Below are 144,179 nucleotides of genomic sequence, written 5' to 3' on the forward strand. Positions count from 1 at the left end.
TTCACAAAACCATTATGTGAAGCTACCTTTACAAGATTGGTAAATGAACTTGGAATGGTTTCAGGTTCTTTCTCTAAATCTGCTTAGACTTGTTCTATGTTATCAGAGTTTAAGCTCAGTATTTATAGAATTAATCTCATTGTATATTATGTGCTTAATTGATAAATGTCTTTAAGTACTGACTGTTGTCTGATATATATTTCTAAACTCTAATAAGTGATATGTTTGTTCTAGTACCTATTCAATCCTATGAGGATAACTGTGCTAGATAACTGACCTAGTAGTCTTCAATAAATAAATGCTTCCATGTAAGAAGTAATTATTTTGGTGGAAATCTTATGACACTAGCAAATTCTGATAATTGAGCTTAGTTAAGTTTACTTTGTATATCTTATTACTAAGTCACAAATTAGAATAATGCTACTCATCTGTTAAGTTCTGATACTAGTAAAACTGCTGAATGTACTAAGTGCTGATAAACCTCTCTTATCAAAAGAAAAAGCAAAAAGATCAAAGAATAAAATCAGGTACTCCTTTGAGATCTAGAGTAAAAATGTGGAAGGGACGACCCAAGTGCATTGCTGGTATTAAGTAAATATGCATTAGAAAAGCAAAATATTTTCTTGGTGACTTTTCACACTCTATGATTACTGGAGAAATACTCTGAAAATAGCATAAATTCTGATAAACAGTCGTGACTCACTTACACTGAGAAGCCACTATAAAATAGAATTGCAAAAGATGCATAATATTACCACAAAACAGTTGAGATGGACTCAAGCATGAACTCATTCATCAGTCGGTTTCAGGACAATGACAGATCTTTAGCAAAATTTTAGTTATGCCTTATTTCTAAGATGTACTGAAGTGAATCAGACATTACTCTTTGTTTGTTTTTAGCTTAATGCACACACTAATCACTCCATCTGAATGATGAAAATTTCTGTGGTGGTCTATGTTATTTTAGATAAAAAGTCATAGTATCATTATTGCACAAATTCTGAGGACAAGTTCTAAGTTACACGTTCTGATGATTAAGTTCTGACGTCCATAACTCAGAACTTGTATGCGTATTTACTAAGATGGGCATTCCTTTTTCGAGTTAAGAAATTATGTTCTGATGACTGTTAAGTTCTGGTATAGGTCTAAGTTCTGATTTCTCAGTCTAATCCTTTACTTGGCTTATCTGTGAATAAAATTTGGTAACAGTCTCAGTTCGAACTAGAATATGTTCAAGTGGAAGATTAATAGTCACTATGATTAGGATTAATGGTATTTGTACTTGAACAGTCCACTGTTTCTTGTGTCTTGTGCGGTCTAGACCATGATTCCTCCTTCCAATGACTGTTCCTCTTTTTCAAAGTTTAGGGAGACGAGGTAGAATTAATTCTACCTGTCAGCATTAAATATCTTTGCGTCTCTTGGCATTCTCTTGCCTATATAAGCAACCACTTCATATCAGTCTTTCCATCACATTCTTCTCACACACTTATTCTCCTTCTTCTGTCAAAAACACAATGGTTCGATACAACATGTTTTTGAACAACCAAACCTTCACTATGGAGCTAAGTTGTGCCGAGTGGCAGCAGGAGTGGCATGTAACAGCCATTCCTGAGGAGATCTGGGATTCTGTCCCACAGGAGGTGCTGACTCACCTTCTATTCTTCTATATGGATTACAATCGCCATCTGGAGTGATTGGAGGAGGAACGGCGGGAAGCTATCCGTTAGCAAGAGCGAATCATACGACTCGCCATCTTGTTCGTCGAAGATAGGAAGAGGAAGATGACTTAATCTTGTCTTCTTCCTGTTCTTCTTCATCCTCAGCTTTGTCAGGCTTCTTAGCTAGGACTAAAGCTGTTGATGTTAGGATTAGGAGCTTAGGGACAATCTTGTATAAGTATTGATGTAATTTCCATTTCATAAATGTATTGTCTTGATATATTAATGAAAATTGTTTTTACTTCAAGATTTTGTCTCTGAGTTATTTTATCTTGTGTTGATAAATCCTGATTGATATTCTGATGACCATATAACTTTTGTTTTATATTAAGTTCTGATTCATTTTCAGCACTTATATATCTAATTTATCTTGGTCATTTTCATGTGATGTATTTTCAGAATTTCAATGATGCAGTGAAAAATAATTCAATCAGTGCTAACGGTTTAAATTTTGAATTAAAACTGTTTCTCTTGATAAATGGAACGGTTTTTCCTTGAAACTAGGCAACTGGGTAAGTAATGATTATTGTTTTCTCGAGCCCAGTAACTGTCCGTTATTACTGCATGTCTGACAGGTGTCCAACGATAACATTTTTGTTCAGAGTATAAGTACAACAGAGAGAAGATTTCTTTAATCTTTTATTTTCTTTATACTTTATCTCTCTCCTTACTTTTACTCTCCTTCTCTTCTTTCTCACGTTGGTTTTTCATACAGACGTTATCTCAAACACCTAACAGGCATACTTGAATCTCAATATTTTTTTTTCACATGGCACCAAAGGATTTAATCATTGATGGAGCAAAGTTTGTTCCAAACAACTATGCTGCAATTCTTGATCATGCTGAAGCTCCATCTGAATTGCACTTTGTGCAAGATTGTTAGATATATTTGATAATGTCATGGCTAATATGTTTTATGTTTAGATTTCAGATCTTATTTGAACAGAACAAATCAGTACTTAACTGATCAGTACTTATACTGGAAGTCAGAACTTAAGGGATATCAGTACTTATGTTATCAGAAGATAGATATCAGAACTTAAGTGCTGAAGGACGATCAGATAAGGACAGTAGCTGATTAAAGTTAAGAAGATCAAGATAAACATAAGAAGAGATATGCATGAAGAAGGAATTCCGTGAAGAATGGAATACTTGGAATAGAAGATATCTGATTGATATATTTTAGGAAGCAGAATTATATTCCATATCAATTAGCGAATATCTTGTAACTGTGTAGTATATAAACACAGAAATAGAGTTTACACTATATGTGTTATCATTATCGAGAATATTATTTAGTATAACTCTAGCAGCTCTCGTGATATTTTGTTCATCACTGAGAGATAACAGTTCCAGATTGTAACAGAGTTTATTGTTTAAATAAAGTTTGTTTTCTGTTACATAAGTTCTTGAAGTTTGATTTGATTGTGATAAACACTGTATTCACCCCCTCTACAGTGAAAGTGTGACCTAACAAGTGGTATCAAAGCTATCTGTTAACACACATACAGTTAAAGATCCAAACACAGTCATGTCTGACACAGAAACTCCAACTAAGCCTACCAAAACTGAGGAATCATCAAAGACATCAATTCAGAGTCGATATGAGACTATCAGAGTTCCCATATTGAGACCATCTGAATATCCCATATGGAAGGTAAGGATGACCATGTTTCTGGAAGCAACAGATCCAGAATACCTTGATAGAATCAGGGAAGGGCCTCACAAACCTACCAAGCTCGCTGTTGTAATTCCAGGTGAAGCAGCAATGACCGTACCAAAGGAAAAGAATGATTACACTGCTGAAGATATAGCATCTATTGCTAAGGATGCCAAGGTACGTCACTTATTGCATAGTGCCATTGATAATGTAATGTCAAACAGGGTAATCAACTGCAAGACTGCTAAGGAGATATGGGATGCACTGGAGACAAGGTGTCAAGGAACTGAAACAGTTAAGAAGAACAGGAAGACAATACTCACTCAAGAGTATGAACACTTTGACTCTAGGACTAATGAGTCATTGACTGATGTGTATGAAAGATTTGTCAAACTCTTGAATGACTTGTCATTGGTTAATAAGGAGTATGATCTTGAAGATACAAATCTCAAATTCCTGTTAGCTCTTCCTGAATGTTGGGATTTGAAGGCAACAACAATAAGAGACAACTACAATCTTGATGAAACAACTCTTGATGAAATCTATGGAATGCTCAAGACTCATGAACTTGAGATGGAACAAAGAAGCAAGAGAAAAGGAGGAAAGTCAAGGACAGTTGCTCTCAAGGTTGAAGAGGAATCCCCCAAACCACCTTCCTCAAAGAAAGATAAGGGTAAAGCTCTTATCATAAAATCTGATACTGAGTCATCAAGTTCTGAGAGTGATGATGACTCAGATTCTGAAAGCTTGCCTGAAACTGATGCTGATGAGGAGATGATGAAGCTGTGTGCTCTTATGGTGAAAGGAATCACAAAGATTGCATACAGGAAGTTCAGGAAGGGAAAGAAGTTTTCCAGGAAAGGCATAAGTTCTGATAAGAAGAATTTCAGAAGATCTGAAGGAAAAGGAGGAAAGTCTGACAGAGGAGATTATGCTAATGTTAAATGTTATAATTGTGGTGAGAAAGGCCACATATCTCCTGAGTGCAAGAAGACCAAGAATGACAAAGGCAAAGCTCTTGTCACAAAGCAGAAAAGCTGGACAGACACCTCAGATTCTGAAAGTGAGGAGAACTATGCATTGATGGCAAATGCTGAAAAATCAAGTTCTGAGAGCAGTTCTGAAACTGCTGAAACAAAGGTACCTCAGACTACTTATGCTTTTCATACTGATGATATTAATGAGTTGAGAAGATATCTTAAAACCATGTTTGTTAGTTATAGAGATCAAACTTTAACATGTGAAAGATTAACTTCTGAAAATCTTGCTTTTAAGAAAAGAAACAATTTCTTAGAAAAAGAGTTAGTCATGTTTCATCAAACTCAGAAGGATAGAGATGATGCTTTTTATGTTAGGGATGAAGTGCTAAAAATGAATGAATCTCTAAAAACTGAGTTAGAAAAGGAGAGAGAGATTATCAGAACTTGGACTAACTCTGGCAAAACAACTCAAAATTTGCTGAGCAGTGGAAACTGGAAAGAGGGCTTAGGTTATGAAGAAAATAATGAAAAAGGAACTGAAGAAATTAAGCCTGTTGATAAGCAAAAGCCGAAGTTAAAACCTGTTAAGTTTGTAACTGAAAAATCCGAAACTGAGAAATCAGAAGTTAAAAAGGAATTAGCTTCTGACAAACTAAAACAGGAAAAGACAGCTGAAGTTAACATAGGCTTAATGACAAAGAAGCAGCTTAAGCATAAGCTGAAAGATGTTAAGAATGCAAACAAGGTAAAATCACCTAGGAAAAACAGGAATGGAAAGGAAGGTATGAATAAAAGCAATAACTATAAATCTATTCCTGATGCTCCTAGGAAAGCATGTTATAACTGTGGAAGTTCTAACCATCTGGCTTCTTTTTGCAGGAAGAATAAGAATATTAACTCCTTATCTACAAAGTCAGGAGTTAAGAGTCAGTCTGTTAGATACAAACCACAAAATCCTTGTTTTCATTGTGGTAGTTTATGGCATTCCATTTATACTTGTAAGGAATATCATAGTTTGTACTATGATTATTATCAAATAAAACCTTCTTTAAAGAAAGTTTCTGTTGTTCCTTCTAGTATAAGTTCTGATAAGAAAACTGTTAACATAAAATCTGATGTTAAATCCGCTGCAAATGTTAACAAACCTAAAAAGGCCAAAGGATCCAAGCAAGTCTGGGTCCTTAAAACTAATAATTAGTGGTCTTTTTGATTGCAGGGCAACAGGAAAAATATTTTAGTTCTGGACAGTGGATGTTCAGGACACATGACTGGAAATAAGGCCCTGCTATCAGACTTTGTGGAGAAAGCTGGCCCAAGTGTTTCTTATGGAGATGGCAACATTGGAAAAACTTTGGGATATGGCAATATCAATCTTGGGAATGTCATCATTAAAGATGTAGCTCTAGTCTCAGGACTTAAACACAACTTACTGAGTATAAGTCAAATCTGTGACAGAGGTTATCATGTTGATTTCTTTGCAGAACATTGTGAAATAGTTAGTAAATCTAAAGGATTCTGCAATTGGGGGTTCTAGGCTTCTCAAGAGGCTTAGACGTATGACGGTTCCTGCAACTCCCAACGAATCCACATCAACAAGGAAGTACAAGAAACAGAGGGCACAGAGGCCAGTTTCAGATGATGAGGAGGAAGCAGCTAAGGAAGGGGATCAGGAATCTCTGATCTCGCAAGACAAGGAATTTGCTCCAGTCACTTCTTCTCCGTCAACTCAATCTCAGGAACCTGAATCTGACAAGGCTAATTCACCTTCTCTATCTCTTGTTGATCCAGGCACAAGTGCTGAAATTGATATTCAGAACTTGGTTGTGCCTGAAATACTTTTGTTAGAAGCTCCAACAACAAATCATCCTTCCACAACACCTGTTACTGATGCTGTTCAAACTCCTGAGTTATCACTATCACCTTCTCTGCATCAAGATGATGATCAGATTTTAGGTGAGCATCAGGATATGGCTGTTGATCAGAACCTAGTATCCGATCAGCAATTAGAGGATGTTGAAGCCTCCATTGCTACTCACACAGTTGTCTTATCAGAAGATACTGATTCTTTAAGTTCTGATGCTGCAAATGTTGGAGATACTGGTGAAGCTGCTACAACTGTAGATGCTGATGCAGCAGGTCCTTCAGGACATACTCCTCCATTGACTCTTCCTAAGTCTGAACTGCTAAAGGAGTTTGTTATCAGGGATGCACCAGTACCTTGGAGTGAAACTCCTGCAGGTCAGGAGTGGACTAAGGAATGGAACTCAGTTTCATGTGTTCCAAATGCTTTACATCTTGCTGAGCACTTGACTAAAGCTGATGAAATGTTAAATTCTGATGATTTTAAAACCCAGCTTAGAGTCACTGCATTGAGTACTAAACATCTACAAGGTCTTCATTCCAATACTCATGCAGAGCTACACAAGATTCAGGAGAACTTTATTAAACAGGAACAAGTTTGGAAACTTGATAAGAAAAAGTTCTTCCAACCTACCATTGACAGGGTTGCTTATATTGAGAAAACTCAAGAGAAGCAACAAGCTCAGATTGATCAAATTCTGACAAATCAAGCTTCTCAGCAATCGCAACTTACTGAAATCCAGACCTCAGTGGAACTACTTATCTCTTTTATTACCTGCTGATGCCAAAAAGGGGGAGAAGGTAATTAAGTCCAAATGCAAAACCAACAAGTCACTGCAAGGAAAGGATGATGGAAAAGATGACCAAGGAAACTCTGGAATGGGTAGTGGTCATAGTCAAGGTAGAAGGTTTACATCAAGACAAGCTAGTCACAGAACAAGTTCTGATACTGGGAAAAGAATAAGTTCTGCTGCTGGTAAAAGGATAAGTTCTGATGAACTTCTAGATCTTGATGAGGAAATGTCAAGACAGTTATTTCTTCAAGAAAATCCAGGGATGGACTTGGAAAGTTTAAAGGAAGAAGAAGCCAGACTTAAATCAGAGAAAGTCACATCTAAATCTGAAGCTTCTGGTAAAAAGTTACTTCCAAAACCTAAAGGCATTGTGATCAAAGAAAGGATACATACTGAAGAAACTTTGGCTAGATCACAACCACAGATAGATCCAAGATCCAAGGGTAAAGAAAAGGTTGGTGAACCTATCAAGCCTTATGTACCTCCTGAGGAAGAAGAAATTACTGATGGAAAAGATAATCTTGCTCTGACTTCAAGAAAAGTTCTTAAAACAACCTCTGACATGGCTCAAGTTGTTCAGAGTCAAGAAATTGTAAGTTCTGATATTCAGAAGAAGCAAGTAACCTCTGACAGTGCTCAAGTTAACTTGATATCAGAAAATAAATCTAAAACACTCCTACCAGGATTCACTAAAGCAAAACAGACTCAATCTTTGAAGACTACTTCAAGTGGTTTTGAAGCAAGAGTAGTTACTGGAAAGGAAGCTAGAGATAAAACTGGATTGGGAAGTGCTGATGAAAGAAGAGTACACAACACTACTGATGATCCAACTTCCTTGTGTGAACCAGGTATTGGAGCAACTCCTGAAAGATTGAATCAACTAGAATCTGTACAGATGGTTTACCATACCTACTTGAAAGAATACATCATGTTGTATTTCATGACAGATGGTAGGGTTTATCATATAAGACAAAATGCCATTCCGTTGAAGTATTTTGAAGAATTGGAGCATGTATTGTTCTTACTTCAAGTGGATGACAGAATAACAGAGACTGCTGCAAACTACTTAAAGGAACAGATTCAGAGACAGAAAAGACTTTATTCTGTTAAGTCTGACAGCAGATATGTTCCAAAGTACAGAAATCACAATGGTGATATTGTTGATATGAAGCCTAATACTGCACAGATCAGAACATATCTTGGTATTAAGGGGCTTGAATTCAATCTAGAGTCTAATAAAGCTTATGTCATAAGACTAGATCGGGAGTTGAGAAAAGCAAAGATTAATGATCTCAGAGCTGCAATATTTCAAGCTGGTGAAGATACTGCAGAGCTTAAAGATGTCAAACGGAGAATGATTGATGAACTCAGATATGCTGAGAAATGTTTGTTGAAGAATTATCTCAGAACAACTCCTGACATCAGAGAGATCAGAAAATGATGAAGCCAAGTCGAAGATCTACAACTGCTTAAATTCTGATATTTATACAGATTGAAGTTGTTATCAGAAGTTGAATTGGTAAAAACTTGAAGGACTGTAAGTTGTAGTTATCTTGTCTATTTCTCATGCATTTGTACTTAATGTTTTTGACATCATCAAATATCTGTTAAACTTGTATATTTTGTTAATTTACAAGTTGGGGGAGATTGTTAGATATATTTGATAATGTCATGGCTAATATGTTTTATGTTTAGATTTCAGATCTTATTTGAACAGAACAAATCAGTACTTAACTGATCAGTACTTATACTGGAAGTCAGAACTTAAGGGATATCAGTACTTATGTTATCAGAAGATAGATATCAGAACTTAAGTGCTGAAGGACGATCAGATAAGGACAGTAGCTGATTAAAGTTAAGAAGATCAAGATAAACATAAGAAGAGATATGCATGAAGAAGGAATTCCGTGAAGAATGGAATACTTGGAATAGAAGATATCTGATTGATATATTTTAGGAAGCAGAATTATATTCCATATCAATTAGCGAATATCTTGTAACTGTGTAGTATATAAACACAGAAATAGAGTTTACACTATATGTGTTATCATTATCGAGAATATTATTTAGTATAACTCTAGCAGCTCTCGTGATATTTTGTTCATCACTGAGAGATAACAGTTCCAGATTGTAACAGAGTTTATTGTTTAAATAAAGTTTGTTTTCTGTTACATAAGTTCTTGAAGTTTGATTTGATTGTGATAAACACTGTATTCACCCCCTCTACAGTGAAAGTGTGACCTAACAAAGATCTTCTTGCACATAGTGAGGTTGGGTACGCCTTAACTCAGCCTGAATTATTTTCAAGTCAACAAGTTCTGAGGTTCTGGAGGACTGGAGTTTTTGATGATGGTGGTAACCGTGGAACTCCCAGTATTATCTTCTAAGTGGGTGATTCATCCTTTGTAGTCACTCCTGGTACAGTACGCAGGGCTTTACATCTTCCAGAAGATTGTACTTTCTCAATTCCAGAGGACTCAGCCCTTCGGGAGTTAATGGCTGAATTGGGATATGAAAAGAGTCCGACGAAATTTGGACAGTTGAAACAGGCTAATATCAGAAGAGAATGGAGTTTCTTCTTTGATTGAATCACCAAAGCTTTTGGGAACAAATGTTCAAATTTTGATGCTATCCCAATTCTGAGTCAACACATAGGGTATGCTATTATCCATCAAACTCATTTTGATTTTGCAACTGGAATAATTGGTTTTATTGGGGATAGGATGACAGAGGATCGAGATGTTGTTTATTTTGCTAGATTCTGTCAACTTATTTACACTTACTATACTGATGAACCTCATTTAGTCAGCACTCAAACCCCACCTTTTAAGGTTGCAAAATGATACTTTAATGACCTGGTAAATACTGATACTAAGAAGAAAGTGGTTAGACCATTACAGATTCCTAAGTCTGTAAAACAGATCCTGGTAAATGCTGATCCTGATACTTATAGATCTGTTTACTCTGATGTCCAACCACCTCCAACCACCCAAAATCCATCAACCTCAGTACCTACCTCTCATTCTACTCAACCTACCCTCAGAACTTATCTCAAATCCTATCTCTCCACTTCACAGACTGCTCAACCTTCTTCTTCAGCACCTACTGTGAAGCCTACATCCTCTAAGCCAAAGAGAACAAAGACTGTTCCTCAAACACCTCAAAAGAGGAGGAGAATTACTTTGAGAGATGAATCAGATTCTGAGGAACAGATTCCTTCTTCAGAACCTGTGGTATATGAAGCTGAGAAAACAACTTCTCAGAAGGATTCTGAAATTGGGGGTTCTAGGCTTCTCAAGAGGCTTAGACGAATGATAGTTCCTGAAACTCCCAAGGAATCCAAATCAACAAGGAAGTACAAGAAACATAGGGCACAAAGGCCAGTTTCAGATGATGTGGAGGAAGCAGCTAAGGAAGGGGATCAGGAATCTCTAATCTCACAAGACAAGGAATTTGCTCCAATCACTTCTTCTCCATCAACTCCATCTCAGGTAGCTGTATCTGACAAGGCTAACTCACCATCTGTGTCTCTTGTTGATCCAGGCACAAGTGCTGAAATTGATATTCAGAACCTGGTTGTGCCTGAAATACTTTTCTTAGAAGCTCCAACAGCAAATAATCCTTCCGCAACACCTGTTACTTATGCTGTTCAAACTCTAGAGTTATCAACAACACCTTCTCTGCATCAAGATGCTGATGATCAGATTTTAGGTGAGCATCAGGATATGGCTGTTGATCAGAACTTAGTATCAGATCAGCAAATTAGAGGATGCTGACGCCTCCATTACTACTCACACTGTTGTCTTATCAGAAGATACTGATTCTTTAAGTTCTGATGCTGCAAATGTTGGAGATACTGGTGAAGCTGCTCCAACTGTAGATGCTGATAAAGCAGGTCCTTCAGGACATACTCCTCCACCGACTCTTCCTAAGTCTGAACTGGTAAAGGAGTTTGTTATCAGGGATGCACCAGTGCCTTGGAGTGAAACTCCTGCAGGTCAGGAGTGGACTAAGGAATGGAACTCAGTTTCATGTGTTCCAAATGCTTTACATCTTGCTGGGCACTTGACTAAAGCTGATGAAATGTTAAATTCTGATGATTTTAAAACCCAGCTTAGAGTCAGTGCATTGAGTACTAAACATCTACAAGGTCTTCATTCCAATACTCATGCAGAGCTACACAAGATTCAGGAGAACTTTATCAAACAGGAACAAGTTTGGAAAATTGATAAGAAAAAGTTCTTTCAACCTACCATTGACAGGATTGCTTATATTGAGAAAACTCAAGAGAAACAACAAGCTCAGATTGATCAAATTCTGACAAATCAAGCTTCTCAGCAATCGCAACTTACTAAAATCCAGACCTCAGTGGAACTACTTATCTCTCTTTTATTACCTGCTGATGCCAAAAAGGGGGAGAAGGTAATTAAGTCCAAATGCAAAATCAACAAGACACTGCAAGGAAAGGATGATGGAAAAGATGACCAAGGAAACTCTGGAATGGGTAGTGGTCGTAATCAAGGTAGAAGGTTTACATCAAGACAAGCTAGTCACAGAACAAGTTCTGATACTGGGAAAAGAATAAGTTCTGCCTCTGGTAAAAGGATAAGTTCTGATGAACTTCTAGATCTTGATGAGGAAATGTCAAGACAGTTATTTCTTCAAGAAAATCCAGGAATGGACTTGGAAAGTTTAAAGGAAGAAGAAGCCAGACTTAAATCAGAGAAAGTCACATCTAAATCTGAAGCTTCTGGTAAAAAGTCACTTCCAAAGCTTAAAGGCATTGTGATCAAAGAAAGGACACATACTGAAGCAACATTGGCTAGATCACAACCACAGATAGATCCAAGATCCAAGGGTAAAGAAAAGGTTGGTGAACTTATCAAGGCTTATGTACCTCCTAAAGAAGAAGAAATAGCTGATGAAAAAGATGATCTTGCTCTGACTTCAAGAAAAGTTCTTAAAACAACCTCTGACATGGCTCAAGTTGTTCAGAGTCAAGAAATTGTAAGTTCTGATATTCAGAAGAAGCAAGTAACCTCTGACAGAGCTCAAGTTAACTTGATATCAGAAAATAGATCAAAGACACTCCTACCAGGATTCACTAAAGCAAAACAGACTCAATCTTTGAAGACTACTGCAAGTGGTTTTGAAGCAAGAGTAGTTACTGGAAAGGAAGCTAGAGATAAAACTGGATTGGGAAGTGCTGATGAAAGAAGAGTACACAACACTACCAATGATCCAACTTCCTTGAGTGAACCAGGTATTGGAGCAACTCCTGAGTGATTGAATCAACTGGAATCTGTACAGATGGTTTACCATACCTACTTGAAAGAATACATCATGTTGTACTTCATGACAGATGGTAGGGTTTATCATATAAGACAAAATGCCATTCCTTTGAAGTATTTTGAAGAATTGGAGCATGTACTTTTCTTACTTCAAGTGGATGACAGAATAACAGAGACTGCTGCAAACTACTTAAAAGAACAGATTCAGAGACAGAAAAGGCTTTATTCTGTTAAGTCTGACAGCATATATGGTCCAAAGTACAGAGATCACAATGGTGATATTGTTGATATGAAGCCTAATACTGCACAGATCAGAACGTATCTTGGTATTAAGGGACTTGAATTCAATCTTGAGTCTGACAAAGCTTATGTCATAAGACTAGATCAGGAGTTGAGAAAAGCAAAGATTAATGATCTCAGAGCTGCAATCTTTCAAACTGGTGAAGATACTGCAGAGCTTAAAGGTGTTAAAAGGAGAATGATTGATGAACTAAGATATGCTGAGAAATATTTGTTGAAGAACTATCTCAGAACAACTCCTGACATCAGAGAGATCAGAAAATGAAGAAGCCAAATCGAAGATCTACAACTGCTTAAATTCTGATATTCATACAGATTGAAGTTGTTATCAGAAGTTGAAATTGGTAAAAACTTTAAGGACTGTAAGTTGTAGTTATCTAATCTATTTCTCATGCATTTGTACTTAATGTTTTTGACATCATCAAATATCTGTTAAACTTGTATATTTTGTTAATTTACAAGTTGGGGGAGATTGTTAGATATATTTGATAATGTCATGGCTAATATGTTTTATGTTTAGCTTTCAGATCTTACGTGAACAGGATAAATCAGTACTTAACTGTTGATTAGTACTTATACTGGAAGTCAGGACTTAAGGATATCAGTACTTATATTATCAGGAGATAATCATCAGAAGATAGATATCGGCACTTAAGTGCTGAAGGACAATCAGAAAAGGACAGTAGCTGATTAAAGGAAAGAAGATCGAGATAAACATAAGAAGAGATATGCATGTAGAAGGAATTCCGTGAAGAATGGAATACTTGGAAGAAAAGATATCTGATTGATATATTTTAGGAAGCAGAATTATATTCCATATCAATTAGCGATTATCTTGTAACTGTGTAGTATATAAACACAGACATAGGGTTTACACTATAAGTGTTATCATTATTAGAAAAGATTATTCATTGTAACCCTTGCAGCTCTCGTGATGTTTGTTCATCACTGAGAGGTAACAGTTCCATACTGTAACAGAGTTTATTGTTTCAATAAAGTTTTCTGTTACTTAAGTTCTTAAAGTTCGATTTGAGTGTACTATACACTGTATTCACCCCCTCTACAGTGTGTGTGTGACCTAACAATCCAACCATACGGATTTTAATATATATCAATTTTAGTCATATGAAAAAATTATTAAAAAAATTCAAATTCATCTTGCATGTTAGGATTTGAAAAATCTTGTAAAAGTACAACTCTAGACAACGAGACTCGTTCCCGATTTACTAGATAAATTTTTAAAATGATTTCTTCGACGATCCAACCGTACGGATATTAAGATATATGAATTTTAGTCATTGGAAAAAAATATTAAAAAGTTTCAAATTCATCTAGCATGTCATGATTAGAAAAAGATAGTAAAAGGAAACTCCAAACAACGAGACCCGTTCCCGATTTACTAGATAAATTTTTAAAATGATTTTTTTGAGGATCCAACCGTACGGATGTTAAGATATATCAATTTTAGTCATATGAAAAAATTATTAAAAAAATCCAAATTCATCTTGCATGTCAGTATTTGAAAAATATAGTAAAGTTACAACTCCATACAACGAGACTCGTTCCCGATTTACTAGATAAATTTTTAAAATGATTTCTTCGATGATCCAACCGTACGGATATTAAGATATATGAATTTTAGTCATAGGAAAAAAATATTAAAAAATTTCAAATTCATCTAGCATGTCAGGATTAGAAAAAGATAGTAAAAGGAAACTCCAAACAACGAGACCCGTTCCCGATTTACTAGATAAATTTTTAAAATGATTTTTTTGACGATCCAACCGTACGGATGTTAAGATATATCAATTTTAGTCATATGAAAAAATTATTAAAAAAATCCAAATTCATCATGTTAGGATTTGAAAAATATAGTAAAATTACAACTCCATACACCGAGACTCGTTCCCGATTTACTAGATAAATTTTTAAAATGATTTCTTTGACGATCCAACCGTACGGATATTAAGATATATGAATTTTAATCATAGGAAAAAAATATTAAAAAATTTCAAATTCATCTAGCATGTTAGGATTAGAAAAATCTAGTAAAAGGACATTCCAAACAACGAGACACATTTCCGATTTACTAGATAAATTTTTAAAATGATTTCTTTGACAATCTAACCGTACGGATGTTAAGATATATCAATTTTAGTCATATGAAAAAATTATTAAAAAAAGTCAAATTCATCTTGCATGTCAGAATTGGAAATATCTAGTAAAAGGACAATCCAAACAACGAGACTCGTTCCTGATTTACTTGATAAATTTTTAAAATGATTTCTTTGACGATCCAACCGTACGGATGTAAATATATATCAATTTTAGTCATATGAAAAAATTATTAAAAAAAGTCAAATTCATATTGCATGTCAGGATTAGAAAAATCTTGTAAAAGTACAACTCTAGACAACGAGACTCGTTCCTGATTTACTAGATAAATTTTTAAAATGATTTCTTCGACGATCAAACCATACGAATGTTAAGATATATCAATTTTAGTCATAGGAAAAAATTATTAAAAAATTTTAAATTCATCTTGCATGTCAGGATTAGAAAAATCCAGTAAAAGGAAACTCCAAACACCGAGACCCGTTCCCGATTTACTAGATAAATTTTTAAAATGAATTTTTTGACGATCCAACAGTACGGATGTTAAGATATATCAATTTTAGTCATATGAAAAAATTATTAAAAAAATCCAAATTGATCTTGCATGTCAGGATTTGAAAAATATAGTAAAATTACAACTCCATACAACGAGACTCGTTCCCGATTTACTAGATAAATTTTTAAAATGATTTCTTCGACGATCAAACCATACGAATGTTAAGATATATCAATTTTAGTCATGGGAAAAAATTATTAAAAAATTTCAAATTCATCTTGCATGTCAGGATTAGAAAAATCCAGTAAAAGGAAACTCCAAACAACGAGACCCGTTCCCGATTTACTAGATAAATTTTTAAAATGAATTTTTTGACGATCCAACCGTACGGATGTTAAGATATATCAATTTTAGTCATATGAAAAAATTATTAAAAAAATCTAAATTGATCTTGCATGTCAGGATTTGAAAAATATAGTAAAATTACAACTCCATACAACGAGACTCGTTCCCGATTTACTAGATAAATTTTTAAAATGATTTCTTCGACAATCCAACCGTACGGATATTAAGATATATGAATTATAGTCATAGGAAAAAAATATTAAAAAGTTTCAAATTAATCTAGCATGTCATGATTAGAAAAGGATAGTAAAAGGAAACTCCAAACAACGAGACCCGTTCCCGATTTACTAGATAAATTTTTAAAATGATTTTTTTGACGATCCAACCGTACGGATGTTAAGATATATCAATTTTAGTCATGTGAAAAAAATATTAAAAAAATACAAATTCATCTTGCATGTTAGGATTTGAAAAATATAGTAAAATTACAACTCCATACAACGAGACTTGTTCCCGATTTACTAGATAAATTTTTAAAATGATTTCTTCGACGATCCAACCGTACGGATATTAAGATATATGAATTTTAGTCATAGGAAAAAAATATTAAAAAGTTTGAAATTCATCTAGCATATCAAGATTAGAAAAAGATAGTAAAAGGAAACTCCAAACAACGAGACCCATTCCCGATTTACTAGGTAAATTTTTAAAATGATTTTTTTGAGGATCCAACCGTACGGATGTTAAGATATATCAATTTTAGTCATATGAAAAAATTATTAAAAAAATCCAAATTCATCTTGCTTGTCAGTATTTGAAAAATATAGTAAAATTACAACTCCATACAACGAGACTTGTTCCCGATTTACTAGATAAATTTTTAAAATGATTTCTTCGACGATCCAACCGTACGGATATTAAGATATATGAATTTTAGTCATATAAAAAAATATTAAAAAATTTCAAATTCATCTAGCATGTCAGGATTAGAAAAAGATAGTAAAAGGAAACTCCAAACAACGAGACTCGTTCCCGATTTACTAGATAAATTTTTAAAATGATTTTTTTGACGATCCAACCGTACGGATGTTAAGATATATCAATTTTAGTCATATGAAAAAATTATTAAAAAAATCCAAATTCATCATGTTAGGATTTGAAAAATATAGTAAAATTACAACTCCATACAACGAGACTCGTTCCCGATTTACTAGATAAATTTTTAAAATGATTTTTTTGACGATCCAACTGTACGGATGTTAAGATATATCAATTTTAGTCATATGAAAAAATTATTAAAAAAATCCAAATTCATCATGTTAGGATTTGAAAAATATAGTAAAATTACAACTCCATACACCGAGACTCATTCCCGATTTACTAGATAAATTTTTAAAATGATTTCTTTGACGATCCAACCGTACGGATATTAAGATATATGAATTTTAATCATAGGAAAAAAATATTAAAAAATTTCAAATTCATCTAGCATGTTAGGATTAGAAAAATCTAGTAAAAGGACACTCCAAACAACGAGACACATTCCCGATTTACAAATAAATTTTTAAAATGATTTCTTTGACAATCTAACCGTACGGATGTTAAGATATATCAATTTTAGTCATATGAAAAAATTATTAAAAAAAGTCAAATTCATCTTGCATGTCAGAATTGGAAATATCTAGTAAAAGGACAATCCAAACAACGAGACTCGTTCCTGATTTACTTGATAAATTTTTAAAATGATTTCTTTGACGATCCAACCGTACGGATGTAAATATATATCAATTTTAGTCATATGAAAAAATTATTAAAAAAAGTCAAATTCATATTGCATGTCAGGATTAGAAAAATCTTGTAAAAGTACAACTCTAGACAACGAGACTCGTTCCTGATTTACTAGATAAATTTTTAAAATGATTTCTTCGACGATCAAACCATACGAATGTTAAGATATATCAATTTTAGTCATAGGAAAAAATTATTAAAAAATTTTAAATTCATCTTGCATGTCAGGATTAGAAAAATCCAGTAAAAGGAAACTCCAAACACCGAGACCCGTTCCCGATTTACTAGATAAATTTTTAAAATGAATTTTTTGACGATCCAACCGTACGGATGTTAAGATATATCAATTTTAGTCATATGAAAAAATTATTAAAAAAATCCAAATTGATCTTGCATGTCAGGATTTGAAAAATATAGTAAAATTACAACTCCATACAACGAGACTCGTTCCCGATTTACTAGATAAATTTTTAAAATGATTTCTTCGACGATCAAACCATACAAATGTTAAGATATATCAATTTTAGTCATAGAAAAAATTATTAAAAAATTTCAAATTCATCTTGCATGTCAGGATTAGAAAAATCCAGTAAAAGGAAACTCCAAACAACGAGACCCGTTCCCGATTTACTAGATAAATTTTTAAAATGAATTTTTTGACTATCCAACCGTACGGATGTTAAGATATATCAATTTTAGTCATATGAAAAAATTATTAAAAAAATCTAAATTGATCTTGCATGTCAGGATTTGAAAAATATAGTAAAATTACAACTCCATACAACGAGACTCGTTCCCGATTTACTAGATAAATTTTTAAAATGATTTCTTCGACAATCCAACCGTACGGATATTAAGATATATGAATTATAGTCATAGGAAAAAAATATTAAAAAGTTTCAAATTAATCTAGCATGTCATGATTAGAAAAGGATAGTAAAAGGAAACTCCAAACAACGAGACCCGTTCCCGATTTACTAGATAAATTTTTAAAATGATTTTTTTGACGATCCAACCGTACGGATGTTAAGATATATCAATTTTAGTCATGTGAAAAAAATATTAAAAAAATACAAATTCATCTTGCATGTTAGGATTTGAAAAATATAGTAAAATTACAACTCCATACAACGAGACTTGTTCCCGATTTACTAGATAAATTTTTAAAATGATTTCTTCGACGATCCAACCGTACGGATATTAAGATATATGAATTTTAGTCATAGGAAAAAAATATTAAAAATTTTGAAATTCATCTAGCATATCAGGATTAGAAAAAGATAGTAAAAGGAAACTCCAAACAACGAGACCCGTTCCCGATTTACTAGATAAATTTTTTATATGATTTTTTTGAGGATCCAACCGTACGGATGTTAAGATATATCAATTTTAGTCATATGAAAAAATTATTAAAAAAATCCAAATTCATCTTGCATGTCAGTATTTGAAAAATATAGTAAAATTACAACTCCATACAACGAGACTTGTTCCCGATTTACTAGATAAATTTTTAAAATGATTTCTTCGACGATCCAACCGTACGGATATTAAGATATATGAATTTTAGTCATATAAAAAAATATTAAAAAATTTCAAATTCATCTAGCATGTCAGGATTAGAAAAAGATAGTAAAAGGAAACTCCAAACAACGAGACCCGTTCCCGATTTACTAGATAAATTTTTAAAATGATTTTTTTGAGGATCCAACCGTACGGATGTTAAGATATATCAATTTTAGTCATATGAAAAAATTATTAAAAAATCCAAATTCATCTTGCATGTCAGTATTTGAAAAATATAGTAAAATTACAACTCCATACAACGAGACTCGTTCCCGATTTACTAGATAAATTTTTAAAATGATTTCTTCGACGATCCAACCGTACGGATATTAAGATATATGAATTTTAGTCATAGGAAAAAAATATTAAAAAATTTCAAATTCATCTAGCATGTCAGGATTAGAAAAAGATAGTAAAAGGAAACTCCAAACAACGAGACCCGTTCCCGATTTACTAGATAAATTTTTAAAATGATTTTTTTGACGATCCAACCGTACGGATGTTAAGATATATCAATTTTAGTCATATGAAAAAATTATTAAAAAAATCGAAATTCATCATGTTAGGATTTGAAAAATATAGTAAAATTACAACTCCATACAACGAGCCTCGTTCCCGATTTACTAGATAAATTTTTAAAATGATTTCTTTGACGATCCAACCGTACGGATATTAAGATATATGAATTTTAATCATAGGAAAAAAATATTAAAAAATTTCAAATTCATCTAGCATGTTAGGATTAGAAAAATCTAGTAAAAGGACACTCCAAACAACGAGACACATTCCCGATTTACTAGATAAATTTTTAAAATGATATCTTTGACAATCTAACCGTAAGGATGTTAAGATATATCAATTTTAGTCATATGTAAAAATTATTAAAAAAGTCAAATTCATCTTGCATGTCAGAATTGGAAAAATCTAGTAAAAGGACAATCCAAACAACGAGACTCGTTCCTGATTTACTTGATAAATTTTTAAAATGATTTCTTTGACGATCCAACCGTACAGATGTAAATATATATCAATTTTATTCATATGAAAAAATTATTAAAAAAAGTCAAATTCATATTGCATGTCAGGATTAGAAAAATCTTGTAAAAGTACAACTCTAGACAACGAGACTCTTTCCCGATTTACTAGATAAATTTTTAAAATGATTTCTTCGACGATCAAACCATACGAATGTTAAGATATATCAATTTTAGTCATAGGAAAAAATTATTAAAAAATTTTAAATTCATCTTGCATGTCAGGATTAGAAAAATCCAGTAAAAGGAAACTCCAAACAATGAGACCCGTTCCCGATTTACTAGATAAATTTTTAAAATGAATTTTTTGACGATCCAACCGTACGGATGTTAAGATATATCAATTTTAGTCATATGAAAAAATTATTAAAAAAATCCAAATTGATCTTGCATGTCAGGATTTGAAAAATATAGTAAAATTACAACTCCATACAACGAACCTCGTTCCCGATTTACTAGATAAATTTTTAAAATGATTTCTTCGACGATCGAACCGTACGGATATTAAGATATATGAATTTTAGTCATAGGAAAAAAATATTAAAAAGTTTCAAATTCATCTAGCATGTCATGATTAGAAAAAGATAGTAAAAGGAAACTCCAAACAACGAGACCCGTTCCCGATTTACTAGATAAATTTTTAAAATGATTTTTTTGACGATCCAACCGTACGGATGTTAAGATATATCAATTTTAGTCAGATGAAAAAAATATTAAAAAAATACAAATTCATCTTGCATGTTAGGATTTGAAAAATATAGTAAAATTACAACTCCATACAACGAGACTTGTTCCCGATTTACTAGATAAATTTTTAAAATGATTTCTTCGACGATCCAACCGTACGGATATTAAGATATATGAATTTAAGTCATAGGAAAAAAATATTAAAAAGTTTGAAATTCATCTAGCATATCAGGATTAGAAAAAGATAGTAAAAGGAAACTCCAAACAACGAGACCCGTTCCCGATTTACTAGATAAATTTTTAAAATGATTTTTTTGAGGATCCAACCGTACGGATGTTAAGATATATCAATTTTAGTCATATAAAAAAATTATTAAAAAATCCAAATTCATCTTGCATGTTAGTATTTGAAAAATATAGTAAAATTACAACTCCATACAACGAGACTCGTTCCCGATTTACTAGATAAATTTTTAAAATGATTTCTTCGACGATCCAACCGTACGGATATTAAGATATATGAATTTTAGTCATAGGAAAAAAATATTAAAAAATTTCAAATTCATCTAGCATGTCAGGATTAGAAAAAGATAGTAAAAGGCAACTCCAAACAACGAGACCCGTTCCCGATTTACTAGATAAATTTTTAAAATGATTTTTTTGACGATCCAACCGTACGGATGTTAAGATATATCAATTTTAGTCATATGAAAAAATTATTAAAAAAATCCAAATTCATCATGTTAGGATTTGAAAAATATAGTAAAATTACAACTCCATACAACGAGGCTCGTTCCCGATTTACTAGATAAATTTTTAAAATGATTTTTTTGACGATCCAACCGTACGGATATTAAGATATATGAATTTTAATCATAGGAAAAAAATATTAAAAATTTTCAAATTCATCTAGCATGTTAGAATTAGAAAAATCTAGTAAAAGGACACTCCAAACAACGAGACACATTCCCGATTTACTAGATAAATTTTTAAAATGATTTCTTTGACAATCTAACCGTACGGATGTTAAGATATATCAATTTTAGTCATATGAAAAAATTATTAAAAAAAGTCAAATTCATCTTGCATGTCAGAATTGGAAAAATCTAGTAAAAGGACAATCCAAACAACGAGACTCGTTCCTGATTTACTTGATAAATTTTTAAAATGATTTCTTCGACGATCAAACCATACGAATGTTAAGATATATCAATTTTAGTCATAGGAAAAAATTATTAAAAAATTTTAAATTCATCTTGCATGTCAGGATTAGAAAAATCCAGTAAACGGAATGAGACCCGTTCCCGATTTACTAGATAAATTTTTAAAATGAATTTTTTGACGATCCAACCGTACGGATGTTAAGATATATCAATTTTAGTCATATGAAAAAATTATTAAAAAAATCCAAATTGATCTTGCATGTCAGGATTTGAAAAATATAGTAAAATTACAACTCCATACAACGAGCCTCGTTCCCGATTTACTAGATAAATTTTTAAAATGATTTCTTCGACGATCCAACCGTACGGATATTAAGATATATGAATTTTAGTCATAGGAAAAAAATATTAAAAAGTTTCAAATTCATCTAGCATGTCATTATTAGAAAAAGATAGTAAAAGGAAACTCCAAACAACGAGACCCGTTCCCGATTTACTAGATAAATTTTTAAAATGATTTTTTTGACGATCCAACCGTACAGATGTTAAGATATATCAATTTTAGTCAGATGAAAAAAATATTAAAAAAATATAAATTCATCTTGCATGTTAGGATTTGAAAAATATAGTAAAACTACAACTCCATACAACGAGACTTGTTCCCGATTTACTAGATAAATTTTTAAAATGATTTCTTCGACGATCCAACCGTACGGATATTAAGATATATGAATTTAAGTCATAGGAAAAAAATATTAAAAAGTTTGAAATTCATCCAGCATATCAGGATTAGAAAAAGATAGTAAAAGGAAACTGCAAACAACGAGACCCGTTCCCGATTTACTAGATAAATTTTTAAAATGATTTTTTTGAGGATCCAACCTTACGGATATTAAGATATATCAATTTTACTCATATGAAAAAATTATTAAAAAAATCCAAATTCATCATGTTAGGATTTGAAAAATATAGTAAAATTACAACTCCACACAACGAGCCTCGTTCCCGATTTACTAGATAAATTTTTAAAATGATTTCTTTGACGATCCAACCGTACGGATATTAAGATATATGAATTTTAATCATAGGAAAAAAATATTAAAAAATTTCAAATTCATCTAGCATGTTAGGATTAGAAAAATCTAGTAAAAGGACACTCCAAACAACGAGACACATTCCCGATTTACTAGATAAATTTTTAAAATGATTTCTTTGACAATCTAACCGTACGGATGTTAAGATATATCAATTTTAGTCATATGAAAAAATTATTAAAAAAAGTCAAATTCATCTTGCATGTCAGAATTGGAAAAATCTAGTAAAAGGACAATCCAAACAACGAGACTCGTTCCTGATTTACTTGATAAATTTTTAAAATGATTTCTTTGACGATCCAACCGTACGGATGTAAATATATATCAATTTTAGTCATATGAAAAAATTATTAAAAAAGTCAAATTCATATTGCATGTCAGGATTAGAAAAATCTTGTAAAAGTACAACTCTAGACAACGAGACTCGTTCCCGATTTACTAGATAAATTTTTAAAATGATTTCTTCGACGATCAAACCATACGAATGTTAAGATATATCAATTTTAGTCATAGGAAAAAATTATTAAAAAATTTTAAATTCATCTTGCATGTCAGGATTAGAAAAATCCAGTAAAAGGAAACTCCAAACAACGAGACCCGTTCCCAATTTACTAGATAAATTTTTAAAATTAATTTTTTGACGATCCAACTGTACGGATGTTAAGATATATCAATTTTAGTCATATGAAAAAATTATTAAAAAAATCCAAATTGATCTTGCATGTCAGGATTTGAAAAATATAGTAAAATTACAACTCCATACAACGAGACTCGTTCCTGATTTACTAGATAAATTTTTAAAATGATTTCTTTGACGATCAAACCATACGAATGTTAAGATATATCAATTTTAGTCATAGGAAACAATTATTAAAAAATTTCAAATTCATCTTGCATGTCAGGATTAGAAAAATCCAGTAAAAGGAAACTCCAAACAACGAGACCCGTTCCCGATTTACTAGATAAATTTTTAAAATGAATTTTTTGACGATCCAACCGTACGGATGTTAAGATATATCAATTTTAGTCATATGAAAAAATTATTAAAAAAATCTAAATTGATCTTGCATGTCAGGATTTGAAAAATATAGTAAAATTACAACTCCATACAACGAGACTCGTTCCCGATTTACTAGAAAAATTTTAAAATGATTTCTTCGACGATCCAACCGTACGGATATTAAGATATATTAATTTTAGTCAAAGGAAAAAAATATTAAAAAGTTTCAAATTCATCTAGCATGTCATGATTAGAAAAAGATAGTAAAAGGAAACTCCAAACAACGAGACCCGTTCCCGATTTACTAGATAAATTTTTAAAATGATTTTTTTGACGATCCAACCGTACGGATGTTAAGATATATCAATTTTAGTCATATGAAAAAAATATTAAAAAAATACAAATTCATCTTGCATGTTAGGATTTGAAAAATATAGTAAAATTAAAACTCCATACAACGAGACTTGTTCCCGATTTACTAGATAGATTTTTAAAATGATTTCTTCGACGATCCAACCGTACGGATATTAAGATATATGAATTTTAGTCATAGGAAAAAAATATTAAAAAGTTTGAAATTCATCTTGCATATCAGGATTAGAAAAAGATAGTGAAAGGAAACTCAAAACAACGAGACCCGTTCCCGATTTACTAGATAAATTTTTAAAATGATTTTTTTGACGATCCAACCGTACGGATGTTAAGATATATCAATTTTAGTCATAGGAAAAAAATATTAAAAAATTTCAAATTCATCTAGCATGTCAGGATTAGAAAAAGATAGTAAAAGGAAACTCCAAACAACGAGACCCGTTCCCGATTTACTAGATAAATTTTTAAAATGATTTTTTTGACGATCCAACCGTACGGATGTTAAGATATATCAATTTTAGTCATATGAAAAAATTATTAAAAAAATACAAATTCATCTTGCATGTTAGGATTTGAAAAATATAGTAAAATTAAAACTCCATACAACGAGACTTGTTCCCGATTTACTAGATAGATTTTTAAAATGATTTCTTCGACGATCCAACCGTACGGATATTAAGATATATGAATTTTAGTCATAGGAAAAAAATATTAAAAAGTTTGAAATTCATCTTGCATATCAGGATTAGAAAAAGATAGTGAAAGGAAACTCCAAACAACGAGACCCGTTCCCGATTTACTAGATAAATTTTTAAAATGATTTTTTTGACGATCCAACCGTACGGATGTTAAGATATATCAATTTTAGTCATAGGAAAAAAATATTAAAAAATTTCAAATTCATCTAGCATGTCAGGATTAGAAAAAGATAGTAAAAGGAAACTCCAAACAACGAGACCCGTTCCCGATTTACTAGATAAATTTTTAAAATGATTTTTTTGACGATCCAACCGTACGGATGTTAAGATATATCAATTTTAGTCATATGAAAAAATTATTAAAAAAATCCAAATTCATCTAGCATGTCAGGATTAGAAAAAGATAGTGAAAGGAAACTCCAAACAACGAGACCCGTTCCCGATTTACTAGATAAATTTTTAAAATGATTTTTTTGACGATCCAACCGTACGGATGTTAAGATATATCAATTTTAGTCATATGAAAAAATTATTAAAAAAATCCAAATTCATCATGTTAGGATTTGAAAAATATAGTAAAATTACAACTCCATACAACGAGACTCGTTCCCGATTTACTAGATAAATTTTTAAAATGATTTCTTTGACGATCCAACCATACGGATATTAAGATATATGAATTTTAATCATAGGAAAAAAATATTAAAAAATTTCAAATTCATCTAGCATGTTAGGATTAGAAAAATCTAGTAAAAGGACACTCCAAACAACGAGACACATTCCCGATTTACTAGATAAATTTTTAAAATGATATCTTTGACAATCTAACCGTAAGGATGTTAAGATATATCAATTTTAGTCATATGAAAAAATTATTAAAAAAGTCAAATTCATCTTGCATGTCAGAATTGGAAAAATCTAGTAAAAGGACAATCCAAACAACGAGACTCGTTCCTGATTTACTTGATAAATTTTTAAAATGATTTCTTTGACGATCCAACCGTACGGATGTAAATATATATCAATTTTATTCATATGAAAAAATTATTAAAAAAAGTCAAATTCATATTGCATGTCAGGATTAGAAAAATCTTGTAAAAGTACAACTCTAGACAACGAGACTCTTTCCCGATTTACTAGATAAATTTTTAAAATGATTTCTTCGACGATCAAACCATACGAATGTTAAGATATATCAATTTTAGTCATAGGAAAAAATTATTAAAAATTTCAAATTCATCTTGCATGTCAGGATTAGAAAAATCCAGTAAAAGGAAACTCCAAACAACGAGACCCGTTCCCGATTTACTAGATAAATTTTTGAAATGAATTTTTTGACGATCCAACCGTACGGATGTTAAGATATATCAATTTTAGTCATATGAAAAAATTATTAAAAAAATCTAAATTGATCTTGCATGTCTGGATTTGAAAAATATAGTAAAATTACAACTCCATACAACGAGACTCGTTCCCGATTTACTAGATAAATTTTTAAAATGATTTCTTCGACGATCCAACCGTACGGATATTAAGATATATGAATTTTAGTCATAGGAAAAAAATATTAAAAAGTTTCAAATTCATCTAGCATATCAGGATTAGAAAAAGATAGTAAAAGGAAACTCCAAACAACGAGACCCATTCCCGATTTACTAGATAAATTTTTAAAATGATTTTTTTGAGGATTCAACCGTACGGATGTTAAGATATATCAATTTTAGTCATATGAAAAAATTATTAAAAAAATCCAAATTCATCTTGCATGTCAGTATTTGAAAAATATAGTAAAATTACAACTCCATACAACGAGACTCGTTCCCGATTTACTAGATAAATTTTTAAAATGATTTCTTCGATGATCCAACTGTACGGATATTAAGATATATGAATTCTAGTCATAGGAAAAAAATATTAAAAAATTTCAAATTCATCTAGCATGTCAGGATTAGAAAAAGATAGTGAAAGGAAACTCCAAACAACGAGACCCGTTCCCGATTTACTAGATAAATTTTTAAAATGATTTTTTTGACGATCCAACTGTACGGATGTTAAGATATATCAATTTTAGTCATATGAAAAAATTATTAAAAAAATCCAAATTCATCATGTTAGGATTTGAAAAATATAGTAAAATTACAACTCCATACAACGAGACTCGTTCCCGATTTACTAGATAAATTTTTAAAATGATTTCTTTGATGATCCAACCGTACGGATATTAAGATATATGAATTTTAATCATAGGAAAAAAATATTAAAAAATTTCAAATTCATCTAGCATGTTAGGATTAGAAAAATCTAGTAAAAGGACACTCCAAACAACGAGACACATTCCCGATTTACTAGATAAATTTTTAAAATGATATCTTTGACAATCTAACCGTAAGGATGTTAAGATATATCAATTTTAGTCATATGAAAAAATTATTAAAAAAGTCAAATTTATCTTGCATGTCAGAATTGGAAAAATCTAGTAAAAGGACAATCCAAACAACGAGACTCGTTCCTGATTTACTTGCTAAATTTTTAAAATGATTTCTTTGACGATCCAACCGTACGAATGTAAATATATATCAATTTTATTCATATGAAAAAATTATTAAAAAAGTCAAATTCATATTGCATGTCAGGATTAGAAAAATCTTGTAAAAGTACAACTCTAGACAACGAGACTCGTTCCCGATTTACTACATAAATTTTTAAAATGATTTCTTCGACGATCAAACCATACGAATGTTAAGATATATCAATTTTAGTCATAGGAAAAAATTATTAAAAAATTTTAAATTCATCTTGCATGTCAGGATTAGAAAAATCCAGTAAAAGGAAACTCCAAACAATGAGACCCGTTCCCGATTTACTAGATAAATTTTTAAAATGAATTTTTTGACGATCCAACCGTACGGATGTTAAGATATATCAATTTTAGTCATATGAAAAAATTATTAAAAAAATCCAAATTGATCTTGCATGTCAGGATTTGAAAAATATAGTAAAATTACAACTCCATACAACGAGACTCGTTCCCGATTTACTAGATAAATTTTTAAAATGATTTCTTCGACGATCAAACCATACAAATGTTAAGATATATCAATTTTAGTCATAGGAAAAAATTATTAAAAAATTTCAAATTCATCTTGCATGTCAGGATTAGAAAAATCCAGTAAAAGGAAACTCCAAACAACGAGACCCGTTCCCGATTTACTAGATAAATTTTTGAAATGAATTTTTTGACGATCCAACCGTACGGATGTTAAGATATATCAATTTTAGTCATATGAAAAAATTATTAAAAAAATCTAAATTGATCTTGCATGTCTGGATTTGAAAAATATAGTAAAATTACAACTCCATACAACGAGACTCGTTTCCGATTTACTACATAAATTTTTAAAATGATTTCTTCGACGATCCAACCGTACGGATATTAAGATATATGAATTTTAGTCATAGGAAAAAATATTAAAAAGTTTCAAATTCATCTAGCATATCAGGATTAGAAAAAGATAGTAAAAGGAAACTCCAAACAACGAGACCCGTTCCCGATTTACTAGATAAATTTTTAAAATGATTTTTTTGACGATCCAACCGTACGGATGTTAAGATATATCAATTTTAGTCATATGAAAAAATTATTAAAAAAATCCAAATTCATCATGTTAGGATTTGAAAAATATAGTAAAATTACAACTCCATACAACGAGACTCGTTCCCGATTTACTAGATAAATTTTTAAAATGATTTCTTTGACGATCCAACCGTACGGATATTGAGATATATGAATTTTAATCATAGAAAAAAAATATTAAAAAATTTCAAATTCATCTAGCATGTTAGGATTAGAAAAATCTAGTAAAAGGACACTCCAAACAACGAGACACATTCCCGATTTACTAGATAAATTTTTAAAATGATATTTTGACAATCTAACCGTAAGGATGTTAAGATATATCAATTTTAGTCATATGAAAAAATTATTAAAAAAGTCAAATTCATCTTGCATGTCAGAATTGGAAAAATCTAGTAAAAGGACAATCCAAACAACGAGACTCGTTCCTGATTTACTTGATAAATTTTTAAAATGATTTCTTTGACGATCCAACCGTACGAATGTAAATATATATCAATTTTATTCATATGAAAAAATTATTAAAAAAGTCAAATTCATATTGCATGTCAGGATTAGAAAAATCTTGTAAAAGTACAACTCTAGACAACGAGACTCGTTCCCGATTTACTAGATAAATTTTTAAAATGATTTCTTCGACGATCAAACCATACGAATGTTAAGATATATCAATTTTAGTCATAGGAAAAAATTATTAAAAAATTTTAAATTCATCTTGCATGTCAGGATTAGAAAAATCCAGTAAAAGGAAACTCCAAACAATGAGACCCGTTCCTGATTTACTAGATAAATTTTTAAAATGAATTTTTTGACGATCCAACCGTACGGATGTTAAGATATATCAATTTTAGTCATATGAAAAAATTATTAAAAAAATCCAAATTGATCTTGCATGTCAGGATTTGAAAAATATAGTAAAATTACAACTCCATACAACGAGACTCGTTCCCGATTTACTAGATAAATTTTTAAAATGATTTCTTCGACGATCAAACCATACAAATGTTAAGATATATCAATTTTAGTCATAGGAAAAAATTATTAAAAAATTTCAAATTCATCTTGCATGTCAGGATTAGAAAAATCCAGTAAAAGGAAACTCCAAACAACGAGACCCGTTCCCGATTTACTAGATAAATTTTTGAAATGAATTTTTTGACGATCCAACCGTACGGATGTTAAGATATATCAATTTTAGTCATATGAAAAAATTATTAAAAAAATCTAAATTGATCTTGCATGTCTGGATTTGAAAAATATAGTAAAATTACAACTCCATACAACGAGACTCGTTTCCGATTTACTACATAAATTTTTAAAATGATTTCTTCGACGATCCAACCGTACGGATATTAAGATATATGAATTTTAGTCATAGGAAAAAAATATTAAAAAGTTTCAAATTCATCTAGCACATCAGGATTAGAAAAAGATAGTAAAAGGAAACTCCAAACAACGAGACCCGTTCCCGATTTACTAGATAAATTTTTAAAATGATTTTTTTGAGGATCCAACCGTACGGATGTTAAGATATATCAATTTTAGTCATATGAAAAAATTATTAAAAAAATCCAAATTCATCTTGCATGTCAGTATTTAAAAAATATAGTAAAATTACAACTCCATACAACGAGACTCGTTCCCGATTTACTAGATAAATTTTTAAAATGATTTCTTCGACGATCCAACCGTACGGATATTAAGATATATGAATTCTAGTCATAGGAAAAAAATATTAAAAAATTTCAAATTCATCTAGCATGTCAGGATTAGAAAAAGATAGTGAAAGGAAACTCCAAACAACGAGACCCATTCCCGATTTACTAGATAAATTTTTAAAATGATTTTTTTGAAGATTCAACCGTACGGATGTTAAGATATATCAATTTTAGTCATATGAAAAAATTATTAAAAAAATCCAAATTCATCATGTTAGGATTTGAAAAATATAGTAAAATTACAACTCCATACAACGAGACTCGTTCCCGATTTACTAGATAAATTTTTAAAATGATTTCTTTGACGATCCAACTGTACGGATATTAAGATATATGAATTTTAATCATAGGAAAAAAATATTAAAAAATTTCAAATTCATCTAGCATGTTAGGATTAGAAAAATCTAGTAAAAGGACACTCCAAACAACGAGACACATTCCCGATTTACTAGATAAATTTTTAAAATGATATCTTTGACAATCTAACCGTAAGGATGTTAAGATATATCAATTTTAGTCATATAAAAAATTATTAAAAAAGTCAAATTCATCTTGCATGTCAGAATTGGAAAAATCTAGTAAAAGGACAATCCAAACAACGAGACTCGTTCCTGATTTACTTGATAAATTTTTAAAATGATTTCTTTGACGATCCAACCGTACGGATGTAAATATATATCAATTTTATTCATATGAAAAAATTATTAAAAAAGTCAAATTCATATTGCATGTCAGGATTAGAAAAATCTTGTAAAAGTACAACTCTAGACAACGAGACTCGTTCCCGATTTACTAGATAAATTTTTAAAATGATTTCTTCGACGATCAAACCATACGAATGTTAAGATATATCAATTTTAGTCATAGGAAAAAATTATTAAAAAATTTTAAATTCATCTTGCATGTCAGGATTAGAAAAATCCAGTAAAAGGAAACTCCAAACAATGAGACCCGTTCCCGATTTACTAGATAAATTTTTAAAATGAATTTTTTGACGATCCAACCGTACGGATGTTAAGATATATCAATTTTAGTCATATGAAAAAATTATTAAAAAAATCCAAATTGATCTTGCATGTCAAGATTTAAAAAATATAGTAAAATTACAACTCCATACAACGAGACTCGTTCCCGATTTACTAGATAAATTTTTAAAATGATTTCTTCGACGATCAAACCATACGAATGTTAAGATATATCAATTTTAGTCATAGGAAAAAATTATTAAAAAATTTCAAATTCATCTTGCATGTCAGGATTAGAAAAATCCAGTAAAAGGAAACTCCAAACAACGAGACCCGTTCCCGATTTACTAGATAAATTTTTAAAATGAATTTTTTGACGATCCAACCGTACGGATGTTAAGATATATCAATTTTAATCATATGAAAAAATTATTAAAAAAATCTAAATTGATCTTGCATGTCAGGATTTGAAAAATATAGTAAAATTACAACTCCATACAACGAGACTCGTTCCTGATTTACTAGATAAATTTTTAAAATGATTTCTTCGACGATCCAACCGTACGGATATTAAGATATATGAATTTTAGTCATAGGAAAAAGATATTAAAAAGTTTCAAATTCATCTAGCATGTCAGGATTAGAAAAAGATAATAAAAGGAAACTCCAAACAACGAGACCCGTTCCTGATTTACTAGATAAATTTTTCAAATGATTTTTTTGACGATCCAACCGTACGGATGTTAAGATATATCAATTTTAGTCATATGAAAAAATTATTAAAAAAATCCAAATTTATCTTGCATGTTAGGATTTGAAAAATATAGTAAAATTACAACTCCATACAACGAGACTCGTTCCCGATTTACTAGATAAATTTTTAAAATGATTTCTTCGACGATCCAACCGTACGGATATTAAGATATATGAATTTTAATCATAGGAAAAAAATATTAAAAAATTTCAAATTCATCTAGCATGTTAGGATTAGAAAAATCTAGTAAAAGGACACTCCAAACAACGAGACACATTCCCGATTTACTAGATAAATTTTTAAAATACTTTTTTTGACGATCGAACCGTACGGATGTTAAGGTATATCAATTTTAGACAAATGAAAAAATTATTAAAAAAAGTCAAATTCATCTCGCATGTCAGAATTGGAAAAATCTAGTAAAACGACAATCCAAACAACGAGTCTCGTTCCCGATTTACTTGATAAATTTTTAAAATGATTTCTTTGACGATCAAACTGTACGGATGTTAATATATATCAATTTTAGTCATAAGTAAAATATATTAAAAAATTTCAAATTCATCTTGCATGTCAGGATTAGAAAAATCTTGTAAAAGTACAACTCTAGACAACGAGACTCGTTCCCTACTTACTAGATAAATTTTTAAAATGATTTCTTCAATGATCGAACCGTACGGATGCTAAGTCATATCAATTTTATTCATATGAAAAAATTATTAAAAAAATTCAAATTCATCTTGAATGTCAGGATTAGAAAAATCTAGTAAAAGTACAACTCCAAACAACGAGACTCGTTCCCGATTAACTAGATAAATTTTTAAGATGATTTCTTTGACGATCCAACCGTATGAATATTAAGATATATCAATTTTAGTCATAGGAAAAAAATATTAAAAAATTTCAAATTCATCTTGCATGTCAGAATTGGAAAAATCTAGTAAAAGGACAATCCAAACAACGAGACTCGTTCCCGATTTACTAGATAAATTTTTTAAATGATTTCTTTGACGATCCCACCGTACGGATGTTAATATATATCAATTTTAGTCATAGGAAAAATTGATTAAAAAAATTCAAATTCATCTTGCATGTCAGGATTAGAAAAATCTAGCAAAAGGACAATCCAAACAACGAGACTCGTTCCCGATTTACTAGATAAATTTTTAAAATGATTACTTTTACGATCCAACCGTATGGATGTTAAGATATATCAATTTTAGTCATATGAAAAAATTATTAAAAAAAGTCAAATTCATATTGCATGTCGAGATTAGAAAAATCTTGTAAAAGTACAACTCTAGACAACGAGACTCGTTCCCGATTTACTAGATAAATTTTTAAAATGATTTCTTCGAAGATCAAACCATACGAATGTTAAGATATATCAATTTTAGTCATAGGAAAAAATATTAAAAAGTTTCAAATTCATCTAGCATGTCAGGATTAGAAAAAGATAGTAAAAGGAAACTCCAAACAACGAGACCCGTTCCCGATTTACTAGATAAATTTTTAAAATGATTTTTTTGACGATCCAACCATACGGATGTTAAGATATATAAATTTTAGTCATATTAAAAAAAATATTAAAAAATCCAAATTCATCTTGCATGTTAGGATTTGAAAAATATAGCAAAATTACAACTCCATACAACGAGACTCGTTCCCGATTTACTAGATAAATTTTTAAAGTGATTTCTTCGACGATCCAACCGTAAGGTTACTAAGATATATGAATTTTAGTCATAGGAAAAAAATATTAAAAAGTTTCAAATTCATCTAGCATGTCGGGATTAGAAAAATATAGTAAAAGGACACTCCAAACAGCGAGACTCGTTCCCGATTTACTCGATAAATTTTTTAAATGATTTTTTCGATGATCAAACCATACGAATGTTAAGATATATCAATTTTAGTCATAGGAAAAAAATATTAAAAAGTTTCAAATTCATCTAGCATGTCAGGATTAGAAAAAGATAGTAAAAGGAAACTCCAAACAACGAGACCCGTTCCCGATTTACTAGATAAATTTTTAAAATGATTTTTTTGATGATCCAACCATACGGATGTTAAGATATATCAATTTTAGTCATATTAAAAAAAAATATTAAAAAATCCAAATTCATCTTGCATGTTAGGATTTGAAAAATATAGTAAAATTACAACTCCATACAACGAGACTCGTTCCCGATTTACTAGATAAATTTTTAAAGTGATTTCTTCGACGATCCAACCGTAAGGATATTAAGATATATGAATTTTAGTCATAGGAAAAAATTATTAAAAATTTTCAAATTCATCTAGCATGTCAGGATTAGAAAAATATAGTAAAAGGACACTCCAAACAGCGAAACTCGTTCCCGATTTACTCGATAAATTTTTTAAATGATTTCTTTGACGATCCAACCGTACGGATGTTAATATATATCAATTTTAGTCATATGAAAAAATTATTGAAAAAATTCAAATTCATCTTGCATGTCAGGATTTGAAAAATCTACTAAAAGTGCAACTCCAAACAACGAGACTCATTACCGATTTACTAGATAAATTTTTAAAATGATTTCTTCGATTATACAACCGTACGAAAGTTAAGATATATCAATTTTAGTTATAAGAAAAATATATTAAAAAATTTCAAATTCATCTTGCATGTCAGGATTAGAAAAATCTAATAAAAGTACAACTCCACACAACGAGACTCGTTCCCTACTTACTAGATAAATTTTTAAAATGATTTCTTCAATGATCCAACCGTACGGATGTTAAGTCATATCAATTTTATTCATATGAAAAAATTATTAAAAAAATTCAAATTCATCTTGAATGTCATGATTACAAAAATCTAGTAAAAGTACGACTCCAAACAACGAGACACGTTGCCGATTTACTAGATAAATTTTTAAAATGATTTCTTCGACGATCCAACCGTACGGATATTAAGATATATCAATTTTAGTCAGAGGAAAAAAATATTAAAAAATTTCAAATTCATATTGCATGTCAGGATTAGAAAAATCTAGCAAAAGGACAATCCAAACAACGAGACTCGTTCCCGATTTACTAGATAAATTTTTAAAATGATTTCTTTTACGATCCAACCGTACGGATGTTAAGATATATCAATTTTAGTCATATGAAAAAATTATTAAAACAAGTCAAATTCATATTGCATGTCGGGATTAGAAAAATCTTGTAAAAGTACAACTCTAGACAACGAGACTCGTTCCCGATTTACTAGATAAATTTTTAAAATGATTTTTTTGATGATCCAACCGTACGGATTTTAAGATATATCAATTTTAGTCATATGAAAAAATTATTAAAAAAATCCAAATTCATCTTGCATGTCAGGATTTGAAATATATAGTAAAATTCCAACTCCATACAACGAGACTCGTTCCCGATTTACTAGATAAATTTTTAAAATGATTTTTTCGACGATCCAACCGTACGGATATTAAGATATATGAATTTTAGTCATAGGAAAAAAATATTAAAAAGTTTCAAATTCATCTAGCATGTCAGGATTAGAAAAATATAGTAAAAGGAAACTCCAAACAACGAGACCCGTTCCCGATTTACTAGATAAATTTTTAAAATGATTTTTTTGACGATCCAACCGTACGGATGTTAAGATATATCAATTTTAGTCATATTAAAAAAAATATTAAAAAATCTAAATTCATCTTGCATGTTAGGATTTGAAAAATATAGTAAAATTACAACTCCATACAACGAGACTCGTTCCCGATTTACTAGATAAATTTTTAAAGTGATTTCTTCGACGATCCAACCGTAAGGATATTAAGATATATGAATTTTAGTCATAGGAAAAAAATATTAAAAATTTTCAAATTCATCTAGCATGTCAGGATTAGAAAAATATAGTAAAAGGACACTCCAAACAGCGAGACGCGTTCCCGATTTACTAGATAAATTTTTTAAATGATTTCTTTGACGATCCAACCGTACGGATGTTAATATATATCAATTTTAGTCATATGAAAAAATTATTAAAAAAATTCATATTCATCTTGCATGTCAGGATTTGAAAAATCTACTAAAAATGCAACTCCAAACAACGAGACTCATTACCGATTTACTAGATAAATTTTTAAATTGATTTCTTCAATGATACAACCGTACGAAAGTTAAGATATATCAATTTTAGTCATAAGAAAAAATATATTAAAAAAATTCAAATTCATCTTGCATGTCAGGATTAGAAAAATCTAATAAAAGTACAACTCCACACAACGAGACTCGTTCCCCATTTACTAGATAAATTTTTAAAATGATTTCTTCAACGATCCAACCGTACGGATGTTAAGATATGTTAATTTTATTCATATGGAAAATTTATTAAAAAAATTCAAATTCATCTTGCATGTTAGGATTAGAAAAATATAGTAAAATTATAACTCCATACAACGAGACTCGTTCCCGATTTACTAGATTAATTTTTAAAATTATTTCTTCGACGATCCAACCGTACGGATATTAAGATACATGAATTTTATGTTGGGTTCCGAAGGCATAAAATGCAGCAGATAAACGTAAATAAAACAAAAATTTCAAACCCCAAACAGGATCCATGTATAATTATGGGCAGATTATGGAGATAACGAATCATACCTTTCAAGAGCTTAACTTTCACGAACTCAACGGAGATCCTAGCTATCACGCTTTGTGTCTACCTCTCGGAGAAACACCTCTATGGTATCCACACGAGCACCTTCAAGAACGTCTCACGAACTTGACTACGGAATGGATGTACTAGCCTCCTTTTTGACGATCTGAATTGCCTCTGCCTCTCTTTGCTGCTAGGGTTTTTTTTCTTAAAAAACGTACAAGCCTCTTTAACCTATCATTATCTATTTATAATGGCTGATTAAAAAGGCCCATAATAGCAAAACCCAACCCTAGTAGGTATTGGATTAAATAATAAAAACGAATTTCTATTATTTAATTAATAACTAAGTCATACTTAATTATTATGGACAAAAACATTCCTTTTAATTTGAATTTATATTATCTCAATTAAGTCTTACTTAATTATAATAAAATTCAAATAATCATCAATTAATTTAAATCCATAATATAAATTAACTATTCCATTAAGTGCTCTAATTGTGCGACCCTATAGGCTATTATTTAATTGGCAATAATTTTATTCTCTAATAAAATTATAAACAATGAGCGGTATCTAGTAATACATCATTGTTACCCAATTAAACAATAATTAAATCGTGATTAGATAAAACCATTCGTGATTAATGTTTTTCGTGTAATATAATCCCTTTAACCATACATATTATAGATTAAACTCGAGGCATGTATTTAGTCATCCTCTTCAACATTTAATCCGGGTTTACTTAATCCATGAGTATATTATCGAGACAAATCATTATTTGAGCATGGCCATGCTTTTATAATCTCACTCAATCAAGAGGCCAATAATATCTCTCCTAATTATAGGAGGGTTAAATCCTTTATCTATCATTCATATTTCTCATACGATTCATGATATACCCGATGTCCACTTTTATCATCACCCGATCAAAAGTAACTTTTAATGTAGTCAAAGTATATTAATCCTCGTATAGAAATATAATGATTTCAAGTCAAAGGATTGTTACACCATTATCACTGTGAGTCTTTCTTATGACTTTATTAAACATGAAGAATCTCACTGTGGGTCTGTCCAGTACCATGTACTCTCACATGTACCTATGTATTTACTTTAGTATCCCCATACTTATAACCAATGAGATGTGGTTATCTTGTCAAACAACATACTAGTCTATCTATGTATTATTATTGTCCTATATAATAATACTCGACTAGGGACCTTTAAGAATATGATATATTATATAATCTCAAGTTCAAGTCATGTACTTAAACTATACAATTTGTATCATGATTCTAAGGACATTTATTATGCTAACAAAATATCGCAGTAATTAAGGTCATAATAAATACATTTATTGAATGATCAACTGACATAAAGATTATAAAAGAATAATGTATTGACTCTAGGGCACCTACACTAACAATCTCCCACTTGTACTAGAGCCAATCACCCATATATCTAATACCCATGGAACTAGTGTGACCATCGTGCTTCTGCTGCGACAAGCCTTAGGTCAGTGGGTCTGCAATGTTATCATTTGTGTGCACTTTACATATGTGTATATCACCCCTTTCATTAATCTCTCGAATAAGGTGAAATCTCCTGAGTATATGTTTAGCCCGGGAGTGTGATCTAGGTTCTTTAGCCTGTGCAATGGCTCCATTATTATCGCAGTATAGATCAATGGGATCTGCGATCGATGGAACCACTCCCAAATCAGAAATGAACTTTCGAAACCAAACGGCCTCCTTAGCTGCTTCACAAGCTGCAATGTACTCAACCTCCATTGTAGAATCAGCTACTGTTTCTTGCTTTGAACTCTTCCAGCTTACAGCACCTTCGTTTAGACAAAACACAAAACCAGACTGTGATACAGTATCATCTCTGTCTGTTTGGAAACTTGCATCGGTGTAACCTTTTACAACGAGTTTCTCTTCTCCTCCATACACCAAGAATGAATCTTTAGTTCTTTTCAGGTACTTAAGAATATTCTTAATTGCCGACCAGTGACCTTCACCCGGATTAGACTGGTATCTGCTCGTCATGCTCAAAGCATACGAGACATCTGGGCGAGTACATACCATTGCATACATGATAGATCCAATTGCTGAAGCATATGGAACTTTATTCATGTGGTCCTTCTCATCCAATGATTTCGGACACTGTTCCTTAGAGATCGTTATCCCTTGAGACACGGGGACATATCCCCTTTTTGCATTTTGCATTCCAAAACGATGCAAAACCTTATCAATGTATGTGCTCTCACTTAGACCGATCATCCTTCTAGATCTTTCTCTATAGATCATCATTCCTAGAATGTAGGATGCCTCTCCTAAGTCTTTAATGGAGAAATTGCTCCCTAACCAAGTCTTAACAGCCTTTAGAGAAGGTATGTCATTCCCCATTAGTAGTATATCATCAACATATAGTACTATGAATGCCACATAGCTCCCACTAACCTTCTTGTAAACACACGGTTCATCTTCGTTTTGAACAAAGCCATACTGTGTGACTATTTCATCAAAACGGATATTCCATCTCCTAGAGGATTGCGTCGATCCATATTGCTTCAATCCATAAATGGATCGACGTAATTTACATACCTTGCCAGCATTCCTTGGATCGACAAAACCCTCAGGTTGTGTCATGTACACATCCTCTTCAAGGCTTCCATTAAGGAAGGCTGTTTTGACATCCATTTGCCAGATTTCATAATCATGGAATGCTGCAATGGCAAGTAAAATCCTTATAGACTTGACCATAGCCACTGGTGAGAAAGATTCATCATAGTCAATACCATGAATTTGTTTGAAACCTTTTGCAACCAGCCTAGCTTTATAGGTCTGAACATTTCCATCCATGCCCTTTTTCTTCTTAAAAACCCATTTGCACCCTATGGGTTTTACCCCTTCAGGTGGATCAACCAAAGTCCATACTTGGTTTTCGTACATGGAATCTATCTCGGATTTCATGGCTTCAAGCCATCTCTTAGAGTCTGGACTGTTCATAACATCTTGGTATGTGAGAGGCTCATCTTCATCTATGAGCATCAAATCACCACACTGAGTCATGAGAAATCCATATCTCTCTAGCTCATGGCGAAATCTACCAGATCTACGAACAACCTGTGTTTGTTGAGCATTATCATTATTCTGCTCTTGTTCCACTTCAGGTTCAATGCTATTTTGCGGTTCTCGATCTTCATCGAGATCTATAGTTCTCCCACTGTTTCTTTTGGAAACAAAATCTCTTTCCATGAAGACAGCATCTCGAGCAATAAACACTTTCTGCTCAGAAGGACTATAAAAATAATACGCCTTCGTTTCATTAGGGTATCCTACAAAAATGCACTCTTCGGATTTAGGTCCAAGCTTTTCAGATTCTTGACATTTCACAAACGCCTTACATCCCCAAACTTTCATAAAGTTCATGCCTGACCGTTTCTCCTTCCATATCTCATATGGAGTCTTTTGAACCTTCTTAGTAGGAACATAGTTAAGTGTGAAAGCCGCTGTTTCTAGAGCGTAACCCCGGAAACTAATTGGAAGATCTGCATGACTCATCATCGATCACACCATGTCCAACAAGGTGCGATTTCTCCTCTCTGAAACTCCATTCCATTGAGGTGTTCCTGGCGGAGTGAGTTGTGATACAATACCATACTCTTTCAAATACTCTCTAAATTCGGTGCTTAATTATTCACCCCCACGATCGGATCGTAAGATCTTAATACTTGCATCTCCGCCAATTTGCTTCTCTACTTCAACCTTATATTCTTTAAATTTTTCAAAAGAATCGAATTTGTTCTTCATAAGATATACATATCCATATCTACTGAAATCATCAGTAAATCTTATGAAGTAGTAGTAGCCTCCTCTAGCCATTACACGCATTGGGCCACATACATCACTATGTATTAGCTCCAGACGTTTAGTGGCCCTTTGACCCTTACCAGTGAAAGGGGCTTTAGTCATCTTACCAAGCAAACAAGATTCGCATTCTTGGTATGATTCAAAATCAAACTTATCCAAGTATCCATCCTTATGTAATTTGGATATGCGTTTCTCATTTATGTGGCCTAGACGACAATGCCGGAGGTATGTTTGATTTGAGTCATTCATTTTAAGTCGTTTGTTTTCTATATTACAGACAGGGTTATCTAAATCAAGTACATATAAACCATTAAATAAACGCGCAACACCATAGGTTAAATCATTCAAAGGAAAAGAGCAATTGTCGTTCTTTATTGTAAACGAAAAACCTTTCTTGTCCAAACAAGAAACAGAAATAATGTTTCTACGAATCGCAGGCACGTAAAAATAGTCTTCTAGTTCTAAAACAAGCCGAGAGGGCATAGATAAATAATAAGTCCCTACAGCTAAAGCAGCAACTTTTGCTCCATTGCCTACTCTTAGGTCCACTTCTCCCTTAGCCAAAGTTCTACTTCTCTGCAGGCCCTGCACATTTATACAAATGTGAGAAGCACATCCAGTATCAAATACCCAAGATGTAGAAATAGACAAATTGACTTCTATAACATAAATACCTGATCCAGAAATCTGAACTGCTTTCTTTTTCTTCAGATCCTCCAAGTAAATTGGACAGTTCTCTTCCAGTGACCATCTTTCTTACAGTAGTGACATTCACCCTTGACCACACCACCTTTAGGCTTTAAAGCCTGTTTGGGACCTGACTTTGGCTTGGGTGTAGAATCAGATCCAATCTTCTTCTTACCCTTCCATTTGCCCTTCCCTTTGGCCTTACCTTTATTTCCCACCATCAGTATGAGAGCAGGTTCAGCTGTCTTCATGTTGGTCTCATATGTTCTCAACATATGCAACAATTCAGTAGGTGTTTTGTCAAATTCATTCATATTGTAGTTCACAACAAACTGAGTGAATTTGTTGTTCAAAGAATTCATGATTAGGTCAATACCAGTTTCCGGACCAATCGGGAAACCCAAAGTTTCAAGGTACTCAATGTAACCAATCATCTTCAGAACATGTGGGCCAACTGGTTCACTCGCCCCTTGTTTGCAATTAAAAAGTGACTTACTCGTGTTGAACCTTTCTTGACGAGTTTGGCTTGCAAACATGCTTTGCAAGTGCTCATTGATAGTATATGCATCCATATGCACATGTTGTCTTTGAAGCTCAGCACTCATAGTTGACAACATAAGACATGCAACATCATTTGCATCATTCTCATCCCTTGTGCGTGCTGCTCGTTCATCAGCAGTAGCACCCTCGGGAAGGGGGCCTGGAGGAGGAATATCAATGACATGAAGCTTGCGCTCCTGCCTGAGGACAATCCTCAAATTCCTCTGCCAGTCTAGGAAGTTGTTTCCTCCTGTCAGCTTGTCCTTCTCAAGGACTGAACGTACGGATAGTGTGTTTGTGTTGTTTGCCATTACTCAGTATCAACAATAATAAAAGCGCAAAATAAAGATTAGATTGTCTGAGTTAAAATTTTATGTTCATAATATTATGATATATTCATAATATATCTCCCACTATTTTTTATCAAATTAATAGCCCTAACTATTAATTCGGAAAGTATATCCCATAAATCTTTCTAGTGAGCCAAGATCCATATTTCGTCATGTTCTAAGTCAACCACTGGTATCCTTAAAACATGATTATTTAGGTAGACAATAGTTTTCAATTATATCATATATAATTCTTGGATAATTTGGTGAACAACAATTGATCTTATCTATCTAATAGATTTTTAACCAAACTCTATGCTTCTAAGTTCATAATAGTTGAATATAACCGTTTATATTCACCTTATTATGATGACTCAGTTAAGTTAGACCCAATAATACAACGTCCGAATATAACTGTTTATATTCGTCGCATTTCACCATGATAGATAGGAGTCCCCTGCCACTGACAGCCCTTCCCCTTATCGATCTAGGATTTAATGAGTGTTCATTCATTGGAAAGCATCTGACTAAAACTTAATATTTTTACTTAGGGGTTTTTTTTTAATTTAGAACGATCATGATCCCATCATAAAGAGATTCCCAATTTTTCCTTGAATAAAATACTTCAAATCAATACTCGTCAATGGTTTGATTTCCAAGTAGTGGAGGAGTCACATCGGTCTCGCTTAAAACCCACAGCCTTACAAGTTCTATGACCCCGTTGTTGACAAAATCGCCCCATTTCAGAAATAAAGAAAATTCGTATTTTATTCCGTGTTTCATAAACACGAGAATCTCATGATCGTTTGTTAATTTTAAATCTTGAGTCGTTACAGATTTTATCTTGTTTAAAGGCATGGCATGGGTGATGTATCTAATACATACATGCATCATTAATCTAATTAAAACATGCATTTTATACTCTATACATACTATTTATACATCATATGAAAAGTGCGTAAAGTAAACGTGCAATAGTTATGGCCCAATATTATGTGATCTTTTCAGGCTAATGAAAAGATCAAGGTCAATCTATGGTGTAAAAATAACTATTACATATGTCTTCTCTATTGCTTCCATTGTCTCCTTGGCTTCCATTGGATGCCTCCTCTTTCCCTTGTCCTTCTTGGATGTTACATTAAGAATTATACTAATGAACTTACAAAAGAACTCGAGTTACATTCGAGATAAAATAACTACAAATAGAAAACGACATGCAAGTCGTATTTATTACAAACCAAAAGAATAAACCATTACAACTAAGGTCTTAAGGCCATAACTATGCACCATGCTCAAGTAACCATTAAAGAACATGTTAGATCATATAAAGATGACATACTATTTATCAATTATCATGATCCAATCAAAAATAATAAATAAGTAAAGCATATGTCATAAGCACAAATTAAAAACGAAACCCTAAACACGCGGTTCGGGGGGGGGGGGCAGCGAGCCCCCCGATGGCGGAAATTTTTGCAAAATCAAGTATCAGAATACTAGCAAAGCATGTATCAGAATACTATTCCAGAAGCATGTATCAGTATACACACGATCCATATCCCAGTTACCAAAAACATGTATCGGTATACATATTTTAAGAGATCGCATACATATGAGTAATGGCAGATCTTAAACATACTAGTATCATCATATAGATCATTAACATATTCATCATATCATTCATATAACATAACTGTTATCATGGCAGACTCATATAACATAACTGTTATCATAGCAGACTCATCACACATGCATACTTATAAAAATACAGTAAACATGTAACCAAATCAGCCCCTTATACACGTAACTCTGATGCCATTGTTGGGTTCCGAAGGCATAAAATGCAGCGGATAAAAGTAAATAAAACAAAAATTTCGAAACCCAAAACAGGATCCATGTATAATTATGGGCAGATTATGGAGATAACGAATCATACCTTTCAAGAGCTTAACTTTCACGAACTCAATGGAGATCCTAGCTATCACGCTTTGTGTCTACCTCTCGGAGAAACACCTCTATGGTATCCACACGAGCACCTTCAAGAACGTCTCACGAACTTGACTACGGAATGGATGTACTAGCCTCCTTCTTAACGATCTGAATTGCCTCTGCCTCTCTTTGCTGCTAGGGTTTTTTTTCTTAAAAAACGTACAAGCCCCTTTAACCTATCATTATCTATTTATAATGGCTGATTAAAAAGGCCCATAATAGTAAAGCCCAACCCTAGTAGGTATTGGATTAAATAATAAAAACGAATTTCTATTATTTAATTAATAACTAAGTCATACTTAATTATTATGGGCAAAAACATTCCTTTTAATTCGAATTTATATTATCTCAATTAAGTCTCACTTAATTATAATAAAATTCAAATAATCATCAATTAATTTAAATCCATAATATAAATTAACTATTCCATTAAGTGCTCTATTTGTGCGACCCTATAGGCTATTATTTAATTGGCAATAATTTTATTCTCTAATAAAATTATAAACAATGAGCGGTATCTAGTAATACATCATTGTTACCCAATTAAACAATAATTAAATCGTGATTAGATAAAACCTTTCGTGATTAATGTTTTTTGTGTAATATAATCCCTTTAACCATACATATTATAGATTAAACTCGAGCCATGTATTTAGTCATCCTCTTCAACATTTAATCCGGGTTTACTTGATCCATGAATAGATTATCGAGACAAATCATTATTTGAGCATGGCCATGCTTTTATAATCTCACTCAATCAAGAGGCCAATAATATCTCTCCTAATTATAGGAGGGTTAAATCCTTTATCTATCATTCATATTTCTCATACGATTCATGATATACCCGATGTCCACTTTTATCATCACCCGATCAAAAGTAACTTTTAATGTAGTCAAAGTATATTAATCCTCGTATAGAAATATAATGATTTCAAGTCAAAGGATCGTTACACCATTATCACTGTGAGTCTTTCTTATGACTTTATTAAACATGAAGAATCTCACTGTGGGTCTGTCCAGTACCATGTACTCTCACATGTACCTATGTATTGACTTTAGTATCCCCATACTTATAACCAATGAGATGTGGTTATCTTGTCAAACAACATACTAGTCTATCTATGTATTATTATTGTCCTATATAATAATACTCGACTAGGGACCTTTAAGAATATGATATATTATATAATCTAAAGTTCAAGTCATGTACTTAAACTATACAATTTGTATCATGATTCTAAGGACATTTATTATGCTAACAAAATATCGCAGTAATTAAGGTCATAATAAATACATTTATTGAATGATCAACTGACATAAAGATTATAAAAGAATAATGTATTGTCTCCAGGGCACCTGCACTAACATTTTAGTCATAGGAAAAAAATATTAAAAAATTTCAAATTCATCTAGCATGTCAGGTTAGAAAAATCTAGTAAAAGGACACTACAAACAACGAGACTCGTTCCCGATTTACTAGATAAATTTTTTAAATGATTTCTTTGATGATTCAACCGTACGGATGTTAATATATGACAATTTTAGTCATTTGAAAAAATTATTAAAAAAATTCAAATTCATACTGCATGTCAGGATTTGAAAAATCAAGTAAAAGTACAACTCCAAACAACGAGACTCGTTACCGATTTACTAGATAAATTTTTGAAATGATTTCTTCAATGATAAAACCATACGAATGTTAAGATATATCAATTTTAGTCATAAGAAAAATATATTAAAAAATTTCAAATTCATCTTGCAAATCAGGATTAGAAAAATCTAGTAAAAGTACAACTCCACTAAACGAGACTCATTCCCTATTTACTAGATAAATTTTTAAAATGATTTTTTCGACGATCCAACCGTATGGACGTTAAGACATATCAATTTTTTTCATATGAAAAAATTATTAAAAAAATTCAAATTCATCTTGAATGTCAGGATTAGAAAAATCTAGTAAAAGTACAACTCCAAACAACGAGACTCGTTCCCTATTTACTAGATAAATTTTTAAAATGATTTCTTAGATGATTTAACCATACGGATGTTAAGATATTTCAATTTTATTCATATGAAAAATTTATTAAAAAAATTAAAATTCATCTTGCATGTCGGGATTAGAAAAATATAGTAAAAGTAAAACTCCAAACAACGAGACTCGTTCCAGATTTACTAGATAAATTTTTAAAATGATTTCATCGATGATCCAACCGTACGGATATTAAGATATAAAAATTTTAGTCATAGGAAAAAAATATTAAAAAATTTCAAATTCATCTAGCATGCGAGGATTAGAAAAATCTAGTAAAAGGACACTCCAAACAACGAGACTCGTTCCCAATTTACTAGATAAATTTTTTAAATGATTTATTCGACGATCCAACCGTACGGATATTAAGATATATTAATTTTAGTCATGTGAAAAAAATATTAAAAAATTTCAAATTCATCTTGCATGTCAAAATTTGAAAAATCTAGTACAAGTACAACTCCAGACAACGCGACTCGTTACCGATTTACTAGATAAATTTTTAAAATGATTTCTTCGACGATACAACCGTATGAATGTTAAGATATATCAATTTTAGTTATAAGAAAAATATATTAAAAAATTTCAAATTCATCTTGCATGTCAGGATTAGAAAAATCTAGTAAAAGTACAACTCCACACAACGAGACTCGTTCCCTAGTTACTAGATCAATTTTTAAAATGATTTCTTAGATGATTTAACCATACAGATGTTAAGATATATCAATTTTATTCATATGAAAAATTTATTAAAAAAATTAAAATTCATTTTGCATGTCAGGATAAGAAAAATATAGTAAAAGTAAAACTCCAAACAACGAGACTCGTTCCAGATTTACTAGATAAATTTTTAAAATAATTTCATCGATGATCCAACCGTACGGATATTAAGATATATGAATTTTAGTCATAGGAAAAAAATATTAAAAAATTTCAAATTCATCTAGCATGCAAGGATTAGAAAAATCTAGTAAAAGGACACTCCAAACAACGAGACTCGTTCCCGATTTACTAGATAAATTTTTTAAATGATTTATTCAACGATTCAACCGTACAGATATTAAGATATATTAATTTTAGTCATGTGAAAAAATTATTAAAAAAATTCAAATTCATCTTGCATGTCAGAATTTGAAAAATCTAGTACAAGTACAACTCCAGACAACGAGACTCGTTCCAGATTCACTAGATAAATTTTTAAAAGGATTTCGTCGACGATCCAACCGTACGGATATTAAGATATATGAATTTTAGTCATTGGAAAAAAATATTAAAAAATTTCAAATTCATCTAGCATGCCAGAATTAGAAAAATCTAGTAAAAGGACACTCCAAACAACGAGACTCGTTCCCGATTTACTAGATAAATTTTTTAAATGATTTCTTTGACGATCCAACCGTACGGATGTTAATATATATCAATTTTAGTGATATGAAAAAATTATTAAAAAAAATCAAATTCATCTTGCATGTCAGGATTTGAAAAATCTAGTAAAAGTACACCTCCACACAACGAGACTCGTTACCGATTTACTAGATAAATATTTAAAGTGATTTCTTCGACGATACAACCGTACGAATGTTAAGATATATCAATTTTAGTCATAAGAAAAATATATTAAAAAATTTCAAATTCATCTTGCATGTCAGGATTTGAAAAATCTAGTAAAAGTACACCTCCACACAACGAGACTCGTTCCCTAGTTACTAGACAAATTTTTAAAATTATTTCTTCGACGATACAACCGTATGAATGTTAAGATATATCAATTTTAGTCATAAGAAAAATATATTAAAAAATTTCAAATTCATCTTGCATGTCAGGATTAGAAAAATCTAGTAAAAGTACAACTCCACACAACGAGACTCTTTCCCAATTTATTAGATAAATTTTTAAAATGATTTCTTCGACGATTTAACCATACGGATGTTAAGATATATCAATTTTATTCATATGAAAAATTTATTAAAAAAATTAAAATTCATCTTGCATGTCATGATTAGAAAAATATAGTAAAAGTAAAACTCCAAACAACGAGACTCGTTCCAGATTTACTAGATAAATTTTTAAAATGATTTCGTCGACGATCGAACCGTACGGATATTAAGATATATGAATTTTAGTCATTGAAAAAAAATATTAAAAAATTTCAAATTCATCTAGCATGCCAGGATTAGAAAAATCTAGTAAAAGGACACTCCAAACAACGAGACTCGTTCCCGATTTACTAGATAAATTTTTTAAATGATTTCTTTGACGATCCAACCGTACGGATGTTAATATATATCAATTTTAGTGATATGAAAAAATTATTAAAAAAAATCAAATTCATCTTGCATGTCAGGATTTGAAAAATCTAGTAAAAGTACACCTCCAGACAACGAGACTCGTTACCGATTTACTAGATAAATATTTAAAAGTGATTTCTTCGACGATACAACCGTACGAATGTTAAGATATATCAATTTTAATCATAAGAAAAATATATTAAAAAATTTCAATTTCATCTTGCATGTCAAGATTAGAAAAATCTAGTAAAAGTACAACTCCACACAACGAGACTCGTTCCCTATTTACTAGATAAATTTTTAAAATGATTTCTTCAACGATTTAACCATACGGATGATAAGCTATATCAATTTTATTCATATGAAAAATTTATTAAAAAAATTAAAATTCATCTTGCATGTCAGGATTAGAAAAATATAGTAAAAGTAAAACTCCAAACAACGAGACTCGTTCCAGATTTACTAGATAAATTTTTAAAATGATTTCATCGACGATCCAACCGTACGGATATTAAGATATATGAATTTTAGTCATTGGAAAAAAATATTAAAAAATTCCAAATTCATCTAGCATGCCAGGATTAGAAAAATCTAGTAAAAGGACACTCCAAACAACGAGACTCGTTCCCGATTTACTAGATAAATTTTTTAAATGATTTCTTTGACGATCCAACCGTATGGATGTTAATAAATATCAATTTTATTCATATGAAAAAATTATTAAAAAAATCAAATTCATCTTGTATGTCAGGATTTAAAAAATATAGTAAAAGTACACCTCCAGACAATGAGACTCGTTACCGATTTACTAGATAAATATTTAAAATGATTTCTTCGACGATACAACCATATGAATGTTAAGATATATCAATTTTAGTTATAAGAAAAATATATTAAAAAATTTCAAATTCATCTTGCATGTCAGGATTAGAAAAATCTAGTAAAAGTACAACTCCACACAACGAGACTCTTTCCCAATTTATTAGATAAATTTTTAAAATGATTTCTTCGACGATTTAACCATACGGATGTTAAGATATATCAATTTTATTCATATGAAAAATTTATTAAAAAAATTAAAAAAATTAAAATTCATCTTGCATGTCATGATTAAAGAAATATAGTAAAAGTAAAACTCCAAACAACGAGACTCGTTCCAGATTTACTAGATAAATTTTTAAAATAATTTCGTCGACGATCGAACCGTACGGATATTAAGATATATGAATTTTAGTCATTGGAAAAAAATATTAAAAAATTTCAAATTCATCTAGCATGCCAGGATTAGAAAAATCTAGTAAAAGGACACTTCAAACAACGAGACTCGTTCCCGATTTACTAGATAAATTTTTTAAATGATTTCTTTGACGATCCAACCGTACAGATGTTAATATATATCAATTTTAGTGATATGAAAAAATTATTAAAAAAAATCAAATTCATCTTGCATGTCAGGATTTGAAAAATCTAGTAAAAGTACACCTCCAGACAACGAGACTCGTTACCGATTTACTAGATAAATATTTAAAAGTGATTTTTTCGATGATACAACCGTACGAATGTTAAGATATATCAATTTTAGTCATAAGAAAAATATATTAAAAAATTTCAATTTCATCTTGCATGTCGAGATTAGAAAAATCTAGTAAAAGTACAACTCCACACAACGAGATTCGTTCCCTATTTACTAGATAAATTTTTAAAATGGTTTCTTCGACGATTTAACCATACGGATGTTAAGCTATATCAATTTTATTCATATTAAAAATTTATTAAAAAAATTAAAATTCATCTTGCATGTCAGGATTAGAAAAATATAGTAAAAGTAAAACTCCAAACAACGAGACTCGTTACAGATTTACTAGATAAATTTTTAAAATGATTTCATCGACGATCCAACCGTACGGATATTAAGATATATGAATTTTAGTCATTGGAAAAAAATATTAAAAAATTCCAAATTCATCTAGCATGTCAGGATTAGAAAAATCTAGTAAAAGGACACTCCAAACAACGAGACTCGTTCCCGATTTACTAGATAAATTTTTTAAATGATTTCTTTGACGATCCAACCGTACGGATGTTAATAAATATCAATTTTATTCATATGAAAAAATTATTAAAAAAATCAAATTCATCTTGTATGTCAGGATTTAAAAAATATAGTAAAAGTACACCTCCAGACAATGAGACTCGTTACCGATTTACTAGATAAATATTTAAAATGATTTCTTCGACGATACAACCATATGAATGTTAAGATATATCAATTTTAGTTATAAGAAAAATATTTTAAAAAATTTCAAATTCATCTTGCATGTCAGGATTAGAAAAATCTAGTAAAAGTATAACTCCACACAACGAGACTCGTTCCCTATTGACTAGATAAATTTTTAAAATGATTTCTTAGACGATTTAACCATACGGATGTTAAGATATATCAATTTTATTCATATGAAAAATTTATTAAAAAAATTAAAATTCATCTTGCATGTCGGGATTAGAAAAATATAGTAAAAGTAAAACTCCAAACAACGAGACTCATTCCAGATTTACTAGATAAATTTTTAAAATGATTTCATCAATGATCCAACCGTACGGATATTAAGATATAAGAATTTTAGTCATTGGAAAAAAATATTAAAATATTTCAAATTCATCTAGCATGCCAGGATTAGAAAAATCTAGTAAAAGGACACTCCAAACAACGACACTCGTTCCCGATTTACTAGATAAATTTTTTAAATGATTTCTTTGACGATCCAACCGTACGGATGTTAATATATATCAATTTTAGTGATATGAAAAAATTATTAAAAAAAATCAAATTCATCTTGCTTGTCAGGATTTGAAAAATCTAGTAAAAGTACACCTGCAGACAACGAGACTCGTTACCGATTTACTAGATAAATATTTAAAGTGATTTCTTCGACGATACAACTGTACGAATGTTAAGATATATCAATTTTAGTCATAAGAAAAATATATTAAAAAATTTCAAATTCATCTTGCATGTCGAGATTAGAAAAATCTAGTAAAAGTACAACTCCACACAACGAGACTCGTTCCCTATTTACTAGATAAATTTTTAAAATGATTTTTTCGACGATTTAACCATACGGATGTTAAGATATATCAATTTTATTCATATGAAAAATTTATTAAATTTTTTTTTAAATAAATTCATCTTTCATGTCATTATTAGAAAAAATATAGTAAAAGTAAAACTCCAAACAACGAGACTCGTTCCAGATTTACTAGATAAATTTTTAAAATGATTTCGTCGACTATCCAACCGTACGGATATTAAGATATAAGAATTTTAGTCATTGGAAAAAAATATTAAAATATTCCAAATTCATATAGCATGCCAGGATTAGAAAAATCTAGTAAAAGGACACTCTAAACAACGAGACTCGTTCCCGATTTACTAGATAAATTTTTTAAATGATTTCTTTGACGAGCCAACCATACGGATGTTAATAAATATCAATTTTATTCAATTGAAAAAATTATTAAAAAAATTAAATTCATCTTGTATGTCAGGATTTGAAAAATATAGTAAAAGTACACCTCCAGACAACGAGACTCGTTACCGATTTACTAGATAAATATTTAAAATGATTTCTTTGACGATACAACCGTGCGAATGTTAAGATATATCAATTTTAGTTATAAGAAAAATATATTAAAAAATTTCAAATTCATCTTGCATGTCAGGATTAGAAAAATCTAGTAAAAGTACAATTCCACACAACGAGACTCGTTCCCTATTTACTAGATAAATTTTTAAAATGATTTCTTCGACGATTTAACCATACGGATGTTAAGATATATCAATTTTACTCATATGAAAAATTTATTAAAAAAATTAAAATTCATCTTGCATGTCAGGATTAGAAAAATATTGTAAAAGTAAAACTCCAAACAACGAGACTTGTTCCAGATTTACTAAATAAATTTTTAAAATGATTTCGTCGATGATCCAACCGTACGGATATTAAGATATATGAATTTTAGTCATAGGAAAAAAATAGTAAAAAATTTCCAATTCATCTAGCATGCCAGGATTAGAAAAATCTAGTAAAAGGACACTCCAAACAACGAGACTCGTTCCCGATTTACTAGATAAATTTTTTAAATGATTTCTTTGACGATCCAACCGTACGGATGTTAATATATATCAATTTTAGTCATATGAAAAAATTATTAAAAAAATCAAATTCATCTTGCATGTCAGGATTAGAAAAATCTAGTAAAAGTACAACTCCAAACAACGAGACTCATTCCCGATTTACTAGATAAATTTTTAAAATGATTTATTCGACGATCCAACCATACGGATGTTAAGATATATCAATTTTATTCATATGAAAAATTTATTAAAAAATTTCAAATTCATCTAGCATGCCAGGATTAGAAAAATCTAGTAAAAGGACACTCCAAACAACGAGACTCGTTACCGATTTACTAGATAAATATTTAAAATGATTTCTTCGATGATAAAACCGTACGAATGTTAAGATATATCAATTTAGTCATAAGAAAAATATATTAAAAAAATTCAAATTCATCTTGAATGTCAGGATTAGAAAAATCTAGTAAAATTACAACTCCAAACAACGAGACTCGTTCCCGATTTACTAGATAAATTTTTAAAATGATTTCTTCGACGATCCAACCGTACGGATGTTAAGATATATCAATTTTATTCATATTAAAAAATTATTAAAAAAATTCAAATTCATCTTGAATGTCAGGATTAGAGAAATCTAGTAAAAGTACAACACCAAACAACGAGACTCGTTCCCGATTTATTATATAAATTTTTAAAATGATTTCTTCGACGATCCAACCGTACGGATATTAAGATATATCAATTTTAGTCATAGGAAAAAATATTAAAAAATTTCAAATTCATCTTGCATGTCAGGATTAGAAAAATCTTGTAAAAGTACAACTCTAGACAATGAGACTCGTTCCTGATTTTCTACATAAATTTTAAAATTATTTCTTCGATGATCCAACCATACGGATGTTAAGATATATTAATTTTAGTCACAGGAAAAAATTATTAATAAATTTCAAATTCATCTTGCATGTCAGGATTAGAAAAATCTAGTAAAAGGACACTCCAAACAACGAGACTCGTTCCCGATTTACTAGATAAATTTTTAAAATGATTTTTTTGACGATCCAACCATACGGATGTTAAGATATATCAATTTTAGTTATATGAAAAAATTATTAAAAAAATTCAAATTCATCTTGCATGTCAGGATTAGAAAAATATAGTAAAATTATAACTCCATAGAACGAGACTCGTTCCCGATTTACGAGATAAATTTTTAAAATGATTTCTTGGACGATCCAACCATTCGGATATTAAGATATATGAATTTTAGTCATAGGAAAAAAATATTAAAAAAATTCAAATTCATCTAGCATGTCAGGATTAGAAAAATCTAGTTAAAGGATACTCCAAACAACGAGACTCGTTCCCGATTTAATAGATAATTTTTTTATATGATTTCTTTTGACGATCCAACCGTACAGATGTTATTATATATCAATTTTAGTCATATTAAAAAATTATTAAAAAACTTCAAATTCATGATACATGTAAGGATTTGAAAAATCTAGTTAAAGTATAACTCCAAACAATGAGACTCGTTACCGATTTACTAGATAAATTTTTAAAATGATTTCTTCGATGATACAACCGTACGAATGTGAAGATATATCAATTTTAGTCATAAGAAAATAATATTAAAAAATTTTAAATTCATCTTGCATGTCAGGATTAGAAAAATATAATAAAAGTACAACTCAACACAACGAGACTCGTTCCCTATTTACTAGATAAATTTTTAAAATGATTTCTTCGACGATCCAATCGTACGGATGTTAAGATATATCAATTTTATTCATATGAAAAAATTATTAAAAAAATTCAAATTCATCTTGCATGTGAGGATTAGAAAAATATAGTAAAAGTAAAACTCCAAACAACGAGACTCGTTCCCGATTTACTAGATAAATTTTCAAAATGATTTCTTCGATGATCCAACCGTACGAATATTAAGATATATGAATTTTAGTCATAGGAAAAAATATTAAAAAATTTGAAATTCATCTAGCATGTTAGGATTAGAAAAATCTAGTAAAAGGACACTCCAAACTACGAGACTCGTTACTGATTTACTAGATAAATTTTTTAAATGATTTCTTTGATGATCCAACCGTACGGATGTTAATATATATCAATTTTAGTCATGTGAAAAAATTATTAAAAAAATTCAAATTTATCTTGTATGTCAGGATTTGAAAAATCTAGTAAGTGCAACTCCAGACAACGAGACTCGTTACCGATTTACTAGATAAATTTTTAAAATGATTTCTTCGACGATAGAACCGTACGAATGTTAAGATATATCAATTTTAGTCATAAGAAAAATATATTAAAAATTTTCAAACTCATCTTGCATATCATGATTAGAAAAATCTAGTAAGAGTACAACTCCACACAATGAGACTCGTTCCCTATTTACTAGATAAATTTTTAAAATGATTTCTTCGACGATCCAACCGTACGGATATTAAGATATATCAATTTTAGTCATAGGAAAAAAATATTAAAAAAATTCAAATTCATCTTGCATGTCAGGATTAGAAAAATCTTGTAAAAGTACAACTCTAGACAATGAGACTCGTTCCTGATTTTCTACATAAATTTTAAAATTATTTCTTCGATGATCCAACCATACGGATGTTAAGATTTATTAATTTTTGTCACAGGAAAAAATTATTAATAAATTTCAAATTCATCTTGCATGTCAGGATTAGAAAAATATAGTAAAATTACAACTCCATACAATGAGACTCTTCCCGATTTACTAGATAAATTTTTAAAATGATTTCTTCGACGATCCAACCGTGCGGATATTAAGATATATGAATTTTAGTCATTGGAAAAAATATTAAAAAATTTCAAATTCATCTAGCATGTCAAGATTAGAAAAATCTAGTAAAAGGACACTCCAGACAACGAGACTCGTTCCCGGTTTACTAGATAAATTTTTTAAATGATTTCTTTGAAAATCCAACCGTACGGATGTTAATGTATATCAATTTTAGTAATATAAAAAAATATTAAAACAATTCAAATTCATCTTGTATGTCAGGATTTGAAAAATCTAGTAAAAGTACAACTCTAGACAACGAGACTCGTTACCGATTTATTAGATAAATTTTTAAAATGATTTCTTTGATGATACAACCGTACAAATGTTAAGATATATCAATTTTAGTCATAAGAAAAATATATTAAAAAATTTCAAATTCATCTTGTTAGGTCACACAACACTGTAGAAGGGGGTTGAATACAGTGTAGAATACAATTAAATCGATTTAAAACATAAGTAACAGAAAACAGATGTATTCGATATAATAAACTCTGTAACAATGGAACTGTTCTCTCTCAGTGATGAACAAATATCACGAGAGCTGCTAGGTTACAATGTATGATCTTCTCAATGATCGTAACTCTTATAGAGTAAACCTATGTATGTGTTTATATAGACACACAGTTACAAGATAACTTTCTAATTGATATGGATTATAATTCTGTCTCCTAAAATATATCAATCAGATATCTTATATAATTCTTCTAGTCCTCTAACTCTTTCCATGCATATCTTCTTTTTGTATTAGTCTCGATCTTCTTTCCCGGTAAATCAGCTTCCTTCCTTAACTGTTAGTCCTCCAGTACTTAAGTTCTTATATTCATCTTTTGATATTATCTTCTGATAATCTAAGTCCTGATATCCTTATGTCCTGATTCCAGTAAGAACTGATATTTCCTGTTAGTTAAGATCTGGGAACTAAACATGAAACATATTAGACATGACATCTCAAATATATCCAACCATATGGATGTTAAGATATATCAATTTTATTCATAGGAAAAAATTATTAAAAAATTTCAAATTCATCTTGAATGTGAGGATTAGAAAAATCTAGTAAAAGGACACTCCAAACAACGAGACTCGTTCCCGATTTACTAGATAAATTTTTAAAAAGATTTTTTTGACGATCCAACCGTACGGATGTTAAGATATATCAATTTTAGTTATATGAAAAAATTATTAAAAAAATTCAAATTCATCTTGCATGTCAGGATTAGAAAAATCTAGTAAAAGTACAACTCCACACAACGAGACTCGTTCCCTATTTACTAGATAAATTTTTAAAATGATTTCTTCAACGATCCAACCGTACGGATGTTAAGATATATCAATTTTATTCATATGAAAAAATTATTAAAAAAATTCAAATTCATCTTGAATGTCAGGACTAGAAAAATCTAGTAAAAGTACAACTCCAAACAACGAGACTCGTTCCCGATTTACAAGATAAATTTTTAAAATGATTTCTTCAACGATCCAACCATACGGATATTAAGATATATCAATTTTAGTCATAGGAAAAAATATTAAAAAATTTCAAATTCATATAGTGTTGGGAATATGTTGTGAACTTGATGATTTCATTAACAAAACACCTTAGTAGATTCAACTTAGTGAATTATGTAGCACTCGACGGATAATCAAATATAGTCCCAAAGGATGAGTCAATATAGTCCCGACGGATGATGATTTGACATCCATCGAGTGAGTAGCTTATGTAACAATAAGTCATGTAGCACAATTCCGTAAACACCTTTGTATAGATTATGTAGTAGCATATAAGTCATGTTAACTTTAACTAGATATTCAGAATAGGTTGATTAATTGTAAATATAAGATGTCTTGTAATTCTGCATAAGTGAAATGAAGCCAAGTGTCAAATAGCTACCCGACGGATGATCAACAAAGCCACCGACGGATGATCAACAAGGCAACCCGACGGATGATAATCATGTACCCGACGGATGATCAATTCAAACATCCGTTGACAGTGACAACACAGTCACATGCATCGAGTGTTTGCAAAAGGAATGTGGCAGCCTATTCAACCGGGTTTTTGAGAATAAAGAAGCATTACCATTTCCATGCTATTATGAAGATATTCAAAGATGCTGGAATAGAATAGTGAAGAAGCATAGTATTAGACTTGATAGGTTTTGTTTTATTATCTTGTCTTATTACTGTGTAATCTTGGTGATATATAAACCAAGAGTAGCAAGTAGAACAACAAGAAGACTAAGCAAATATTTTCTCAGAGAAATAATTGTAAGCTGAATCCTTTAGCATTTCTCTGTAAGTTTAGTTGTTCTTATTTGTAAGCAGCTGTGAGCTATTCAAGCTTCACAGAGTTCTCTCGATATATATATATATATATATATATATATATCTGGTGGATACATTCAAATCCACCAGAAAGTTTTAAAGACTTGTGTTTTTAGTACTTTGTGTTTTAATTCATTTTAACTTATCATTCTGCACTTTGCAAATCAAAACACTTACATATATATTTGAGTTAGAACATTTTATAATTCAGAAAAAGTTTCAAGAATTCCATCCAACCCCCCTTCTGTAATTCTTGTTGCATTGTTAGGGACTAAAAATTGGTATCAGAGCAAGCTCTTGAAGCAGAAAAAGTTTAAAGATCACAACAAACAACAGGATGAACAAGAAGGATGTTGGAGTCAAGATTCCTTTTCTGTACAAAGATAATTACCATCATTGGAAGGTAAAGATGCATCTTCATTTACTTACTCAAGATGAAGCCTATGTGGATTGCATAGAAAGAGGTCCTCATGTACCAATGAGAGCTGCAACTAGAAATGAGCCATCAGTTCCCAAGCCAAGCCATGAATGGTCAGATCCTGATATTGAACAAGTCAGGAAAGACAAGAAGGCCTTGAATATTCTGTTCAATGGAGTTGATGGTGACATGTTTGACAACATCATCAATTGCAAAACTGCCAAGGAAGTTTGGGATATAATTCAGATTATCTGTGATGGCACTGAACAAGTTAGAGAAAACAAGATGCAGTTACTAATTCGGCAATATGAGCATTTTTACTTTGAAGAAGGTGAAACTCTCACTGATATCTTTAGTAGATTTCAAAAGCTACTAAATGCTCTAAAGCTGCATGGAAGAGTCTACCAAACCAAAGACTCTAACCTCAAATTTCTGAGATCCCTACCAAAAGAATGGAAACCAATGACAGTCTTCTTGAGAAATTCACAAGAATACAAGGAGTTTACACTAGAGAGACTGTATGGCATTTTAAAGACTTATGAGCTTGAAATAGAGCAAGATGAAAGAATGGAGAAAGGGAGAAAGAAAGGAGGGTCCATTGCACTGGTTGCTGAGTTAGAGAAAGAAAAGGAGATGAAGATAAAAGTTGTTGAGTCTACTTCAAAGGTCTGTGAAAACAAGGGCAAGGGGCTGGTAGCAGAAAATGAAGATTCTTTGAGCCAAGATGATATGGATGATATTGATGAACATCTTGCATTTCTTTCTAGAAGATTTTCCAAGCTCAAGTTCAAAAAGAACTTTGGAGCAGCTAACCCAAATAGAAACATGGTGGATAAATCAAAATTCAAATGTTTCAAATGTGGCTTGGCAGGGCACTTTTCCAGTGAGTGTAGAATGTCAGATTCCAGCAAAAAGAAGTTTGAGCCTGTGGATTATAAACAGAAATATTTTGAGTTGCACAAACAAAAGGAAAGGGCTTTCATTACACAAGAAAATGACTGGGCAGCAGATGGTCTGGATGAGGATGAGGATGTCAGCTATGTCAATCTTGCCCTAATGGCCAAGTCTGACAAAACAGAGACAAGTTCTTCAAGTAATCAGGTAATCACCACTAACCTAGCACATTTATCTAAAGCTGAGTGTAATGATGCTATCAATGACATGTCTACAGAATTATATCACTTGCGTGTTACACTTAAGTCTCTCACTAGGGAAAATGCTAAAATTAAAGAAAACAATTTGTTTTTAAGTGAGAGGAGTAATGTGCTAGAGTCTTAGTTTATTGAATTTGAAAAATTGAGAATTGAGTGTAAGATTGCTAAGGATGAATTAACCGAGTCCTTGAAGAAAGAAAAGGTTTTGAAGAAGCAGCTTAAACGAGAACAAGAGGTGATTAAGGCATGGAAAACATCTAGAAATGTTCATGCTCAAATAACCAAAGTTCAAGGTATTGAGTCCTTTTGTGATGCAGCCTGGAAGAAGAATAAGGAGAAGCTAGAATCCAATTTGGTTGATGGATTGCTAACAGATGTGGACTCGACGGATGATAAGAGCCGTCCGTCGGATAACGAGAAGGATTATCCGTCGAGTGACATAAATCCTCATCCGTCGGCTGTAAGCAAACCTGTGAGTAAAGCCATACTTTCTAAGTTAAATGAAAAATATGGATCAGTTTCCAAAAACTTCATTTCAGGAAAAACTAGACAAGTGAAGAAGGAGAAGAAAGTGAATGTTGGTCATCTGTCCATCAAGCAATTGAATGACAGACTAGAAAAGATTGAGGTTAAAACAGAGGCTAAAAAGAAAAACAATAAAAATGGTAAAGTAGGAATTAACAAACATAACAACTACACACCTGATAAGTATTCTCCAAGAAAAATATGTGTTAAATGTGGTAGTGTAAATCATCTGTCTGTTAATTGCAAAACTGTCATGCCTACTTCCATAACTGTACCACCTTCTTTTCCCAACATGAGTGTTATGCCTTCTATGCCTATGAATGTTATGTCTGCACAGAATATGAATGCACAATTTGCTTATATGCCATTTGCACCTAATCCTTATTATGCTGAATTTAGTATGCCTCAAATGCATTTAGCATGCCTTACTGGAATAACATGTTTGCTAATAGCATGCCACTTCCTGTTAATCAAAATGTGCATAAATTTTTTATTTTAATGAATGGTTTCAAAGGTCCAACTCAGATGACTAAAGATGAATCTGATATCCCCAAGTCAAATGAGATCAAACCTAAGAAACAAAAGAAGAAAGCTAACAAGGCAGGACCCAAGGAAACTTGGGTACCAAAATCAACTTGATTTGGTTTTAATGCATGCAGGGAAACATGAAGAATCTGTGGTACTTGGATAGTGGTTGTTCAAGACACATGACTGGTGATTCCACCCTGCTCACAGAGTTCAAGGAGAGAGCTGGCCCAAGTATTACTTTTGGAGATGACAACAAGGGTTATACTGTGGGATATGGCTTGATTTTAAAAGACAATGTCATCATTGAGGAGGTTGCCTTAGTGGATGGTCTCAAACACAACTGTTGAGTATCAGCCAGCTTTGTGATAAAGGCAATTCAGTAACCTTCAATTCAGGAGCCTGTGTTGTGACAAACAAAAGGAGTAACAAAGTGGTTCTCACTAGAGTGAGAAAAGGAAATGTGTACTTAGCTGACTTCAACTCATCAAATGTAGAATCTGTTACTTGTCTTCTCAGTAAAGCAAGTCAAGATGAAAGTTGGCTATGGAAAAAGAAGCTATCCCATCTAAACTTCAAGACCATGAATGAGCTTGTAAAGAAAGAACTAGTTAGAGGTATTCCTCAATTGGAGTTTTCTAAGGATGGACTGTGTGATGCTTGCCAAAAGGGTAAACATATCAAAGCATCATTCAGAAAGAAGCTTGATTCAACAATTGAAGAACCTTTGCAACTGCTGCACATGGATTTGTTTGGACCAGTCAATGTGTTGTCCATCTCAAGGAATAGAGTTTTCCTAGTAATTGTAGATGATTTCTCAAAGTTCTCTTGGACATATTTCCTTAAGTCTAAAGATGAGGCTAGTGAAATCATCATCAATCACATAAGGCAAGTCAACAATCATCCTAATTTCAAAGTTAGAAGAATCAGGAGTGACAACGGAACTGATCAAAATGGGAAGTTTGATGCTAAAGCAGATGAAGGAATTTTTGTTGGATATGTTGTTGGTAAAGCATATAGAGTCTATAATCTGAGAACTAACATTGTTGTGGAATCAATACATGTTGTGTTTGATGATAAAAAGATTGAAGGACTACAAGATGGAGATTACTATGAGAGCCTCAAATTTGACAATGTGGAGATGGTTAGTGATGACAGTGATGATGAAAGTGATCAAGAAACAGGTTCAAAGGATAATGCAGAAAAATCTACTACCAATGAAGCACAAAATTCAACATCTGTCGAGTTGCAAAATACTTCATCCATCGGGAGACAATCTGCCTTATCCGTCGGAAGACAACCAGCTTCATCCGTCGGTACTCTAAATTCACTATTCGTCGGGTCATCAAAAGGAGCTGAAAGTCAGAATAGATCACTAACAGAAAATTTCCCTTTCTCAAATCATAGATTCACAAACTCAGGGGGAGTTTCTACTAATCAAAACTCAATCACACATCAAGACAACAATGAGGCCTCTTCATCTAGAGCTAATCTACCTTAATAAAGGAAATGGACAAAGGATCACCCCTTTGAGCTCATCATTGGTGTTGTTTCTTCTAGAGTTCAAACAAGGAGAGAAACTCAAGAAGAATGTCTATATAGCAGTTTCCTATCTAAAGAATAACCAAAGAAGGTAGAAGAAGCTTTGTTGGATCCTGATTGGATTTTAGCTATGCAGGAAGAGCTAAACCAATTTAAAAGGAACAAAGTTTGGAAGCTGGTACCCAAGCCTAAATGAAAGAATCCAATAGACACCAAATGGGTATTCAGAAACAAGATGGATGAAAATGGCATAGTAGTCACGAACAAAGCTAGATTGGTTGCTAAGGGCTACTGTCAACAAGAAGGAATAGATTTTGATGAAACCTTTGCTCCTGTTGCAAGACTTGAAGCCATTAGAATTTTCCAGAATATGTCTACTATCTTTTGAAAGCACTTTATGGATTGAAGCAAGCACCAAGAGCCTGGTATGACACTTTGTCAAAGTTTCTTTTAGAGAATCACTTCACTAGAGGTAATGTTGACAAAACTTTATTCTTTAGAAATGTTAATGATCTAGTATACTTGTTCAAATTTATGTAGATGACATTATTTTTGGCTCTATAGATGAAAAACTTTGCAAAAAGTTTTCCAAATTGATGCAAAGTAAGTATGAAATGAGCATGATGGGAGAACTAACTTACTTTCTTGGTTAACAAGTTAAGCAAGTTAGTGATGGAATATTCATTAGTCAAACTAAATACATTTATGATCTTATAAAGAAGTTTGATCTAACGGATTGCACATCTGCAAAAACTCCCATGGCCACTGTAACTAAGCTTGAATTAAACACTACTGAAAAGTCTGTGGATATTTCAAGTTATAGGGGCATGGTTGACTCACTTCTGTACTTAACAGCTAGTAGGCCAGATATAATGTTTGGTACATATCTTTGTGCTAGATTTTAGGCTGATCCTAGAGAATCTCACTTAGTAGCTATTAAGAGAATTTTCAGATATCTCAAGGGAACACCAAAACTTGGCATTTGGTACCCTAGAGATTCTGGTTTTGATCTAACTAGTTATTCAGATGCAGATTATGCAGGTTGCAGAATTGATAGAAAACGTACAACAGGAACCTGTCAATTTTTAGGAAACAAGCTTGTGTCCTGGTTCAGTAAAAAGTAAAATTCAGTTTCTACTTCTACAGCTGAAGCTGAATATATTACTGCTGGCAGTTGCTGTGCACAGATTTTATGGATGAGAAACCGATTGCTGGACTATGGTCTGCAAGTGGAAAGGATTCCTATTTTCTGTGATAACACAAGTGCAATTGCCATCACTAAAAATCCAGTACAGCATTCAAGAACAAAGCACATAGACATCAAGTACCACTTTATAAGGGAGCATGTAATGAATGATACTGTGGAACTACATTTTGTTCAAAGTGAAAAATAGCTTGCAGATATATTTGTCAAGCCACTGGATGAATCCACCTTTTCAAGGTTGGTAAGTGAGTTAGGTATGCTTAATTTTTCTTAAACCTTTTCAAATAATTTGCAAGTTGTAATGCAGCCAGAAATTTAATTGATTTTTCAGTCTTGGATGAAATTTTGGCTAAGTCAAAATTTACATCTCGACGGATGATCATTATCCATCGAGTTTGATCATCCGTTAGTATACAATTTGTTAATAAAATCAATTATTTTTCTGGAATATTTTATGTCTCGACGGATAACTGATTTATCCCCATCCGTCGAATTGTCTCATTTTTAGCCGTTGATTCTTTGAACATTATCCATCGAGTATACTTACAGTTTGTAAGCATAAAATGACGGATAATTGATGGAATTTTTACAGTTTATTTTTAAACGGCTATTTTGGGCAATTCTTATTGGTTACTTTAATTTACTTTATTACTTTTACCAGTTATTTTCGAGATAGTATAAAAGCGTAATTCATTTTCATTACTTTTCTTTTATCATTCTCAAATCACCTGCTCTAACTTCTCTCTTTCTCAAAAGCAATTATCATCTCTCTCTCTGCAATTTTCACTCTCTAACAATGGCACTAGTCGTCAAGATCATGTCTCAAACTGGATTTATGTAACACCCCCAAATCCGGGGTCGGGGATCCGGGTTGTCACGAGTTCCATTTCTCTTAATAACATCCAATCTTGATAAATAATCAACTACTCTGTACTGTGACCCCACAATAAACACACACACCACAAGTTATAGTCTCAGAGATGAATATCCAAAAATAACACAAGTCATTTTATTCCACAATTATATGCCATTACACCTTAAAAGGGTTTGTGAATAAATTTACATTTCTTTGCCATTATTACAATTGATAAAGATACATAAGTCTGGTACATCAAAAGTTGAAAGCCTGGCCTATTGGTAGTTCCTACCTCAGCTACAACGACATCAACGCCTATAGGAAACTACAGAACGTTTCCTATCCACTCGCGAATTGGGAGTTTGGTCATGTTCATCTTGTCTATCTGATGTTGTGTGATGAAAGAAGAAAGCAAGGGTGAGTAACAAGCTCACCGAAATAATATGTATAATGATTAACAATACATGAGCATTCTCATAGTACTCATGAAAGTCTTGGTCAAGTAAAAAAATGAACCAAGTTTGATATCTTATCGTGACCAAGTCGCAAAATATTCAGTATATATGTATATATACTTTTTAAAATCTTGGAAGTCCTCTTCCATGTATAATATACACAGAGTTCCAGTTGATAACTGTATAAAAATATCGTTGCAAGGTGATCTCATATATCTAACCTTGTCTCAACATTTTTGTGAAAATCTTTGTCATGCATAAGATAATCATTAACCAGATATAAGTTGAAAAGATGAAGTTACAAGATACTCCAATATACTTATATCTTTTTCGGATACCACTTGAACTACCACCGTTCAAGGTATCATCAGTTTCAAAAGTTCATCACATAGATGAGACTACAAGAAAAGACTTGAATAGATTCAATCTTTGAAATATCCTCAAAATAAAAATAAAGTTACGAGATACTTCATTTGATGAAAACATCATTTTGAAAACTCGACCCTGCCAACACTCAACAATCGCCCAACCGTAGCCTTTCTATCGAAGTGCTCTGGGTAGTGTTGCAGAAATATCCAATTGGATGATGAACTCATTACGGGAGTTTGCCGCGCCAGGAAGACCACTCACAATGATCAGTCGCAGTAGTGCAACCCCACCATTTTCTACATGTAGAGGAGAACAGTCGGATTTACTTGTCAACCGAACCCTGGACTCCTAAGGAATGGACCGTCTTAGCGAAACTTCCAGGCCATTTGGGCCAATATAATAAGGCTGGGCCGGCGCCACTCGACCACTTACGCCACTCCTAGTTCAGATGAAATCCATGACTCTGAAACGTAAAGCTCGTCCCCCTTCCCCCAAGTAGAAACTTGTTGATACGGCTCCACCAAGAAGTCGTATCTAGTTGGAAAGGAAAACTCACCGATATTTCCCAGGCGGTGCCTGTTAATGGATTAACTTGTTCCAAGAATTTTACTTCCCAAGTGTTGGGTAAGTAATCAAAAACTCTTTTATCAAAATAGCAACCTTATTGCGAATATAAAATACACCACAGCGCCGGATCCCTCAGGTTTTAAGTGAGTATTTAAATCCCCTTCGAAAGGAAGATCTTAAATATAAAAAAAATGAGTTTTGGGATCTGCCCTAACCTTTAAAAATCATTTTGAAGACTCGAAAACATTTTTAAGAATGTTTGGAGTAATGCTGATTTAGTAAAATAAATCAGTCCCAATATATTAGAAAATATCTGAATATTATTATTTAAATAATATTCCAATAAAGAATAATCTTTATAAAAATAATTGAAGTAGAAGTTTTAAAACTCATACTTGAAATGAATAATAAATAACCAAAGATATACTTATACGAAAGTACGATCTTTATTTGAATAATCGAAAATAAGTTTGATTATCGAAACATTATTCTTTAATAAAATAAAGAATATTATTTAATAAAATAAGCGGAGTCATAAGTCCTCGAATGAATATTCAAAACAATATTCATTAAATAAAATAAGCGGAGTCATAAGTCCTCGAATGAATATTCAAAATAATATTCATTAAGTGAAATAAAGTTATCGAATAAACCTTATTCGAATAATAGGTTTGAAAAATATTTATATATATATATTTAATATACTCGGGAACATCGTCTCCCGGTTTAGAAAATATGTTCACCCTTGGGTCCCCTATACTAATGGTATACACAACTACTGCTTATCTCTAGCATATGTATTATGCAACTTATAAGCAATTGAATCAACAATTAGATATCAAGATTATGAAACAGACATGCATATATACCATATCAGCATGCTCCAATATATCGCAAGATTTGCTAATAACAATCATGCACTTATCACAAGATAATGCATATACATATATACATCACAACAACGGTATAACGGGTAGAAAACTTGCCCGAGTGCTCCGGGGTAGACTTAAGCTTAGAGTGGGTCCGGTAACCTATGAACAACAACATAAGCCGGAATTAAACCACAGTCTCTTAAGAAACTAGACTTTAACCAATTGAACCCTAACGTTTGCTTATGGTCATTTCTACGCTTAACAAATCACATAAGTCGTTCGAGTACCCTCGGCTCCACCATTTTTAATAAATTAACCGTTACAAATTTTAAGGCGACGCTTTCGCGAATACCCTACCAACTGCCTAGTCCACTTTACATAATTTTTTCATACTCCAATTAGTCATTTAAGGGCCTTAACCAAGGTTTCAAATTAAGGCGAGGGGTAATGGTTCGTTCGTGAAATGTCGTTACTTAAAACGGTCGTTTCTCCTAAACCGTACATCGGATTCAAGCGAACCACATATCAAAACGAAGCTCGTAACATAAACTATCTAAACATGGCAAAGGTTAGAATCTTTCAGTGAGTTCACGGGTCCTAAAGTTAAGAACAGAACAGTTAAGGAAAATTGGGTATTATGACGACTATGTTTACACGATTACCAAGTTTTAAACCACTCTAAACAACCACCATTCAACTCACAACCAACAATACAACCAACCCTCATCCAAACCTTACTACATCAGTCCCCAAACCTCAAGATTTTCCAATTTATACAACCCCACACATGAACTACTATCTATACTTAAGTTTCATTAACTATAAACAAGATTTCAACATCCAAATCACTACAAATCCAATCCAAACTCTAAACACACAAACATCATGCTTCTCATTTACTATAACCATCAAAACCATCGTAATACTCAAAGTAAAGTTAGTTTTTGGAGGTGTTATACCTTCCTTGGAGTGATTATAGTAGCTAGGAAGTCTTAGGGAGCCTCCTACAAGCTTGATCTTTCTAAAGAAATCAAGAACACAAAGTTAGGTTTTGAAATTTCTAAAAGTCAGATTGAAAGAAATGTCCAAACGAGGGTTTTAACATGCTTATTTGGACGAGACTTGTGAACAAGAGTTGTAGGCCATCTCAATACCTTTCCAAAGAGTTATAGAACATACTATTTGAGTGAGTATTGAAGGAGATATGGGAGTTTGAAGTTGCTGCTCTGGTTTTGGCCGAGAGCTTTTGTTCTTGGAAAGCAAAAGTCAACTTCTAATTTGTGTTTTGTGATTTGTTTTGCCTTGGCTTTGTTGTTACCTTTTGTTTGTTAATTAAATTGTTACCATGGTAAAAATTGTGTGGCTCACAATCAACCAACCAATCCTTCCCACTTTGTCATGCTCATGTCATCTGCTTATGTCATCTTGTTACACTTGTCTTCCTCTTATTGGTGTGATGACATCATCATCCATTAACCTCTTTGATTAACCCCTAATTACTTGGCTAATGACCGCTGATCTGTTATACGGTTCGCTTAACTTTCGTTCTCGTTTATCGTTTGAGGGATCATACCCGGGATCTTATTACTTGGGTTCCCCTAAACCTTTCTCAATATTTTATATTCCTTTTATGATCCTCTCTTATAATCCTTGAATTTAATCCTTTTAATCATGTTACCTTATACTCAATTCTTTCGGTACCTGGTGGATTTTCGGGAAAAATCAAAGTGTTTGAATTTGGATTCTGACGATCTTTACATACATTTATTTACTTTATGGAATACAAATACGATCTTAGAATTTCCATAACAGTACTCCTATATATCGTGGTCTGATAATTTTACTTAATCAACATCATCAGCAAAAGTTACTATTCACCCGTGTTTCAAGAATTCCAAAAACTGGGGTTATTACAATTTATCTATGAGAAGAATAACTTCACGGCTCTAGTGAACAAAGGGATTCAGCAGTCTGGAGACTACCACAAAATGATGGATTTTGTGAAGAACTGCAAACTTAACTATGCCATGCTAGAATCACCCACCATCTACTGTGAGGTTGTTGAAGAAATGTGGACGACTGCAGTGTACAACTCAACTGATAAGACTATCACTTTCACTATTAAAGGTAAGGAATTCTGTGTTAATAATGATATTGTTAAAGCATGCTTCAAGTTTCATGATAATACTGTCACCACTCCACACACAGACACTGATATTGTTAATATGCTTAATTCCATGGGTTATGCACTCTCTACTTCTAAGTTAAGTGAAATTAGGAGATTTGGTCTTAGGAAGGAATGGAGTTATCTGTGTGATGTAGTCACGAAGTATTTTCTGGTAAAATTAACAATTTTGATTCAGTTAATATCTCTATGCTCAACATGCTTTACATGCTAGTAACTGATAAATTTTTCAACTTCAGTGATCTAGTCATATTTGAGTTGGGGTTTAAGTTAGGGGAGCTGAATAAGAGGGGTAAAAATGTTTAGTATGCTAGATTTTTAATGATGCTTGCTAACCACCTCTTTGAGGATATTGTACTTGAGAACCCAACCAACAAATTAGATTGTTGGATTGAAGAAAGGAGAATAATTGCAGATTTAAACAGAGCAAACCATCACAAAGAGGTGTCACTCTTCTACTTCCCAGTAATGGAAGCACCTCAGGTAAGTGAGGTAATTTCCACTGTCTTTACTCTTCCAACCTCACAAACTTCTTTGCATTCTAGTGTAGCAATGGCAACTATGTCATTGACCCAACAGTTGCCTACCCAAGCTACCAAATCCAAAATTTTAAAAACAAAGATAAAGAAAGCCCCCTCTGGTGTCTCTCAAAAGATGCCAGTTGTAAAATCCACCAAACCTAAAGAGGGGAGTGTGAAGGTGGGTAAGAAAGGTGAGGGACAGGGTGAACATCAAAGAAACCCTAAGGATAAGGTTGGAGAGGTGAGTGTTTCCCAGCCTAGCCACACTGCAGTTTCCCAACAAACTGCAGTGCTTAATTAGGATATCAGCTCATTACTGGTTTCATCCTCCCAAAAGGATGTTACCATTGAAACAAGCTCTCAGCCAAGAGCACAGGCCAAAAGGGTAAGGGACACAAGCTCACCCAAACTTACACTAGAAAGAAGAAATCAAAGACCCTTGGGGATGCACAAGGTTCACACACTGTGTAAACTGGTTATAAAGACACAGTCACTGCACCTTCTCAAAGTCAGGTTGATGTGGCTCCAATAAATGTGGAGTCACAGCCAAAATCTCTAATAATAGAAGCACCTGAAACACCAAATTCTCCCACACACTCTTTGGATGTTGACAGGATAAACACATCACTTCCAAATTCTCCATCTTTAACTCTCATGGAGAAGCCAAAAAATCCAAGCAAGTGAGCATCATCTTCTAGATGATTTGTTGGCTCACTTGCCATTTCTTTCTGAGACTGTTGAGACATCTGTGCCTAAATTTTCATCAATCTGCACAGAGTCCACAATAGTCTCCACTCCAAACTCATTTATTTCTACTCTCTCAATGGATATTGTTCATCCGTCGAGTAGTGATTGTATCCCGATGGATGTGCCTAATAGCAGTCATCCGTCGGTTAGCCAAATTACTACCCCGATGGATATCTCTTATCCGTCGACTGTCTCTGTACAGCTTCAAATCTCTTCAATTCTTACAAGTGCAGAAGACTTAGTAGTAGTGTAATCACTCCTAGGACTGAGGGAAGGGAGTGAAATGAGTGAGAGTCTGGGTTGCTCCCAGGAAAAAGGAGAGGAAAAGAGTGAACCAATGCAGTCCATTTCTTCAGGACTAGCAAAAGTAAGTGTGAGGAGTCCCACCTTAGATGGTGAAGGTGAGGGTGTGAGGGTGGGGAGCCAAGGTGAGACCTTGATGTAACTAAAGAGATATCATGAGAGAAATGCAGGTACAGGAGTGATAAGGATGAAAACCATTGCAAGTAAGTCAATGAATGTCAATGATGCAGAAAGGGAAAGGCTATTTCAGCAAGAATATTAAGCTGTTATAGATTCTATTTCCCTAGATGATGAGACATTTACTCACCCTGTTATAGCTTACCAAACTCTAGCTGTACAGGGCAATGAGGAGGCCGAAAGATTGCTGAACTTGGTGCATACTACACAATCTTTACAGAGAGTAAAAGATGCAATCACTGCTATGCCTTCCAACATTGGCAGTGATTTTGAACTGGATGAAACTTCTTTTGGGGATGCTGGTGGGGATGATGAGGAAGACAACATGAGCACAGGGGGAGATGCAGATGTTCCTTCCTAGATGCTAACAAAAGAATTCTCCTACTCACATCTCCAATCAACACTTTTCAAGCTAATTCATGACACCCAAGCAGCCATTCAGGCATCTTCTAATGCCAGCACAAAGAAGCTACTCACAGCACATCTTGAAGCACTCCAGCTGCATAAAATTCAAGCCCTTCAACACAGTCAGAATGTGGATGCAATCAAGCAAGAAATTTCTGAAGTAAAGAAGGATGTCATAGAATGGTTGGATACTAGACTTCTTGATACCACTGTTATTCCCAGTGGACTAACAATGAGATTTACAGAAGGGGGGTTGAATGTAAATCTCAAAACTTTTTCAAGTTTTGAGCAGTTTCAAAGGCTAAGTGTTTTAATGAACAAGTGTGTGTGAATTGCTTGAAGCTAATACAGACAGATATATATTCAAACACAAAAGTAAAGAACACAAAGAACTTAAAAATTTTCTGGTAGATTTGTTGTTCCACCAGAGATGTGTTATATTAGAAAATCTGTGATTTAAAGAATTAAATCACAGCTGCGTCCTAGTACAAACTAGATGATTTTCTCTCTGGATTTTTCTAAACAGCTCTGGAAAATTCACCATCTAATTACTAGCTGCCACTTGGATTATATATCACCAAGTTTACAAGTGAAGACAAAACTGTACAATACAATTAAAAGGTTCTTCACATGTTTCTTCTTCATTTCTCTATCCAGTGCAATTTAGGTTTAGCTGAATCTTTGAATACTTCCTTGTTTGCACCAGAATGGAAATGCTGCATTTCCTTGATTCCTCCTAGAGGCTGCCATATTCCAGTTTGTCTCTGTCAACCCATGTGCCTCTGTCAGCTTATGAATTGTCACTATCAACTGCTATTGAACTAAGCATCCGTTGAAGCTTTCATCCGTTGATGCTTTATCCGTTGAAGCTTTATCCGTTGATGCATTAGCAGTTGAAGCTTTATCAGTTGATGCATTAGCAGGTGAAGCTTTATCCGTTGAAGCACTCATCCGTTGATGGATGTTATCCATTGAAGCTTTAGAGACATCCGTTGAAGCTTTGTTTCTCATTCATTGAAGGTCTTTACTATCAGTTGATACTACTTCACTTATACAAAATTACAAGGCATGAAATATTTACAATTAGCCCTCCTATTTGCATATCCACTAGTAGTCAACATGACTGATAATTTCCCACAATATCTAAGAATTACAACTGAAATACAGAGAATGAAATATGCTACAATACTAAACTTATTTCTAAGTAAAGCTACTGCTTCAACGGATAGCCAGAATGGTCTTATCCGTTGAGGCTACAAACACTAGATTTCTACTTAAGTGTTTTGTTTAACTTATCATCAAACTAATACACATATTCCTAACAATCTCCCCCTATTTATGCCTACTAGAACTGTAGGCATAAATTTGGGTTTATCTTGATGATAACAAAACACTTAACAGACATATGAACTAAAATAAAGTAGAAATTCAAAAGTGCTGCAAAAGTGTGTATACTGAGATAGAATTGAAGAATTACATTGTTTCCAAGGGTGCTCCTTTAGTCTGAGCAAATTAATTCCTTTTCCTTTGATCCCTTGTTTTCTTCCCTAGCCTCCTGTCATTCTCCTCTATTTGGAGTTGGAGTTGTCTGTAGAATTCAGCTTCATCTTCTTCATTGATGTCCAACTTAGATTGCATATCCTTGAGAGTTTCATTACTGGCAATCTTGAGCTGATCTTCAAGTATGAAAAATCTTCTGACTCTTTTATTGTCTCTAAACTCCATCAACCAATGAGGTGATTTATGAACTATAATTCCTCTCTCTGGAATGAGTAATGTTCTAGGCAAGGCATTGGGCTCCCACCAAGTTTTCCTTATGTTGGCAATCTTGTTGAGAATCTCAGTTTTGGCGGTCCTGATAAAGCCAGAATCCCTTTTTATAGCTGAGTAGACTCTAACCAAGGTAGAATAGCCTTCATTCAGAATTCTGTAAAGAGGCCAAGTCCTTTCCCCACTTCCTTTATATTTGAACACTGGTCTTTTTGGAAGCTGTTTGTAGGCATCTATTCCCCTTACTTCCTCCAGCTCATCCAGATAAAGTTCAATGTATATAACTTCTTTTATGTCACAAATGTGAACATAATCATCCTTTGAGGCTTGTGGCTTAAGCTTAGGCTTCTGAGTGAATTTGATTGAGGTTAGAGGAGGTGTTGATTTGTTTTCCTTTTCTATTTCTTTGATGGTGGAGAAGTAGTTAAGAAAGTGGGCAATTTGATGGTGTCCCAATCAATTGGTTCCTCCTTAGGAGTGATTGTTTCACCATGGATGTTTATGAAGGGGTCAGGCACAATGGGTTCAGGAATAGAAGGTAGTGGTTTGGATTTTGATTGGGTTTCTTCAGTTTCATCTATAGTCTTCCTTTTTGCATTGGCCTTTTTTCTGTTCCCTTTCTGCCATTCCTTTCTTTCTTTACTTCTTTCTTCCACATCATCACTAAGCATGTCCCCCATACCTACATCTTTACCCTTGTCTTCAATTTCTTTCTTTTCTTCAGTTTGACTTGACTTTAGCTATTTTTCAAGCTTTGCTTGTGCTCTTTTGTCAGCCTTTAGCTTTTTAGCTTCTTCCTTCAACCTTCTGGCTTCTTCCCTCTTGGCTATTGAGAATCTGGGATTTCCTTGTGTCACACAGATACTCTTTCCCTCTCTAAAGATAATGGCCATGTTCATTCTTTCAACCACATCATTGGTCTCCTTGTGCTTTATGATATTACCACCCAAAACCTTGTCTTCATCAGGCTTTGGAAGAGGAAAATCAACTTCTTTCAACTGAGCTAGGCTTAGAGGGTTCTTTGTAGAGTCCTTATTGGATCTGTTGTTGGGCTTGAGAACCATAGGTTTCAGACTCTTGGAAGAAGTCTCTCCAACCTTATTCCTCCTTACTGGCTTGAGCTCCATAATGATTGGCTCCACATTTGTGCTATGCTTAACAAATTGTGATTTTGAAGTTGTAGAACCAAAAATTTGTTGCATCTTTTCATCAATTCTCCTCCTTTTCTCTTTGACTTTTATCTCAGCTGCTGCTATCTGGATTAGATCAATTCCATCAAGCTTTCCTTTGATTTGAAGTGTTGGAGAAGTGGTGATGGCAGGAACTAGCACTTTAGATATTTGAACTTTTGTTCATGGCTCTCCTTCCCTTTTCCCTTTATTCTCCCCCTTTTTGTTATCATCAAGGGTAGGGGTCAAGCCTTGTGCTTTTTCCAGCTGCAATAGTAGACTTGTCTGAGATTGTTGATTTTGAAGAATGGTGACCACAGAGTTTTCAATGACTTGAACTCTGTTCTCCAACTTGGCCAGCCTCTTGTCAGCATCAGATTCTCTCCTCAATCTCAGCAACAACTCTTGCATTGTACCATAAGGCATGACTGAATCCAACTTCTCAGAATTGTAGGATTTCAGATCAGCAATATCCTTTTTAAGTTTATCCACACTCAAATTCTGTCTGATGTGCTGCAACTGCAAGAGATGCAAAGAGTCTAGATGAGCTTGAAGAATAGCCTTGGTACCAGCATCTGAAGTGTCCTGAAGGGCCTTTTGAATAGCCATAACCTGCTTGACCAAAGCTACACCAAACTGTCCTGGTGTAGATTTCTTTGTCCATGCCCATTCAGGTAAATTTGGAACAGAACTTGGGCCTGCATCTCCCCCTAAGTTCATGCTTCCATCCAAAGACATAGAGTCATCATCATTAGAATTTACTTCAAATTCTTCAGATGGCTCACCAGCTTGAGAAGGCATCCTATTAATAGCAGCTTTATCTCTTTGAAGAGATTCTGAAGTGTGCACTATGTTCAAAGTCTGCTCTGCCTCCACATTGCCCTGAGCAGCCAACAGTTGATAGGCTAAAACAGGATGAGTAAAAGTGTCAGCATCCAGGGGAATGTTATCAATTTCAGCTTTGTAATGTTGCTGAAATTGTCTTCCCTTTTCAGCATCATCCACAATCATTGACTCACTAGCAATGGTTGGATCCACCCTTATAGCTTCTGTACCTGTTTTTCTCTCATTTTCTCTATATTCTTGCATCAGGGGCTCCCCCTGGCTCACACACACCCTCACACCCTCACCCTCACCTACTACGGTGGCACTCCCCTCACTCACTTTTGCCATGCTGGAAGAAATAGCATGCATATTGTGACTCTCAACCTCTCCTTTTGCCTGGGAGCAACCCAGCCTCTCACTCAAATTATCACTCCCTTCCCTCAATCCTAGAAGTGATTGTAAAGTAACCATGTCTTCTACACTTGGAATAGATTCAGTTATATGTGTAGAGACCGTCAACGGATAGGGAGTATCCATTGAAATGGGAACTGATGATATCAACGGATAACTGCTGTTAAGCTTATCCGTCGAAGAACAACCACTTGTCAACGGATGAGAGATATCCGTTGAAGAAGGAAAAGATGTAGATATTGAAAGTGACATAATTATTGAATCTGTGTGTATGGATTTTAAGTGAGGTGACACAGATTCTTCAACTAAGTCTGAAAGAATTGGTTGATGATCCAACAAATCATCTAAAAGATGATGATCACCAGGATTTGAGTGGGGCTCCTCCCTGATTTTAAAGAGGGAGAATCAGTAATTAATGTGAATATCATATCCATATTCAGAGATGGTGATGGAGAATTTGGTGATTGATGTGTGTCTATTATGAGAGAATGGGGCTGTGACTCCACATTTGTTGGAGCCACATCAAGCTGAATTTGAGAAGACAAAGATACAGGTGGATGTATCTGTGCAGTGTGTGCCCCCTGTGTTGAAACTAGGGTTTTAGCCTTCTTTCTTCTTGAAAAGGCTTTGATAGGTGAATGTGTGGCTTCAGTGTCCCTCCCTCTTTTGTTCTGTGTCCCTGGTTGGGGACTATTTTCAATAGCTGCATCCTTTAGGGAGGATGCAACTAGGGATGTGTTTGACTCCTTTTGAACCACCACAGTCTTTTGAGAAACTGTGGCTTGGCTGGCTAAGGTACCACTCACCTCTCCCACCTTATCCTGGGGGGTTTCTTGATGTTCACCCCTCCCCTCACCACTCACACCCTGTTCACTCCATTCAGGGTTGATGGTAGTTGTTACAACTATTGTCTTTTGAGAAACAACAGAGGTTGTTTTCTTTGACTTGTGTTTTGGAATTTTAGTTTTGGTGGCTTTGGTAGGAATCTGTTGGGACAAAGACACAGATTCCATTGCCACACTAGAAGGCAAAGAAACAATGGGGTTGGAAGAGGTAGGAGTTGCAGAAGTATTTACCTCACTTACCTGAGGTGCATTCATTATTGGTAAATATACCAATGGCACCTAGCTGTTGAGGTTAATTCTCAAAAGGCCTACAAGGACCCTTTTCTCTTGTGCCCAACATTTGAGTTTATTGCTCTCATTAGTTATGACCAAACCTTCAGCAACATGGTTAGCCAATAACATTAAGAATCTAGCATAGTAGATGTTATGAGATCTATTAGCTTTGTTACCTAACCTGGAACCTAATTCTAGCATGACATAGTTGCTAAAATTAAAGTACCTATCAGAGACTAGCATATAGAGCATATTAACAAGAGATGAAATTATGGCATCAAAATTGCTAATCTTCCCAGAGAAAACCTTGATAAAGGCATCTCCAAGAAAACTCCATTCTTTCCTAAGGCCCTTTCTTCTAATGCTCCCTAAACTAGCATAATCAAAAGAATAGCCTATGGAATCTAACATAGCAGATACATCATTATCAGTGTGTGGTGTCATGGCATTATTCTCGGGTAACTTAAAGCAAGACTGTATATCTTCATAGTTAATACAGTAATCCTTAGTTTTGAGAGAGAAAGCAATGGTCATATCTGTGGAGTTGAACTCTGCAGTTGTCCAAATCTCCTCAATTACCTCATAATAGATAGTTGGGGCTTCCAGCATTGCATAGCTTAGTTTGCAGTTCTTGATGAAGTCCATCATTTGGTGATAATCTGAGTGGGCTTCATTCTTTTCCACCAAGGCTACGAAATTGTTCTTTTCATAAACAAAGCCAGACTGAGACATAATCTTGACTACTGGTGCCATTGTTGTGAGTAGAGGTTGCAGAGAAAGATTGAGAGTTTTGGGAGAGAAAGAGAATAAAACTGGCGAGAAAGCGTAAAGTGAAAATAAGAATTCAAGGGGTTTTTATACTTTCTCGAATTAAAATGTAAATAAAATGATTAAATGATACTTTTAAGTTAATTACAACCGTTTGAGAATAAAGAAAACTGTAGAAATTCTGAAAACTGCCTTTAATACAAATACATACAACAGTGTATATATGTATCAACGGTTAAGTAAACGAATCAACCGATGTGACTCACTTAAAGTAACTGATGTGATACTTCAACGGATGAGGTAAATAGTTATCCATTGAAGATTAACACAGTTTTTATCCGTTGAAGGATAAAATTACTAGAAATGTATTTGTCTTTCAACAGATAATGAACATCCGTTGATAGAACAATTTTGGCTTTCAACGGATAGGGAATATCCATTGATAGAACAAACTTTACTTAAAGCCAACTTTGTTCTTTCCACAAATTCATTTCAGGCTTCAAAGCAGATTATAATGAGGACATGAATTTATGAATAATTAAGCATACCTAGCTCACTTACTAATCTTGTGAATGTTGATTCATCAAGTGGTTTGGTAAATATGTCTGCAATCTGCTTTTCACTTGGAACAAAATGAAGTTCCACTGTACCTTTCATCACATGTTCCCTTATGAAGTGGTACTTGATGTCAATGTGCTTGGTTCTTGAGTGCTGTACTGGATTTTCAGTAATGGCAATGGCACTTGTGTTGTCACAGAATATAGGAATTTTTTCAACAGTTAGTCCATAGTCAAATAGTTGATTCCTCATCCATAGTATTTGTGCACAGCAACTACCAGCAGCAATGTATTCAGCTTCAGCTGTTGATGTAGAAACAGAATTTTGCTTCTTGCTGAACCATGATACAAGCTTATTCCCTAGAAATTGACAGGTGCCAGTTGTACTTTTTCCTGTCTATTTTGCAACCTGCATAATCTGCATCTGAGTAGCCAATTAGATCAAAACCAGACTCTCTAGGGTACCAAATTCCTAGATTTGGAGTCCCTTTGAGATATCTGAAAATCCTTTTAAAAGCCACTAAGTGAGACTCTTTAGGGTCAGCTTGAAATCTAGCACAGAGACATGTAGAAAACATTATATCAGGTCTACTATCAGTTAAATATAAAAGTGAGCCAACCATGCCTCTATAACTTGAAATATCTACAGACTTTTCAGCCATGTTTAATTCAAGCTTGGTGGCAGTGACCATGGGAGTTTTTGCAGATGAACAATCCATTAAGTCAAACTTCTTTAAAAGATCATAAATGTATTTAGTCTGACTAATGAAAATTCCACCACTAACTTGTTTAACTTGTAAACCAAGAAAATAAGTTAGCTCTCCCATCATGCTCATTTCATATTTATTTTGCATTAACTTAGCAAACTTTTTACAAAGCTTATCATCTGTAGAACCAAATATAATATTATCTACATAAATTTGAACAATTATTGTAGAGCCATTAACATTTCTAAAGAAAAGAGTTTTGTCAACAGTACCTCTTGTGAAGTGATTATCTAGAAGAAATTTTGACAAAGTCTCATACCAGGCTCTAGGTGCTTGCTTTAGTCCATAGAGTGCTTTCAACAGATAATACACATAGTCTGGAAAATTTGGATCTTCAAATCCTGGAGGTTGGCTTACATAAACTTCTTCCTCCAATTCTCCATTCAAAAATACACTCTTGACATCCATTTGATAGACCTTGAAATTGGCATGGGCTGCATAGGCTAGAAAGATTCTAATTGCTTCAAGTCTGGCAACTTGAGCAAATGTCTCATCAAAATCTATTCCCTCTTGTTGAGAATAGTCTTTAGCAACCAATCTGGCTTTATTCCTTATGACAATGCCATTTTCATCCATCTTGTTTCTGAATACCCATTTTGTGTCAATAGAACTCTTGTTCTTTGGCTTGGGTACCAGCATCCATACTTTGTTCCTTTCAAATTGGTTTAGCTCCTCTTGCATTGCTAAAATCCAATCTGGATCTAATAGAGCTTCTTTCACTCTCTTAGGTTCCTCCTGTGATAGAAAGCTACTATACAGACATTCATCTTGAGTAGCCCTTCTAGTTTGCACTTTAGATGTAGCATCACCAATGATCAGTTCAAAAGGGTGATTCTTGGTCCATTTCCTTTGAGGTGGTAGATTAGCTCTAGATGAGGTTGCCTCAGTATTGTCATGATGTGAGATAGAATGTTGATTGGTTGAAACTCCCCCTGAATTGTTGACCCTTTCAAAGGAATTGGGAGTTCTATCAACTGATGAAGTGAAATGATTATCCATTGATAGACTGTGATCAATGGATGCTTCATTATGAACTTCAACGGATGATGCACTTTGTCTTTCAACGGATGCTGCATTGCTTCTATCAACGAAAGCTGAATTATGACTTTCAACGGATGCAGCATTCTGTGCATTATCCAAAGGCAGATTTTGAATTCTTTTCGAGGTGCCTTCTCCATCATTCTCATCTTCACTATCATCACAATATATCTCAATGTTGTCAAATTTGAGTCCTTCATGATGTCCCTCATCTGTTAGTCCATCAATCTTTTTATCATCAAACACAACATGCACAGATTCCATGACAGTGTTGGTTCTTAGATTGTAGACTCTATATGATTTTCCAGTAGAATAACCAACAAATATTCCTTCATCAGCCTTTGCATCAAACTTCCCTTTGTGATCAAGTTGATTCCTTAGAATGTAGCATTTGCAACTAACAGCCTCAGCCCAAAAGTATGTTGGGAGTTTTGACTCTTCAAGCATTGTTCTTGCAGCTTCAATTAGTGATCTGTTCTTCCTTTCCACCACACCATTTTGTTGTGGAGTCCTTGGAGCTGAGAACTCATGCATGATCCCATTTTCTTCACAGAACAACTTCATGGTTGTATTCTTGATATTCCTTACTTTGAAATCTGGATGATTGTTGACTTGCTTGATATGATTGATAATGATTTCACTACCTTCATCCTTTGATCCAAGGAAATAAGCCCATGAAAACTTTGAGAATCATCTACAATCACTAGGCAATATCTTTTCCTTGAAATTGACAATACATTGACTGGTCCAAAGAGATCCATGTGTAGTAGTTGTAATGGTTCATCAATTGCTGATTCAAGCTTCTTACTGAATGATGCTTTCTTTTGCTTTCCTTTTTGAGAAGCATCACACAGTCCATCCCTTGTGAATTCCACTAGAGGCATTCCTCTAACTAAGTCTTTTCTGACTAGATCATTCATTGTCTTGAAATTCAAATGGGATAGCTTCTTGTGCCAAAGCCAACTTTCATCTTGACTTGCTTTGCTGAGAAGACAAGTAATTGATTCTGAAACTGTAGAGTTGAAGTCAGCTAAGTACATATTCCCTTTTCTAACTCCAGTTAGAACCACTTTATTGTCCTTCTTGTGACAACACAGGCTTCAGAATTGAAGGAAACAGTATTCCCTATGTCACATAGTTGACTGATGCTCAATAGATTGTGTTTGAGACCATCAACTAATGCAACTTCATCAATGATAACATTTTCTTTTGAAATCAAGCCATATCCCATAGTGAACCCATTGCTGTCATCTCCAAAGGTTATGCTAGGGACAACTCTCTCCTTGAACTCTGTGAGCAGGGTGAAATCTCCTGTGATGTGTCTTGAACAACCACTGTCCAAGTACCATAGATTCCTTCTTTTTCCCTGCACACAATAAAATCAATCAAGTTGATTTTGGTACCCAAGTTTCCTTGGGTCTAGCGTTGTTAGTCTTTTTCCTAGACTTCATTCCTCCTGCATCTTTTGACTTAGGTAACTTTGGGTCAACCTTGGTCTCAGATGTAGTTGGTTGAGGTGTAGGGTTAGTCACAGAATCATTTAGCACATTTGGTTGAATTTGATAAGGCATAGATTGTGCAAACATATTATTCCACATAGGCATGTTGTATGGCATCTGAGGCATACTGAATGCAGTAAAATAGGGATTATTAACATATGGCATGTTTGCAAAATGTGCATGAGGATTTTGATGAGACATAACAGGCATAGCATGCAGAGGTGACATAGACATGTTAGGCATGGAGGGAGTTAAAGGCATGGGAGCATTCTTAACCGATTTGCAGTTATCAGAGAGATGATTAATACTTTTACAATGCACACAGCTTTTTCTAGGAGCATACTTATCAGGTGTGTAATTGTTGTGTTTGTTAATCCCTACCTTCCCATTTCTATTAGATTTTCTTTTAGTTTCCTTTTTATCCTCAACCAATTTAAGCCTATTTTTCAACTGATCTAAAGTCATGTGTCCTATATTCACCTTACTAGCATCTTTGGATGTGCTAGCTCCTTCTTTGACAAAGTTCTTGAAAGTTGAACCAACCTTCTTATTGAGATTTTTCTTTTTAGAATCACTTGCCTGTTTTAATTGATGAGCCTTCAACGGATGCTCTTTTTCTTCCTTCAACGGATAACTTTCATCATCCGTTGATTCCACATCCGTTGACAATCCATCAATTAATTCTAACACCTTTTTGTTTTTCTTCCAGGCATTCTCACAGAATGATTCAATTCCCTGAATCTTGACAATCTGAGCACTAACATCCCTAGATGTTTTCCAGGCCTTGATTACCTCTTGCTCACTTTCTAAGTGTTTAGAAAGAATTTCTGCTTTCTTAACAGCTTCTTCTAGTTCACTCTCAATAGTCAAGCATTTAATTTTAATCTTTTCAAGCTCAATTACCTGATTCTCTAACACAGCATTCATATCACTTAAAAACAAATTATTCTCTTTGATTCTTGTGTTTTCTTTAGCTAGTGATTTAAGGGAAACACGCAAATGATATAATTCATTGGACATATCATTTATGGCTTCATTGCATTCAATCTTAGAAAGCTGAGAGAGATCGGTAGAAATTACCTTGTTGCTTGATGAACTAGTTTTATTTTCATCAGAATTAGCCATCAGGGCTAGGTTGACATATTCCATATCATCATCTTCATTGGCTCCATCTGCTGCCCAATCATCTTGAGTCAGAAAAGCTCTTTCCTTTTGTTTGAGCAAATAGAAATATTTCTTTTTGTAATCAACTTGCTCAAATTTCTTCTTATCAGAGGATGGTTTTCTGCACTCATTTGCAAAGTGTCCACTTAAGCCACAGTTATAACATTTGAACTTAGATTTGTCCACCATGTTCTTGTTTGACTTAGTGAATTTTGCATTTTCCCTGAATTTCATCTTTGCAAACCTCCTGGACAGAAAAGCCAGATGTTCATCAACATCATCAGAGTCATCTTGACTGGAATTGTCTTCATCCTCAACTACTTGCTCCTTTCCCTTGCTTGATTATGATTTGCTTGTACCAATTTTGAGATTTGGCATTGTCTTTTCCTCATTCCTGGCCTCAATCTTCTCATTGTCAGCTATGAGTGCAACTGATCCTCCTTTTCTCTTTCCCTTTTCCAACAGCTCATCTTGGTCCATCTCAAGTTCATAGGTCTTCAAAATTCCATATAATCTTTCAAGTGTGAAGTCCTTATAATCTTGAGAATTTCTTAGAGAAACAGTCATAGGCTTCCATTCCTTTGGTAGAGACCTCAGAAATTTTAAATTGGAGTCCTTGACTTGGTACACTCTTCCATACAGCTTCAATCCATTCAACAGTTTCTGAAATCTGTTGAAGGTATCATTCAATGATTCTCCTTCTTCAAAATGAAAATATTCATACTGTTGAATGAGAAACTGTATTTTGTTTTCTCTAACTTGCTGAGTACCTTCACAGATAAGTTGTACAGTATCCCAAATTTCCTTAGCAGTTTGGCTGTTAATAACATTGTCAAACATATCTTGATCTAGGACATTAAACAGAATGTTCATGGCTTTCTTGTCCTTGTGAACCTCTTCAATATCTTCAATAGTCCATTCTGCTTTGGGCTTGGGAATAGACTGTCCAACAGCAACTGTTGCAGTAGCAGCTGTGGCCACCTTGTGAGGGATGTGAGGACCATTTTCAATGCAGTTGATGTAGCTTTCATCTTGAGAGAGAAGATGTAAATGCATCTTCACTTTCCAGTGATAATAGTTATCTCTTTCCAGGATTGGAATCTTTACACCAATATCCTTCTTACTCATGATGTTAGCATAATAGACCTTTAAACTCTTTGTATGTTAAGAGCTTGCTCTGATACCAATTGTTATTCCCAGTGGACTAACAATGAGATTTACAGAAGGGGGTTGAATGTAAATCTCAAAACTTTTTCAAGTTTTGAGCAGTTTCAAAGGCTAAGTGTTTTAATGAACAAGTGTGTGTGAATTGCTTGAAGCTAATACAGACAGATATATATATTCAAACACAAAAGTAAAGAACACAAAGAACTTAAAAACTTTTCTGGTGGATTTGTTGTTCCACCAGAGATGTGTTATATTAGAAAATCTGTGATTCAAAAAATTAAATCACAGCTGCGTCCTAGTACAAACTAGATGATTTTCTCTCTGGATTTTTCTAAACAGCTCTGGAAAATTCACCATCTAATTACTAGCTGCCACTTGGTTTATATCACCAAGTTTACAAGTGAAGACAAAACTGTACAATACAATTAAAAGGTTCTTCACGTGTTTCTTCTTCATTTCTCTATCTAGTGCAATTTAGGTTTAGCTGAATCTTTGAATACTTCCTTGTTTGCACCAGAATGGAAATGCTGCATTTCCTTGATTCCTCCTAGAGGCTGCCACATTCCAGTTTGTCTCTGTCAACCCATGTGCCTCTGTCAGCTTATGAATTGTCACTATCAACTGCTATTGAACTAAGCATCCGTTGAAGCTTTCATCCATTGATGCTTTATCCGTTGAAGCTTTATCCGTTGATGCATTAGCAGTTGAAGCTTTATCCGTTGATGCAATAGCAGTTGAAGCTTTATCAGTTGAAGCACTCATCGGTTGATGGATGTTATCCGTTGAAGCTTTAGAGACATCCGTGGAAGCTTTGTTTCTCATCCGTTGAAGGTCTTTACTATCAGTTGATACTACTTCACTTATACAAAATTACAAGGCATAAAATATTTACAATTAGCCCTCCTATTTGCATATCCACTAGTAGTCAATATGACTGATAATTTCCCACAACATCTAAGAATTACAACTTAAATATAGAGAATGAAATGTCCTACAATACTAAACTTATTTCTAAGTAAATTTACTCCTTCAACGGATAGCCAGAATGGTCTTATCCGTTGAGGCTAAAACACTAGATTTCTACTTAATTGTTTTATTTAACTTATCATCAAACTAATACACATATTCCTAACAACCACCATGATTGAAATAGTTCAAAAACTAAGGAAGGAGGTTGATCTCAATAGGAAAGTTGAGGCCATGGACTCAAGATTATCTGCTGTAGAGAAGTCAATGGCGAAGATACTTAACAATCAAGAAACTCAGACAACACTACTCCAATAGTTGGTGGCTGCTCAACTCCCTCCCACACAACTTGATGATAACAAAAAGTGGGAGAAAGGCTCAAGTGAGGGGGAGAAACAACTCAACATTCAAGTTAGCAAAGTAATTGTGCCTACAATTGCTTTCACTAAGCCACCAACTAAAGACAGCATTGATCTGATTAATGAAGCAGCAGCCATATTGAGAGCAGTTGAGTCCAATCAACTGGGAGAAAATTGATGAGGATATTCAAAAGAAATTTGGTCTAGCAAAGAAGCCAGAACAATCAGCCATTCATCACTCTCAAGTCAGGCAAATTTCTGTGAATGATATGAGCATGAACTATCTGGAAAGAGGCCAAACATCCTGCATCAAATCCCCAAAGGCAGATCTAATCATGAAGCCAAAGGTTAACTACCCAAAATCTTCACTAAAGAATCCTCTGGACATAGTGTATAAGACACCAAAGCCTGATGAGAAGAAACTATTGTCAAGATTTATTACATTCTACAAGGATCCAGCTGATTCAGTATTAAAAAGGACAATTGCCAAAGTTTTCAGAAATGGTAAGGAAATTTGTGTGGTGGCTGGACACCCTCAATTTGCTGAAGCAAAAAGAGAAGAAAAGGCAAGATTGAAGCAAGAAAATAAGCAAGCTGCTCTAGATGCTAAAAAGGTCAAACAAAAGGAGCATGCTGCTATCTTGGCCAAGCTGCAAGCTGTGAAACCTACATAACAAATTCCTGAACAATCATCTGAAACCACTGAATCTAAGGAGCTGAAAATGCAAGAAGAATCACAGTAGAGAAAAAGGTTTAGATACAAACTGCAAGCAAAGAGGAAAGTGAACTTTGATGAAAGGGATTTGGAAGATCAATTTCTTAAAAAGTCTACATCTGCAACAACTCAAACATTCATGCCTTCTGTGGCACATGAAGAATTCAAGATAAATCCATCCAAGAATTTTCATGGTGAAACTATCATTCCAAAGGATGAGCCAGTAGACTGGGATAGTCTACCAATACCTGAACTCAATCTACCTCATTTCATGAAGCCAAAGAAGACAAAGACAAGAGCAGTTAAGAAAGTGAAGCCCTCAACTCTCAGATCCAAGTCCCTAACCAAAGCTCAACCCAAAGTCAACAAGGGAGATATTATGTACATCTGTGACATCAAGGAATTCTTCGATCTAAACCTCTATCTAGATGACTTGGAAGAAGTTAGAGGAATTTATGCTTACAGGAATCTACCTGAAAGGTTAGTATTCAAGTACAAGGGAGGAAAAGAGATACAATGGCCACTTCACAGGATCCTTCAAGAAAGCCAATCCGTGCTGATAAAGGTTTATTCATCCTTCAAGAAAAACTTTGGATTCAATGTGACAGCTAGAAGACTAGTTCTAAAGAAGATTGAAGAACTGAGGAGTATTAGAGCCAAGGATGCACTCCCAAAGAGTCTAACTATTCCTTACTGTAATATCCGGGTTATATCGTGTAATTATTTTTGATATTAAATAATTATTATGTGTGTTCAGCATCTATTCTGTGAGTTAATTGTTAAGTGTTATCTGTACTTGGATATCCAAAAATAATATTAATTGAGTATTTTAATTTTTATATATCCAAAATAAAATATAAATAATTGTCATATCTTCCTAATTATTTTTATGTTGATTTATGGATTTATAAGAATCATATGAAATTTCTAAAATCTTTTTTCGGGTAATTAAAATCTATTTTATAAAAATGGGAACCAACCGACGTCACTCGTTGTTACGTTTTTGGAACCCGAAACTCTTCCGAGAACTCCTTCCTAACCTAATTATAATATTCCGAGCATTTCCCATGTTTCGACTTTTTCGATCCGGCGTACGGTTTGTCCTGTGCGGGTCCCGGCGCAACATTTTCGATACAATATTCGTTTCGGTAAATCAATAAAACCCGTATTTTCGATAAACGGGAGCTTTTTATTAAACTATCCCAATTATCACTTCGTAGTACGTGTAACTAGGCGCTGAGATCAAGACCGCAGTACTAATTGTACTGATTTGGATAATTATCCCGAAAACCGATACCGTTTGGATCAGTTTTTATAAATAAACGTACCATTTTATATCCGGAATGATCCAACGGGATACTAATTTTCCGTAAATATAAATAGCCTTTTACCGTATTTTATTTCGTATCAAAATCATTTGCAGACAGATAAATATATAATTTTACAGAGAAAAATCCTATATTCATAACATGTTTCAAGAATCAAACCAACTTTTGAAGGTGTTATTGATCTTTGTTTGAAAAGCTCGAGTACTGGATTTGAAGGTCTTGAGAAGCTCTATCAGAATCTGTAATCCATACACCTGCAGAATCAAAGGTTTAATTTCTAAAAATTTATTTATTTTCGAATTATTTTTATGAAAAATATGATTTTTTGTTCGGATGATTGTTTGTATGATTTGATGATTGCATGTTGTAGAGCTTGTTTTACTGATGATTTTGGTATATTATACGTCTGATTTGGAGTTCAATAACATGTTCAAATTTGAGTTTGATTTTCGAATTTTAAAATTAGGGTTTATAACCCGTATGAATGTTTTCAATTGAAATTTGGGGGTTTTTGATTTAGGGGTTATTAGCTGTTGATTTATAGTGGGTTGTGTTCCTTATGAAATTTGCAATCGATTGATATATAGCTCGTTAACATAGGATGCTTGAATCGAAGGGAGTTGTGTTTTAAAGATTTACGATGTTCGCCGGAAATCGGCGATGTTCTTGGCCAATTTCCGGCCAAAACAGGGATGATTCGAATGTTTTGATTGCATGAACAAGTTCCTGGTGTTGTGTAGTGTTGATCTGGAGGTGTTGGATGGGTGAAGACGCCGGGATCGTCTTCTCCGGCCACCCCCGATCTTCCGGCGACTGGAACTGCAAAATTGCAGTTTAGTCCCTGTATTTTTCAAGATGGTGAAGTTTAGTCCCTATAGTTTGCAAAGTTTTCAAAAATAGGATTCCTTTTTATAAAATGTTTAAAAATCATATTTCCTATTTATTTTTATTATAAAAATTCATTTTTAATTTCTGAAAATTCTAAAAATTATTATTTTAATTCCGAAAATTATTTTTAATTCACAAATAAATCTGAATTAATTAGTTAATTAATTTTAGTTAATTTTTAATTGATTAATTGGTCAATTAATTCAAAAATTAATTGATTAATTGATTTAATTAATTATTAATTGATTTAATTAATTATTAATTGATTTAATTAATTATTTAATTAGATTTAATTATTTAAAAATGATTTAAAAATTCTGAAAAATAGTTTCGAGCTTTAAAATATTATTCTAAATTATTTCCAAGGCTCGATAATTACTCTAAAATTATTTCGGAGCCAGAATTGGCCAACCGAACCCTGTTTCTTAACCCGAAATTGATCCAACGACCCGTTTTAATTACGAAAAATGTTTTAAAAATCATTTTAAATACCAAAAAGCCTATTTATGACTTGAAATGTCTTTATAAATGATATGTCATTGATTATGTGACGTATTATGTGTTATATGTGATATGTTGTTTGACTGTCGGTTTATATATTCGATGTTTACTGTTTATTGCGTAACTTTCAATCCGTTAATCGGATTTGAGTAAAACGAAGGGTAGATAGAAGTATGTGTTGAATAGAATTCTATGAGTCGATTATTGATAGATGTTTATGATATGTGAGCAGAAGAGGCAAGACGTAGGAAAGGGAAAGAGATAATTGAGGAGTAAGACGGTTGTGATTGGAAGCGAGTGTAGTGTAGTAAGCTAATACCAGGCAAGTGCTCTGATTTTTCTCGTGATATTGTAGTACTTGATAGTCTTGTTGATATTGTAAGTGCTTGGAGCACTGAAACCCAAACCCTGATTCCAGTTATTGTTCTTGAGCCATGAACCTTATTCTTTCTAGACCATTGATTGTTGTATACCCAAACACGAACCTCAAGTATACAATACTACTCCAAAAATACATATACATTAAATATAAAACACGGAACCAGATTGCTTATACCTTCAAACCATTGTATTTTATGTTTTGAAAGCCCAAATCTTTGAAACCCTAAAATGTTGATTCCCTCTGTTATCCAATTATTTCATTACCCAGCATCCAAGCTTTTAAATTACCTTATTGATCCTTACAAAGATTGAAATCCTTTCATTGTTAAACATTCATTGTTGTTAATGATTCTGGTTATTGTTTATCATTGCATATTCTGTTATTCTGTTAGAATTGGATTGTTTTTTTTAAAACTGTGGACCAGATTCGTGGTCAGACCATATAATGGTCAAGTTAGGCCAATGTGTGCCTTGGATCCAGTAGTTAGAGCAATGCTGTGTGCCTTGCTCGGGGTTAGTGCGTGACTGATCAGCAGCCTAACCTTCGTTTTTAAACTAAAAGTATAATATCCAATTCTAAATCATAATCCATTGTTCACTTGATATCATAATCATATTAACCTGATGATCATTATTCTCAGTTTTATCATAGTGACTTGCTGAGCTAGTTAGCTCATTTGTGCGATGTTTTGTATATCCTTTTCAGTTAGAAAGGAACCAGTTGGTAATGAGGATCCCCAGTCCAGCGCGAGAGCTAGGGGTTCAGGTTGAGGACGCTGAGCTAGTAGGCTTCTTTTGGGATAATTTAAGTTTGTAATAGTTGTAATAAAGTTTAATACTCAGTTTGAGTTTGAATGATTGGGATTTGAACGGTTTGTAATATATTAGTGTAGTTGGCTTGTGTGCATACTTTAACCTGTTGCGGTCTGTGGTGGTTGGTAAGAAGGGTCGCTGCATATATTATTATTATCTTTATTATTGTTATAAGCAGGTTATAAATAAGGTGTGTGTGTGGACCCCAAACTTCTGACCCGGGTTTGGAGGGCGCCACAGGTTTGGTATCAGAGCCATAGGTTATAAGTCACTGACACAAGCCTAGGTTAACGAGAATGGGTAGAGGGTTAGGATTAGAAGTAAGGAATAGAAAGATAGAACGTCGAGAGGTTGGGTACTTCGGTATATCAGGTATTAGTGTAATTCGCGTTATGGTACGAGATTCTTATATTGCGATATGATTTCAGATAGCAGTGATGGCCGACTCTTTTATTCCCGTATCAGCTGATCACTCAGAGCCTTCAGTTGGAGTGCCGTCTTCGGATCCACGTCCTGTTGTTCCACCAGTGTTGGCTATACTACCTCCACCTGTGTTGCAGCCCGTACCATTGCAGGCTATTCCACCTCCAGGCATGAGGCCACCTATCAGAGGACCCCCACCAGCTGATTCAGATTCCACTGGGCATTCAGTTGCGAGTGCCCCATTCCAGTCTACATTGCCCCTAATTCCTTATTACCGGTATGAGGCTCTTCTATTGGAGCGTGATTCCTTGTTGGCTCAGATCAGAGAGCTACAGCATATCATCAGGACTACAGATGTTGATCGTGGTGTGAGGGAGCTTTGAGAGGAGATTCATGTGACACGGAGGGTTCTTGAGGCTAGGCTACATGGAGCTACACTACCTGGCAGAGCCCCTGATGCACTGACGGGCTGGGCTACTGAGGTGATGGAGGACTTTGAGAGGCTGGCAGGACCAAAGTTTTCTTGGAGCTGAGTTAGAGATTCAGAGATGGAGATGTTGAGCAGTGTTGTTATGATTATGTAGTATGTACAGTAGAGTGTAGTGTGTATCAGGTAACTTTTGAGTTGTATTTATAGACTAGTTATGCTGACTAGTGAGTAGGTTGTTGTACCCTTTTTGCTTTTACTTCTGAAGCGTCTTTACGCTTATACTACCTAAAACTTTTGATCTATATATATCAGTACCTTTTTTCCTTTCCAGCACTGTCATTTACTTTATTGCACCTGTTTTACCTTACCTTATTTACTGCACCAGTTATACCCTGTGATACCATGTACCCTGTTTCCCATAACTGTTTATATTCTGTAAAGAAGCATGCAATTTATTTAGTTACAACTGTTTTCAAAAAGAGATATTTCTGTTTTGCAAAACTATTCTTTTATGCAAAAGATTGATTCAAAAGCTAAATAGGTTGATTGATTCTTTACAGAAAATGCCCCCAGAAGAAATACCCGCACCAACACCCAGAATGAAGAAACCAACAACAATAACAACCAAGATGATACAAACCCGAATGTGAACCCAGGACCCATGGACCCAGCAATAGCCCAGATTCTTCAAATCTTGGCCCAACAAACAGTTCACCTGGCACAACAACAACAAAGACAGACCAACCCCCAGGTAACTTTTAAAACTTTTCAGGCAGTAAACCCACCAGAATTCAAGGGTTCCTTAGAGCCAATTGAAGCAAATGTTTGGTTAAAGGAAATAGAGAAGGCATTTGCCTTAGTGAAAGTAAAGGAAGAACAGAAGGTTGAGTTTGCAAGTTACTATCTGAAGAATGAGGCCACCTATTGGTGGGAAATGGTGAAGACATTGGAAGGCACAGATGCTATTACTTGGGAAAGGTTTAAGGAATTGTTTTTAGAAAAGTATTTTCCTCAGTTTGTTCAGGATCAAATGGAGCTGAAGTTTTTAGAATTAAAGCAAGGGAACATGTTGGTAACAGATAATGAGGGTAAGTTTGAGGAATTGTCGAGGTATGTACCGTCGTATATGGATACTGACAGGAAGAAAGCTAAAAGATTCTAGCAGGGTTTGAAACCATGGATCAGAGGGAAGGTAGCCATTTTTGAATTGGATACCTATGCAGGAGTGGTACAGAAGGCTATGATTGCAGAGACAGAGAGTGAGATGTTCCCGAAGGAAAAGGAAAGCAAGAAAAGGAAAGTTGAGGGAAGTGAGGGTTAGTCACAAACAGGGAAGTTTCCAAATTTTAAGAAGGGCAAGTTTCAGTCAGGGAGAAATTTTAATTTCAGGAAACAAAATGCAGGAGACGGAGGCCAGGGCAACCGTCCAGTTAATACAAATCAGCCAAATCAGTTGAGACTAACTTTTCCAGATTGCCAAGTATGTGGAAAGAAGTATGGAGGAGTTTGTAACAAGTTGAATGTGGTATGTTTTAAATGCAACCAGAAAGGGCACTATTCGAGGGATTGCCGAAATCAGCCAGCAAGAGAGCCATCAAATAAGGATCAGCCTATCCGGAATCTAGCAGTGAAGGTTCCAGCCATTGGATTTACATGCTTTAAATGTGGGAAGCCAGGACATATGGCCAAGGATTGCAAGACACCAGCCCCAGTCAGTAATGTATTGAGGATTATGGGATCTACCCCAACAATGAATGAGACTCCAAGGGCTAGAGTTTTTGACATGTCGGTGAAGGATGCGATCCAGGATACGGATGTCGTGGCAGGTACGCTTAATGTGAACTCTTTATGTGCCAAAGTGTTAATAGATTCGGGAGCGACTCGAACGTTTGTTTCACAAGATTATGTTAGTAAATTAAATTGTCTAGTTGGGTATTTAAATGAAATAATGACTGTAGAGTTAACAAATCAAGAATGTGTAACTGTGAATCAAGTTTGTGGGAATTGTGAGGTTGAGATTTCTAGTTGTAAGTTTTGTGTAGATTTGATACCATTTAAGTTAGGAGAATTTGACGTTATATTAGGGATGGATTGGTTATCTAAGCATGATGCTCAGATAGATTGTCGAAATAAGAAAGTAAGGGTGAAAACGCCTGACGAAAGAATAGTAACGTTCAAAGGTCAGAAACAAGTAAAGAAGTTCTTAACTATGATTCAAGCCAAGAAGTTACTACGACAAGGATGTGAGCATTTCGTAGCATATGTGATCGACAGAAGTCAGGAGCCAATAAAACTTGAAGATATTCCAGTTGTGAATGAATTTCCAGACGTGTTTCCCGACGAGTTACCAGGACTTCCTCCAGATAGAGAAATTGAATTTGCAATCGACTTAGCACCTAGAACAGAAGCAGTATCCAAGGCCCCGTACAGAATGACGCCTGTTGAGATGAAAGAGCTAGCAAAACAATTGCAGGAATTGTTAGAGAAAGGAGTGATTAGACCCAGCGTATCCCCGTGGGGAGCCCCGGTATTATTTGTCAAGAAGAAAGATGGAAGCATGAGACTGTGCATCGACTATAGGGAGCTCAACAAGCTGACAATCAAGAACAAGTATCCGTTACCCAGAATCGATGATCTGTTTGACCAGTTGAAGGGAGCCAAGTACTTCTCCAAAATTGATTTAAGATCGGGATATCATCAACTAAAGATCAAGCCAGAAGATATACCAAAGACAGCTTTCAGAACAAGGTATGGACATTATGAGTTTTTAGTGATGTCTTTTGGATTGACCAATGCCCCGGCAGCGTTTATGGACCTGATGAATAGAATTTTCAAGGAGTATTTGGATAAGTTTGTTATTGTGTTTATAGACGATATTTTAATCTATTCAAAGACGGAAGAGGATCATGCGGAACATGTGAGAACGGCTTTGGAGATTTTAAGGAAAAAGAAGTTATATGCTAAATTCTCGAAGTGTGAGTTTTGGCTATAGGAAGTTCAGTTCTTAGGACACATAGTCAGTAACGAAGGGATCAAAGTGGACCCGGAAAAGATCGAGGCAATTACGAATTGTGAGAGACCGAGAACACCCACTGAGGTAAGAAGTTTCTTGGGATTGGCAGGATATTATCGACGATTCGTTCAGAATTTCTCAAGGATTGCAACACCATTGACAAAGCTTACACGAAAGAATGAAAAGTTTATATGGAACGACAAGTGTGAAGAAAGTTTTCAGGAATTGAAGCGGAGATTAATCACGGCACCTGTTTTGTCACTTCCAGATGATTAAGGGAATTTCGTAATTTATAGCGATGCTTCTCACAAAGGATTAGGATGTGTTTTAATGCAGCACGAAAAGGTGATTGCGTATACGTCAAGGCAATTGAAACCACACGAACAAAAGTATCCTACTCATGACTTGGAGCTAACAGCTATAGTTTTCGCTTTGAAGATTTGGAGACATTATTTGTATGGAGAAAAGTGTGAGATTTTCACGGATCACAAAAGCTTAAAGTATATATTCACACAAAAGGAACTTAATATGAGGCAAAGGAGATGGTTAGAGTTGATCAAAGACTATGATTGCTCGATTAATTATCATCCCGGTAAGGCGAACGTGGTGGCAGACGCGTTAAGTCGGAAGGAAAGGTTAAATGAGTTATCAGTACCTGAAGATATATATAAGGAATTTCAGAAATTGGAATTGGAAATTAGAGTTTGCATACCTGAGGAAGCGAAAGTGTACAGTATGACTTTCCAGCCGGAGTAGTTGGAGAAAATAAAGAAATGTCAGGAAGATGTAATGGATCAAGATATAAATCATTTGGTAGGTGAAGAATTATGCACACAGAAGGATGATCAAGGCATTTTGAGATTTTCATCTAGAATCTGGATTCCACCGGTGACGGAGTTAAAGAATGAAATTTTACAAGAAGCACATAGTTCAATATATTCCATCCATCCAGGGAGTACCAAAATGTACAGAGATTTAAAGAAGAATTATTGGTGGCCAGATATGAAGAGGGAAATTGCGGAATGGGTTAGCAAATGTTATACCTGTCAGTGAGTTAAAGCAGAGCATTAAAGACCAAGCGGATTGCTACAGCCATTGGAGATTCCAGAGTGGAAGTGGGAACATATTACCATGGATTTCATAGTTGGATTACCAAGGACAAGGGCTAATCATGATGCCATTTGGGTTATAGTGGATAGACTTACCAAGTCAGCTCATTTTCTGCCTATAAACGAAAGATTTTCGCTCGACAAGTTAGTCCATATGTACCTGAAGGAAATCGTAGTTCGTCATGGAGGTCTTGTGTCTATTATATCTGATCGAGATCCAAGGTTTAATTCAAGATTTTGGAAGAGTTTTCAAGAATGTTTGGGAACAAGACTGAATATGAGTACATCTTATCACCTCCAGACGGATGGCCAAAGTTAAAGAACGATCCAGACAATCGAGGACATGTTACGTGTTTGTGCTATTGATTTCAAAGGAAGTTGGGACGAACATTTACCTCTGGTAGAGTTTGCTTACAACAACAGTTATCATGCCAGCATTGGAATGACACCCTATGAAGCCCTTTATGGACGTAAATGTAGATCTCCAGTATATTGGGACGAAGTAGGAGAACGCAAGATACTTGGACCTAAACTGGTACAGTAGACAAAGGAAGTTGTTGAACTTATCCAGAAAAGATTAATAGCCGCACAAGATCGTCAGAGGAAATATGTAGACCAGTCAAGGAAAGACATGGAATTTGAAGAAGGAAGCTTGGTATTATTGAATGTATCACCGTGGAAAGGACTAACGAGGTTTGGGAAGAAAGGGAAGCTAAGCCCAAGATATGTCAGACCTTTTGAAATCCTAAAGCGCGTTGGCAAAGTAGCTTACGAATTGGCGTTACCTCCGCACATGGAGCACATTCACAATGTTTTCCACGTATCTATGCTCAAGAAATATAATCCAGACTCTAGGCATATAATAGAATATGAGCCAATAGAGCTTCAGGAAGATTTATCATATGTAGAGAGTCCGATAGAGATTCTAGAGGAAAGAGAGAAAGTATTGAGAAATAAAGTGGTAAAGTTAGTAAGAGTATTGTAGAGAAACCCAAAGGTTGAAGAGTCAACCTGGGAATTAGAAAGTGATATGAGAGAAAAGTACCCTCATTTGTTTTCTTAGGAGATTCTGAGGACATAATCCTTTTAAGGGGGGAAGGATGTAATATCCGGGATATATCGTGTAATTATTTTTTATATTAAATAATTATTATGTGTGTTCAGCAACTATTCTGTGAGTTAATTGTTAAGTGTTATCTGTACTTGGATATCCAAAAATAATATTAATTGAGTATTTTAATTTTTATATATCCAAAATAAAATATAAATAATTGGAACCCGAAACTCTTCCGAGAACTCCTTCCTAACCCAATTATAATATTCCGAGCATTTCCCATGTTTCGACTTTTTCGATCCGGCGTACGGTTTGTCCTGCGCGGGTCCCGGCGCAACATTTTCGATACAATATTCGTTTCGGTAAATCAATAAAACCCGTATTTTCGATAAACGGGAGCTTTTTATTAAACTATCCCAATTATCACTTCGTAGTACGTGTAACTAGGCGCTGAGACCAAGACCGCAGTATAAATGGTACTGATTTGGATAATTATCCCGAAAATCGATACCGTTTGGATCAGTTTTTATAAATAAACGTACCATTTTATATCCAGAATGATCCAACGGGATACTAATTTTCCGTAAATATAAATAGCCTTTTACCGTATTTTATTTCGTATCAAAATCATTTGCAGACAGATAAATATATAATTTTACAGAGAATAATCCTGTATTCATAACCTGTTTCAAGAATCAAACCAACTTTTGAAGGTGTTATTGATCTTTGTTTGAAAAGCTCGAGTACTGGATTTGAAGGTCTTGAGAAGCTCTATCAGAATCTGTAATCCATACACCTACAGAATTAAAGGTTTAATTTCTAAAAATTTATTTATTTTCGAATTATTTTTATGAAAAATATGAATTTTTGTTCGGATGATTGTTTGTATGATTTGATGATTGCTTGTTGTAGAGCTTGTTTTCCTGATGATTTTGGTATATTATACGTCTGATTTGGAGTTCAATAACATGTTCAAATTTGAGTTTGATTTTGGAATTTTAAAATTAGGGTTTATAACCCGTATGAATGTTTTCAATTGAAATTTGGGGGTTTTTGATTCAGGGGTTATTACCTGTTGATTTATAGTGGGTTGTGTTCCTTATGAAATTTGCAATCGATTGATATATAGCTCGTTAACAGAGGATGCTTGAATCGAAGGGAGTTGTGTTTTAAAGATTTACGATGTTCGCCGGAAACCGGCGATGTTCTTGGCCAATTTCCGGCCAGAACAGGGATGATTAGAATGTTTTGATTGCATGAACAAGTTCCTGGTGTTGTGTAGTGTTGATCTGGAGGTGTTGGAGGGGTGAGGACGCCGAGATCGTCTTCTCCGGCCACCCCCGATTTTCCGGCGACTGGAACTGCAAAATTGCAGTTTAGTCCCTGTATTTTTGAAGATGGTGAAGTTTAGTCCCTGTAGTTTGCAAAGTTTTCAAAAATAGGATTCCTGTTTATAAAATGTTTAAAAATCATATTTCCTTTTTATTTTTATTATAAAAATTCATTTTTAATTTCTGAAAATTCTAAAAATTATTATTTTAATTCCGAAAATTATTTTTAATTCACAAATAAATCTGAATTAATTAGTTAATTAATTTTAGTTAATTTTTAATTGATTAATTGGTCAATTTATTCGAAAATTAATTGATTAATTGATTTAATTAATTATTAATTGATTTAATTAATTATTTAATTAGATTTAATTATTTAAAAATGATTTAAAAATTCCGAAAAATAGTTTCGAGCTTTAAAATATTATTCTAAATTATTTCCAAGGCTCGATAATTACTCTAAAATTATTTCGGAGCCAGAATTGGCCAACCGAACCCTGTTTATTAACCCGAAATTGATCCAACTACCCGTTTTAATTACAAAAAATGTTTTAAAAATCATTTTAAATACCAAAAAGCCTATTTATGACTCGAAATGTCTTTATAAATGATATGTCATTGATTATGTGACGTATTATGTGTTATATGTGATATGTTGGTTGACTGTCGGTTTATATATTCGATATTTACTGTTTATTGCGTAACTTTCAATCCGTTAATCGGATTTGGGTAAAACGAAGAGTAGATAGAAGTATGTGTTGAATAGAATTCTATGAGTCGATTATTGATAGATGCTTATGATATGTGAGCAGAAGAGGCAAGACGTAGGAAAGGGAAAGAGATAATTGAGGAGTAAGACGGTTGTGATTGGAAACGAGTGCAGTGTAGTAAGCTAATACCAGGCAAGTGCTCTGATTTTTCTCGAGATATTGTAGTACTTGATAGTCTTGTTGATATTGTAAGTGCTTGAAGCACTGAAACCCAAACCCTGATTCCAGTTATTGTTTTTGAGCCATGAACCTTATTCTTTCTAGACCATTGATTGTTGTATACCCAAACACGAACCTCATGTATACAATACTACTCCACAAATATATATACATTAAATATAAAACACGGAACCAGATTTCTTATACCTTCAAACCATTGTATTTTATGCTTTGAAAGCCCAAATCTTTGAAACCCTGAAATGTTGATTCCTTTGTTATCCAATTCTTTCATTACCCAGCATCCAAGCTTTTAAATTACCTTATTGATCCTTACAAAGATTGAAACCCTTTCATTGTTAAACACTCATTGTTGTTAATGATTCTGGTTATTGTTTATCATTGCATATTCTGTTATTCTGTTAGAATTGGATTGTTTTTTTTAAAATTGTGGACCAGATTCGTGGTCAGACCATATAATGGTCAAGTTAGGCCAATGCGTGCCTTGGATCCAGTAGTTAGAGCAATGCTGTGTGCCTTGCTCGGGGTTAGTGCGTGACTGATCAGCAGCCTAACCTTGGTTTTTAAATTAAAAGTATAATATCCAATTCTAAATCATAATCCATTGTTCACTTGATATCATAATCATATTCACCTGATGATCATTATTCTCAGTTTTGTCATTGTGACTTGCTGAGCTAGTTAGCTCATTTGTGCGATGTTGTGTATATTCTTTTCCAGTTAAGAAGGAACCGGTTGGTACCGAGGATCCCCAGTCCAGCGCGAGAGCTAGGGGATCAGGTTGAGGAAGCTGAGCTAGTAGGCTTCTTTTGGGATAATTTAAGTTTGTAAAAGTTGTAATAAAGTTTAATACTCAATTTGAGTTTGAATGATTGGGATTTGAACAGTTTGTAATATATTAGTATAGTTGGCTTGTGAGCATACTTTAACCTGTTGCGGTCCGTGGTGGTTGGTAAGTAGGGTCACTGCATATATTATTATTATCTTTATTATTGTTATAAGCAGGTTATAAATAAGGTGTGTGTGTGGACCCCAAACTTCTGACCCGGGTTTGGAGGGCGCCACACTTACACTGGAAGTAGAGTGCATCTAAGGCCCTACTGGCTGATGGAATTCATGGATGATAAGGGAGTTAGAAGTTTTTTCAGATTAGAAGACCAGTTGAGCATATCTAGCAATGAGACTCTTTTGGAAATGCAAGGAATGCTAAATCTCTCAGAATCTGATGAACTGGAATTCCATAGACAACTCCAAAATCAGATAGAAGAAAACAACAGAAAGTTTGGAAAGAGATCCAAATCATCAAGGAAATAGATCAATTTGCTCAGACTAGAGGAGCACCTTGAAAAAGACTGTGAGCAAATCTTTATACACTTTGCCTTGTAAATTTTTCAAGTGATTATTGCATGACTTTACAGTTTTATCTACTTCCATTTCAATTTGTATTTTTTTGGGTGTTTTGTTATCATCAAGTTTCTCTTAATTTATGGCTACAATTCCAGTAGACATAAATTGGGGGAGATTGTTGGGAATATGTTGTGAAATTGATGATTTCATTAACAAAACACCTTAGTAGATTCAACTTAGTGAATTATGTAGCACTCGACGGATAATCAAATATAGTCCCGACGGATGACTCAATATAGTCCCGACGGATGATGATTTGACATCCATCGAATGAGTAGCTTATGTAACAATAAGTCATGTAGCACAATTCTGTAAACAACTTTGTATAGATTATGTAGTAGTATATAAGTCATGTTGACTTTAACTAGATATGCAGAATAGGTTGATTAATTTTAAATATAAGATGTCTTATAATTCTGCATAAGTGAAATAAAGTCAAGTGTCAAATAGCTACCCGACGGATGATCAATAAAGCCACCGACGGATGATCAACAAGGCAACCCGACGGATGATAATCATGTACCCGACGGATGATCAATTCAAACATCTGTTGACAGTGACAACACAGTCACATGCGTCGAGTGTTTGCAAAAGAAATGTGGCAGCCTATTCAACAGGGGTTTTAAAAACAAAGAAGCATTACCATCTCCATGCTATTATGAAGATATTCAAAGATGCTTGAATAGAATAGTGAAGAAGCATGATATTAGACTTAATAGGTTTTGTTTTGTTATCTTATCTTATTACTGTGTAATCTTGGTGATATATAAACCAAGAGTAGCAAGTAGAACAACAAGAAGACTAAGCAAATATTTTCTCAAAGAAACAATTGTAAGCTGAATCCTTTAGCATTTCTCTGTAAGTTTAGTTGTTTTTACCCCTTAGCAGCTGTGAGCTATTCAAGCTTCACAGAGGTCTCTCGATATATATATATATATATATATATATATATATATATATATATATATATATATCTGGTGGATACATTCAAATCCACCAGAAAGTTTTAAAGACCTGTGTTTTCATTACTTTGTGTTTTGATTCATTTTAACTTATCATTCCGCACTTTGCAAATCAAAACACTCACGTATATATTTGAGTTAGAACATTTTATAATTCAGAAAAAGTTTCAAGAATTCCATTCAACCCCCCTTTTGTAGTTCTTGTTGCATTGTTAGGGACTAACATCAAGCATGTCACGATTAGAAAAATCTAGTAAAAGGACACTCCAAACAACGGGACTCGTTACCGATTTACTAGATAAATTTTTAAAATGATTTCTTTGACGATCCAGCCATACGGATGTTAATATATATATCAATTTTAGTCATATGAAAAAATTGTTAAAAAAATTCAAATTCATCTTGCATGTCAGGATTTGAAAAATCTAGTAAAAGTAGAACTCCAAACAACGAGTCTCGTTCCCGATTTACTAGATAAATTTTTAAAATGATTTCTTCGACAATCCAACCATATGGATGTTAAGATATATCAATTTTAGTTATAGGAAAAAATTATTTAAAATTATAAATTAATCTTGTATGTCAGGATTAGAAAAATCTAGAAAAAGTACAACTCCACACAACGAGACTCGTTCCCGATTTACTAGATAAAATTTTAAAATGATTTCTTTGATGATCCAACCATACGGATGTTAATATATATCAATTTTAGTTATATGAAAAAATTGTTAAAAAAATCAAATTCATCTTGCATGTCAGGATTAGAAAAATCTAGAAAAAGTACAACTCCACAGAACGAGACTCATTCTCGATTTACTAGATAAATTTTAAAATGATTTCTTTGACAATCCAAACGTACAGATGTTAATATATTTCAATTTTAGTCATATGAAAAAATTGTTAAAAAAATTCAAATTTATCTTGCATGTCAGGATTCAAAAATCTAGAAAAAGTACAACTCCACACAACGAGACTCGTTCCCGATTTACTAGAATTTTTTTTAAAATGATTTCTTTCACAATCCAATCGTACGGATATTAATATATATTAATTTTAGTCAAATGAAAAAATCATTAAAAAAATTTAAATTTATCTTGCATGTGAGGATTTGAAAATTCTAGTATAAGTACAACTCCAAACAACAAGACTTGTTCCCGATTTACTAGGTAAAATTTTAAAATGATTTCTTTCACGATCCAACCGTACGGATGATAATATATATTAATTTTAGTCATATGAAAAAATCATTAAAAAAATTCAAATTTATCTTACATGTGAGGATTTGAAAATTTTAGTAAAAGTACAACTCCAAACAACGAGACTTGTTCCCGATTTTCTAGATAAATTTTAAAATGATTTTTTTGACGATCCAACCGTACGGATATTAAGATATATCAGTTTTAGTCATAGGAAAAAATATTAAAAAATTGCAAATTCATCTAGCATGTCACGATTAGAAAAATCTAGTAAAAGGACACTCCAAACAACGGGACTCGTTCCTGATTTACTAGATAAATTTTTAAAATGATTTCTTTGACGATCCAACCGTACAGATGATAATATATATCCATTTTAGTCATACGAAAAAATTGTTAAGAAAATTCAAATTCATCTTGCATGTCAGGATTTAAAAAATCTAGTAAAAGTACAACTCCAGACAACGAGACTGGTCCCGAATTACTAGATAAATTTTTAAAATGATTTCTTCGACATTCTAACCTTATGGATGTTAAGATATATCAATTTTAGTCATAGGAAAAAATTATTAAAAAAATTCAAATTAATCTTGCATGTCAGGATTAGAAAAATATAGAAAAATTAAAACTCCACTCAACGAGACTCGTTCCCGATTTACTAGATAAATTTTTAAAATGATTTCTTTGACGATCCAACCGTACGGATGTTAATATTTATCAATTTTAGTCATATGAAAAAATTGGTAAAAAAATTCAAATTCATCTTGCATGTCAGGATTAGAAAAATATAAAAAAAGTACAACTCCACACAACGAGACTCGTTCCTGATTTACTAGATAAATTTTTATATTGATTTTATTGACGATCGAACCATACAGATGTTAATATATATCAATTTTGGTCATATGAAAAAAAAATTAAAAAATTCAAATTCATCTTGCATGTCAGGACTAGAAAAATATAGTAAAATTACAACTGCATACAACGAGACTCGTTCCCGATTTACTAGATAAATTTTTAAAATAATTTCTTTGACGATCCAACCGTGAGGATATTAAGATATATGAATTTTAGTCATAGGAAAAAATATTAAAAAATTTCAAATTAATCTAGCATTTCAGGATTAGAAAAATCTAGTAAAATGACACTCCAAACAACGAGACTCGTTCCCGATTTACTAGATAAATTTTTTAAATGATTTCTTTGATGATCCTACCATACGGATGTTAATATATATCAATTTTAGTCATATGAAAAAATTATTAAAAAAATTCAAATTCATCTTGTATGTCAGGATTTGAAAATTTTAGTAAAAGTACAACTCTAGACAATGAGACTCGTTCCCGAATTACTAGATAAATTTTTAAAATGGTTTCTTCGACGATACAACCGTACGAATGTTAAGATATATCAATTTTATTCATAAGAAAAATATATTAAAAAATTTCAAATTCATCTTGCATGTTAGGATTAGAAAAATCTAGTAAAAGTACAACTCCACACAACGACACTCGTTCCTTATTTACTAGATAAATTTTTAAAATGATTTCTTCGACGATCCAACCATACGGATGTTAAGATATATCAATTTAATTCTTATGAAAAAATTATTAAAAAAATTCAAATTCAACTTGAATGTGAGGATTAGAAAAATCTAGTAAAAGTACAACTCCAAACAACGAGACTCGTTCCTGATTTACTAGATAAATTTTTGAAATGATTTCTTTGAAGATCCAACCTTACGAATGTTAAGATATATCAATTTTAGTCATAAGAAAAATATATTAGAAAATTTCAAATTCATCTTGCATGTCAGGATTAGAAAAATCTAGTAAAAATACAACTCTACACAACGAGACTCGATCCCTATTTACTAGATAAATTTTTAAAATTATTTCTTCGACAATCCAACCATACAGATGTGAAGATATATCAATTTTATTCATACGAAAAATTATTAAAAAAATTCAAATTCATCTTGAATGTCAGGTTTAGAAAAATCTTATAAAAGGACACTCCAAACAACGGGACTCGTTCCCGATTTACTAGATAAATTTTTAAAATGATTTCTTTAATGATTCAACCATACAGATGTTAATATATATCAATTTTAGTTATATGGAAAATTGTTAAAAAAATTTAAATTCATTTTGCATGTTAGGATTTAAAAAATCTAGTAAAAGTATAACTCTAAACAACGAGACTCGTTCCCGATTTACTAGATACATTTTGAAAATGATTTATTCGACGATCCAACCGTATGGATGTTAAGATATATCAATTTTAGTCATAGGAAAAAATTATTAAAAAATTTCAAATTCATCTTGCAAGTCAGGATTAGAAAAATCTAGTAAAAGTACAACACCACACAACGAGACTCGTTCCTGATTTAGTAGATAAATTTTTAAAATAATTTGTTCGACGATCCAACCGTATGGATGTTAAGATATATCAATTTTAATCATTGGAAAAAATTATTAAAAAATATCAAATTCCTCTTGCATGTCAGGATTTGAAAAATCTAGTAAAAGTACAACTCCACACAACGAGACTCGTTCCCTATTTACTAGATAAATTTTTAAAATTATTTCTTCGACAATCCAACCGTACGGATGTTAAGATATATCAATTTTATTCATATGAAAAATTATTAAAAAATTCAAATTCATCTTGAATGTCAAGATTAGAAAAATCTAGTAAAAGTACAATTCCAAACAACGAGACTCGTTCCCGATTTACTAGCTAAATTTTTAAAATGATTTCCTCGACGATCCAACCGTACGGATATTAAGATATATTAATTTTAGTCATAGGAAAAAAATATGAAAAAATTTCAAATTCATCTAGCATGTCACGATTAGAAAAATCTTATAAAAGGACACTCCAAACAACGGGACTCGTTCCCGATTTACTAGATAAATTTTTAAAATGATTTCTTTAATGATTCAACCATACAGATGTTAATATATATCAATTTTAGTTATATGGAAAATTGTTAAAAAAATTTAAATTCATTTTGCATGTCAGGATTTAAAAAATCTAGTAAAAGTATAACTCTAAACAACGAGACTCGTTCCCGATTTACTAGATACATTTTGAAAATGATTTATTCGACAATCCAACCGTATGGATGTTAAGATATATCAATTTTATTCATAGGAAAAAATTATTAAAAAATTTCAAATTCATCTTGCAAGTCAGGATTAGAAAAATCTAGTAAAAGTACAACACCACACAACGAGACTCGTTCCTGATTTAGTAGATAAATTTTTAAAATAATTTGTTCGACGATCCAACCGTACGGATGTTAAGATATATCAATTTTAATCATTGGAAAAAATTATTAAAAAATATCAAATTCCTCTTGCATGTGAGGATTTGAAAAATCTAGTAAAAGTACAACTCCACACAACGAGACTCGTTCCCTATTTACTAGATAAATTTTTAAAATTATTTCTTCGACAATCCAACCGTACGGATGTTAAGATATATCAATTTTATTCATATGAAAAATTATTAAAAAATTCAAATTCATCTTGAATGTCAAGATTAGAAAAATCTAGTAAAAGTACAATTCCAAACAACGAGACTCGTTCCCGATTTACTAGCTAAATTTTTAAAATGATTTCTTCGACGATCCAACCGTACGGATATTAAGATATATTAATTTTAGTCATAGGAAAAAAATATGAAAAAATTTCAAATTCATCTAGCATGTCACGATTAGAAAAATCTTATAAAAGGACACTCCAAACAACGGGACTCGTTCCCGATTTACTAGATAAATTTTTAAAATGATTTCTTTAATGATTCAACCATACAGATGTTAATATATATCAATTTTAGTTATATGGAAAATTGTTAAAAAAATTTAAATTCATTTTGCATGTCAGGATTTAAAAAATCTAGTAAAAGTATAACTCTAAACAACGAGACTCGTTCCCGATTTACTAGATACATTTTGAAAATGATTTATTCGACGATCCAACCGTATGGATGTTAAGATATATCAATTTTAGTCATAGGAAAAAATTATTAAAAAATTTCAAATTCATCTTGCAAGTCAGGATTAGAAAAATCTAGTAAAAGTACAACACCACACAACGAGACTCGTTCCTGATTTAGTAGATAAATTTTTAAAATAATTTGTTCGACGATCCAACCGTACGGATGTTAAGATATATCAATTTTAATCATTGGAAAAAATTAATAAAAAATATCAAATTCCTCTTGCATGTCAGGATTTGAAAAATCTAGTAAAAGTACAACTCCACACAACGAGACTCGTTCCCTATTTACTAGATAAATTTTTAAAATTATTTCTTCGACAATCCAACCGTACGGATGTTAAGATATATCAATTTTATTCATATGAAAAATTATTAAAAAATTCAAATTCATCTTGAATGTCAAGATTAGAAAAATCTAGTAAAAGTACAATTCCAAACAACGAGACTCGTTCCCGATTTACTAGCTAAATTTTTAAAATGATTTCTTCGACGATCCAACCGTACGGATATTAAGATATATTAATTTTAGTCATAGGAAAAAAATATGAAAAAATTTCAAATTCATCTAGCATGTCACGATTAGAAAAATCTTATAAAAGGACACTCCAAACAACGGGACTCGTTCCCGATTTACTAGATAAATTTTTTAAAATGATTTCTTTAATGATTCAACCATACAGATGTTAATATATATCAATTTTAGTTATATGGAAAATTGTTAAAAAAATTTAAATTCATTTTGCATGTCAGGATTTAAAAAATCTAGTAAAAGTATAACTCTAAACAACGAGACTCGTTCCCGATTTACTAGATACATTTTGAAAATGATTTATTCGACGATCCAACCGTATGGATGTTAAGATATATCAATTTTAGTCATAGGAAAAAATTATTAAAAAATTTCAAATTCATCTTGCAAGTCAGGATTAGAAAAATCTAGTAAAAGTACAATACCACACAACGAGACTCGTTCCTGATTTAGTAGATAAATTTTTAAAATAATTTGTTCGACGATCCAACCGTATGGATGTTAAGATATATCAATTTTAGTCATAGGAAAAAATTGTTATTCCCAGTGGACTAACAATGAGATTTACAGAAGGGGGGGTTGAATGTAAATCTCAAAACTTTTTCAAGTTTTGAGCAATTTGTAAGACTAAGTGTTTGAGTGATCAAATGTGTGTGAATTGCTTGGAGCTGATGCAGACAGATATATATTTAAACACAAATGAAATGAACACAAAGAACTTAAAAACTTTTCTGGTGGATTTGTTGTTCCACCAGAGATGTGTTATTTCAGAAAATCTGTGATTCAAAATTAAATCACAGCTGCTTCCTAGTACAAACTAGATGATTTTCTCTCTTGATATTTCTAAACAGCTCAGGGAAAATTCATATCTAATTACTAGCTACTACTTGGTTTATATAACACCAAGTTTACAAGTGAAGACAAAGATAAAGTACAATAAGACAATAGTTCTCCACTTATTTCTGTTCCATTTTTATTCAGTGTAATATGGAATTATCTGTTGACTTTCCATTTTGAACCAGACTAAAAACGGATTTTTTGTCTGCTGTTCCTGAAATAGGCTACCACATCTCTATCAATCCATGTGCCTCTGTCAGCTTTGTTAACTGTCACTATCAACTGCTATGAGACTGAGCATCCGTTGAAGCTTTCATCCGTTGATGGCTTTATCCGTTGATGCTCTAGCAGTGCATCCGTTGAAGTTTTCATCCGTTGATGGCTTTATCCGTTGATGCTCTAGCAGTTGAAGCTTTATCCGTTGAAGCACTTATCCGTTGAAGCGTTAGAGACATCCGTTGAAGCTTAGTTTCTTATCCGTTGAAGGTCTTCAATATCAGTTGATACTTCTTCACTTATACAAAATTACAAGGCATGAAATATTTATAATTAGCCCTCCTACTTGTACATCCATTAGTAGTCAATATGACTGATTATCTCCTAACAACATCTAAGAATTACAGCTTGAAACCAGAGAGTGAGATGTGCTACAATACCAAACTTATTGCTAAGTAAGGCTACTCCTTCAACGGATAGCCAAGATGGTCTTATCCGTTGAGGCTACAAATACTAGATTTCTACTTAAGTGTTTTGCTGAACTTATCATCAAACTAATACACATATTCCTAACAATCTCCCCCTATTTATGTCTACTAGAACTGTAGGCATAAATTTGGGTTTAGCTTGATGATAACAAAACACTTAACAAATATATAAACTGTAACTAAGCAGAAATTCAAAAGTGCTGCAAAAGTGTATATGCTGAGATGAAATTGAAGAAATACATTATTTCCAAGGGTGCTCCTTTAGTTTGAGCAAATTACTTTCTTTTCCTTTGATCCCTGGTTTTCTTTCCTAGCCTCCTGTCATTCTCCTCCATTTGAAGTTGAAGTTGTTTGTAGAATTCAGCTTCATCTTCTTCATTGATATCTAACTTAGATTGCATATCCTTGACAGTTTCATTACTGGAAATCTTTAGCTGATCTTCAATTCTGAAAAATCTTCTGACTCCTTTGTTGTCTCTGAACTCCATCAACCAATGAGGTGATTTGTGAATTGTAATACCTCTCTCTGGAATGAGTAAAGTTCTAGGCAAAGCATTGGGCTCCCTCCAAGTTTTCCTTATGTTGGCAATCTTGTTGAGAATCTCAGTCCTGGCAGTTCTGGTAAAGCCAGAATCCTTATGTATGGCTGAGTAGACTCTAATCAAGGTAGTGTAGCCTTCATTCAGAATTATGTGAAAAGGCCATGTTCTTTCCCCAGCTCCTTTGTATTTGAACACTAGTCTTTCTGGTAGCTGTCTGTAGGCAGCTATTCCCCTTACATCCTCCAGCTCATCCAGATAGAGTTCAATGTCTGAAAATTCTTTTATGTCACAGATGTGAACATAATCATCTTTAGAGTTTTGAGGTTTGGACTTAGGCTTTTGTGTGAATTTGATTGAGGCTTTAGAGGGTGTTGATTTGATTCTTCTTTTCTGCTTCTTTGATGATGGAGAAGAGGTTAGGAAGGTGGGCAATTTGATGGTGTCCCAATCAATTGGTTCCTCCTTGGGAATGATTGTTTCACCATGAATGTTCATGAAGGGGTCAGGTACAATGGGTTCAGGAATGGAGGGTAGTGGTTTGGATATTGATTGGGTTTCTTCAGTCTTATCTACCTTCTTTCTCTTTGCATTGACCTTCTTTCTTTTCCCTTTCTGCCATTCTTCCTTACTTCTTTCCTCCATCTTAGTACCAACCATGTACCCCATAGCTTCATCTTCACCTTTGTCTTCAATTACTTTCTGATCTTCAGCCTGACTTGACTCTAGCTGTTTTTCAAGCTTTGCTTGTGCTCTTTTGTCAGCCTTTAGTTGTTTGGCTTCTTCCTTCAACCTTTTGGTTTCTTCCTTCTTGGCTATTGAGAATTTGGGATGTCCTTGCATCACACATATGCTCTTTCCCTCTCTGAAAATAATAGCCATATTTCTCCTTACAGCCTCATTCATGGTCTCTTTGAGATATGCAATACTTCTTCCTAAAAGCTTGTCCTCATCTGCTTTTGGAAGAGGAAAATCCACCTCTTTTAGAGGATTCTTTGTAGAGTCCTTATTGGATCTGTTGTTGGGCTTGAGAACCATAGGATGCAGATCTTTGGAAGAAGTTCCTCCATCCTTATGCCTCCCTACTGGCTTGAGTTCCATAATAATTAATTCCACTTTTGTGCTATGCTTCACAGATTGTGATTGAGAAGTTGTAGAACCAAATATTAGTTGCATCTTTTCATCAATCTTCTTCCTTTGCTCTTTGACTTGCAATTCAGCTGCTGCTATCTGGATTAGATCAATTCCATCTAGCTTTCCTTTGACTTGAATTGGTGGAGAAGTTGTGATGACAGGAACTAGCACTTGAGAAATCTGAACTGTTGTAGATGGTTCTCCTTCCCTTTCCCCTTTATTCTCCCCCTTTTTGTTATCATCAAGGGTAGGGGTCAAGCCTTGTGCTCGTGCCAGCTGCATGAGGAGACTTGTTTGAGTTTGTTGATTCTGAAGAATGGTGACCATAGAGTCTTCAATTATTTGAACCCTATCTTCCAATCTGGCCAACCTCTTATCAGCATCAAAGGCCTTCCTTAGTCTCCCCAACAAATCTTGCATAGTACCATAGGGTATAACTGAATCCAATTTCTCAGCATTGTAGGATTTCAGATCAGCAATGTCCAGCTTGAGCTCATCCACACTTAGATTGTGCTGGTAATGCTGCAACTGCAAGAGATGCAGAGATTCCAGATGAGCTTGAAGAATTGCCTTGGTGCCAGCATCCTGAGTCTCCTGAATGGCCTGCTGAATTGTCATGACTTGTTTGACCAAAGTGACACCAAACTCTCCTGGTGTTGATGGTTTTGCCCATGCCCATGCAGGAAGATTAGGAACAGAACTTGGGCCTGCTACTCCCCCTAAGTTCATGCTCTCATTCAAAGAATTAGAGTCATCATCATTAGAATTTACTCCAAGTTCTTCAGATGGCTCACCAGCTTGAGAAGGCAGCCTGTTGACAGTAGCTTTGTCTCTTAGAAGAGATTCTGAAGTGTGTACAAGGTGTAGTGTCTGTTCTGCCTCCACATTGCCCTGTGCAGCCAATAATTGATAGGCTGAAACAGGGTGAGTAAAAGTGTCAGCATCCAAGGAAATGTTATCAATGACAGCTTTGTAGTGTTGCTGAAATTGTCTTCCCTTATCTGCATCATCCACTTTCATGAACTCACTAGCAATGGCTGGATCCACCTTTATAGCTTCTGTACCTGCCTTTCTCTCAATTTCTCTCTTTTCTTGCATCACGGGCTCCCCCTGGCTCACACACACCTTTACACCCTCACCTTCACCTTCTAAGGTGGCACTCCTCTCACTTACTTTTGCCATGCTGGAAGAAATAGCATGCATTTGGTGACTCTCATCCTCTCCTTTTGCCTGGGAGCAACCCAGCCTCTCACTCAAAAAATCACTCCCTTCCCTCAAGCCTAAAAGTGATTGTACAGTTGCCATGTCCTCTACAGTTGGAGTTGTTTCTGTTAAGTGTGTAGAGGCCATCAACGGATAGGGAGTATCCGTTGAAGTGGAAACTGATGGTATCAACGGATAACTGCTGTTAAGCTTATCCGTTAAAGAACAACCACTTGTCAACGGATGAGAGATATCCGTTGAAGAAGGAAATGATGTAGAGATAGAAAGTGATATAATTGTTGAATCTGTGTGGATTGATTTTAAGTGAGGTGACACAGATTCTGCAACTACATCTGAAAGAATTGGCTGATGATCCAACAAATCATCTAAAAGATGATGATCACTAGGTTTTGAGTGGGGCTCCTCCCTGAGTTTTAATGAGGGAGACTCAGGAATTGATGTGAATATCATATCCACATCCAGAGAGGGTGTAGGAGAGTTTGAGGAATGGTGTGTGTCTATATTGAGAGAATGGGGCTGTGATTCCACATTTGCTGGAATCACATCAAGCTGAATTTGAGAAGGCACAGATACTGGTGGGTGTATCTGTGCTGTGTGTGTCCCTTGTGTGGAAACTAGGGTTTTGGCCTTCTTCTTCCTTGAAAAGGCTTGAATTGGTGAATGTTTAGCTTCAGTGTCCCTCCCTCTTTTGTTCTGTGTCCCTGGGTGGGGACTATTTTCAATAGTTACATCCTTTTGGGAGGATCCAACTAGGGATGTGCTGTACTCCTTCTGAACCACTACAGTCTTTTGAGAGACTGTGGCTTGGCTGGAATGGGTATCACTCACCTCTCCCACCTTATCCTGAGGGGCTTTTTGATGTTCACCCCTCCCCTCACCACTTACACCCTGTTCACTCCCTTCAGGGTTTATGGTAGTTGTTACAACTGTTGTCTTTTGAGAAACAACAGAGGTAGGTTTCTTTGACTTGACTTTGGAGATTTTAGATTTGGTGGCTTTGGTAGGAGCCTGTTTGGACAATGACACAGGTTCCATAGCCACACTAGAAGGCAAAGAAACATTGGGGTTGGAAATAGTAGGAGTTATAGAAGCATTTACCTCACTTACCTGTGGTGCATTCATGATTGGCAAGTATACCAATTGCACCTGGCTGTTGAGATTCATTCTCAAAAGGTCTGCAAGGACCCTTTTCTCTTGTGCCCAATATTTGAGTTTATTATTCTCATTGGATATAAACAAACCTTCAGCAACATGGTTAGCCAATAACATAAAGAATCTAGCAAAGTAGATTTTATGTGGTCTATTAACTTTGTTACCTAATCTGGAACCTAATTCTAGCATAACACAGTTGCTAAAATTAAAGTACCTATCAGAAACTAGCATATAGAGCATATTAACAAGAGATGAAGTGATAGCATCAAAATTGCTAATCTTCCCAGAGAAAACCTTAATAAAGGCATCTCCAAGAAAACTCCATTCTTTCCTAAGGCCTTTCCTTCTAATACTACCTAAACTAGTAGAATCAAAAGCATAGCCTATGGAATCTAGCATAGCAGAGACATCTTTATCAGTGTGTGGTGTCATGGCATTATTCTCAGGCAACTTAAAGCAAGATTGTAAATCATCACAATTAATGCAATAGTCCTTACCTTTGAGAGAGAAGGCAATAGTCATATCAGTGGAGTTGAACTCTGCAGTTGTCCAAATCTCCTCAATCACTTCACAGTAGATGGTTGGGGCTTCCAGCATTGCATAGCTCAGTTTGCAGTTCTTGATGAAGTCCATCATCTTGTGATAATCAGAATGGGCTTCCTTCTTTTCAACCAAGACTATGAAATTATTCTTTTCATAAACAAATCCTGTTTGAGACATAATTTTGACTACTGGTGCCATTGTTGTGAGTAGAGGTTGCAGAGAAGAACTTGAGAATTGAGAGAGAAAAAGAATGACAATTGCAAGAAAGCGTAAAGTGAAAATAAGAATTCAATTGGGCTTTTATACTTTCTTGAATTAAAACACAAATTATAATAATTAAATGATACTTTTAAGTAAGTGAAAGCCGTTCAGGAATAAATGAAACTGTAGAAATTCTGAAAACTACCGTAAATACAAATACATACAACACTGTATATCTGTATCAACGGTTGAGTAAAAGAATCAACGGCTGTGACTCACTAACATGACACATCAACGGATAAGGTAAATAGTTATCCGTTGATGAACAACACTATTTTATCCGTTGAAGGATAAAATTACCAGAAATGTATTTGTCTTTCAACGGATAATGAATATCTGTTGATAGAACAATTTTGGCTTTCAATGGATAGGGAATATCCGTTGATAGGATAAGTTTTGATTAAAGCCAACTTTGTTCTTGCAGCAAATTCATTTCTGGCTACAAGACAAATTACATATATGACATAGATTATGAATAGTTAAGCATACCTAACTCACTTACTAATCTTGTGAATGTTGATTCATCAAGTGGCTTGGTAAATATGTCTGCAATCTGCTTTTCACTTGGAACAAAATGAAGTTCCACTGTACCTTTCATCACATGTTCCCTAATGAAGTGGTACTTGATATCAATGTGCTTGGTTCTTGAGTGCTGCACTGGGTTTTCAGTAATGGCAATGGCACTTGTGTTGTCACAAAATATTGGAATTTTGTCAACAGTTATACCATAGTCAAATAACTGATTCCTCATCCACAGTATTTGTGCACAGCAACTACCAGCTGCAATGTATTTAGCTTCAGCTGTTGATGTGGAAACAGAATTCTGCTTCTTGCTGAACCATGATACAAGCTTGTTTCCTAGAAATTGACAGGTGCCTGTTGTGCTTTTCCTGTCTAATTTACAACCTGCATAATCTGCATCTGAGTAGCCAATTAGATCAAAACCAGACTCTCTAGGGTACCAAATTCCTAGATTTGGAGTCCCTTTGAGATATCTGAAAATTCTTTTAATAGCCACTAAGTGAGATTCTTTAGGGTCAGCTTGAAATTTAGCACAGAGACATGTAGAAAACATAATATCAGGTCTACTGGCAGTTAAATATAAAAGTGAGCCAACCATGCCTCTATAACTTGTAATATCCACAGACTTTTCAGCCTTGTTTAATTCAAGCTTGGTGGCAGTGGCCATGGGAGTTTTTGCAGGTGAACAATCCATTAAGTCAAACTTCTTTAAAAGATCATAAATATATTTAGTTTGACTAATGAAAATTCCACCACTAACTTATTTAACTTGTAAACCAAGAAAGTAAGTTAGCTCTCCCATCATGCTCATTTCATATTTACTTTGCATTAATTTAGCAAACTTTTTACAAAGTTTATCATCTGTAGATCCAAATATAATATCATCTACATAAATTTGTACAAGTATCTTAGAGCCATTAACATTTCTAAAGAAGAGAGTTTTGTCAACAGTACCTCTTGTGAAGTGATTATCTAGAAGGAACTTTGATAAAGTCTCATACCAGGCTCTAGGTGCTTGCTTTAGTCCATAGAGTGCTTTCAACAAATAATACACATTGTCTGGAAAATTTGGATCTTCAAAACCAGGAGGTTAGGTTACATAAACTTCTTCCTCCAATTCCCCATTTAGAAATGCACTCTTGACATCCATCTGATAGACTTTGAAATTGGCATTAGCTGCATAGGCTAGAAAGATTCTGATGGCTTCAAGTCTTGCAACTGGAGCAAATGTTTCATCAAAATCTATTCCCTCTTGTTGAGAATAGCCTTTGGCAACCAATCTGGCTTTATTCCTTATGACAATGCCATTTTCATCTATCTTGTTTTTGAATACCCATTTTGTGTCAATAGAACTCTTGTTCTTTGGCTTGGGTACCTGCTTCCACACTTTGTTCCTCTCAAATTGGTTTAGCTCCTCGTGCATAGCTAAAATCCAATCTGGATCCAAAAGAGCTTCTTCCACTCGCTTAGGTTCCTCCTGTGATAGAAAGCTACTATACAGACATTCATCTTGAGTAGCCCTTCTAGTTTGTACTTTAGATGTAGCATCACCAATGATCAGTTCAAAAGGGTGATTCTTGGTCCATTTCCTTTGAGGTGGTAGATTAGCCCTTAATGAGGTTGCCTCAGTATTGTCATGATGTGAGATAGAATGTTGATTTGTTGAAACTCCCCCTGAGTTGCTGATCCTTTGAAAGGAAATGGGAGTTCTATCAACTGATGAGGTGAAGTGATTATCCGTTGACAGACTGTGATCAACGGATGCTTCGTTATGAACTTCAACGGATGATGCACTCTGTCTTTCAACGGATGCTGCATTGCTTCTTTCAACGGAAGCTGAATTTTGACTTTCAACGGATGCAGCATTCTGTGCATTATCCAAACGCAGACTCTGGTTTCTTTTTGAGATGTCTTCTTCATCATTCTCATCTTCACTATCATCACAATATATCTCAATATTTTCAAATTTGAGTCCTTCATGATGTCCCTCATCTGTTAGTCCATTAATCTTTTTATCATCAAACACAACATGTACAGATTCCATGACAATGTTGGTTCTTAGATTGTAGACCCTATATGATTTTCCAGCAGAATAACCAACAAATATTCCTTCATCAGCCTTTGCATCAAACTTTCCTTTGTGATCAGATTGATTCCTTAAGATGTAACATTTGTAACCAAAGACATGTAGAAAGTTTAAAGTTAGTTTTCTTCTCTTGAATAATTGATAGGGAGTCATGCATTTTGCTTGATTGATTAGAGAAATATTCTGAGTGTAACATGCACAGTTAACAGCCTCAGCCCAAAAATAAGTTGGGAGCTTTGACTCCTCAAGCATTGTCCTTGCAGCTTCAATTAGTGATCTGTTCTTCCTTTCCACCACACCATTTTGTTGTGGAGTTCTTGGAGCTGAGAACTCATGCATGATCCCATTTACTCCACAGAACATCTTCATGGTTGAATTCTTGAACTCAGTTCCATTGTCACTCCTAATATTCCTTACTTTGAAATCAGGATGATTATTGACTTGCTTGATATGATTGATGATGATTTCACTAGCTTCATCCTTTGATCCAAGAAAATAAACCCATGAAAACTTTGAGAAATCATCTACAATCACTAGGCAGTATCTTTTCCTTGAAATTGACAATACATTGACTGGTCCAAAGAGATCCATGTGTAGAAGTTGCAGTGGTTCATCAATTGCAGATTAAAGCTTCTTACTGAATGATACTTTCTTTTGCTTTCCTTTCTGACAAGCATCACACAGTCCATCCCTTATGAATTCCACTAGAGGCATTCCTCTAACTAAGTCCTTTTTGACCAGATCATTCATTGTCTTGAAATTCAAATGGGACAGCTTCTTATGCCATAGCCAACTTTCAACTGGACTTGCTTTGCTGAGAAGACAAGTAATGGATTCTGCATCTGTAGAGTTGAAATCAGCTAAGTACACATTTCCTTTTCTAACTCCAGTTAGAACCACTTTATTGTCCTTTTTACTTGTGACAATACAGGCTTCAGAATTGAAGGAAACAGTATTCCCTCTGTCACATAGTTGACTGATGCTCAATAAATTGTGTTTGAGACCATCAACCAATGCAACTTCATCAATGATGACATTTTCTTTTGAAATCAAGCCATATCCCATAGTGAATCCTTTGTTGTCATCTCCAAAGGTTATTCTAGGGCCAGCTCTCTCCTTAAATTCTGTGATCAGGGTGAAATCTCCTGTCATGTGTCTTGAACAACCACTGTCCAAGTACCATAGATTCCTTCTTTGTCCCTGCACACAACAAAATCAATCAAGTTGATTTTGGTACCCAAGTTTCCTTGGGTCCAGCCTTGTTAGTCTTTTTCCTAGACTTCATTCCTCCTGCATCTTTTGACTTAGGTAACTTTGGGTCAACCTTGGTCTCAGATGTGGTTGGTTGAAGTGTAGGGTTAGTCACGGAATCATTTAACACATTTGATTGAATTTGATAAGGCATAGGTTGTGCAAACATGTTATTCTACATAGGCATATTGTATGGCATTTGAGGCATACTAAATGCAGTAAAGTAAGGATTGTTAATGTATGGCATGTTTGCAAAATGTGCATGGGGATTCTGGTGAGACATAACAGGCATAGCATGCAGATGTGACATAGACATGTTGGGCATGGAGGGATTTGAAGGCATGGGAGCATTTTTAATAGATTTGCAATTATCAGATAGGTGATTAACACTTTTACAATGTACACAGCTTTTTCTAGGAGCATACCTATCAGGTGTGTAATTGTTATGTTTATTAATCCCTACCTTCCCATTTTTTTTAGATTTTCTTTTAGTTTCCTTCTTATCCTCAACCAACTTAAGCCTATCTTTCAACTGATCTAAAGTCATGTGTCCTATATTCACCTTACTGACATCTCTGGATGTGCTAGCTCCTTCTCTGACAAAGTTCTTGAGAGTTGAATCATTCTTTTTATTTTTAAAAGAACTTGCCTGTTTTAATTGACGAGCCTTCAACGGATGCTTCTTTTCCTCCTTCAACGGATAACTTTCATCATCCGTTGATTCCACATCCGTTGACAATCCATCAATTAATTCTAACTTCTTTTTTTTTTCTTCCAGGCATCCTCATAGAATGATTCAATTCCCTGAACCTTGGCAATTTGAACACCAACATCCCTAGATGTTTTCCAGGCCTTGATTACCTCTTGCTCACTTTCTAACTGTTTAGAAAGAATTTCTACTTTCTTAACAGCTTCTTCTAGTTCACTCTCGACAGTCAAGCATTTAAGTTTAATCTTTTCAAGCTCAATTACTTGACTCTCTAACACAGCATTCCTATCACTTAAAAACACATTATTTTCTTTGATCCTAGTGTTTTCTTTAGCTAGTGATTTAAGAGAAACACGCAAATGATATAATTCATTGGACATATCATTTATGGCTTCATTGCATTCATGTTTAGAAAGCTGAGAGAGATCAGTAGTAATTACCTGGTTGCTTGATGAACTAGTTTCATTTTTATCAGAATTAGCCATCAGGGCTAGGTTGACATATTCCACATCATCATCTTCATTTACCCCATCTGCTGCCCAATCATCTTGAGTGAGAAAAGCTCTTTCCTTTTGTTTGAGCAAATCAAAATACTTCCTTTTGTAATCAACTTGCTCAAATTTCTTTTTCTCAGAATTTGGCTTCCTACACTCACTTGCAAAGTGTCCACTAATGCCACAGTTGTAACATTTGAACTTTGATTTGTCCACCATGTTTTTGTTTGGCTTAGTGAACTTTGTGTTTTTCCTGAACTTCATCTTTGTAAACCTCCTGGACAGAAAGGCCAGATGTTCATCAATATCATCAGATTCATCCTAACTGGAATTGTCTTCATCCTCAACAACTTGCTCTTTACCCTTGCTTGATTCTGATTTGCTTGTGCCAATTTTGAGACTTGGCATTGTCTTTTCCTCATTTCTGGCTTCAACTTTTTCACTATCAGCTACAAGTGCAACTGATCCTCCTTTTCTCTTTCCCTTTTCCAACAGCTCATCTTGCTCCATCTCAAGTTCATAAGTCTTCAAAATTCCATATAATCTTTCAAGTGTGAAGTCCTTATAATCTTGAGAATTTCTTAGAGAAACAGTCATAGGCTTCCATTCCTTTGGTAGAGACCTTAGAAATTTTAGATTGGAGTCCTTGACTTGGTACACTCTCCCATACAGTTTTAATCCATTCAATAGTTTCTGAAATCTGTTGAATGTATCATTCAATGATTCTCCTTCTTCAAAGTGGAAATATTCATATTGTTGAATGAGAAGCTGCATTTTGTTTTCTCTAACTTGCTCCGTGCCTTCACAGATAAGCTGCACAGTATCCCAAATTTCCTTAGCAGTTTGGCTATTGATGACATTGTCAAACATATCTTGATCCAGGCCATTAAATAAAATGTTCATGGCTTTCTTGTCCTTGTGGACCTCTTCAATATCTTCAACAGTCCATTCTGCCTTTGGCTTGGGAATAGACTGTCCAACAGCAACTGTAGCAGTAGCAGCTGTGGCCACCTTGTGTGGGATGTGAGGACCATTCTCAATGCAGTTGATGTAGCTTTCATTTTGAGAGAGAAGATGTAAATGCATCTTCACCTTCCAGTGATGATAGTTATCTCTTTCCAGGATTGGAATCTTTATACCAATATCCTTCTTACTCATGATGTTAGCAGAATAGATCTTTAAACTCTTTGTATGTTAAGAGCTTGCTCTGATACGAATTGTTATTCCCAGTGGACTAACAATGAGATTTACAGAAGGGGGGGGGTTGAATGTAAATCTCAAAACTTTTTCAAGTTTTGAGAAATTTGTAAGACTAAGTGTTTGAGTGATCAAATGTGTGTGAATTGCTTGGAGCTGATGCAGACAGATATATATATTTAAACACAAATGAAATGAACACAAAGAACTTAAAAACTTTTCTGGTGGATTTGTTGTTCCACCAGAGATGTGTTATTTCAGAAAATCTGTGATTCAAAATTAAATCACAGCTGCTTCCTAGTACAAACTAGATGATTTTCTCTCTTGATATTTCTAAATAGCTCAGGGAAAATTCATATCTAATTACTAGCTACTACTTGGTTTATATAACACCAAGTTTACAAGTGAAGACAAAGATAAAGTACAATAAGACAATAGTTCTCCACTTATTTCTGTTCCATTTTTATCCAGTGTAATATGGAATTATCTGTTGACTTTCCATTTTGAACCAGACTAAAAACGGCTGCTTTTTCTGCTGTTCCTGAAATAGGCTACCACATCTCTGTCAATCCATGTGCCTCTGTTAGCTTTGTTAACTGTCACTATCAACTGCTATGAGACTGAGCATCCGTTGAAGCTTTCATCCGTTGATGGCTTTATCCGTTGATGCTCTAGCAGTGCATCCGTTGAAGCTTTCATCCGTTGATGGCTTTATCCGTTGATGCTCTAGCAGTTGAAGCTTTATCCGTTGAAGCACTTATCCGTTGAAGCGTTAGAGACATCCGTTGAAGCTTAGTTTCTTATCCGTTGAAGGTCTTCAATATCAGTTGATACTTCTTCACTTATACAAAATTACAAGGCATGAAATATTTACAATTAGCCCTCCTACTTGTACATCCATTAGTAGTCAACATGACTAATTATCTCCTAACAACATCTAAGAATTACAGCTTGAAACCAGAGAGTGAGATGTGCTACAATACCAAACTTATTGCTAAGTAAGGCTACTCCTTCAACGGATAGCCAAGATGGTCTTATCCGTTGAGGCTACAAACACTAGATTTCTACTTAAGTGTTTTGCTGAACTTATCATCAAACTAATACACATATTCCTAACAAAAATTATTAAAAAAATATCAAATTCCTCTTGCATGTCAGGATTTGAAAAATCTAGTAAAAGTACAACTCCACACAACGAGACTCGTTCCCGATTTACTAGAAAAAATTTAAAATGATTTTTTTGAAGATCCAACCGTACGGATATTAAGATATATCAATTTTAGTCATAGGAAAAAATTATTCAAAAATTTCAAATTCATCTTGCATGTCAGGATTAGAAAAATCTAGAAAAAGTACAACTCCACACAACGAGTCTCGTTCCCGATTTACTAGATAAATTTTTAAAATGATTTCTTTGACGATCCAACCGTACGGATGTTAATATACATCAATTTTAGTCATATGAAAAAATTGTTAAAAAAATTCAAATTCATCTTGCATCTCAGGATTTGAAAAATCAAGTAAAAGTACAACTCCAGACAACGAGACTCGTTCGCGATTTACTAGATAAATTTTTAAAATGATTTCTTTGACGATCCAACCGTACGGATATTAAGATCTATAAATTTTAGTTATAGGGAAAAAATATTAAAAAATTTCATATTCATCTAGCATGTAAGGATTAGAAAAATCTAGTAAAAGGACACTACAAACAACGAGACTCGTTCCCGATTTACTAGATAAAATTTTAAAATGATTTCTTTGACAATCCAACCGTACGGATGTTAATATATATTAATTTTAGTCAAATGAAAAAATCATTAAAAAATTCAAATTTATGTTGCATGTGAGGATTTTAAAAATCTAGTAAAAGTACAAATCCAGACAACGAGACTCGTTCCCGTTTTACTAGATAAATTTTTAAAATAATTTCTTCGACGATCCAACTGTATGGATGTTAAGCTATATAAATTTCAGTCATAGGAAAAAATTATTAAAAAATATAAAATTCATCTTGCATGTCAGTATTAGAATAATCTAGTAAAAGTACAACTCCACACAACGAGACTCGTTCCCTATTTACTAGATAAATTTTTAGATTGATTTCTTAGATGATCCAACCGTATAGATGTTAAGATATATCAATTTTAGTCATAGGAAAAAATTATTAAAAAATTTCAAATTCATCTTATGTGTTAAGTTTAGAAAAATCTAGTAAAAGGACACTCCAATCACCGAAACTCATTCCCGATTTACTAGATAAATTTTTAAAATGATTTCTTTGACGATCCAACCGTATGGATGTTAAAATATATCAATTTTAGTCATTTGAAAAAATTGTTAAAAAATTTCAAATTCATCTTGCATGTCAGGATTTGAAAAATCTAGTAAAAGTACAACTCCAGACAACGAGAGTCGTTCCCGATTTACTAGATAAATTTTTAAACTGACTTCTTTGACGATCCAACTGTACGGATATTAAGATCTATAAATTTTAGTTATAGGAAAAAATATTAAAAAATTTTAAATTCATCTAGCATGTTAGAATTAGAAAAATCTAGTAAAAGGACACTACAAACAACGAGACTCGTTCCCGATTTACTAGATAAATTTTTAAAATAATTTCTTTGACAATCCAACCGTATGGATATTAATATATATTAATTTTAGTCATATGAAAAAATCATTAAAAAATTCGAATTTATGTTCCATGTGAGGATTTTAAAAATCTAGTAAAATTACAAATCCAGACAACGAGACTCGTTCCCGATTTACTAGATAAATTTTTAAAATAATTTCTTCGACGATCCAACTGTACGGATGTTAAGATATATAAATTTTAGTCATAGGAAAAAATTATTAAAAAATTTTAAATTCATCTTTCATGTTAGGATTAGAAAAATCTAGTAAAAGTACAACTCCACACAACGACACTCATTCCCTATTTACTAGATAAATTTTTAAAATAATTTCTTCGACGATCCAACCTTATGGATGTTAAGATATATCAATTTTATTCATATAAAAAATTATTAAAAAAATTCAAATTCATCTTGAATGTCAGGATTAGAAAAATCTAGTAAAAGTACAACTCCAAACAACGAGACTCGTTCCCGATTTACTAGATAAATTTTTGAAACGATTTATTTGACGATCCAACCATACGAATGTTAAGATATATCACTTTTAGTCATAAGAAATATATTAGAAAATTTCAAATTCATCTTGCATGTCAGGATTAGAAAAATCTAGTAAAAGTACAACTCCACACAACGAGACTCGTTTCCTATTTACTAGATAAATTTTTAAAATTATTTATTCGACAATCCAATCATACGGATATTAAGATATATCAATTTTATTCATATGAAAAATTATTAAAAAAATTCAAATTCATCTTGAATGTCAAGATTAGAAAAATCTAGTAAAAGTACAATTCCAAACTACGAGACTCGTTCCCGATTTACTAGATAAATTTTTAAAATGATTTCTTCGATGATCCAACCGTACGGATATTAAGATATATCAATTTTAGTCATAGGAAAAAAATATTAAAAAAATTTCAAATTCATCTAGCATGTCACGATTAGAAAAATCTTGTAAAAGGACACTTTAAACAACGAGACTCGTTCCCAATTTACTAGATAAATTTTTAAAATAATTTCTTTAACGATTCAACCATACGGATGTTAATATATATCAATTTTAGTTATATGAAAAAAATTAAAAAAAAAATTCAAATTCATCTTGCATGTCAGGATTTGAAAAATCTAGTAAAAGTACAACTCTAAACAATGAGACTCGTTCCCTGTTAGGAATATGTGTATTAGTTTGATGATAAGGTAAACAAAACACTAAAGTAGAAATCTAGTGTTTGTAGCCTCAACGGATAAGACCATTATGGCTATCCGTTGAAGGAGTAGCTTTACTTAGAAATAAGTTTAGTATTGTAGCACTTTTCATTCTCTGTATTTAAGTTGTAATTCTTAGATGTCGTGGGAAATTATCAGTCATGTTGACTACTAGTGGATATGCAAATAGGAGGGCTAATTGTAAATATTTCATGCCTTGTAATTTTGTATAAGTGAAGTAGTATCAACTGATAGTAAAGACCTTCAACGGATGAGAAACAAAGCTTCAACGGATGTCTCTAAAGCTTCAACAGATAACATCCATCAACGGATGAGTGCTTCAATGGATAAAGCTTCAACTGCTAATGCATCAATGGATAAAGCTTCAACTGCTAGTGCATCAACGGATAAAGCTTCAACGGATAAAGCATCAACGGATGAAAGCTTCAACGAATGCTTAGTTCAATAGCAGTTGATAGTGACAATTCATAAGCTGACAGAGGCACATGGGCAGAGACAAACTGGAATGTGGCACCCTCTAGGAGGAATCAAGGAAATGCAGCATTTCCATTCTGGTGCAAACAAGGAAGTACTCAAAGATTCAGCTAAACCTAAATTGCACTGGATAGAGAAATGAAGAAGAAACATGTGAAGAACCTTTTAATTTTATTTTACAGTTTTGTCTTCACTTGTAAACTTGGTGATATATAAACCAAGTAGCAGCTAGTAATTAGATGGTGAATTTTCCAGAGCTGTTTAGAAAAATCCAGAGAGAAAATCATCTAGTTTGTACTAGGACGCAGCTGTGATTTAATTCTTTGAATCACAGATTTTCTAATATAACACATCTCTGGTGGAACAATAAATCCACCAGAAAAGTTTTTAAGTTCTTTGTGTTCTTTACTTTTGTGTTTGAATATATATTTATCTGTATTAGCTTTAAGCAATTCACACACACTAAAACACTTAGCCTTTGAAACTGCTCAAAACTTGAAAAAGTTTTGAGATTTACATTCAACCCCGTTTCTGTAAATCTCATTGTTAGTCCACTGTGAATAACAATTGGTATAAGAGCAAGCTCTTAACATACAAAGAGTTTAAAGATCTATTCTGCTAACATCATGAGTAAGAAGGATATTGGTGTAAAGATTCCAATCCTGGAAAGAGATAATTATCATCACTGGAAAGTGAACATCTTCTCTCTCAAGATGAAAGCTACATCAACTGCATTGAAAATGGTCCTCACATCCCTCACAAGGTGGCCACAGCTGCTACTGCAACAGTTGCTGTTGGTCAGTCTATTCCCAAGCCAAAAGCAGAATGGACTGTTGAAGATATTGAAGAGGTGCACAAGGACAAGAAAGCCATGAACATTCTGTTTAATGGCCTAGATCAAGATATGTTTGACAATGTCATTAACAGCCAAACTGCTAAGGAAATTTGGGATACTGTGCAACTTATCTGTGAAGGTACTGAGCAAGTTAGAGAAAACAAAATGCAGCTTCTCATTCAACAGTATGAATATTTCCATTTTGAAGAAGGAGAATCATTGAATGATACCTTCAACAGATTTCAGAAACTGTTGAATGGATTGAAGTTGTATGGCAGAGTGTACCAAGTCAAGGACTCCAATTTAAAATTTCTGAGGTCTCTACCAAAGGAATGGAAGCCTATGACTGTTTCTCTAAGAAATTCTCAAGATTATAAGGACTTCACACTTGAAAGATTATATGGAATTTTGAAGACCTATGAACTAGAGATGGAGCAAGATGAGCTGTTGGAAAAGGGAAAGAGAAAAGGAGGATCAGTTGCACTTATAGCTGACAATGAGAAGATTGAAGCCAGGAATGAGGAAAAGACAATGCCAAATCTCAAAATTGGCATAAGCAAATCAGAATCAAGCAAGGGAAAAGAGCAAGTAGCTGAGGATGAAGACAATTCCAGTCAAGATGACTCTGATGATGTTAATGAACATCTGGCTTTTCTGTCCAGGAGGTTTGCAAAGATGAAATTCAGGAAAAATGCAAAATTCACTAAGTTAAACAAGAACATGGTGGACAAATCTAAGTTCAAATGTTATAACTGTGGCTTAAGTGGACACTTTGCAAATGAGTGCAGAAAACCATCCTCTGATAAGAAGAAATTTGAGCAAGTTGATTACAAGAAGAAATATTTCGATTTGCTCAAACAAAAGGAAAGAGCTTTTCTGACTCAAGATGATTGGGCAGCAGATGGAGCCAATGAAAATGATGATATGGAATATGTCAACCTAGCCATGATGGCTAATTCTGATGAAAATGAAACTAGTTCATCAAGTAACCAGGTAATTACTACTGATCTCTCTCAGCTTTCTAAGATTGAATGCAATGAAGCCATAAATGATATGTCCAATGAATTATATTATTTGTGTGTTTCCCTTAAATCACTAGCTAAAGAAAACACAAGAATCAAAGAGAATAATTTGTTTCTAAGTGATAGGAATGTTGTGTTAGAGAATTAGGTAATTGAGCTTGAAAAGATTAAAATTAAATGCTTGACTGTTGAGAGTGAACTAGAAGAAGTTGTTAAGAAAGTAGAAATTTTTCTAAACAATTAGAAAGTGAGCAAGAGGTAATCAAGGCCTGGAAAACATCTAGGGATGTTAGTGCTCAGATTGTCAAGGTTCAGGGAATTGAATCATTCTGTGAGAATGCCTGGAAGAAAAACAAAAAGGAGTTATAATTAATTGATGGATTGTTAACGGATGTGGAATCAACGGATGATGAAAGTTATCCGTTGAAGGAAGAAAAAGAACATCCGTTGAAGGCTCATCAATTAAAACAGACAAGTGATTCTAAAAGGGAAAATCTCAATAAGAAGGCTGGTTCAACTTTCAAAAACTTTGTCAAAGAAGGAGCTAGCTCATCCAAAGATGCCAGTAAGGTGAATATAGGACACATGACTTTAGATCAGTTGAAAAATAGGCTTAAATTGGTTGAGGATAAAAAGGAAACTAAAAGAAAATCTAATAGAAATGGGAAGGTAGGGATTAACAAACACAACAATTACACACCTGATAAGTATGCTCCTAGAAAAAGCTGTGTGTATTGTAAAAGTGTTAATCATCTATCTGATAACTGCAAATCTATTAAGAATGCTCACATGCCTTTAACTCCCTCCATGCCTAACATGTCTATGTCACCTCTGCATGCTATGCCTGTTATGTCTCATCAGAATCATCATGCACATTTTTCAAACATGCCATATGTTAATAATCCTTATTTTACTGCATTCAGTATGCCTCAGATGCCATACAACTTGCCTACATGGAATAATATGTTTGCACAATCTATGCCTTATCAAATTCAATCAAATGTGCTAAATGATTCTGTGACTAACCCTACACTTCAACCAACTACATCTGAGACCAAGGTTGACCCAAAGTTACATAAGTCAAAAGATGCAGGAGGAAAGAAGTCTAGGAAAAAGACTAACAAGGCTGGACCCAAGGAAATTTGGGTACCAAAATCAACTTGATTGATTTTGTTGTGTGCAGGGAAAAAGAAGGAATCTATGGTACTTGGACAGTGGTTGTTCAAGACATATGACAGGAGATTTCACCCTGCTCACAGAGTTTAAAGAGAAAGCTGGCCCTAGTATAACCTTTCGAGATGACAGCAAAGGATTCACTATGGGATATGGCTTGATTTCAAAAGAAAATGTCATCATTGATGAAGTTGCATTAGTTGATGGTCTCAAACACAATATATTCAGCATCAGTCAACTATGTGACAGAGGAAATACTGTTTCCTTCAATTCTAAAGCCTGTATTGTCACAAGGAAGAAGGACAACAAAGTGGTTCTAATTGCAGTTAGAAAAGGGAATGTGTACTTAGCTGACTTCAACTCTACAGATTCAGAATCAATTACTTGTCTTCTCAGCAAAGCAAGTCCAGATGAAAGTTGGCTATGGCACAAAAAGCTATCCCATTTGAATTTCAAGACAATGAATGATCTAGTCAAAAAGGACTTAGTTAGAGGAATCCCTCTAGTGGAATTCACAAGGGATGGACTGTGTGATGCTTGTCAGAAAGGAAAGCAAAAGAAAGCATCATTCAGTAAAAAGCTTGAATCAGCAATTGATGAACCATTACAACTACTACACATGGATCTTTTTGGACCAGTCAATGTATTATCAATTTCAAGGAAAAGATATTGCCTAGTGATTGTAGATGATTTCTCAAAGTTTTCGTGGGCTTATTTCCTTGGATCAAAGGATGAAGCTAGTGAAATCATTATCAATCATATCAAGCAAGTCAACAATCATCCATATTTCAAAGTAAGGAATATCAGGAGTGACAATGGAACTGAGTTCAAGAATACAACCATGAAGTTGTTCAGTGAAGAAAATGGGATCATGCATGAGTTCTCAGCTCCAAGGACTCCACAATAAAATGGTGTGGTGGAAAGGAAGAACAGATCACTAATTGAAGCTGCAAGAACAATGCTTGAAGAGTCAAAACTCCCAACATACTTTTGGGCTGAGGCTGTTAACTATGCATGTTACACTTAGAATATTTCTCTAATTAATCAGGCAAAAGGCATGACTCCCTATCAATTGTTCAAGAGAAGAAAACCAACTTTGAACTTTCTGCATGTCTTTGGTGGCAAATGCTACATTCAAAGGAATCAACCTGATCACAAAGGGAAGTTTGATGCAAAGGCTGATGAAGGAATATTTGTTGGTTATTCTACTGGAAAATCATATAGAGTCTACAATCTAAGAACCAGCACTATCATGGAATCTGTGTATGTTGTGTTTGATGATAAAAAGATTGATGGACTAACAGATGAGGGACATCATGAAGGACATAAATTTGACAACATTGAGATATATTGTGATGATAGTGAAGATGAGAATGATGGAGAAGGCACCTCGAAAAGAATTCAAAATCTGCCTTTGGATAATGCACAGAATGCTGCATCCGTTGAAAGTCATAATTCAGCTTCCGTTGATAGAAGCAATGCAGCATCCGTTGAAAGACAAAGTGCATCATCCGTTGAAGTTAATAATGAAGCATCCTTTGATCACAGTCTGTCAACGGATAATCATTTCACTTCATCAGTTGATAGAACTCCCAATTCCTTTCAAAGGATCAGCAACTCAGGGGGAGTTTTAACCAAACAACACTCTATCTCACATCATGACAATACTGAGGCAACCTCATCTAGAGCTAATCTACCACCTCAAAGGAAATGGACCAAGAATCACCCTTTTGAACTGATCATTGGTGATGCTACATCTAAAGTGCAAACTAGAAGAGCTACTCAAGATGAATGTTTGTATAGTAGCTTTCTATCACAGGAGGAACCTAAGAAAGTGGAAGAAGCTCTATTGGATCCAGATTGGATTTTAGCAATACAAGAGGAGCTAAACCAATTTGAAAGGAACAAAGTATGGAAGCTAGTACCCAAGCCAAAGAATAAGAGTTCTATTGACACAAAATGGGTATTCACAAACAAGATGGATGAAAATGGCATTGTCATAAGGAATAAAGCCAGATTGGTTGCTAAAGGCTATTCTCAACAAGAGGGAATAGATTTTGATGAGACATTTCCTCCAGTTGCCAGACTTGAAGCCATCAGAATCTTTCTAGCCTATGCAGCCCATGCCAATTTCAAGGTCTATCAAATGGATGTCAAGAGTGCATTTCTGAATGGGGAATTGGAGGAAGAAGTTTATGTAACCTAACCTCCTGGTTTTGAAGATCCAAATTTTCCAAACCATGTGTATTTTATGTTGAAAGCACTTAATGGACTAAAGCAAGTACCTAGAGCCTGGTATGAGACTTTGTCAAAATTTCTTCTAGATAATCACTTCACAAGAGGTACTATTGATAAAACTCTTTTCTTTAGAAATGTTAATGGCTCCACAATACTTGTTCAAATTTATGTAGATGATATTATATTTGGTTCTACAGATGATAAGCTTTGTAAAAAGTTTGCTAAATTAATGCAAAGTAAATATGAAATGAGCATGATGGGAGAGCTAACTTATTTTCTTGGTTTACAAGTTAAACAAGTTAGTGGTGGAATTTTTATTAGTCAAACTAAATATATTTATGATCTTTTAAAGAAGTTTGACTTAATGGATTGTTCATATGCAAAAACTCTCATGGCCACTGCCATCAAGCTTAAATTAAACAAGACTGAAAAGTCTGTAGAAATTTCAAGTTATAGAGGTATGGTTGGCTCACTTTTATATTTAACTGCTAGTAGACCTGATATAATGTTTTCTACATGTCTCTGTGCTAGATTTCAAGCTGACCCTAAAGAGTCTCACTTAGCGGCTATTAAAAGGATTTTCAGATATCTCAAAGGGACTCCAAATTTAGGAATTTGGTACCCTAGAGAGTCTGGTTTTGATCTAATTGGCTACTCAGATGCAGATTATACAGGTTGCAAAATAGACAGGAAAAGTACAACTGGCACCTGTCAATTTCTAGGGAATAAGCTTGTATCATGGTTCAGCAAGAAGCAAAATTCTGTTTCAACATCAACAGCTGAAGCTGAGTACATTGCTGCTGGTAGTTGCTGTGCACAGATACTGTGGATGAGGAATCAACTATTTGCCTATGGACTAACTGTTGACAAAATTCCTATATTCTGTGACAACACAAGTGCCATTGCCATTACTGAAAATCCAGTGCAGCACTCAAGAACCAAGAACATTGACATCAAGTACCACTTCATAAGGGAACATGTGATGAAAGGTACAGTGGAACTTCATTTTGTTCCAAGTGAAAAGCAGATTGCAGACATATTTACCAAGCCACTTGATGAATCAACATTCACAAGATTAGTAAGTGAGGTAGGTATGCTTAATTATTCATAAATTCATGTCCTCATAATAATCTGTTTTTGGAGCCTAAAATGAATTTGTGGCAAGAACAAAGTTGGCTTTAAGTAAAGTTTATTCTATCAATGGATATTCCCTATCCGTTGAAAGCCAAAATTGTTCTATCAACGGATGTTCATTATCCGTTGAAAGAGAAATACATTTCTGGTAATTTTATCCTTCAACGGATAAAACTGCGTTAATTTTCAATGGATATCTATTTACCTCATCCGTTGAAGTGTCACATCAGTTACTTTAAGTGAGTCACAGCCGTTGATTTGTTTACTTAACCGTTGATACGTATATACAATGTTGTATGTATTTGTATTAAAGACAGTTTTCAGAATTTCTACAGTTTTCTTTATCCTCAAACGGCTGTAATTTACTTAAAAGTATCATTTAATCATTTTATTTATATTTTCATTTGAGAAATTATAAAAGCTCATTGAATTCTTATTTTCATTTTACGCTTTCTTGCCATTTTTACTCTCTTTCTCTCCCAAAACTCTCAATCTTTTCTCTGCAACCTCTACTCACAACAATGGCACCAGTAGTCAAGATTATGTCTCAGTTTGGCTTTGTTTATGAAAAGAACAATTTCATAGCCTTGGTGGAAAAGAATGAAGCCCACTCAGATTATCACAAGATGATGGACTTCATCAAGACCTGCAAATTAAGCTATGCAATGCTGGAAGCCCCAACTATCTATTGTGAGGTAATTGAGGATATTTGGACAACTGCAGAGTTCAACTCCACAGATATGACCATTGCTTTCTCTCTCAAAGGTAAGGATTATTGTATTAACTGTGATGATATACAGTCTTGCCTTAAGCTACCTGAGAATAATGCCATGACACCACACACTGATAATGATGTATCTGCTATGTTAGATTCCATAGGCTATTCTTTTGATTCTGCTAGTTTAGGGAGCATTAGAAGAAAGTGTTAGTGTAGGTGCCCTAGAGGCAATACATTATTCTTTTATAATCTTTATGTCAGTTGATCATTCAATAAATGTATTTATTATGACCTTAATTACTGCGATATTTTGTTAGCATAATAAATGTCCTAAGAATCATGATACAAATTGTGTAGTTTAAGTACATGACTTGAACTTGAGATTATATAATATATCATATTCTTAAAGGTCCCTAGTCGAGTATTATTATATAGGACAATAATAATACATAGACTAGTATGATGTTTGACAAGATAACCACATCTCATTGGTTATAAGTATGGGGATACTAAAGTCAATACATAGGTACATGTGAGAGTACATGGTATTGGACAGACCCACAATGAGATTCTTCATGTTTAATAAAGTCATAAGAAAGACTCACAGTGATAATGGTGTAACGATCCTTTGACTTGAAATCATTATATTTCTATACGAGAATTAATATACTTTAACTACATTAAAAGTTACTTTTGATCGGGTGATGATAAAAGTGGACATCGGGTATATCATGAGTCGTATGAGAAATATGAATGATAGATAAAGGATTTAACCCTCCTATAATTAGGAGAGATATTATTGGCCTCTTGATTGAGTGAGATTATAAAAGCATGGTCATGCTCAAATAATGATTTGTCTCGATAATCTACTCATGGATCAAGTAAACCCGGATTAAATGTTGAAGAGGATGACTAAATACATGCCTCGAGTTTAATCTATAATATGTATGGTTAAAGGGATTATATTACACGAAAAACATTAATCACGAAAGGTTTTATCTAATCACGATTTAATTATTGTTTAATTGGGTAACAATGATGTATTACTAGATACCGCTCATTGTTTATAATTTTATTAGAGAATAAAATTATTACCAATTACATAATAGCCTATAGGGTCGCACAAATAGAGCACTTAATGGAATAGTTAATTTAAATTATGGATTTAAATTAATTGATGATTATTTGAATTTTATTATAATTAAGTAAGACTTAATTGAGATAATATAAATTCGAATTAAAAGGAATGTTTTTTTCCCATAATAATTAAGTATGACTTAGTTATTAATTAAATAATAGAAATTTGTTTTTATTATTTAATCCAATACCTACTAGGTTTGGGCTTTGCTATTATGGGCCTTTTTAATCAGCCATTATAAATACATAATGATAGGTTAAAGAGGCTTGTACGTTTTTGAGAAAACCCTAGCAGCAAAGAGAGGCAGAGGAAATTCAGATCGTGAAGAAGGAGGCTAGTACATCCATTCCGTAGTCAAGTTCGTGAGACGTTCTTGAAGGTGCTCGTGTGGATACCATAGAGTTGTTTCTCCGAGAGGTAGACACAAAGCGTGATAGCTAGGATCTCCGTTGAGTTCGTGAAATAATGGCATCAGAGCTACGTGTATAAGGGGCTGATTTGGTTACGTGTTTATTGTATTTTTACAAGTATTCATGTGTGATGAGTCTGCCATGATAACAGTTATGTTATATGAGTCTGCCATGATAACAGTTATGTTATATGAATGATATGATGAATCTGTTAATGATCTATATGATGATACTAGTATGTTTAAGACCTGCCATAACTCATATGTATGCGATCTCTTAAAATATGTATACTGATACATGTTTTTGGTAACTGGGATATGGATCATATGTATACTGATACATGCTTCTGGAATAGTATTCTGATACATGTTTTGCTAGTATTCTGATACATGTTTTGCTAGTATTCTGGAATAGTATTCGATCCGCGTGCTTAGGGTTTCGTTTTTAATTTGTGCTTATGACATATGCTTTACTTATTTATTATTCTTGATTGGATCATGATAAGTAATAAATAGTATGTCATCTTTATATGATCTATCATGTTCTTTAATGGTTACTTGAGCATGGTGCATAGTTATGGCCTTAAGACCTTAGTTGTAATGGTTTATTCTTTTGGTTTGTAATAAATACGACTTGCATGTCGTTTTCTATTTGTAGTTGTTTTATCTCGAATGTAACTCGAGTTCTTTTGTAAGTTCATTAGTATAATTCTTAATGTAACATCCAAGAAGGACAAGGGAAAGAGGAGGCATCCTATGGAGGCCAAGGAGACAATGGAAGCAATAGAGAAGACATATGTAATAGTTATTTTTACACCATAGACTGACCTTGATCTTTTCATTAGCCTGAAAAGATCACATAGGATTGGGCCATCACTATTGCACGTTTACTTTACGCACTTTTCATATGATGTATAAATAGTATGTGTAGAGTAGAAAATGCATGTTTTAATTAGATTAATGATGCATGTATGTATTAGATACATCACCCATGCCATGCCTTTAAACAAGATAAAATCTGTAACGACTCAAGATTTAAAATTAACAAACGATCATGAGATTCTTGTATTTATGAAACACGGAATAAAATATGAATTTTCTTTATTTCTGACATGGGGCGATTTTGTCAACAACGGGTTCATAGAACTTGTAAGGCTGTGGGTTTTAAGCGAGACCGATGTGACTCCTCCACTACTTGGAAATCAAACCATTGACGAGTATTGATTTAAAGTATTTTATTCAAGGAAAAATTGGGAATCTCTTTATGATGGGATCATGATCGTTTTAAATTAAAAATCCCTAAGTAAAAATATTAAGTTTTAATCAGATGCTTTCCAATGAATGAACACTCATTAAATCCTAGATCGATAAGGGGAAGGGTTGTCAGTGGCAGGGGACTCCTATCTATCATGGTGAAATGAGACGAATATAAACGGTTATATTCGGATGTTGTATCATTGGGTCTAACTTAACTGAGTCATCATAATAAGGTGAATATAAACGGTTATTTTCAACTATTATGAACTTAGAAGCATAGAGTTTGGTTAAAAATCTATTAGATAGATAAGATCAATTGTTGTTCACCAAATTATCCAAGAATTATATATGATATAATTAACAACTGTTGTCTACCTAAATAATCATGTTTTAAGGATACCAGTGGTTGACTTAGAACATGACGAAATATGGATCATGGCTCACTAGAAAGATTTATGGGATATACTTTCCGAATTAATAGTTAGGGCTATTAATTTGATAAAAAAAATAGTGGGAGATATATTATGAATATATCACAATCATATGAACATAAAATTTTAACTCAGACAATCTAATGTTTATTTTGCACTTTTATTATTGTAGATACTGAGTAATGGCAAACAACACAAACACACTATCCGTACGTTCAGTCCTTGAGAACGACAAGCTGACAGGAGGAAGCAACTTCCTAGACTGGCAGAGGAATTTGAGGATTATCCTCAGGCAGGAGCGCAAGCTTCATGCCATTGATATTCCTCCTCCAAGCCCCCTTCCTGAGGGTGCTACTGCTGATGAACGAGCAGCACGCACAAGGGATGAGAATGATGCAAATGATGTTGCATGTCTTATGTTGGCAACTATGAGTGCTGAGCTTCAAAGACAGCATGTGCATATGGATGCATATACTATCAATGAGCACTTGCAAAGCATGTTTGCAAGCCAAACTCGTCAAGAAAGGTTCAACACGAGTAAGTCACTTTTTAATTGCAAACAAGGGGCGAGTGAACCAGTTGGCCCACATGTTCTGAAGATGATTGGTTACATTGAGTACCTTGAAACTTTGGGTTTCCCGATTGGTCCGAAAACTGGTATTGACCTAATCATGAATTCTTTGAACAACAAATTCACTCAGTTTGTTGTGAACTACAATATAAATGAATTTGACAAAACACCTACTGAATTGTTACATATGTTGAGAACATATGAGACCAACATGAAGACAGCTGAACCTGCTCCCATACTGATGGTGGGAAATAAAGGTAAGGCCAAAGGGAAGGGCAAATGGAAGGGTAAGAAGAAGATTGGATCTGATTCTACACCCAAGACAAAGTCAGGTCCCAAACAGGATTTAAAGCCTAAAGGTGGTGTGGCCAAGGGTGAATGCCACTACTGTAAGAAAGATGGTCACTGGAAGAGAAACTGTCCAATTTACTTGGAGGATCTGAAGAAAAAGAAAGCAGTTCAGATTTCTGGATCAGGTATTTATGTTATAGAAGTCAATTTGTCTATTTCTACATCTTGGGTATTTGATACTGGATGTGCTTCTCACATTTGTATAAATGTGCAGGGCCTGCAGAGAAGTAGAACTTTGGCTAAGGGAGAAGTGGACCTAAGAGTAGGCAATGGAGCAAAAGTTGTTGCTTTAGCTGTAGGGACTTATTATTTATCAATGCCCTCTGGGCTTATTTTAGAACTAGAAGACTGCTTTTACGTGCTTGCGATTCGCAGAAACATTATTTCTGTTTCTTGTTTGGACAAGAAAGGTTTTTCGTTTACAATAAAGAACAACAGTTGCTCTTTTGCTTTGAATGATTTAACCTATGGTGTTGCGCGTTTATTTAATGGTTTATATGTTCTTGATTTAGATAACCCTGTTTGTAATATAGAAAACAAACGACTTAAAATGAATGACTCAAATCAAACATACCTCTGGCATTGTCGTCTAGGCCACATAAATGAGAAATGTATATCCAAATTACATAAGGATGGATACTTGGATAAGTTTGATTTTGAATCATACCAAGAATGCGAATCTTGTTTGCTTGGTAAAATGACTAAGGCCCTTTTCACTGGTAAGGGTCAAAGGGCCACTAAACGTCTGGAGCTAATACATAGTGATGTATGTGGCCCAATGCGTGTAATGGCTAGAGGAGGCTACTACTACTTCATAACATTTACTGATGATTTCAGTAGATATGGATATGTATATCTTATGAAGAACAAATCCGATTTTTTTGAAAAATTTAAAGAATACAAGGTTAAAGTAGAGAAGCAAATTGGCGGAGATGCAAGTATTAAGATCTTACGATCCGATCATGGGGGTGAATACTTAAGCACCGAATTTAGAGAGTATTTGAAAGAGTGTGGTATTGTATCACAACTCACTCCGCCAGGAACACCTCAATGGAATGGAGTTTCAGAGAGGAGAAATCGCACCTTGTTGGACATGGTGCGATCGATGATGAGTCATGCAGGTCTTCCAATTAGTTTCTGGGGTTACGCTCTAGAAACAGCGGCTTTCACACTTAACCGTGTTCCTACTAAGAAGGTTCAAAAGACTCCATATGAGATATGGAAGAAGAAACGGACAGGCATGAACTTTATGAAAGTTTGGGGATGTAAGGCGTTTGTGAAACGTCAAGAATCTGACAAGCTTGGACCTAAATCCGAAGAGTGCATTTTTGTAGGATACCCTAATGAAATAAAGGCGTATTATTTTTATAGTCCTTCTGAGCAGAAAGTGTTTATTGCTTGAGATGCTGTCTTCATGGAAAGAGATTTTGTTTCCAAAAGAAACAGTGGGAGAACTATAGATCTCGATGAAGATCGAGAACCGCAAAATAGCATTGAACCTGAAGTGGAACAAGAGCAGAATAATGATAATGCTCAACAAACACAGGTTGTTCATAGATCTGGTAGATTTCGCCATGAGCCAGAGAGATATGGATTTCTCATGACTCAGTGTGGTGATTTGATGCTCATAGATGAAGATGAGCCTCTCACATACCAAGATGCTATGAACAGTCCAGACTCTAAGAGATGGTTTGAAGCCATGAAATCCGAGATAGATTCCATGTACGGAAACCAAGTATGGACTTTGGTTGATCCACCTGAAGGGGTAAAACCCATAGGGTGCAAATGGGTTTTTAAGAAGAAAAAGGGCATGGATGGAAATGTTCAGACCTATAAATCTAGGATGGTTGCAAAAGGTTTCAAACAAATTCATGGTATTGACTATGATGAAACTTTCTCACCAGTGGCTATGGTCAAGTCTATAAGGATTTTACTTGCCATAACAATATTCCATGATTATGAAATCTGGCAAATGGATGTCAAAACAGCCTTCCTTAATGGAAGCCTTGAAGAGGATGTGTACATGACACAACCTGAGGGTTTTGTCGATCCAAGTAATGCTGGCAAGGTATGTAAATTGTGTCGATCCATTTATGGATTGAAGCAATCCTCTAGGAGATGGAATATCCATTTTGATGAAATAGTCACAGAGTATGGCTTTATTCAAAATGAAGATGAACCGTGTGTTTACAAGAAGGTTAGGACTCAGTGTGTTGATGATATACTACTAATAGGGAATGACATACCTTCTCTAAAGGCTGTTAAGACTTGGTTAGGGAGCAATTTCTCCTTTAAAGACTTAGGAGAGGCATCCTACATTCTAGGAATGAGGATCTATAAAGAAAGATCTAGAAGGATGATCGATCTAAGCCAGAGCACATACATTGATAAGGTTTTGCATCGTTTTGGAATGCAAAATGCAAAATAGGGATATGTCCCCGTGTCTCAAGGGATAACGATCTCCAAGGACCAGTGTCCGAAATCATTGGATGAGAAGGACCACATGAATAAAGTTCCATATGCTTCAGCAATTGGATCTATCATGTATGCAATGGTATGTACTCGCCCAGATGTCTTGTATGCTTTGAGCATGACGAGCAGATACCAGTCTAATCCGGGGGAAGGTCACTGGACGGCAGTTAAGAATATTTTTAAGTACCTGAAAAGAACTAAAGATTCATTCTTGGTGTATGGAGGAGAAGAGAAACTCGTTGTAAAAGGTTACACCGATGCAAGAAACAATAGCTGATTCTACAATGGAGGCTGAGTACATTGCAGCTTGTGAAGCAGCTAAGGAGGCCGTTTGGATTCGAAAGATCATTTCTGATTTGGGAGTGGTTCCATCGATCGCAGATCCCATTGATCTATACTATGATAATAATGGAGCCATTGCACAGGTTAAAGAACCTAGATCACACTCCCGGGCTAAACATATACTCAGGAGATTTCACCTTATTCGAGAGATTAATGAAAGGGGTGATATACACATATGTAAAGTGCACACAAATGATAACATTGCAGACCCACTGACCAAAGGCTTGTCGCAGCAGAAGCAAGATGGTCACACTAGTTCCATGGGTATTAGATATATGGGTCATTGGCTCTAGTGCAAGTGGGAGATTGTTAGTGTAGGTGCCCTAGAGGCAATACATTATTCTTTTATAATCTTTATGTCAGTTGATCATTCAATAAATGTATTTATTTTGACCTTAATTACTGCGATATTTTGTTAGCATAATAAATGTCCTTAGAATCATGATACAAATTGTATAGTTTAAGTACATGACTTGAACTTGAGATTATATAATATATCATATTCTTAAAGGTCCCTAGTCGAGTATTATTATATAGGACAATAATAATACATAGATAGACTAGTATGTTGTTTGACAAGATAACCACATCTCATTGGTTATAAGTATGGGGATACTAAAGACAATACATAGGTACATGTGAGAGTACATGGTACTGGACAAACCCACAGTGAGATTCTTCATGTTTAATAAAGTCATAAGAAAGATTCACAGTGATAATGGTGTAACGATCCTTTGACTTGAAATCATTATATTTCTATACGAAGATTAATATACTTTGACTACATTAAAAGTTACTTTTGATCGGGTGATGATAAAAGTGGACATCGGGTATATCATGAGTCGTACGAGAAATATGAATGATAGATAAAGGATTTAACCCTCCTATAATTAGGAGAGATATTATTGGCCTCTTGATTGAGTGAGATTATAAAAGCATGGCCATGCTCAAATAATGATTTGTCTCGATAATCTAATCATGGATCAAGTAAACCCGGATTAAATGTTGAAGAGGATGACTAAATACATGGCTCGAGTTTAATCTATAATATGTATGGTTAAAGGGATTATATTACACGAAAAATATTAATCACGAAAGGTTTTATCTAATCACGATTTAATTATTGTTTAATTGGGTAACAATGATGTATTACTAGATACCGCTCATTATTTATAATTTTATTAGAGAATAAAATTATTGCCAATTACATAATAGCCTATAAGGTCGCACAAATAGAGCACTTAATGGAATAATTAATTTAAATTATGGATTTAAATTAATTGATGATTATTTGAATTTTATTATAATTAAGTAAGACTTAATTGAGATAATATAAATTTGAATTAAAAGGAATGTTTTTTGCCCATAATAATTAAGTATGACTTAGTTATTAATTAAATAATAGAAATTCGTTTTTATTATTTAATCCAATACCTACTAGGGTTGGGCTTTGCTGTTATGGGCCTTTTTAATCAGCCATTATAAATACATAATGATAGGTTAAAGAGGCTTGTACGTTTTTGAGAAAACCCTAGCAGCAAAGAGAGGCAGAGGCAATTCAGATCGTCAAGAAGGAGGCTAGTACATCCATTCCGTAGTCAAGTTCGTGAGACGTTCTTGAAGGTGCTCGTGTGGATACCATGGAGGTGTTTCTCCGAGAGGTAGACAGAAAGCGTGATAGCTAGGATCTCCGTTGAGTTCGTGAAAGTTAAGCTCTTGAAAGATATGATTCGTTATCTCCATAATCTGCCCATAATTATACATGGATCCTGTTTTTGGGTTTCGATATTTTTGTTTTATTTACGTTTATCCGCTGCGTTTTATGCCTTCGAAACCCAACAGAAAGGGCCTTAGGAAAGAATGGAGTTTTCTTGGAGATGCCTTTATCAAGGTTTTCTCTGGGAAGATTAGCAATTTTGATGCCATAACTTCATCTCTTGTTAATATGATCTATATGCTAGTTTATGATAGGTACTTTAATTTTAGCAACTATGTCATGCTAGAATTAGGTTCCAGGTTAGGTAACAAAGCTGATAGACCTCATAACATCTACTATACTAGATTCTTTATGTTATTGGCTAACCATGTTGCTGAAGGTTTGGTCATAACTAATGAGAGCAATAAACTAAAATGCTGGGCACAAGAGAAAAGGGTCATTGCAGACCTTGTGAGAATTAACCTCAACAGCCAGGTGCCATTGGTATATTTGCCAATAATGAATGCACCTCAGGTAAGTGAGGTAAATACTTCTGCAACTCCTACTTCTTCCAACCTCATTATTTATTTGCCTTCTAGTGTGGCAATGGAATCTGTGTCTTTGTCCCAACAGATTCCTACCAAAGCCACCAAAGCTAAAATTCCAAAACACAAGTCAAAGAAAACCACCTCTGTTGTTTCTCAAAAGACAACAGTTGTAACAACTACCATAAACCCTGAAGGGAGTGAACATGGTGTGAGTGGTGAGGGGAGGGGTGAACATCAAGAAACCCCCCAGGATAAGGTGGGAGAGGTGAGTGGTACCTTAACCAGCCAAGCCACAGTTTCTCAAAAGACTGTGGTAGTTCAAAAGGAGTAAAAAACATCCCTAGTTGCATCCTCCCAAAAGGATGCAGCTATTGAAAATAGTCCCCAACCAGGGACACAGAACAAAAGAGGGAGGGACACTGAAGCCACACATTCACCTATCAAAGCCTTTTCAAGAAGAAAGAAGGCTAAAACCCTAGTTTCAACACAGGGGCACACACTGCACAGATACATCCACCTGTATCTTTGCCTTCTCAAATTCAGCTTGATGTGGCTCCAGCAAATGTGGAGTCACAGCCCCATTCTCTCATAATAGACACACATAAATCACCAAATTCTCCATCACCATCTCTGGATGTGGATATGATACTCACATCAATTCCTAATTCTCCCTCTTTAAAACTCAGGGAGGAGCCCCACTCAAATCCTGGTGATCATCATCTTTTAGATGATTTGTTGGATCATCAGCCAATTCTTTCAGATTTAGTTGAAGAATCTGTGTCACCTCACTTAAAATCAATTCACACAGATTCAACAATTATGTCACTTTCAATATCTACATCTTTTCCTTCTTCAACGGATATCTCTTATCCATTGACAAGTGGTTGTTCTTCGACGGATAAGTTTAACAGCAGTTATCCGTTGATATCATCAGTTTCCACTTCAACGGATACTCCCTATCCGTTGATGGTCTCTACACATATAACTGAATCAATTCCAAGTGTAGAAGATACGGTTACTGTACAATCACTTCTAGGATTGAGGGAAGGGAGTGATAATTTGAGTGAGAGGCTTGGTTGCTCCCAGGCAAAAGGAGAGGTTGAGAGTCAAATTATGCATGCTATTTCTTCCAGCATGGCAAAAGTTAGTGAGGGGAGTGCCACCTTAGTAGGTGAGGGTGAGGGTGTGAGGGTGTGTGTGAGCCAGGGGGAGCCCCTGATGCAAGAATATAGAGAAAATGAGAGAAAAGCAGGTATAGAAGCTATAAGGGTGGATCCAGCCATTGCTAGTGAGTCAATGATTGTGGATGATGCTGAAAAGGGAAGACAATTTCAGCAACATTACAAAGCTGAAATTGATTACATTTCCTTGGATGCTGACACTTTTACTCATCATGTTTCTGTGGTGCCCTCCAAACCCGGGTCAGAAGTTTGGGGTCCACACATACCTTATTTATAACCTGCTTATAACAATAATAAAGATAATAATAATATGCAGTGACCCTACTTACCAACCACCACGGACCGCAACAGGTTAAAGTATGCACACAAGCCAAACACACTATTATATTACAAACGTTCAAATCCCAACTATTCCAAACTCAAAACTGAGTATTAAACATTATTACAAACTTTTACAGACTTAAATTATCCCAAAAGAAGCCTACTAGCTCAGCTCAATCAACCTGAACCCCTAGCTCTCGCGCTGGACTGGGCATCCTCGGTACCAACCAGTTCCTTTTTAACTGGAAAAGAATTGAAATAATATCGCACAAATGAGCTAACTAGCTCAGCAAGTCACAATGACAAAACTGAGAATAATGATCATCAGGTGAACATGGTTATGATATCAAGTGAACAATGGATTATGATTTAGAATTGGATATTATATTTTTATTTTAAAAACCAAGCTTAGGCTGCTGATCAGTCACGCACTAACCCCGAGCAAAGCACACAACACTGCTCTAACTACTGGATCCAAGGCACACATTGGCCTAACTTGACCATTATATGGTCTGACCACGAATCTTGTCCACAATTTTATAAAAACAATCCAATTCTACCATAATAACAGAATAAACAATAATAAATAATAACCAGAATCATTAACAACATTTGATGTTCCATAATGAAATGGTTTTAATCTGCATAAGGATCAAAAGAGCATTTTCAAACTTTGGATGCTAGGTAATGAAAGAATTGGCTAACGATGAATCAATGTTTTGGGGTTTCAAGGATTTGGTCTTTCAAAGTGTAAAATACAAAGGTTTGAATGTGTAAGCAATCTGTTTCAGTATTTAATATTTAGTTTGTATGTATTTGTGGGGTAGTATCGTATATTTGAGGTTCGTGTTTGGGTATACAACAATCAATGGTCTAGAAAGAATCAGGTTACGGCTCAAGATCAACAAATGGAATCAAGGTTTAGGGTACAGTGCTTCAAAGCACTTGCAATATGAAACAGGAATATCAATCACGATAATATGTCGAGAAAGTTCAGAACACTTGCCTGGTATTAGCTTACTATACTGCACTCGCTTCCACTCTCAACCGTCTTACTCCTCAACTACCTGTTTCCCTTTCCTACATCTTGCCTCTTCTGCTCACATATCATAAGCATCTATCAATATTAAACTCATAGGATTTTATTCAACACATACTTCTATCTACCCTTCGTTTCACCCAAATCCGATTAACGGATTGAAAGTTACGCAATAAACAATAAACATCGAATATATAAACCGACAGTCAACTAACATATCACATATAACACATAATACGTCACGTAATCAATGACATATCATTTATAAAGACATTTCGGGTCATAAATAGGCTTTCTGGTATTTAAAACAATTTTTAAAACATTTTTCGGAATTAAAACGGGCCGTTGGATCAATTTCGGGGTAACAACCAGGGTTCGATTGGCCAATTATGGTTCTGAAATAATTTTATAATAATTATCGAGCCTTGGAAATAATTTAGAATAATATTTTAAAGCTCGAAACTATTTTTCAGAATTTTTAAATCATTTTTAAATAATTAAATCTAATTAAATAATTAACTAAAATCAATTAATAATTAGTTAAATCAATTAATTTTCAAATTAATTGACCAATTAATCAATTAAAAATTAACTGAAATTAATTAACTGATTAATTCAGATTTATTTTTGAATTAAAAATAATTTTTGGAATTAAAATAATAGTTTTTAGAATTTTTATAATAAAAATAAATAGGAAATATGATTTTTAAACATTTTTAAAACAGGAATCCTATTTTTGCAAAGTCAGGAAACTTCAGGGACCTAACTGTATCGTCCCCAAAAGTTCAGGTACCAAACTGCAATTTTTACAGGGCTCGCCGGAAAACACCCTGTCTCGCCGGAGAACACGATCCAGGGGTGCTCAGGCCACCACCACCTCCAGATCACAACTACACTTCACCAGGAACACACCCATGCCAACAAATCAACCTAACAGTTCCTGAGTTGGCCGTGAAGTTTGCCAGTTTCCGGCGAACTTCGGAAATATTCAAAACACAAGTCCCTTCTCTACAGACCTCGTTGATTCATGAAACTTATACGACTGGATTGTAAATTTCACAAAGAACACAACCCACTATATCACAACATCAATCTATTCCAGAATAAGAAAACCCCAAATTTCAATTAAGAACATTCATACGGGTTATAAACCCTAATTTTAAAATTCGAAAATCAAACTCCAATTTGAACATGTTATTGAACTCAAAATCAGACGTATAATATATCAAAATCACCAGGAAAACAAGCTCTACAACATGCAATCATCAAATCATACCAACAATCATCCGAGCAAAAATTCATATTTTTAATAAATTTAATTCGAAAATAAATAAAATTCTAGAAAAATAACCTTGATTTCTGCAGGTGTATGGATTATAGAATCTGGTAGAGCTCTTCAAGACCTTCAAATCTGGTACTCGAGCTTTTCAAACAAAGATCAATAACACCTTCAAAAGTTGGTTTGATCCTTGGAACAGTTTATGAATATATGATTCTTCTCTGTAAAATTATATAATTATCTGTCTGCAAATGATTTTGATATGAAATAAAATACGGGAAAAGACTATTTATAATTACGGAAAATTAGTATCCCGTTGGATCATTCCGGATATAAAATGGTACATTTATTTATAAAAACTGATCCAAACGGTATCGGTTTTCGGGATAATAATCCAAACCAGTATAATTTGTACTGCGGTCTTGGTCTCAGCGCCTGGTTACACGTATTACGAAGTGATAATTGGGATAGTTTAATAAAAAGCTCCCGTTTATTGAAAATACGGGTTTTATTGATTTATCGAAACGAATATTGTATCGAAAATGTTGTGTCGGGACCCGCGCAGAACAAACCGTACGCCGGATCGAAAAAGTCAAAACATGGAATATGCTCGGAATATTACAATTCGGTTAGGAAGGAGTTCTCGGAAGAATTTCGGGTTCCAAAAACGTAACAACGGGTGACGTCGGTTGGTTCCCGTTTTTATAAAATAGGTTTTAAATACCCGGAAAAAGATTTTATAAATTTCATATGATTCTTAAAAATTCATAAATCATCATAAAAATAATTAGGAAGATATGACAATTATCTATATTTTATTTTGGACATATAAAAATTAAAATACTAAATTAATATTATTTTTAAATATCCAAACAGAGATAATACTTAACAATTAATTCACAGAATAGATACTGAACACGGATAATAATTATTTAATAGCAAAAATAATTACACGATATATCTCGGATATGACATCCTTCCCCCCTTAAAAGGATTCTGTCCTCAGAATCTCCTAAGAAAACAAATGAGGATACTTTTCTCTCATATCACTTTATAACTCCCAGGTTGACTCTTCAACCTTTGGGTTTCTCCACAATACTTTTACTAACTTTACCACTTTATTTCTCAATACTTTCTCTCTTTCTTCTAGAATCTCTATCGGACTTTCTACATATGATAAATCTGCCTGAAGCTCTATTGGCTCATATTCTATTACATGCCTGGAGTCTGGATTATATTTCTTGAGCATCTATACATGAAAAACATTGTGAATGTGCTCCATGTGCGGTGGTAACGCCAACTCGTAAGCTACTTTGCCAACGCGCTTTAGGATCTCAAAAGGTCCGACATATCTTTGGCTTAGCTTCCCTTTCTTTCCAAACCTCGTTAGTCCTTTCCATGGTGATACTTTCAGTAATACCAAGCTTCCTTCTTCAAATTCCATGTTTTTCCTTAACCGGTTTGCATATTTCCTCTGACGATCTTGTGCGGCTATTAATCTCTTCTGGATAATTTCAACAACTTCCTTTGTCTGCTGCACCAATTCAGGTCCAAGTATTTTGCATTCTCCTACTTCGTCCCAATGCACTGGAGATCTGCATTTGCGTCCATAAAGGGCTTCATAGGGTGGCATCCCAATACTGGCATGATTATTGTTATTATAAGCAAACTCTACCAGAGGTAAATGCTCGTCCCAACTTCCTTTAAAATCAATAGCAAAAACACGCAACATGTCCTCGATTGTCTGGATCGTTCTTTCACTTTGGCCATCTGTCTGGGGGTGATAGGCTGTACTCATATTCAGTCTTGTTCCCAAACATTCTTGAAAACTCTTCCAAAATCTTGAATTAAACCTTGGATCTCGATCAGATATAATAGACACAGGAACTCCAT

The sequence above is a fragment of the Apium graveolens genome, chromosome 9, assembly GCF_009905375.1.
Source record: "Apium graveolens cultivar Ventura chromosome 9, ASM990537v1, whole genome shotgun sequence".
Lineage (NCBI taxonomy): Eukaryota > Viridiplantae > Streptophyta > Magnoliopsida > Apiales > Apiaceae > Apium > Apium graveolens.